Source organism: Carcharhinus amblyrhynchos, chromosome 26 (genome assembly GCF_965287045.1).
Source record: "Carcharhinus amblyrhynchos chromosome 26, sCarAmb.v2.hapA, whole genome shotgun sequence".
In the NCBI taxonomy this organism is placed as follows: Eukaryota; Metazoa; Chordata; class Chondrichthyes; order Carcharhiniformes; family Carcharhinidae; genus Carcharhinus; species Carcharhinus amblyrhynchos.
The window spans coordinates 38,707,839-38,852,017 of record NC_137349.1 but is presented as its reverse complement, the minus strand read 5'-3'; the positions used below and the strand labels follow the sequence as shown (position 1 = coordinate 38,852,017).

Sequence of the window (144,179 nt, the reverse complement as noted above, 5' to 3'; positions counted from 1 at the left end):
ATTTTTAAATGAAAATGGGAGAATTATAAATGTGGTAACTGTTCTACATACACTCTAGAATGTGAACAGGGTCACTCAGCCTGTTGTTTGGGTGGTGGGGGAGGCAGCGATACTGACACCTACTGGCAGGTTTTGGGACTGTGAAAACTGGGATGGAGTTTGGAGCTGCGGGGTGCGGGGAAGGGGGGTGGAGGGGTTAGCTTGTGGGCCTTAATGTCCCTTCACTGTCATCACCCTCCAGGTCTCAATGAGTCTGGAGACTGGGATGGAGCTGCTGCTCCTGGAATTCTCCCAGAATAGAATGATTAGCCTTGATGAGGGGGAGCCAGTGGATGTGGTTTATTTAGACTTTCAGAAGGCTTTCAACAAAGTCCCATATTAGGGGTTTGCATGTGAAATCAAAGCACGTGGGACTGGGGGTATTGTATGGAGATGCATCGAAAACTGGTTAGCAGACAGGAAATAAAGATTCAGAATAAGTTATTATTTTCCAACTGGTAGGCAGTGACTAATGGGGTAACACAGGGATCAGTGCAGAGGCTCCAGCTATTCACAATATGTATTACTGATGTAGATAAGGGAAGGAAATGTAATATCTCCAAATTTGCAGAAGACACAAAGCTGGGTGGATGGGTCAGCTCTGAGGAAGATACAGAGATACCTGAGTGTGATTTGGACAGGCATGGACAAATGCACGGCAGATCCATATCACGTGGGCAAATGTGAGGCTATCCACTTTGGTGGCAAAAACAGGAAGAAAGGTTATTTGGATGGCTACAAATTGAGAGCAGGGAATGTGTAACGAGACCTGGGTGGCCTCGTACACCAGTTGCTGAAGGTAAGCGTGCAGGTGCAGCAGGCGGCAAAGAAGACAAATGGCAAATTCACGAACAATGATGTCTCGCTGCAATTATCCAGGGGCCCTGGTGAGGCCACAGCTGGAATATTGTGTGCAGATTTGGTCTCTGTATCTGAGGAAGGTGTTCTTGCTTTGGAAGAAATGCAGAGACAGTTTACCAGACTGATTCCTGGGATAGCAGGTCTGACGTGTGAGGAGAGATTGAGTCAGTTAGGATTATATTTGTTGGAGTTTGGAAGAATGAGAGGAGATCTCATTGAATTCTAACAGGACATATGCAGGAAGGATGTCACCAATAGTGGGGGTGTCCAGAACCGGGATTCACAATTTAAAGATACTGGATAAACCAATACTTTTTTAAGTTTACTTTTTAGTGTCACAGGTAGGCTTACATTAACACTGCAATGAAGTTACTGTGAAAATCCCCTAGTTGCCACACCCTGGTGCCTGTTTGGGTTACACTGAGGGGGAATTTAGCATGGCCAATGCACCTACCTTGGGCTTGTGGGAGGAAACTGGAGCCCCCAGGACGAAACCCACGCAGACATGGGAAGAACTGCAGACAGTGACCCAAGCCGGATTGAACTCAGGTCCCTGGCAGGGTGAGGCACCAGTGTTAACCACTGTGTCACTGTGCCACCCACACTGAGATGGGGAGAAATTTCTTCATTCAGAAAGTGGTGAGTCTGTGAAATTTACGACCACAGAAAGCAGTTTATTTGCATACATTTGCATATATTTGCATGTATTTAAATTGATTCAATGGGCTGCAGGCCCAAACTGACTGGCACTTCCCCCCTTTACCACTGCCTTCGTGCCTCCAGATTTAGCACGAAACAGACATGGTCCGCAACCGTCCGATTCGAGGGGGTCCGCTGCTATTCTGTGTGTGATCGGTGGGGGGATGGGGTAAGGGAGGGGGTCCGCTGCTATTCTGTGTGTGATCGGTGGGGGGATTGGGTAAGGGAGGGGGTCCGCTGCTATTCTGTGTGTGATCAGCGGGGGAAAAGGGGGAGGGGGTAAGGGTGGGGGGTCCACTGCCACTCTGCGTCTGATCGCTGGGGAGGAAGGGAGGGGGTCCGCTGCTACTCTGTGTGTCATCATTAGGGGGGGGAAAAGGGGGTCCGCTGCCACTCTGCGTGTGATCAGTGGGGATGAAGTTGGGGGGGGGGGGGGTGTCGGTTATGTTGTGGGGGTGGAGCAATGTCTGTGGGGTCCGCGGGGGGGGGCATTATCTGGCCCGGGAACAATGTGGCAGGGAGGGTTTTTCTGTTTCCTTTACTGCGCCTGCACAGTTGAAGACTCCGAGCAAAGCTGCCATGTTAAGCCCTGTCACAGGCCTGTGCAGCACAGCTCAGAATTGGTGATATTTTTGTCAGGCAGAGTGCAAATGGGGCTGCTGGAGAACGGGTCTAAAAGTCAGACCTGAAAAACTCCCAGTTTCAAGTCTGCCCAACACATAGAATCAGAATGATAAAATAGGGCCCTTAGTCAGCAGAGAAATATAAATGTTTGAAATTGGAAATAGTTGGTGAAACATATTATATTAATAACAGTAAGGCTTTTGTTGTCCAGGCGTAAAATGGTATCAAACTTTGGGCCCAAGGTTGGTCCTATCAATGATTTGGCAATTTGCCGGTGATAAGGTAGACAAGGAATGGTATCCTTAGAAACCCAAAGGAATGGGTTCTGCCAAACAGGTGGAGATCCGGTTTTGAAATAGGTGAAAAGAATGTCACTCTATCAGGTGGTGCAATTGGCTGAGGTAATCCGTCACAATAAGGATTGACACATTCATAAGAAATGGAATTGTATTCAGCAAATGAGTAGGAAAAACTTAGAGAAGAAAAGGTATAATTGTATTGAATTTTGGCACACAGTTTGAGGTCTTTGGAAAGGCTTTGAGGCTCTCTGTCCCGCTTGGCAATCTGAAGGTCTCTCTTGGGCCGTAGGTTAATGCTCTTGTCTTTTTGTATCTTCGATATGTTTAAGAAGTTTTAGTACGCTTCAAGCTGAGAATTTGCCTTTGTGAGATTTAATTTCAAAAGAATATTTAATTTTTTCCTAAGAGATCCCATCGAAAATTACCCACTAAAACATCAAAAAGAGACTTACCACTGCAGTGTATGGATAAGATTGTTCAGATTCGATGCCTTTGTTCGCGATCACATATTGAAAGGCATAGGTTACTCTTCCTTTGACACATCCAGAGCTCTGTGGGTCACAATCAACCAGGTTCTGTTCACTCAGAGAAACCAGATTTCCGTGTTTCAGTTTCCACTGTCCTTCGATGGCCCCGGTCGCACTGAAAGCCCAACACGAACTACAGGCTCCCTGTTAATCACAGAAATAAAAAGGGGGGTGGGGGTGTGGGTGGGGGGATTGGGAGTGTGGGGGTGTGGGTGGGGTTGGGGGCGGTTGGGAGTGTGGGGGGTGTGGGTGGGGTTGGGGGGGTTGGGAGTGTGGGGGGTGTGGGTGGGGTTGGGGGGGTTGGGAGTGTGGGGGGGGTGGGTGGGGTTGGGGGGGTTGGGAGTGTGGGGGGGGTGGGTGGGGTGGGGGGTTGGGAGTGTGGGGGGGTGGGTGGGGTGGGGGGGTTGGGAGTGTGGGAGGTGTGGGTCGGGTTGCGGGGTCGGGAGTGTGGGGGGTGTGGGTGGGGTTGGGGGGGTTGGGAGTGTGGGGGGGTGGGTGGGGTGGGGGGTTGGGAGTGTGGGGGGTGTGGGTGGGGTTGGGGGGGTTGGGAGTGTGGGGGGTGTGGGTGGGGTTGGGGGGGTTGGGAGTGTGGGGGGTGTGGGTGGGGTTGGGAGTGTGGGGGGTGTGGGTGGGGTTGGGGGGGTTGGGAGTGTGAGGGGAGTGGGTGGGGTTGGGGGAAATGGGGAATGGGAGTGTCAGGGGGGTGGTGGGGGTGGGGGAGTTGGGTGGAGTGGGGGCGGGGGGGTGTGGGGACGGGGAGTGTGAGGCGTTGTGGGGATTGGGGAGGATGGGGCAAGATGGGGAGGATGGGGGGAATTGGGGCGGTGGGGGGTGTGGGGCAGTGTGGGGAGGTTGGGGGGGGTGGGTGGTGTGGGGAGTGGAGGTGTGTGGGGGGGGTTGGGGGTGGTGGGAGGGAAGGGGGTCGGGTGGTGGAGGGATTGGGGGTGTAGGGTGGTTGGGGGGGTAGGTGTGGGGAGAGTGGGGGAAGTGGGGAGTAGAGGGTGTTGGGGGGGGGTTGTGGGGGGGGTGTTGGGGATGTTGGGTGAAGAAGAAAAAATTCTTAGTCCAGGACGGGAGTTAAAATAGGCAAATTTCTGACTGGTGTTTGGGTGCATTCAAATCCCCAAACTTCCCCACTCAGAGATAAAAACCAGCACAAACTGATCCTCGCCTGGAGGGGGACGGGGACTGAGCCGGGCTAAAGTTGCCCAAGAGCCAGCAGCTCAGGTCGGAGGCCCCAAATGTGCATGCACTCAGGAAGCTTAGACACAGCAGCTCTCCTACCCCCTCACTCCACCCCCCCACCAGGGATACAGCCTCCCCTTACCCTCCACGGACATCGAAGACCCTCCCCCACAGTCTTGACTCCCTTCCCACAGACCCCACCCTCGCACGCTCTCCCTCTCATCCTCCCCTCCCCAATCGCAGAGTGTCCTTCACCCCCACCCCCCCATGTCCCGAATCACAGAGTGTCCCTCACCCCCACCCCCATGTCCCCAATCACAGAGTGTCCCTCACCCCCACCCCCCCATGTCCCCAATCGCAGAGTGTCCCTCACCCCCACCCCCTCATGTCCCCAATCACAGAGTGTCCCTCACCCCCATGTCCCCAATCGCAGAGTGTCCCTCACCCCCATGTCCCCAATCACAGAGTGTCCCTCACCCCCATGTCCCCAATCGCATTCACACCCCCCCCTCCATTTGCGAAGTCTCTGTGTCACCATCCCCCACAGCTCAGCAACCCAGTCCCCCCCACCCCCCATTCACCAGCTGTCCCCCCACCCCCACCCCCAACTGCACACCTACAAGTGTTGCCTTGCCTTCCCTCTCAATACAACAAAGCAAACTGCCCGGAATCTTGCTGGAACGCCCTAAAAGGGAGTGTGACTCGCCCAAACTGCCTGCAGCTGAACTGTTGTCACAAGGGAGAGCTGGAGATAAACCCCAAGGACGGACAGACAGCCAGGCAGAGCAGCAAGGTGGCTGCCAGGAGGACAGTCACTGGCACGGGGAATAAGGCCACCAACGCAGGGAGGAGCTGAATGATCTCATTCAGGCAGCATGGGTACGAGCACATCCTGTCGGGCATCGTCGCCCTGTGACGCCCTTCCCCACCCTCCCCGATACCCTGCACGCTTGCAGCCCCTGAACCCCTCGCACCTTCCACCAACCCTCTCCCCCCCTGCCCCGAGTCTCCACACAGCCCCTGCCCTCTGACATCCTGCGTGCTTCCTGCCACCCAGCCTGCTCCTGCCTCCTTCCCCACAAGAGGAGAATGCCCATAATAAAGAGGAGCGGCGAAAGGCAGGGGGTGGTGTGCCCAGTCTCAGATTACCAGCACCCTTTGAGGAATGGGCACGCGATCTAGCGGGCGAGGATATGAACCGCATTGTGAGTGACAGCCAGGCTGGGCTGCCGTGAGCATCTGCCAATATTCCGAATGGAGCCCAGATTCCTGTCCCTCCCTTGCACTCAACCTTCTGTCCTGTGTTGCAGGAAAGGACCCAGACTCACCGGGCCCTCTGGCATCACCACTGCCCACCTCCTTTCTCACGCCAAAACTCCCCGAGACAGCACTGAAGTCTCCTCGGAGGAAGAGCGGGAGGAAACCTCCGAGGCCGGCGCCAGTTTCTCGACACAGGCTTCCACATCACCGTTCAGGCGGCACGGTGGCACAGTGGTTAGCACTGCTGCCTCACAGCGCCAGGGACCTGGGGTCGATTCCCGGCTTGGGCCACCGTCTGTGTGGAGTTTGCACGTTCTCCCTGCGTGGGTTTCCTCCGGGTGCTCCGGTTTCCTCCCACACTCCAAAGATGTGGGGGTTCGGTGCACTGGCCATGCTAAATTCTCCCTCAAGTGTACCTGAACAGGGACTGGAGGGTGACAACTAGAGGATTTTCACAGTCACTTCAGTGCAGTGTTAATGTAATCCGACTTGTGACACTAATAAATAAACTTTAACCTTTGGTTCACCATCCCAGACACTATCACCTCAATGGGACCAGTTAGTGGTGAGGCTTCTGGGTGAGCACGACCCATCTGATAACGTACATCAGGTGGAGGCGGGAACGTCTGTGACCTCTGCAACACGGAGGGGCCTGCTGAATTTTTACCTGCTTCTTTACTGGAGTAACCGCGCCTTTCGTACGCCAATCGACAGGTGCGTTACTCAGATCATCATTATTTCCTTTATCTTCAACAAATTCAATATCTTCATCAATGGCTTCTTCAGTTGATTTAACAGCTTCGAATGGGAGGGATCCAGTCATGCGTTCATTGAACTCTTTGTCGGTCTAGAAAGTCAAACACAGAGATATTGATGAATGAAGTGATTGGTTTTAAATGGAGAATGTGTAGGAGGAGAGTGGATAACATTACATGGCCACATTCTCACTGATGTTAACAAAAAGAGAGATCAAACGAACAAGCATTGCTGACATGTCTAATGTTTGACTCAAATAACCGCAGGAAAATGGGTTGTCCATTTCTGTACGTCCCAGTATAAAGGTGGGTGGAGAGTCTGAAGGTGATAAAGTATCTCTCTGGTCTAGGGCACCACAAACAAAGCTCGCCCATGATGATTGAATCTACTGATGTTTAACTGAACCATCCACATCAGGAAGCTCTCACATCCCATCACCAACCTGGTCTTAATCCCCGCTCAAAACACAGGCTGCAGTTGGTACAGAATTGGCCTCAGGACCCTTGGATTTCGGGGAGAAAGTTGGGCAGCATTCCCATTTCTGTTATCGATGGGGAAGTAGCTGTTACCCAAAGATCAGATTTGGTTTTGATGCTCCCCGTGGTCGAATATCCTGTCCACAGGAATTGTTGAGTTTGACATCAAACCTGAGAAAATCTGATCTCTGATCAGTTATTGTCTTTTTTGGGAGTGGGGAAGGTGCGATTTTGAACTGGGATCCAACATTTCACCTTCAGACTTTATTATTTCACATTCACAATCCAATTTGTCTCATCAATTTCCCAATGATTTCGATGACAAGATCTGACATTGGAGTTGAAATTGCCATTGGTCCCAGTGTTGGGTTTTAGTCCATCCCTGCGGGAAGGTTAGGGCCAAGGGGAGATTAATGCAGCTGGTGTGTCAAACACTCAACACTATCCCAACACATTTAAATTGTCACTTGGTTTGGTGCAGGTGAACCCATCCCTTGCTTTTTATTCAGAAAGTACAGCAGACACACGAGTGGTGTCCCAGCCCGTGGTGCTGTCCATCTGACAAGTGGAAAAATAATGAATTTAGATATTAAAATGGAAAGGAGAATCGATTTTAACAAAACATACCTTGGTGAGGGAGGTTGTTTATTAGAATGAAGCATTGGGATATCACTGACCAATCACACCTCATCCAGTAATAGCGCCATAATAACTTGCAGCGTAGGTTGGTAACTGGGATTTTGATGTTGTGGCCATTTCGGAGACATGGATAGAGTAGGAACAGGAATGATTGTTGCAAGTACCGAGGTTTAGATGTTTCAGTAAGATCAGGGAAGGTGGTAAAAGAGGGGGAGGCGTGGCATTGTTAGTCAGGGACAGTATTACAGTGGCAGGAAGGACGTTTGATGAGGACTCATCTACTGAGGTAGTTTGGGCTGAGGTTAGAAACAGGAAAGGAGAGGTCACCCTGTTGGGAGTTTTCTATCGGCCTCCGAAAAGTTCCAGAGATGTAGAGGAAAGGATTGCAAAGATGGTTTTGGATAGAAGTGGAAGTAACAGGGTAGTTGTTATGGGGGATTTTAACTTTACAAATATTGACTGGAAAAGCTACAGTTTGAATACTTTAGAGGGGTCAGTTTTTGTCCAATGTCTGCAGGAGGGTTTCCTGACACAGTGTGTGGATAGGACAACAAGAGGTGAGGCTACATTGGATTTGGTACTGGGGAATGGACCAGGCCAGGTGTGAGATTTGCAGGTAGGTGAGCACTTTGGTGATAGTGACCACAATTCAGTTACATTTACATTAGCGATAGAAAGAGGGCAAGAATTATAGGTGGGGGAAAGGAAATGATGATGCAATTAGGTGAGATTTAGGATGTGGAAGGAAACTGCAGGGGATGGGCACAATTGAAATGTGGAGCTTGTTCAAGGAACAGCCACTGCATGTTCTTGATAAGTATGTACCTGTCAGACAGAGAGGAAGTGGTCGAGCGAGGGAACCGTGGTTTACTAAAGAAGTTGAATCTCTTGTGAAGAGGAAGAAGGAGACTTCTGTCAAGATGAGACGTGAAGGCTCAGTTAGGGCACTGGAGAGTTACAAGTTAGCCAGGAAGGACCTAAAGAGAGAGCTAAGAAGAGCCAGGAGGGTACTTGGCAGGTAGGATCAAGGAAAATCCTAAAGCTTTCTATAGGAATGTCAGGAATAAAAGAATGATTAGGGTAAGATTAGGGTTAGTCAAGGACAGTAGTGGGAAGTTGTGCGTGGAGTCCGAAGAGATAGGAGAGACGTTAAATGAATATTTTTTGTCAGTATTCACACAGGAAAAAGACAATGTTGTCGAGGAGAATACTGAGATACAGACTATTAGACTAGACGGGATTGGGGTTCATAAGGAGGAGGTGTTAGCCATTCTGGAAAGTATGAAAATAGATAAGTCGCCTGGGCTTATCCTAGGATTTATCCTAGGATTCACTGGGAGGCGAGGGAGGAGATTGCAGAGCCTTTGGCTTTGATCTTTAGGCCATGATTGTCCACAGGAATGGTGCCAGAAGTCTGGAGGATAGCAAATGTTGTGCCCTTGTTCAAGAAGGGGAGTAGAGACAACCCTGGTAATTATAGACTAGTGAGCCTTACTTCTGTTGTGGACAAAGTTTTGGAAAGGATTATAAGAGGATTTATAATCATTTAGAAAGGAATAATTTGATTAGGGATAGTCAGTCCAGTTTTGTGAAGGGTAGGTCATGCCTCACAAACGTTATTGAATTCTTTGAGAAGGTGACCAAAGAGGTGGATGAGGGTAAAGCAGTTGATGTGGTGTACATGGATTTCAGTAAAGCGTTTGATAAGATTCCCCACGGTAAGCTATTGCAGAAGATACGGAGACTTGGGATTGAGTGTGATTTAGCAGTTTGGATCAGGAATTGGCTAGCTGTAAGAACAGTAAAAAGTCTGACAACACCAGGTTTTAGTTCAACCGATTTATTTGATAATAGACTCACAAGCTTTGGGGTTAGTCCCTTCGTCAGGTGAATGGAGGTGAATGGAGAACTCTCCATTCACCTGACGAAGGGACTAACCCCGAAAGCTTGTGAGTCTATTATCAAATAAATCGGTTGGACTAAAACCTGGTGTTGTCAGACTTTTTACTGTGTTTACGCCAGTCCAACGCCGGCATACCCACATCATAGCTGTAAGAAACGGAGGGTGGTGGTTGATGGGAAATGTCCATCCTGGAGTTCAGTTACTAGTGGTATACCGCAGGGATCTGTTTTGGGGCCACTGCCGTTTGTCATTTTTATAAATGACCTGGATGAGGGTGTAGAAGGATGGGTTAGTAAATTTGCAATGACAATAAAGTTGGTGGAGTTGTGGACAGTGCGGAAGGATGTTGCGGGTTACAGAGGGACATAGATAAGCTGCAGAGCTGGGCTGAGAGGTGGCAAATGGAGTTTAATGTGGAAAAGTGTGAAGAGATACACTTTAGAAGGAGTAACAGGAATACGGAGTACTGGACTAATGGTAAGTTACTTGGTGGTGTGGATAAGCAGAGAGATCTTGGTGTCCATGTGCATAGATCCCTGAAAGTTGGCACCCAGGTTGATAGGGTTTTTAAGAAGGCGTACAGTGTGTTAGCTTTTATTGGTAGAGGGATTGAGTTTAGGAGCCATGAGGTCATGTTGCAGCTGTCAAAATCTCTGGTGTGGCCGCACTTGGAGTAGTGCGTACAGTTCTGGTCGCCGCATTATAAGGAGCATTGATATGGAAGCATTGGAAAGGGTGCAGAGGAGGTTTACCAGGATGTTGCCTGGTTTGGTGGGAAGGTCTTATGAGGAAAGGCTGAGGGACTTGAGGCTGTTTTTGTTTGAGAGAAGAAGGTTAAGAGGTGACTTAATAGAGGCATACAAGATGATCAGAGGATTAGATAGGGTGGACAGTGAGAGCCTTTTTCCTCGGATGGAGATGGCTAACGTGAGGGGACAAAGCTTTAAATTAAGGGGTGATAGATATCGGAAAGATGTCAGAGGTAGGATGATATTGGAAGAGTGTAGGTTAGATGGGCTTTAGATTGGTTTCACAGGTCAGTACAACATCGAGGGGCGAAGGGCCTGTGTTGCACTGTCATGTTCAATGTTCTATAAATAATATTTAATTGAAATCCCAGTCTAGACATCTTATACACACCAGGTCTGTAAACTCATTCGTTCCCATAGTAAATGTGTGTTTCCCCATTGAGCACTCCAGGTTGTGCTGTTCGATGTATCTCAGATTGTCCTCCCATATCTTTCTCCTGTGGATCTCTTCTTCCTGAGTAAAGACATTTATTCAGTCAGATTCTCACATCTTTCATGAGTAAAATTATACAATAGCTTTAAAAACCTGGTGTAAATGGTGGAGTAAAATTACATAAGGACATAAGAACATAAGAAATAGGAGCAGGAGTAGGCCATCTAGCCCTTCGAGCCTGCCCCGCCATTCAATAAGATCATGGCTGATCTGAAGTGGCTCAGTTCCATTTTCCCGCTTTCTCCCCATAACCCTTAAACCCGTCGCTTATCAAAAACCTATCTACCCGCGTCTTAAATATATTTAGCGAGGCAGCCTCCACCACTTCAACGGGCAGAGAATTCCAGAGATTCACCACCCTTTGAGTGAAGAAGTTCCTCCTCAACTCCATTCTAAACCGCACTTATCTTGAGGCTGTGCCCTCTAGTCCTGCTGTCCTTTCTGAGCGGGAAGAGCCTCTCCACCTCTATCCTATCCATCCCATTCAACATCTTATACGTCTCAATGAGATCTCCCCTCATTCTTCTAAAGTCTAACGAGTACAAGCCTAGTTTATTCAGCCTCTCCTCACAGTTCAACCCCCTCAACTCCGGAATCAGCCTAGTAAACCTCCTCTGCACTCCCTCCAAGGCCAAAATATCCTTGCGTAAGTGCGGCGACCAAAACTGCACACAGTACTCCAGCTGCAGCCTCACCAGTGCCCTGTACAGCTGCAGCAAGACCTCCCTACTTTTATACTCAATCCCCCTCGCTGTGAAGGCCAGCATCCCATTCGCCTTCCTGACCACCTGCTGCACCTGCAGGCTGGGTTTTTGCGACTCATGCACAAGGACCCCGAGGTCCCTCTGCACCGTCGCCTGCTGCGGTTTTTCGCCATGTAAGTAATAGTCCTTCCTACCATTATTCCTACCAAAGTGGATAACCTCACACTTGCCAACATTAAATTCCATTTGCCAGTCCCTCGCCCATTTGCCCAGCCTATCTAGATCCTTCTGCAGACTCTCCGCACCCTCTGCACAATTTGCCGTTCCACCAATCTTTGTGTCATCAGCAAATTTCGACACCCTACACTCGGTTCCCTCCTCCAGATCATCTATATAAATGGTAAACAGCTGAGGCCCCAGCACCGACCCCTGGGGCACTCCACTAGTCACCAATCGCCAATCCGAATAGCACCCATTGACCCCCACTCTCTGCCTCCTATTTGACAGCCAATCCTCTATCCACGCTAACACCCTACCCCCAACTCCATGCCCCCTAACCTTCTGTAATAACCTCTTGTGCGGCAAAGTGATGCAAAGTGAGACACAAAGTGCCAGGAAATGACCGTCTCCCACAAGAGGGAATCTGACCGTCACTCCTTGACATGCATTGGCACTGAATGTCCCTTGATCAACGTCCTGGAGTTACCATTGACCAGAAATTCAACTCAACTAAATTAGATATCTTAATTCTGTGGCTGTAAGAGCAAGCCAGAGACTTAGAATCTTGTGGCATCTCTGACTCTGCAATGCCTGTCCACGATCTACAAGGCACAAGTCACGGGTATGATGGAATACCCTCCCCTTGCCTGAATGAGTGGAGCTCCAAAAACACTCAAGAATGTTGACACCATCCAGCACAAAGCAGCCCTGCTTGATTGGCACCACATCCACAAACATCATTGACGCACAGAGTGTACCATCTACAGCACACACTGGAGGAACTCACCAAGGCTTCTTAGCATCTTCCAAACCCACGACTGCTGCCATCTAGAAGGAAAAGAGCAGCAGGGACATGGGAACACAACGACATGGATGTGGACAATTGGGGTTTGGGCAGTAATTGCTGATCTATACTCAGTGATGCCCACATCACATGAATGAAGAAAAAGAAAAAAAATGCAATAATGTTTCTATCCTCTCATCCTCACTGGACAAGTTACTCATCCATCTTCACACACACATAAAAAAACCAGATTGAATACCTGTACTGGGAAACAGAGGGAAATAACAGAAGAATAAAGAGCTGAACAAGAACAATATTTTTATTCTGGATATTGGATTGTCAACAGAAAGTTGGATAATAGGGGAACAATAAAGCTCATATAGTTTACAGATGGGATTTGTCGTATCTATGATTTTGGAGATGTATTCTGATTGGTGTGTGTGAGGACAATCTCAATATATTTAAAAATAATGATCCTCAATTTCTCAAGCTGTCTCTATGGTAACTAAAGCAGGAATCCAGTGAAACCCAAGAATTCTGAGTTACACCAACTCTCTGCTGTTTCACTGAGAGTTGATGCAGCCTCGACTGGAGTTAGAGACTGGGGGAATTCCCATGGAATTTCAGGACCAATATCTTTTCAATTTCGCTTCACACACTCATTCCACCCAACTGTGAACTCATCTCTCCCACCTTGACTCCAAGTAAAAATTCTCAATAATTTACCAGTTGTGTGGAATCCCTTTCCCCTTGAGAGTGAGCTCAATGTTTGGAATAGGTTCCAAACTGGAACAAATCCCCCTTTTACCTCGGCGTACTGCTTCTCATGTTGCGATTTCCAGCTCTTCCAGTCTTCATCCAGTCTTGAATCAAATGTGTGGCCTGAGGCTGCAACCAGAATGGACAGCAGCGCACAGCCCAGAAACAGAGAGAGCTTCATGCTGGACAATCTAATGGAGCAAAACCAATGGCATTAGACATGGAGTGGACAATATTCACACACTGATGGGAAAATAGCTGTTTGGGAAAATTATTCTGCCAATGTACAAATATTATCCTCCACAATCAACTTCCAATTGCTCTCACTGTTTTACATTTTAGCCTCACTGAGCAGAAAAAGATATTTCATGGTGATAATCTGTGGATTGGAATATTCCTACAAAGAAGTTTATTGAATTGTCTTGACGCATTAACACAAACGATCAAACATAGACATTCAAGTGACCAAAACACTGTTGGATTGTTACGAAAATCAAACTGTCACTTTCCCTAAATGTCCTTTCTTATCTCAGCAACCATCTGAGTCTTGTCTATATGTGACTCCCGTCCACAGTCTGGTGGTTTATTAATTACCCTCTGAGTTGCCCCTTCAGCCTCTCTGCTGGATGAGAGAAACTGGGGGAGGGGAAGAAACGGCTGCCTTATCAGCAACAGCTACATTCCAACAATAAAATTGAAAAGGCCCCCACCAGAGCAGAGAATAGCGTTCTCTGAACATGGAGTTAACATCCAAATAAGTATTAGGAACATAGAAAAACTACAGCACAATACAGGCCCTTTGGCCCATAAAGTTGTGCTGAACATGTCCCTACCTTAGAGATTACTAGGCTTACCTATAACCCTCTATCTTACTAAGTTCCATGTACTTAATTAAAAGTCTCTTAAAAAGCCCTATCGAATCCACCTCCACCACCATTACTGGCAGACAATTCCACACACACCCACCACTCTCTGGGTGAAAAACTTACCCCTGACATCTCCTCTGTACCTACTCCCCAGCACCTTAAACCTGTGTCCTCTTGTGGCAGCCATTTCAGCCCTGGGAAAAAGCCTCTGACTCTCCACTTGATCAATACTTCTCAACATCTGATACACCTCTATCAGGTCACCCCTCATCCTTCGTCTCTCCAAGGAGAAAAGACCGAGTTCCCTCAACCTATCCTCATAAGGCATGCCACCCAATCCAGGCAACATCCTTGTAAATCTCCTCTGCACCCTTTCTATGGCTTCCACGTCCTTCCTGTAATGAGGCGACCAGAACTGATCACAGTACTCCAAGTGGGGTCTGACCAGGGTCCTATATAGCTGCAACATTATCTCTCGATTCCTAAACTCAATTCCTCGATTGCTGAAGGCCAGTACACCATACGCCTTCTTAACCACAGCTTCAACCTGCGCAGCTGCTTTGAGCGTCCTATGAACTCGGACCCCAAGATCTTCCTGATCTTCCACACTGCCAAGAGTCCTACCATTAATATTATATTCTGCCATCCTATCTGATCTGCCAAAATGAACCACTTCAACTTATCTGGGTTGAAATCCATCTGCCACTTCTCCGCCCAGTCTTGCATCCTATCAATGTCTCGCTGCAACTTCTGACATCCCTTCACACTATCCACAACACCTCCAACCTTTGTGTCATCAGCAAAGTTACCAACCCATCCCTCCACTTCCTCATCCAGGTCATTTATAAAGATCACAAAGAGTAAGGGTTCCAGGACAGATCCCTGAGGCACTCCACTGGTGACCGACCTCCATGCAGAATATGACCCATCTATAACCACTCTTTGCCTTCTGTGTGCAAGCCAGTTCTGGATCCACAAAGCAATGTCCCCTTGGATCCCATGCCCCCTTACTTTCTCAATAAGCCTTGCATGGGGCACCTTATCAAATGCCTTGCTGAAGTCCATATATACTCCATCTACTGCTCTTCCTTCATCAGTGTGTTGAGTCACATCTTCAAACAATTCAATCAGTTTGGTAAGGCGTGATCTGCCTTTGACAAAGGCGTGCTGACTATCCTTAATCATATTATACCTCTCCAAATGTTCATAAATCCTGCCTCTCAGGATCTTCTTATATTGGTAATCACTGGGAACAAAGACCTCCTCTCCCTCCCCATCATAGCTCCAGGGAACAGCAGAAGGGAACATCAGCCTCTGAGAACTAGACTGTGATATTTCATGGTAAATGTATCACAATTAGGCGATGCTGATTGTTGTCATTTTCATACAGACTGACACACACACACACACACACACACACACACTAAACAATAATTACACTCACTGTGCACAGAGTGACAGTGGGGGTTAGTCTCACACAGCCAAAGGGAAAGGTGACTGGGCAGCAAAAGAAATGAACAAAAGATCTGGTGAGATATCATTCAATCTCACCTGCCTTCCAGCCTATCACAGACCTGCCTTTTGTCCTGGTCCAACTTGTCCCTTGTTTAAATCCTGTTACACCTCTGACTTTCCCCAGTTCTGATGAAAGGTCATTCAGCTGAAACATTAACTCTGTTTCTCTCTTCACAGACACTGCCCGACCCGCTGAGTGTTTCCAGCATTTGCCGTTTTTATTTCAGATTGCCAGCATCGGCAGGATTTTGCTTTTATACAAAAGGTTGGAGTTTGGGTGAATGAGGTTTCAAAAAAAGCCAAGTGTTCATTTCAACAAGGCGAGAACTGAGAAACTGAGTTGTTAAAATTGGATAAAACCTTGGATAGCCCACACTTGGAGTTCTGAAATCCACATCATTAAAAGGATGACATCAGATTCCATTGGATAACATCGAACATACAACTCAGAAACAGGCCATTCATCACATCCAACCCAATCTAGTGTTCATCTTCAACTCCAGTCTCCTCCCATCTTTCTTCATCTAAATCTATCAATTCAACTCTCAATTCCTTCTCCCTTATATCTTTGTCTCATTTCTCCTTAGACATTGTGAGACAATTCACTTCAACCAATCCATGGGGTAGTGAGCTCCATACCCTCACCAATCTTTGAATACAGAAGTTTTATCAGAATCCTCGATTGGATTTCTTGATGACATTCTTATCTGGCGCCTAGTTTTCCTCTTCCCCATAAGGGGAAACATTCTCTCTATCGCTGTGTCAAAAACTTGAATCATTTTAAACATCTCCTTTTGATCATCCTTCTTTCTTCCAGAGTAGAGGCAATTTATTTTTCCCTGACATACCCTTGCATTTCTGGTATCTCTTGTAAATCTTCTCTGTACCCTCATCACCGCCTCTGTTTCTTTGTTTATTGTGACCAGAACTTTATTCCATCCTTTAAGTCCAGCCTAACAAAGGATTGATGCAGATTTCCCCTCACTTTCCAAAGTTTCAATTCTCTCCCTTCCTAATCTGTGCATATTTTAGTGATTGATTTGTTAAAGAGGGTGCTTGTTCCCGCAGCTTAACTCATTTTTAAAAGACTTAACTCTCATTTTATGTTTAACGATCATTTTAGATTTCTCTTCCCTCATTCCAATTACACTTTTCAATGTTCTCCCTGACTTTATCCTTTCCGATGATCTCTCTCCTCTTTTGTTTTTCTTGTATTTGTTTTGATTTCTTATCAATCCCTCTCCTCAATCTGACCCGTTTCAATGTGGACAGAGTGGAGAAATTGCAACGAATATCGATTTGGATGATAATACGGAGAGGTTTCAACCAGTGAAGATGTTGCAGGGTCTTGTCTCCAGAGAACAGAAAACCGAGAGGTGACTTAACAGATACTTCAAGATTATGAAAGGGTTTGATAACTGAGACAGAAATATAAATATAAGATTGTCACTGACTATTTGAATGGGGAATTCTGTAGAAACCTCTTTACCTACAGAGTGGTTAGAATAGAAGTTTGACATTTCCAAGTGCTCCTCAATTTAGTTTCCATTTTCATTTATTTTTTACAAATTTGCTGTTCTGTTTCCTGGCCATTAACCTTTCACTTTGATTTCTTTGTTGAAAAATAAAACCCTCCTAATGCTCTCTTGCTGCCAATTTATAGTGTTCACCATTGAACAGGAGCTGCACTGGAACAGCCCTATCAACACTCTGGTTATACATGCAGGCCAGAGGCTGGGTATTCTGAGACAAGTGTCTCACCTCCTGACCATTCAGAAACTCTCCAAAATCTACAAGCTTCAAGTCAGGAGTGTGACGGAATAATCACCACTCATCTGGAAACTGCAGCCACAACAACACAACACCATCCAGGATACAGCATTTCACTGGATTGGTGCTCCTACTATTAGACTCAGTTTCTCCTGTACTGTCTACCACGCTGCAGCTGCAGTATGTGCGATCTACAGGATGTACTGGAGCAAATTAACAAGGTTATTCCTTCCCTTACAATCTCTACCAGCAAGAAGGACAAGAGCAGCAGTGGCTTGGAATCAAGCTCACCTCCACATTCCCCTCCCAGTCACACCCCATCCTCACTTGGACATATATTGCTGCTCTCTCGTCATTGCCTTGGGAATTCCTACCTCAGAGTATTGTGGGAGCACCTTCACCACAAGGACGGCAGCAGTTTAAATAGAAGGTTCCCCACCATCTTCTCAAGGCAGTTAGGGATGGGCAAGAAACGTTGGCCTTACCAGAATTGGACACATCCTGAAAATAACTCATACAAAATAGCACAGAGGAGGAGAAACTCATCCACCTGATGATTTGAAAGAAAAAAACTGAACCAATTCTCCAAAATCCTAAAACTGATGCATTTGTATCCATTCTGTCTGGACGTATACACACACAGAGCAGAGTGAAACAAGCACATTCCACCTCATTAATCAATATACACTAAAAAGGAGTGAGACAAACTCACCTTGGAGTGATCCTCTGAACAGCTCCACTGAACGGCGGCGGATAGACTCCCACATTATATACACACACAGCCTTCCACAAGCCATCCCTTCAGACCTATGGCAACACCTTTGATTGAGAAATGGGAGATAAGGGGTAAAGTGAGATTGTCTCAGATCTCTCTGAGTGCTGCTGAAGAATCAAATTCTTTTTTTGCAAGAGTACAAGAATATTGTTTTGAAATGTTATCTCCTCTCATCAATTTCTTATCCATTTAAGTTGATGTCACCACCAGTAAGTGCAACAGCATTTCGACACAATTCGGGGTATGAAGAGATGTGAAGAGTTGCTGATATCAGATCACATGTCCATTGCCCTTGCTGTGCTCTGCATGGATGTTGCTGAGATCAAGATGATAAAATGTGAGTGAGCTGAGTGTGTGTTCCAGCTCTGGCCCACTCTCTACACAACAGGATGGAGAATCTTCTCAGTGTGAAGATGGGACTTTGTCTCCACATTGACTGTGCGCTGGTCACTCAGAAGAATATAAGAAATAGGAGCAGGAGTCGGCCATCTAACCCCTCCAGCCTGCCCCGCCATTCAATAAGATCACGGCTGATCTGATAGTGATTCAGTTCCACTTTCCCGCTTTCTCCCCATAACCATTAATTCCCTTATTGATCAGAAATCTATTGACCCGTGACTTAACACTCCGATTGATACTGTCATGGACAGATGAATTTGGGGGAGGCAGGTTGATGAGGATGAGGACAAATCAGGGGTGATTCTCCCAGCTCGAGCGGTGCAGCGGGCCGGGGGACATAAGCAAGTCCATTTAGCAGGCTCCCCACTGGGCACCAGGGCCTCCGTGCATCTCCTGACCCCCAGATTTCCAGGGGTGTCAGCTCCATGCCAGAAATCAGCAATCCCGCAACAATGTCCTTTAGAACTTAGTCCTCCCAGTCAGAGTTGATGCCACCGTGCCACACTTTGAGATGGACATTGACTACACTCTGTGCCCTTGCCACCCTCAGATGCCCGGTGATCCGTCCAGCTCATTTACTTGGTGTCAGATTTGATGCAATTTGAGTGGCTCGCTTGGCCATTTAACATCAGCCACGTTGCTGGGTGGGTCTGGAGTCACATGTAGGCCAGGGTCAGGGGAGGGCAGCAGCTTTTCTTCCCGAAAGAGGACAATGGAACCAGATTGTTTTTTTATGACAATGACTTCACGGCCACTATTACTGAGACTCGATGTTTCATTCCACCAGCTGCCATGGTGAGATTCGAACCTGCCACACAGAGCAGTTAGCCTGGGCCATAGGATTGCTGGCCCAGTGACGTTACCACGACACCAACACTCGCCCCAGTTTATTTGTGGTACACTTGCTTGACAAGAAGACTCAGTCGTTTAAGGTATTTTGTAATGAAATCCCACCTGAAGATGAAGTCAATGGGAACCCTACGACAGGCCTTTAACAGTTACTGAAAGCTGATGTGAATCAGCCAGCTTTGTGCAGTTGTGTCTGAGTTCACTGCTTTTCTTTGTTGAACAAGGGAGGGCAGCAGGAGAATGGCAACTTGCCTGGAGCCTCACAAGTGGCGAGGGTGAGTCGGGGTTAGTGGGAGTTGCTGGGGGAACAGGGAGTGGGAATGTGTTCAGGGGCTCCGAGGAATGGAACAAGACAGGGATTGGCTCCCTGGATCTGTTCTGGTGGGGGTGAGGAGGACACTCAGTCATGGTAGAAAATGAGAGGGCTGAAACCCGGGGTCACATCTGTGTCCATCTCAGGGGTTGCCGGCTGGCGGAGGGAACATTTAGTCAGAGGGAGGAGGTGGATTAGAGCAGGGCGAGGGGGCAGGCCCAGTCCGAGGGTGAAAGTGGTATTTGGAGGGATACGAGTGAAGGACACAAAGGTGAGGGTGGCAGGAGGAGGGTGTGGCGAACGGGTTCTGTCACAAACTTTACATGGCCAATGGCATTTCACAATGTCTCCAAAAGCACGTGAGGTGCCGGGATTGGAGGTTGAAGTGGGAGGAGCTCAGGGTGTGGTGGGCAGAGTTTCAGTTCAGGACAACAAAAGGAGTTGAAAATATTCATCGGTTGTGTGGGTGAAACCCATGGACACTCATCATCTCACTGTCTGCCTCCACAGAAATTCCTCTATTGTATTGTGACTAATTTCCTCACAATCACAAATGTGATTTCTCTCTAATGATATTCCCAACATTACCGCTACAGTTTGGTGGTCTGTATACCACCCCCACGAATGTTTCTTGTCCTGGGTGTTTCTTAACTCGACTCAGACAAGTTCTGCATGGTTTATGTGAATATCCTTCCATGTCGTATCAATATTTTCTTTAATCAACAATGCAGCTCCACCACTTTTATCTTTTTGTCTGTCCTTCCTAAATATTGAATAGCCCCCAGTGATGAGTTCCCATCCTTGGTCACCTTGGAGCCACGTCTCCGTAACGATAGCAGACATATTTACATCTATCTGTGCAACTCATTCATCCATTTTATTCTGAGTGTTCCAAGCATTCCAGTACATTCCTTGTCCCATTCCTACTGTGTCCTTATCTGACCCTGGCCCTTGATTTCTCTGCCTGTCACTTTTCTTATTTTCCTTGCTGTCTTTTTCGCTTTTTGTTAATTCCCCCTGTTCTGAATCCTTACATAGGTTCCCATCCCACTACCGCATTAGTTCAAAATCCTCCCCAACCACTGTAGGGCCACCACCATCCCCCACAGCCCCCAAGGATATCAGTTCCAGTCCTGCACAGATATAACATGTCCAGTTTGTAAAATTCCCACCTCCCGCAGAACCAATCCCAATGCCCTAGGAATCTGAAACCCACCCCCTCACCCCATCTCTTTCGCCATATCACCATCCCGTGTCTCCTGCTGTTTCTACTGGCTGGCATGTGACACTGGTAGTCACCTTGACATCTCTACCTTTGAGATCCTACTTTTCAACTAGCTCCCTATATGTTGCTTTTAGGACCTCATTATTTTTTTTACCGATGCCATTGGGACTGACATGTCGCACATAATGGGCTGTTTCCCTTTCCCTTTCAGAATTCCCGACAACTGCTCTGAGAGATGCTTGATTGTTGTACCAAGGAGACAACATACAATCATGGAGTCTCTTCTGCAGCCACAGAAACGTCTAGTTATTCCCCTCACTATTGAATCCCAATGACAATTATATTTCTTGCCTTCTGCCCCTTCCCTGTGCAGGAGAGCCAACACTGCTGCTACGAATTTGGCTGCTGCTGTTATCCCCGGAGACCCCATTCTCCTCCATCACACCCTAAACAGTCAATCTGTTTTGCAGGGGAATAGCCGCAGCAGATCCCTGCACTGCTTGCCTCATCCTCTTGCTCTGTTTGGTGGTTACTCACTCCTGAGCCTGCAGTGTGACCACCTCTCTCTACGTGCTACCACAGTACTCGCTGCCTCACGGATGTTCCGCAGTGTCCCCAGGTGACGCTCCAAGCTCTGAAATTTCGGCTTCCAGGAGTTGCAGCTGGCGACACTTCCCGCACACACGGTGATCCTGGGAGCTGGAAACGTTCCTGGTCTCTGTCCACCTGTGGCTGAGAATGAAAAGGTTCCACAAGCTTAATTCAACTGGTGGAGGAAGTAGGGTGGGAGTTTCCAGCCACGCTCTCCCAAAGGCTGGAAAATCCCACCCATGGGAACTTTGCATGGTCCGTGTCCCTCTCACTACAGTTCCCATGATGGGTGGGTTGGGAAAATTCAATCCAAGGTATTAATGTAGCCTTTGCATGCCTCATTGAGAAACAGGGATGGTAGAACAGAGAAGAAAAGGAGGAGACAGGGATTGGTAGAAAGATATTAAAAAGAGACAATTTGTGGCAATGTTGATTTATCACGTTTGAACAGAATGGACTGGGTTTTGTGCTCTCTACAGTAACACACATTCAATCCCAACAAAGCTGACGAGAGTCAAACCTAATTGTATTTTCCTTCTCTGTGTCCTTACAGAGTTCTTCCAAATTTGGGGATAAGGTTCCTGACGTAGTTACAAATATTCAAAGAACAACCATTGAAAGAACAGGTCACTTGCTCCAGGCAAAAATTGTGAGGAAGATGGAATGACTTGTTTGCTCTCTGCACATTGAGAACATCAACATGAACATGCCTTAGAGAATTCTGATTCTGCAACAAAACTGCTGCTGCAAGACCTGGAGAAATCAAGTTTTACAATTCAGGCAACTTCGCAACATTCTGAACATTAGTTCACTGAGTTTGTTATAACCGCTGACCGAAATTTCTCCATTTCTACTGCCAGTTCTCTATTTCTATTCTTCTGATCTTTCTATAACTGTTACACTTTCTGCCCATTCCCCGTTTGGGGTAAAATTCCCTGGAGTTTCTCCCAGCGGAATCAGTAATGTAATGGTGCTGGAGCGGGAGAGAGTCTGAGGAAATGATTCCCACTTGTGTTAAGGGATGAGAGGATTTAGTTCTGAGAAAAGACTTGGAGACTTCATCAGTACAAACAGGGTCAAGGGAATTCATAGAAATCATAGAAACTCTACAGTACGGAAAGTGGCCATTTGGCCCATCGAGTCTGTACCAACCACAATCCCACCCAGGCCCTACTCCCATATCCCTACATATTTACCCACTGATCTACACATCTCAGGACACTAAGGGTAACTTTTAGCATGGCCAATCAACCTAACCCGCACATCTTTGGACTGTGGGAGGAAACTGGAGTACCCAGAGGAAACCCACGCAGACACGAGGAGAATGTGCAAACTCCACACAGATAGTCACCCAAGCCCACACTCCAGTGACCCAAACTCCACACAGAAATGGAGACAATCTATTGATTTGAGTGAGGAATGAGTGAGGGAGTAGGAGGCAGACAGTGGGGATAATCAGTCTGTGCTCCAATTGGCAGAATGTGGCTCGTGGTTTCTCCCAGGGATCTGTATTGGGGCCTCAGCTTTTCATTCCATTGATAAATGACTGAGATGAAGGAATAGAGAGTCAGAAATCCAAGTTTCCTGTTGGGACTCAGTGAATTGACAGATTAGGTTGGGATGGGAACAGAATGTTGTCATTGGACATTGATAGATGCAATAAAGTGGAGAAAGTTTGGTTCATGTTCATAATCATTGCCAAAATAATGATAGAGAGAGCATGGAACATTTTACCAAAAATAATGGTGACAGTAAAATTGATAATTGCTCTGAAAAAGAAATGAGGTTGCTGCTTGTGAAAATATAATTTTAGCTCACCTTATCTTTTCACATCAGGAAGTGTGTTCGGTTCTCCCTAGTTAACGCAGCCAGAATTGTTTGTGAAATGATTCCCGTGTGTCATCCTCCTCTCTAACCAATCATTCATTCCATGGATCCTTCGTTGTCTGTGTAGGAACATGGGAACAGGAGGAAGTTATAGAATCCCTACAGTGCAGAAGGAGGCCTTTGTCACTGACTCTCTGACACAGCATCTTATCTCAGCCTAGGGTGAGATAAGGGTGGTAACAGTAGGGGATTTTAACTTTCCCAACATTAACTGGGACTGCCATAGTATTCGAGGATTGGATGGAGGGAAATTTGTTGAGTGTATTCAGGAGGAATTTCTCATTCAATATGTGGATGGCCCGACTAGAGAGGGGGCAAAACTTGACCTCCTCTTGGGAAATAAGGAAGGGCAGGTGACAGACGTGTTAGTGAGGGGTCACTTTGGGACCAGTGACCATAATTCCATCAGTTTTAAGATAGGAATGGAGAATGATAGGTCTGGCCCAAAAGTTCAAATTCTAAATTGGGACAAGGTCAATTTTGATGGAATCAGGCAGGAACTGCCAAACATAAACTGGGGGAGTCTGTGGGGAGACAAAGGGATGTCTGGTAAGTGGCAGGTTTTCAACAGTGTCTTAATCAGGGAACAGGGTAAATACATCCCTCTTAGAGTGAAGGGCAAGGCTGGTAGAAGTAGGGAACTCTGGATAACTTGGGATAGTGAGGCCCTGGTCAAGAAGGAAAAGGAAGCACATGACATGCACAGGCAGCTGGGGTCAAGTGAATCCCTTGAAGAGTGTAGGGGGTGTAGGAATAGAGTTAAGGGAGAAATCAGGAGGGCAAAAAGGGGACACGAGGTTGTTTTGGCAGATAAGGCAAAGGAGAATCCAAAGAGATTCCACAAATACATAAAGGGCAAAAGAGTAACTAGAGAGAGAGTAGGGTCTCTTAAGAATCAACAAGGTCATCTATGTGCGGATCCACAAGAGATGGGTGAGATCCTAAATGAATATTTCTCATCAGTATTTACTGTTAAAAAATGCGTAGATGTTAAGGAACTTGGGGAAATAAATAGTAATGTCTTGAGGAGTGTACATATTACAGGGAAGGACATGCTGGAAGTCTTAAAGCGCATCAAGGTAGATAAATCCCCAGGACCTGATGAAGTGTATCCCAGGACATTGTGGGAGGATGGGAGGAAATTGTGGGTCCCCGAGCTGAGATATTTCAATCATCGATAGTCACGGGTGAGGTGCCTGAAGATTGGAGGGTGGCAAATGTTGTGCCTTTGTTTAAAAAGAGTTGCAGGGAAAAGCCTGCAGTGAGGAAAGGGGATGAAAGTGAGGGGGGCATAGTTGGGGAATGCAAGGCACGGCATAGTGGGGGTGGGGCGGAGCAGGGTTTGAAATGCGTGTACTTTAATGCGAGGAGTATTCGCAATAAAGTGGATGAACTTGCAGCGTGGATCAGTACCCGGGACTTTGATGTTGTGGCCATTTCTGAGACATGGATAGAGCAGGGTCAGGAATGGATGTTGCAGGTTCCGGGGTACAAATGCTTTAGTCGGAGTAGAGAAGAAGGTAGAAGGGGGGGTGGGGTAGCATTGCTAGTCAAGGACTGTATCACAGTGTCGGAGAGAAAGTTTGATGAGGACTTGTCAGTTGAGGTAGTATGGGCGGAGATTAGAAATAGGAGAGGAGAGGTCACCCTGTTGGGAGTCTTTTATAGACCTCCTAAAAGTTCTAGAGAGGTTGAGGAAAGGATTGCGGAGACAATCCTGGTTAGGAGTGAAAGTAATAGGGTAATTGTTATGGGGGACTTTAACTTTACGAATATTGATTGGAGTTGCTATAGTTCTAGCTCGCTAGAGGGGTCAGTGTTTGTACAAAGCGTGCAGGAAGGTTTTTTGTCTCAGTATGTAGACAGGCCAACTAGAGGTGAGGCTATATTGGATTTGGTGCTGGGAAATGAGCCAGACCAGGTGCTAGACTTGGAAGTTGGTGTGCATTTTGGTGATAGTGACCACAATTCGGTTACGTTCACCTTAGTGATGGGAAGAGATAGGCGTGAACCTCGGGTCAGCAATTTTAGCTGGGGTAAGGGCGATTATGAGACTATCAGGAGTGAATTAGGAAGCATGGATTGGATTAGGGGATTACAGGGACTGGGAACGTCTGAAATGTGGAGTTTTTTCAAGGAGCAGCTACTGCGAGTCCTTGATAGGTATGTCCCTGTCAGGCATGGTGGATTTGGTAGATCTAGGGAACCGTGGTGCACTAAAAGAGTTGAGTCGATGGTTAAAAAGAAAAAGGAGGCTTATGTTCGGATGAGATTGGAGGGCTCAGATAGTGCACTAGAAAGCTTTAGATTGGCTAGGAGGGAGTTGAAGAGTGAGTTGAGAAGGGCTAAAAGAGGACATGAGAAGACTTTGGTTGATAGGATTAAGGAGAATCCTAAGGCGTTCTATAGGTATGTCAAGAACAGAAGGTTGGTCAGGGCAAGATTAGGGCCAGTTACAGACAGCAGGGGGAAGTTGTGTGTGGAACCGGAGGAGATTGGAGAAGTATTGAACCAATATTTCTCTTCGGTGTTCACGCAGGGGGACATGAATATAGCTGAGGAGGACATTGGGTTGCAGGGGTGTAAAATAGACAGTATTACGGTTGATAAAGAGGATGTGCTGGAAATTCTTGAGGGGCTGAAAATAGATAAGTCCCCTGGTCCGGATGGGATCTACCCTAGGATTCTCTGGGAGGCTAGAGAGGTGATTGCAGAGCCTCTGGCTCAGATCTTCAGGTCGTCATTGGTCTCTGGTGTAGTCCCGGAGGATTGGAGGATAGCGAATGTTGTCCCATTGTTTAAGAAGGGGAACAGAGACTTTGCCGGGAATTATAGACCGGTGAGTCTTACTTCTGTTGTGGGCAAGGTTTTAGAAAAAATTATTAGGGATAGGATTTATAGTTATTTGGAGTGTAATGAATTGATTAGAAATAGTCAGCATGGTTTTGTAGCGGGTAGGTCGTGCCTTACTAACCTTATTGAGTTTTTTGAGAAGGTGACCAAAGAGGTGGATGGGGGCAAGGCAGTTGACGTGGTATACATGGATTTTAGTAAGGCGTTCGATAAGGTTCACCATGGTAGGCTTCTGCAGAAAATGCAGATGTATGGGATTGTGGGTAATCTAGGAAGTTGGATCAGGAATTGGCTATCAGATAGGAGACAGAGGGTGGTGGTGGATGGTAAATATTCATCATGGAGTACAGTTACGAGTGGTGTGCCTCAGGGATCTGTTTTGGGGCCACTGTTGTTTGTAATTTTTATTAATGATCTGGATGAGGGTATAGTTGGGTGGATTAGTAAATTTGCTGATGACACCAAAATTGGAGGTGTGGTAGATTGTGAGGAAGGGTGTCATAGTCTGCAGGGAGACTTAGATAAGTTGCAGAGCTGGGCCGAGAGGTGGCGGATGGAATTTAATGCGGAGAAGTGTGAGGTAATTCACTTTGGTAGGAGCAACAGATGTGTCGAGTATAGGGCTAACGGGAGGACTTTGAATAGTGTGGATGAACAGAGGGATCTAGGTGTGTGTGTACATAGATCCCTGAAAGTTGGGAATCAAGTAGATAAGGTTGTTAAGAAGGCGTACGGTGTCTTGGCGTTTATTGGTAGGGGGATTGAATTTAGGAGTCGCAGTGTAATGTTGCAACTGTACACTACTCTAGTGCGGCCGCACTTGGAGTACTGTGTGCAGTTCTGGTCCCCGCATTACAAGAAGGATGTGGAGGCGTTGGAGAGGGTGCAGAGGAGGTTTACTAGGATGTTGCCTGGTATGGTGGGGAGGTCCTATGAGGAGAGACTGAGGGATTTAGGGTTGTTTTCGTTGGAAAGAAGGCGGCTAAGAGGGGATCTTATTGAAACATATAAGATGATTAGAGGTTTAGATAGGGTGGATAGTGATAGCCTTTTTCCTCGGATGGAGAAAGCTAGCACGAGGGGGCATGGCTTTAAATTAAGGGGGGGTAGCTACAGGACGGACGTCAGGGGTAGGTTCTTTACCCAGCGGGTGGTGAGGGATTGGAATGCCCTGCCTGCTGCGGTTGTAAATGCGTCTAGTTTGGGGGCGTTTAAGAGATCTCTGGATAGGTTTATGGACGAAAAGGGATTGGTATAGGCTAGTGGGTCATTGTTTTTGTAACTGGTCGGCGCAACATAGTGGGCCGAAGGGCCTGTTCTGCGCTGTAATGTTCTATGTTCTATGTTCTATGTTTAACTACAGGCTGGTGAGCCTTGCATCTGTGGTGGGGAAGTTGTTGGAAGGTATTTTGTGTGACAGGATTTACAGGCATTCAGAGATTCAAGGACTGATTAGGGACAGTTAGCATGGCTTTGTGAGTGGAAAATCATGACTCACAAATTTGATTGAGTTTTTTGAAGGGGTAACCAAGAAGGTAGATGAGGGCAGTGCAGTTGATGTTGTCCACATGGACTTTAGCAAGGCCTTTGACAAGGTACCACATGGTAGGTTGTTGCATAAGGTTAAATCTCATGGGATCCAGGGTGAGGTAGCTCAAGAGATACAAAACTGGCTTGATGACAGAAGCCAGAGGGTGTTTGTAGAGAGTTGTTTTCAAACTGGAGACCTGTGACCAGCGGTATGCCTCAGGGATCAGTGGTGGGTCTACTATTATTTGTGATTTATATCAATGATTTGGATGAGAATGTCGGAGGCATATAGAACATAGAACATAGAACATTACAGCGCAGAACAGGCCCTTCGGCGTTGCGCCGACCAGTTAAAAAACAATGACCCTCTAACCTAAACCAATCCCTTTTCATCCATAAACCTATCCACGGATCTCTTAAACACCCCCAGACTAGGCGCATTTACAACTGCAGCAGGCAGGGCATTCCAATCCCTCACCACCCTCTGGGTAAAGAACCTACCCCTGACATCCGTCCTATAACTACCTCCCCTTAATTTAAAGCCATGCCCCCTCGTGCTAGCTTTCTCCATCCGAGGAAAAAGGCTATCACTATCCACCCTATCTAAACCTCTAATCATCTTATATGTTTCAATAAGATCCCCTCTTAGCCGCCTTCTTTCTAGCGAAAATAACCCCAAATCCCTCAGTCTCTCCTCATAGGACCTCCCCTCTATACCAGGCAACGTCCTGGTAAACCTCCTCTGCACCCTCTCCACATCCTTCCTATAATGTGGGGACCAGAACTGCACACAATACTCCAAGTGCGGCCGCACCAGAGTTGTGTACAGTTGCAACATGACGCTGCGACTCCTAAATTCAATCCCCCTACCAATAAACGCCAAGACACCGTATGCCTTCTTAACAACCTTATCTACTTGATTCCCTACTTTCAGGGATCTATGTACACATACACCTAGATCCCTCTGTTCATCCACACTATTCAGAGTCCTCCCGTTAGCCCTATACTCGACACATCTGTTATTCCTGCCAAAGTGAATTACATGGTTAGTAAGTTTGCAGATGACACCAAGATTGGTGGCATAGTGGACAGTTATCTCTAATTCTAATGGGATCTTGATCAATTGGGCCAGTGGGGCGGACAAATGGCAGATGGAGTTTAATTTAGATAAATGCGAGGTGATGCATTTTGGTAGATTGAACCAGGGCAGGACTTACTCAGTTAATGGTAGGGCTCTGGGAGAGATACAGAACAAAGAACGAAGAACAAAGAACAGCACAGCACAGGAAACAGGCCCTTTGGCCCTACAAGCCCACGCTGCCCGTTTTAACACTCAGTGAGTGCCTTATTCCAATCCTCCTTCTACCTACGACTTTTGTCTACATCTAGTGGAATCCACAATAAAGGGGGTGCAAATTTAGGGAATTATATGTGTGCCAGATTAAGGGAGGTCCAATTTAGGGACAATCTATTTACACCAATCAGCCTAAAAGCATGTTTTTGGAGTGAGGGAGGAAACCCGGAGCACCCGGAGAAAACCTACACAAGCATGGGGAGAATGTGCAAACTCCCGCAGATGTTGACCCAAGTTGGAGATCCGACCCGGGTCCCTGTATCTGCACAGCAAACAGTGATAGTCACCGAGCTGTCGTGTTGCCCGTCAGTTGGTCCAGTTTAAACGTACACTAACGACGTGAAGCACTAGGCAACTCTCGAAGCAACATCCAAGAGCAGCCCTCGCACGACCCACCGCGTGTATGCCCCTTGTTGGACAACAAGGCGGACCCAATCACCTGTGGATGTAAAAGGAGACATCAATAAACATACACAGCCTTTACAGACATTAACGGAAGATCCCCAATAGTTTCAACATAAGGGACAGGTGAGCCTTAAAATTTGTTGGACGGCTGATAGGAATCTATTAGTTCCCAGGAACGTCCTGAGGCTCTTGATCTTCAACTAGAACATTCTTTTGTATCCCTCCATCTCCAGTCTGCTCATGTACCTATCTAGGTAAGTCTTAACTTAGGTAAGAACAAAGAGGGGTACAGGTTCATAGCTCTGTGAAAGTGGAGTCACAGGTGGACAGAGTGGTGAAGAAGGCATTCAGCAAGCTTGGTTTCATTGGTCAGAACACTGAATACAGGAGTTGGGACGTCTTGTTGAAGTTGTACAACACATTGGTAAGGCCACACTTGGAATAGTGTGTACAGTTTTGGTCACCCTATTACAGAAAGGATATTATTAAACTAGAAAGTGTGCAGAAGTGATTTACTGAGATGCTACCAGGGCTTGATGGTTTAAGTTATAAGGAGAGGTTTGTTAGAGTGGGATATTTTTCTTTGGAGCAAAGAAGGCTGAGGACTGATCTTATAGAGGTCTATAAAATAATGAGGGACATCGATCAGCTAGATACTCAATATCTTTTCCCAAAGGTAGGGGAGTCTAAAACTACAGGGCATAAGTTTAAAGTGAGAAGGGAGAGATACATAAATGTCCAAAGGGGTAATCATTTCACACAGAGGGTGGTGAGTGAGTGTCTGGAACAATCTGCCAGAGGTTGTAGTAGAGGTGGGTACAATTTTGTTTTTTAAAAAGCGTTTAGACGATCACATGGGTAAGATGGGTATGAAGAGGTATGGGCCCAAATGCAGGCAATTGGGATGAGCTTAAGGTGGCGTTCACAAGCTGGGCCGAAGGGCCTGTTTCCATGCTGTAAACCTCTATGACTCTGATTCACAGCAATGGGGGCAGGGATGTCCCAAGGAGGCGGCACTCGGAGGATTGTTGGAGGCCACGGATCTGCTGAAGCTCAGTCACCCATTTTGGCTGGAATAACAGCAAAATGGACTGTTATTGAAATGGTAAAAGATTGCAGCATGCTGCTGTGCAGAGGGATCTGGGTGTCCTTGTGCAGGAATCCCAAGGAGCTGGTTTGTACGTGCAGCAGGTTATTAAGAAGGTAAATGGAATTTTGTCCATCATTGCTAGAGGGATGGAGTTTAAAAACAGTGAGATTATGTTGCAGCTGTATAAGGTGCTGGTGAGGCCACACCTGGAGCAGATGGAGGAGGCGATGGCATAGTGGTATTATTGCTGTACTATTAATCCAGAAACTCAGCTAAACCTCTGGGGACCCGGATTCGAATCATGTCACAGTAGATGGTGGAATTTGAATTCAATAAAACAAATCTGGAATGAAGAATCTACTGATGACCATGAAACCATTGTCGAAAAAACCCATCTGGTTCACGAATGTCCTTTAGGGAAGGAAATCCGCCGTCCTTACCCTGTCTGATCTACATCTGACTCCAGAGCCAGCAATGTGGCTGACTCTCAACTGCCCTTGGACACCTAGGAATGGGCAATAAATGCTGGCCAGTGATGCCTGTGTCTCCTGAATGAATAAAGAAACAGATGACCAGCCTCTGGATTTGGTCAGGCCTCAGGTGTTGCAGCCACAAAGGCAAAATCGGGAAACTATTGAAGAGAATGCTGAAGGGGAAAATGAATCTCTGCTTGGAGAGGCGAGGCTTGGTCAGCGAGAGTCAGCATGGCTTTGGCAGGAGAAGGTCACGCCCAACGAATTTGATGGAATTTTTCGAGTCGCTGACCGGGTGTGTCGATGGAGGGAGGGCAGCTGATGTGATTCGTACGGATTTCAGCAAAGCTTTTTGGCAAGGTCCCACGTGGGAGATTTATAAAGAAGGTAAAAGCACAAGGGAGATGGGCGAGTTGGATCCTCAACTAACTTAGTGTCAGGAAACAGAGAGCGGCGGTAGAAGGCAGTTTGTGTGACGGGAGGCCGGTGTTCGGTGGCGTATCACACGGATCAGCGCTAGTTCCCTCATCATTTGTGATAAATATAAACCAGATGGATGGGAATGTGGGGGTAAGTTTGCAAATGACAGGAAGGGTGGTTAATAATGAGAAGGTTTCAGGTTGCAGGCAGATTAGTAACTCTAATCAGTAATCTGTAAACTGTCTGTGCTGTTATATGCTCTGTCTGAGGCCAGAACTCTCCACTCACCTGACGAAGGGGCAATCCCCAAAAGCTTGTGAGTTTACTATCAAATAAATCGGTTGGGCTTAAACCTGGTGTTGTCAGACATCTTTCTTTCGGTGGCTGAGACAGAGGAAGGTGCCGGCAAGAGCCGAGCTCCAGAGGTGGTTATCAACAGTGGATTCTGTATCATCGGCTGCTGAGGAACCCCTGACAGAGTCACAGTGTTCCACAAGGCTCCCTCTGTCTCCGGACTGGCTGATGTTATGAATTGTTTTCTCCGATGTCCCTCCTGTAATATTGTTGTTTCTCTGTCTTTGTGTTAACTGTTTCTCTTTGCTTCATCATTGGGGTGGAAGGAGTGTGGTGAGGGACGATCCTTTACAGGCCCATTACAGACTGGTCAGAACCAATAGAAAGCGAGCACAGGAGCCTGGGCCTATTGGGAGTGAGGTTGTGCGTCCCTGGGGGCTGGAGGTTGCAGATGGAGTGAGGGTGTAGTTGGGAGTAGACCGAGAGTCAAACAGTTACAGAGGTTTACAGCACGAAAACAGGCCCTTTGGCCCATCTTCTCCATGCTGACCTTTGCTTAAACACTAAGCCGGTCCCAGTAGCCTGTATTTGACCCATATCCTTCTGTACCCATCATACCCATGTAACTGTGTGAATGCTTTTTAAAAAACAAACTACTCCTACCTCTGGCAGCTTCTTCCAGACACTCACCACTCTCTGTGTGAAAAAAATGTCCTTCTGGACCCTTTTGTATCTCTCTCCTTTCACTTTACACTGACGCCCTTTAGTTTCATGTTCCCTACTTTTGGGAAAAGATTTTGACTTTCAACCCCCCGCCCCCCTAATATTCCCTTTAAACTTTCCCCCCTTTACCCTTAACCCATGCCCTCTGGTTTTTTTCTCCCCCAGCCTCAGTGGAAAAAGCCTGCTTGCATTCACTCTATCGATACCCATCAAAATCTTATACACCTCTATCAAATCTCCCCTCATTCTTCTACGCTCCAGGGAATAAAGTCCTAACCTATTCAATCTCTCTCAGTAACTCAGCTTCTCAAGTCCTGGCAACAAACCTTCTCTGCACTCTTTCAATCTTATTAATATCCTTCCTGTAATTAGGTGACCAAAACTGTACACAGTACTCTATGTTTGGTTCACCAATGTCTTGTACAATCTCACCATAACATTCCAAGTCTTATACTCAATACTCTGATCTATAAAGGCCAATGTACCAAAAGCACTCTTTATGACCCTATCTACCTGTGATGCCACCTTTCGGGAATTATGTATCTGTATTCCCAAATCCCTCTGTTCCGCCCTGTAACTTCACATTAAAAGGCCATTTTATGTTGAAACGGACCAAGAATTCTCTTAATAATCTCTCCTTCAATGTCAGTAAAATGAAGGAGATTGTCATCGACTTCAGGAAACATAATGGAGGACACGCTCCTGTCTACATCAAAGGTGATGAAGTGGGAATGATCAAGAGCTTCAATCGTCTAGATATCCAGATCACCAACAAACTGTCCTGGTCCCTCCAAGCCGGTGCTATAGTTAAGAAAGCCCAGCAATGCCTCTACTTCCTCAGGAGGCTTGGGAAATTCACGTGTCCACTACGTCTCTCACCAACGTTCACAGATGCACCATAGAAAGCATTCTTTCTGGCTGTATCACAGTTTGGTCTGGGCTCCTGCTCTATCCAAGACTGCAAGGAGCTACAAAAAGTTCTGAATGTAACCCAATCCATCACGCAAACCCGTCCCCCACCCATTGACTCTGTCTACACTTCCCATTGCTTCAGCAAAGAGCCAGCATAATTAAGGACTCCACACACACCGTCATTCTCTCTTCCACCTCCTTCTGTCGGGGAAAAAGATACAAAAGTCTGAGATCACGCACCAACTGACTCAAAAACAGCTTCTTCTCTGCTACCATCAGATTTTTGAATGGACTTACCTTATATTAAAACGATCTTAGTCTTCACCCTATCTGTAACTGAAACACTCTATTCTGCACCCTCTCCTTTCCTTCTCCTCTGTGTTCCATAAATGGTATGTTTTATCTGGATAGCCCACAAGAAATAGTATGTGTCACTGTATCCCAACACACCCCACACAACCGGAAGGATGTTGATGCATTGGGAAGGACGCAGAAGAGATTTATCAGGATGTTGTCCGGTTTGGGGGATATGGGGCCCGATTTTACCAAAAATTCACACCCATTTTTGGGGGTGAAATCGCGGTAAATTTGGGCGTGGGGCCTGGATCACGATCTGCACCCGAAACCGAGCAGATCGCACCTTTACCGACACCCTGGATCTGCCCCCCAATCAGGTGGCCTGATGATTTAAATACATTAACATGCATTTAAATCGACTCAACGAACTCTGCCCCCAACTCTACTGTCAAATCCCACTTCTCCGTCTTCGGATCCGTTCCGGATCCGCGCGGTCACCAACCTGCAGAATAAAAACCCGAAGCGGATTCCTGTTCTGCGGGGGAACCTCCGAAACCCATCCTCCTCAAACACCCTTCACAGACCCCCCCAACTAACCACCCCGACAGACCCCACCCCCCCGCCCCGCCCCGCCCCGCGATCAGCCCCCCCTCGACACAGCACAACCCCCTGTGATCCACCCCCCACCCCCCCGAGAGGGAGGGGTTGTTCTGATTGGGGGGTTCTCTGCTGGGGTTGGGGGGAGGGGGGGGGGGGGGGTCTGCCTCCCGGTGGAGGGGGAGGGGCGGTGTCTGCCTCCCGGTGGGGGGGGGGGGAGGAGGGGTCCACTTCAGTGTGGGGGCTTTGGGGGGGGGGGGGGGGGGGGGTCTGCCTCCCAGGGTGGTTTGATTGCGGCTCATTTCCCATCCCCCACCACCCCCCACCCCCCGGCTCTCTCTGTTCTGTGTTTCCCGCCCGGATGCGCTGTTCCAGTTTTTATCTCGAACCGCGCGGGCGCAGTTCGGAGCTCCGATCGTTCCGTCAGCGCTGAGCAGCAACCCGCCCCACCCCCCCGCCCACCCCGCAGCACGGACCGGAGCCGGAGCCTCCCGTTGGTAAAATCGGGCCCAATGGACGGCGAGTGGCGAGCGAGGGGCTGGCCTGGGACGCAGCGGGCTGTCGGGAGGGCAAAGTGGGGAGCGGGGAGGAGCAGGAGGCTCCGAGAGGTTTCCAGCAGGGAAACAGGCCCTGCGGCCCAACTTGGCCTCAGGACAGGAGCGACAAGAGGGAGGGCCAGGGAGGGAACCACCGAGTGAAGGTGCTGGAGGAGGGAAATAGTGAGTGGATGGGTCAGGAGAGGCAGCGAGCGGGAGGGGAGGGAGAGGGAAACAGCAGCTGGATCTTTTCCGACAGATGTCGCCGTTTCCTCACATGGCCAAAGGAAGTACTTAAATGATGAAATCTACAAGGATTTCAGCGTCTATAATGTCGAAATGGTTATTGGTTTCCAATTTCAATATAATTTTAATTCAATATTCCTTCCCTAATATCCTGGCCGCCATTTCTGTTACCCGCTGAATCATACAATGCAGAAGAGGCCCTTTGGCCCATCGAGCCCACCCTGACGTATTAGAAAGACCTGAACTCCCACCTAATCCCATCTGTCGGCACTCAGCCCACAGCCCTGAGTGTTACAATGGGCCAAGTGCTCGTCCGGAGACTTGTTAAAGGATGTGAGGCCTCCCTCCCCCACCACCCTCCCAGGCAGCACATTCCAGACCCTCACCACCCTCTGGGTGAAAAGGTTTTTCCTCACATTCCCCCCTCCCCCTAAACCTCCCGTCCCTCACCTTGAATCTATATTCCCTCGTGACTGATCCTTCAACTAAAGGGGAAACAGCTTCTCCTTATCCACTCTGTCCGTGTCCCTCATAATCTTGTCCACCTCGATCAGGTCACCCCCCTCCCTCGGTCTTTTCTGCTCCAATGGAGACAACCCAAGCCTATTGAACCCCTCTTCAAAAGTTAAATGTCCCACCCCGGGCAACGTCCTGGTGAATCTCCTCTGCACCCCCTCCTGTGGTGACCAGAACTGTACACAGTGCTCCAGCTGTGGCCTCACCAAAGTTCGATACAACTCCTACATGAGTTCTCTGCTTTTGTAATCTGTGCCTCAATTGATGAAGGTGAGTGACCCTTTTTCACCATCCTGCTAACATCCCTTTCTTCTTTCAGAGATCTGTGGACAAACACACCAAGGGCCCCCTTTGTTCCACAGAACTTCCCAGTGTCCGACCATTCATTGAATACTTCCTGGTCAAATTACTCCTTCCAAAGTGCATCACCTCACACTTTGCAGGGTTAAATTCCATCTGCCACTTTCTTGCCCATTTGGCCGTTCCGTCTATATCTTCACGTAGCCCAAGACACCCCACCTCACTGTTAAACACCCGGCTAATCTTTGAATTGGTTTGTCCATTTTGATTGTTCCGTCATTGTTATATTTCTCTGTTTTGAACTTGATTACCGAGTCTACCTCTGAACTGATTGAATTTTTTGATGTGAGCGACACAGTTTGTATGATTGAATCGCGTGAATGTAAAACAGACTGAGCGTGGGCAATAAACAGAAATGGAGGTAGCAGTGTTAGAATGTCTGAATTCGGAACAGGAGGAGGCCATTCAGTCCCTCGAACCGACTCATTTGATCTGATTGTGGCCTCAACTTTGCTTTCCGATCTGCCTCTTCATTTCCTTTCTCAATCCAGAAGCTGGGGGGTGGGAGAATGGTGGCATGGTGGTTTTGTCACTGAACGAGTAATTAAAAGACCCAGGTTAACGCTCTGGGGACCTGGGTTCGAATCCCACCACGGCAGATGGTGAAATTTGAATTCAGCTAAAGAAAATCTGGAGTTAAAAAGTCTAATGATGGTTGTTGTAAAAACCTATTTGGGTTCACTAACGTCCTTCAGGGAAGGAAGTCTGCCACCCTTACCTGGTCTGACCTACACGTGACTCCAGCCTCACTGCAATGTGGTTGTCTCTTAAGTTGCCCTCTGAAATACACTCAGTTCGTGGGCAATTAGGGATGGGCAATAAATGCTGGCATTGCCGACATCCCCTGAATGAATTTTAAAAATCGAACTCAGCTTTCGATGGGAAAGAGAGAGTATTCACTCACTGAGAGAGAAAAGAAATCTCCGCATCACCAGCTTAAACTGGAGATCCCTCATTTCTTCTCATTAAAGTCTTTGAAAAGGGTTTCTCTGAGTATTTACCCTGTCAATCCTCTCTGGATCTTCTTTGTTTCAATAAGAGCATCTTCTAAACCCCAGCAGATCTAGGCCCATCCTGCCCAATATTCCCTCATGAGATTAAGCCCCTTCATCCCAGGAATCATCCAAGTCACCCTTTCCTCAACTCCTTTCCATTCGGAGAATGTTCCTCATTGGTGCTGAATGAAAACATGTTTTTAGAACGGGTTTGAATGGGGGAGCTGGGCTAACCACACTTAGAAACAAATACTCGAGCATTCTGAAATCTTTCGGGATATTTTACATTCTTTCTTTCTAAGGTGGGCTGGAGATAAAATCACCAGGACTGATTGATCAAATTCTAGGCCTGGAGCCTGACCCGTGGGACTTTCTGACTCCCTGATGGGCTGTTGATATGACTAAAATTCCAGTGCACCTCCACAAGCGCATTTTTCTCAGATTCAATCGAGTTTGATGACCTTCCCCCCCCCGTCTAATCCATCCAAAAGCACAGACGTAGATGTTTGAGTTCCTCCCTCGTCTTAACTGTGGGCCAGGTTTGTCTGTGTGAGGAGAATTTCATCAATTTTATCTCATGAAGGAATCAAGTTGCGGAGAAACTAAGTCCAGTGCAGCCGTCAGTTTGGAACCGGTTGCAGAGAAAAGGCCAGCCTATGATGGTCATAGATCAGAAAATCCTACAGTGCAGAAAGAGGCCCTTTGGCCCATCGAGTCTGCACCGAACACAATCCCACCCAGGCCCTACCCCCATCTCCCTACATACTATACCCACTAATCCCGCTAACCTAAGCATCCCTGGACACTAAGGGGCAATTTCTTAGCATGGACAATCAATCTAACCCACAGAACATAGAACATTCCAGCACAGTACAGGCCCTTCGGCCCTCGATGTTGCGCCGACCAGTGGAACCAATCTAATGACCCTCTAACCTAAACTATTCCAATGTTATCCATATGCCTATCCACTGACCATTTGAACGCCCTTAAAGTTGGCGAATCCACAACTGCTACAGGCAGGGCATTCCACGCCCTTACTACCCTCTGAGTAAAGAACCTACCTCTGACATCCGTCCTATAATTACCACCCCTCAGTTTAAAGCTATGTCCCCTTGTGTTAGCCATCACCATCCGAGGCAAAAGGCTCTCACTATCCACCCTATCTAATCCTCTGATCATCTTGTATGCCTCAATTAGGTCACCTCTTAACCATCTTCTCTCTAATGAAAATAACCTCAAGTCCCTCAGCCGTTCCTCATAAGACCTTCCCACCATACCAGGCAACATCCTGGTAAACCTCCTCTGCACCCTTTCCAATGCCTCCACATCTTTCTTATAATGCGGTGACCAGAACTGTACGCAATACTCCAAGTGCGGCCGCACCAGAGTTTTGTACAGTTGTAACATGACCTCACGGCTCTGAAATTCAATCCCTCTACCAATAAAAGCTAACACACCGTATGCCTTCTTAACAACCTTATCAACCTGGGTGCCGACTTTCAGGGAGCTACGCACATGTACCCCGAGATCCCTCTGCTCGTCGACACTACCAAGAGTCCTTCCATTAGCCCTATATTCTGTACTCCTGTTACTCTTACCAAAGTGAATCACCTCACACTTTTCTGCATTAAGCTCCATTTGCCACCTCTCGGCTCAGCTCTGCAGCTTATCTATGTCCCTCTGCAAACTGTAACATCCATCCTCACTGTCTGCAACTCCTCCGACTTTGGTGTCATCAGCAAATTTACCAACCCATCCTTCTACACCCTCATCCAGGTCATTTATAAAAATGACAAACAGCAGTGGCCCCAAAACAGATCCTTGAGGTACACCACTTGTAACTGAACTCCAGGTTGAATATTTCCCATCAACTACCACCCTCTGCCTTCTATCAGCGAGCCAATTCCTGATCCAAACTGCTAAATCACCCCCAATCCCATGCATCTGCATTTTCTGCATTTGCCTACCATGGGAACCTTATCAAAGGCTTTGCTAAAATCCATATACACCACGTCAACTGCTTTACCCTTATCCACCTCTTCGGTCACCTTTTCAAAGAACTCGATAAGGTTTGTGAGGCACGACCTACCCTTCACAAAACCGTGTTGACTTTCCCTAAACAACTTATTTCTCTCTGTTATTTTTTATTCTCTCTATTATCTTTATTTCCTCCCACACATCTTTGGACTGTGGGAGGAAACCGGAGCACCCGGAGAAAACCCACACAGACACGAGGAGAATGTGCAATCTCCACACAGACAGTGACCCGAGCTAGGAATCGAACCCAGGTCCCTGGAGCTGTGAAGCAGCAGTGCTAACCCACTGTGCTACCGGGCATACGTTGGAAGAATCCATCGACAGCACTGATTTGTAAGAATGCCAAAGAAAAAAAATCAAGTCATAATTGGCCAACGCTCCTTTCCCAATGCGCATAATCTGTACTTTATTTTATTATCCAGGGTGGCACGGTGGCACAGTGGTAAGCACTGCTGCCTCAGAGTGCCAGGGACCAGGGTGTGATTCCCAGCTTGGGTCACTGTCTGTGTGGAGTCTGCACATTCTCCCCATGTCTGCGTGGGTTTCCTCTGGGTGCTCCACTTCCCTCTCACAGTCAGAAAGACGTGCCGGTTAGGTGCATTGGCCGTGCTAAAGTGTCCCTCAGTGTATCCAAACAGGCACCGGAATATGGCGAGTCGGAGATTTTCACAGTAACTTCATTGCAGTGTTAATATTAGCCCACTTGTGACACTAATAAATAAACTTTACAAAAGGAACGGTAAATATCAGGGTAATTCTCTGATCCTCAACCCTTACAGTTTAACTCATTGTTAGCACGGTGCGCTAACTTTAGTCTCATTTTAATTTCAGATGGGACGAACATGTGGAGAAAGCCACTTGTACATAAGAACATAAGAAATAGGAGCAGGAGTCGGCCATCTAGCCCTTCGAGCCTGCCCCGCCATTCAATAAGATCATGGCTGATCTGAAGTGGATCAGTTCCACTTTCCCGCTTTCTCCCCATAACCCTTAATTCCCTTGTCTATCAGAAACCTATCTACCCGTGACTTAAATATATTCAGCGAGGTAGCCTCCAACACTTCAACGGGCAGAGAATTCCAGAGATTCACCACCCTTTAGGTGAAGAAGTTCCTCCTCAACTCTGATCTAAACTGCACCCCTCCTTATCTTGAGGCTGTGCCCTCTAGTCCTGCTATCTTTTCTAAGCGGGAAGAATCTCTCTACCTCTACCCTATCCATCCCCTTCATTATCTTATACGTCTCGATAAGATCCCCCCTCAGCCTTCTAAACTCCAACGAGCACAGACCCAGTCTATTTAGTCTCTCTTCATAGACCAACCCCCTCATCTCCGGTACCAGCCTAGTGAACCCCCTCTGCACTCCCTCCAAGGCCAATATATCCTTCCGCAAGTGCGGCGACCAAAACTGCACACACTACTCCAGCTGCGGTCTCACCAGTGCCCTGTACAGTTGCAGCAAGACCTCCTCACTTTTATAATCTACCTGTATTTTAGCATTTTCTACAGAGTGACTTCTCAGCCCACTTACAGGGAAAACAGGATCAATGGGGAATCAGTACTGGAGATTTGACACTTCCGGATGATTAGAGGGCTGAGTAACGAGTTCTGGATAAACTCAGAACGGTGTTCAATCTTCCTCGAACGATATCAGTGATATCAGCTGGGATCAATCCTGCAGTGTTGACACCATCAGTTCGAAAAAGTAAGTATAAAAGTTCTTGTTTCTTTGTTTTCTTCAGTTAATTGTAAATAAGTCAATGGAATTAAAAAAAACACCCTTAATGGTTCCAGAGGCCGGAATATTACGGCCGTTTGTGCAAATGTGGGTTCAAGAAGGCAAATTCCCGTGAGATTCAAAAACAGAAACGAGATTGTCCCTGTCCCACTTCACTGCAATAGCAAGGTTCCTTTTCACAAGGTCCATGGGGGAATCACTGATTGACCTCCCTGTGAGGCTGGTTGAGTGTGAGTTCCCCTGGTAACAGGCAGTGGCCTGGACAGCTGAAACTCATTACCTGAGTCTTTTATAAGGCAGGCCCAGGACTGGGCCTGCTGACCTGCAATCCCAGGCAGACAGTAGTGTGCATATAGCACGGGAGTGGGTTTTACTTTGCATTCTGTAATAAACTACGTCCCTTTCCAGTCAGGCTTCCTGAAACATTACACTGACAATTAACGTCCACTTTTATTGCTTAAGAACCCGATTTGCGAACTGACCGGTATGAATCAGTGCGTTGGTGAAGTCTAACTGCCGGCTATTGGTCAGAGTCAGTCCATTCATTCCTTCATTGCGCTGGCATCAATGTTTTGTGCATTTGGGCACATTATTTGAAGGAACCGATCACTTCAAATGAAACTAAATTCATGGAAGGAAAAGATCATCTTGTTGATTTGGAACAGGAAGACTCTCAAAGTGATTGCTGACAGCGTTTATTATATTTCTCGACATCACCAGTACATGCAGCCCATTGTCCCTACACGGGTTGGATGATGTGGTTCATACATTAAATACACAATGGGATTGCTCTTTACGTGAAGCTATAAGAATGTGCAGAAACTGTTATTATTCCATGTTTTAAGATTGCAGCAGGAAGTTAAAGCAATGGTGTAGAAAGGGGTAAACAGCGGCAGCAATGTTCCATCATTCTTTCAGAGGGAGTTTGATGAATCTCTGGTTTAACGCTGGCCTCCTTACACGATTGGATAAAATGCATAAGTAGCAATTCCACAGTTATTCCCCCTGTCCTTAGCAATTTTGACGTAACCTTGATCACCCCAGCTTGTTCCCCAACTGGAAAATAAGGTAAAGAATGACATTGACGTCACAGTTCTGTTCAATTGGCAGGATTTTTAACCAGGTAAGGAAGGCAGATTTTCTTCCTTAAAGGACATCAGTGAACCAGATGGGTTTTCCCAACAATTAACATGAGTTTCATGGTCATCAGTAGATTCTTAATTCCAGATATTTTTTATTGAATTCAAATTCCACCATCCACGTGGCGGGATTCGAACCCGGGTCCCCAGAACATTAGCTGAGTTTCTAGTTTAATAGTCTAGCGATAATCCCACTGGGCCATCACATCCCCAAACTGGATTGGAGAACTGATGCTTTTAACACTGGAAATTCAATGGTACTGCGCGAATGTGATTGAGATCTTAAAAATAATTGAGAGGTTAGATTGTGTCCAAGCATTTGGGTTATTTGAGTCAGATCAAACTGTCAGATAAAAACACAAATGAAAAGTGGAGCTTGTTCAAGGAACAAAAACTGCGTGTCCTTGGTAGGTATGTCCCTGTCAGGCAGGGAGGAAATGGCTGAGTGAGGGAACCATGGCTCACAAAGGAGGTTGAATGTCTTGTCAAGAGGAAAAAGGAAGCGTATGTAAGGATGAGAAAACAAGGTTTAGTTGGGCAACTAAGAATGAGTTAGAAAAAGGGCTTAGGAGAGCTGGAGGGGGCATGAGAAGTCCTTGGCGGGTCGGATAAAGGAAAACCCCAAGGTTTTTTACTCTTATGTGAGAAATAAAAGAATGACCAGGGTGAGGTTAGGGCCAGTCAAAGATAGTAATGGGAAATTGTGCACAGAATCAGAAGGGATAGGAGAGGCGTTGAATGAATACTTTTCTTCAGTGTTCACTAAGGAGAGGGGCCATGTTTTTGAGGAGGAGAGTGTGATACAGGCTGATAGGATGGAGGAGGTAGATGTTCTGAGGGAAGATGTATTAGCAATTTTGAAAACCTGAGGGTTGATAAGTCCCCTGGGCCAGATGGGAGACATCCTAGGATACTTTGGGAGGCAAGAGATGAGATTGTGGAGCTTTAGCTTTGATCTTTGGGTCCTCACTATCCACGGGGATTGTGCCAGAGGACTGGAGAGTGGTGAATGTTGTTCCTCTCTTCAAGAAATGAAATAGGAATGACCCTGGTAATTATAGGCCAATTAGTCTTACTTCGGTGGTAGTAAGTTAATGGAAAGGGTCCTGAGAGATAGGATTTATGACCATTTGGAAAGATGCAGCTTAATCCGGGATAGTCAGCACCGTTTTGTGAGGGGTAAATCCTGCCTCACAAATTTGATTGAATTCTTTGAGGAGGTAACTAAGTGTGTAGACAAAGGTAGAGCAGTTGATGTTGTACACATGGATTTTAGTAAGGTGTTTGATAAGGTTCCCCATTGTAGGCTCATGAAGAAAATAAGGAGGTGTAAGATAGAAGGAAATTTGGCCAATTGGATAAGTAAATGGCTATCTTCTAGAAGACAGAGGGTGGAGGTGGAGGGAAAATTTTCAGACCGGAGGCCAGTTACCAGCGGTGTACCACAGGGATCAGTGCTGGGTCCTCTGCTATTTGTGATTTTTATCAATGACTTGGAGGAGAGGGCTGAAGGGTGGGTTAGTAAATTTGCTGATGACACCAAGATTGGCAGAGTAGTGGATGAGGTGGAGGGCTCTTGTAGGCTGCAAAGAGACATTGATAGGATGCAGAGCTGGGCTGAAAAGTAGCAGATGGAGTTTAAACCTGATAAGTGCGACAAACTTGAATGTGGATTACAGGGTCAACGGCAGGGTTCTGAGGAATGTGGAGGAACAGAGAGATCTTGGGGTTCATATCAACAAATTCCTGAAGGTTGCCACTCAAGTGGATAGAGCCGTGAAGAAGGTTTATTGTGTGTTAGCGTTTATTCAGTAAAAAGTCTGACAACACCAGGTTTTAGTCCAACCTATTTATTTGATAATATTCTCACTAGCTTTCGAGGGGACAGCCCACCTGACGAAGAGGCTGTCCCCTCGAAAGCTAGTGAGAATATTATCAAATAAATAGGTTGGACTAAAACCTGGTGTTGTCAGACTTTTTAATGTGTTTACGCCAGTCCAACGCCGGCATACCCACATCATTAGCGTTTATTAACAGGGGCTTAAGAGCTGTGGGGTTATGCTGCAACTATACCGGACCTTGGAGAGACCACATTTGGAATATTGTGTGCTGTTCTGGTCACCTCACTATAAGAGGGATGTGGAATCATTGGAGAGAGTGCAGAGGAGATTTACCAGGATGCTGCCTGGTTTGGAGGGTAGGTCTTATGAGGAAAGGTTGAGGGAACTGAAGCTTTTCTCTTTAGAGCGGAGGAGAATGAGAGGCGACTTAATAGAAGTTTATAAGATGATGAGGGGATAGATAGAATTAACGTTCAGAGACTATTTCCCCGGGTGGATGTAGCTGTTAGTAGGGGGCATAAGTGTACGATTCATGGTGGGAGATATAGGAGGGATGTCCGAGGTAGATTCTTTACTCAGGGAGTGATTGGGGTGTGGAATGCACTGCCTGCTGTGATAGTGGAGTTGGACACTTTAGGAACTTTCAAGCGGTTATTGGATAGGCACATGGAGCACTCCAGAATGATAGGGGTGGGATAGCGTGATCTTGGGTTCAGACAAAGCTCGGCACAACATCGAGGGCCAAAGGGCCTGTACTGTGCTGTAATGTTCTATGATTTCTATGGTGATCACTGAGTGGACCCAGACTCCAGCAGGATAAGTTGTGAGACATGAAGTTGGATAAGGTGCCAGGAAGTACTTCCGTGTGACCTCTGACATCAGTTGCCAGTCCGTACGGTGAGAGTGGATTCACCACAAGCTTCAAAATAGAGTGACTGGAGACACCGGGGGGACATCTCAAGCTATGGCAGCTCGGTGGTGGGGAGGAGAATGAATGAGATCAGTTACTCTGCTCTCCTGGAGATTGCCCACTTGTCTTATGGGAGAAAAGAACTTCCCAGAGTTTTTATCCATATTATCCGAATATTGTCTCCCACAGGACATTGTGGGGGGTGAGGTGAGGGTGTGTGTAGGTTGCCCTGTGCCTGTCCATTATTGTACACACACATCCTGCCCCCCAAGGATATTCCATCCTAACAACCGATTTCCAAATATTCCCACTCTTACCAGGCACAATGGTCACACTGGGGGCTCAGAGGCCATTCTAATCCCCAAAGTGGTTGGGGGCATGGATGGGCAGTGCCCACCTCGCACACTGTCAGTGCCCACAAAGCACTCCAGCAGTGGAAAGACAGCACTCTGGCAGGCCGGCAGTGGTCACCAGGTACCCTGGCAGTGTCAGTTGGCCTTGGCTGTGATCAGTTATTTGTTGTGTTTAGAAAGTACATACCTGTTTTTAACCAGCCAATAATTCATGTTGCTCTCAGTTCCATATCCAACCACCAGCATTGAATGGGTTATGCGCTTGTCAGAAGATTGCTCATAGTAGATTCCTATAATCAGACACATATTGGTGTGATAGAATTGTAAAATATAACTATTATTATTCTGTAAATATTTCCTCTTTCTCATCTTTTCCTCTCCAATTAATCTCCCGCTCTACAAACCTCTTTCCAAAACCAAAAGTACCGTTACCCATTTGTAACTTTGATCCATTTCCCCATATCCACATCCTGTCGTTCACACCTCCTTTGGCTCATCTTTTGTTTTTTGACTTCTCCCATTATCGTACCCTCTCACCCTGCGCCACCAAACTCTTTACTCATTTCGTCTTGTTTCTTCCACTCTGTCACAGACCTTTCCTCTTTGCCTTTCTCCACACTCCCTCTTTCCACTTGTACAAAACCGGTCTCACCTCTAATTTTTCCAGTTCTGATCATTGATCTGAAATGTTAACTTCACAAACACTGCCTGACCTGCTGAGCACTTGCAGCATTTTCTGGTTTTATTCTGTAAATTTTAGCCTCTCTTTCGACCAAATTCAGCCATTTGCATCGACTGATATGTAATTAAGAATCTCGGTTCCACATTTCCAGTTGCTCTCATGTTTGTTCATGTTTTTGTCTCAATGTTTCTCATTGCCCACATTTCCCATTCAGTTTTGCTGTCACACAGCACAATGTAACAGTGGGCTCTGATCACTGAGTGTTTCTGTGGGGTCACTCTCTCTGAGTCTCCCAGCTCCATTGTCTGTATTATATTCATCGACTGACTGGGGGCAGCACTGGGGGCAATGTACTGGAAACCTGTTAAAATTCTAGCACGCAGTTCCTCTCAATTCAAAAAGCAAAGACAGACTTGCATTTATATAGCACCTCACACAACCACCAGACATCTCAAAGTGCTTTGCAACTAATGGAGTAGTTGGTGTCTAATCAATGTTGTAATGTAGGAAACACAGCAGCCAACATGTGCACAGCAAGATCCCACAAACAGCAACATGACAATGACCATATAATCTGTTTCTTTGTGATATTGTTGCTGATAAATATTTGCCACAACATTGGGGATAGGTTCCCTGCTCTTTTTTAAAAGCATGTATGGGATCTTGTACAGCTACCCGCGTGGTCTCAGTTTAATGTCTTATCTGAAAGCTGACACCTCCAACAGTGCAGTGCGTCCTCAGAATGGCACTGGAGTGTCAGCTTTGATTTATTATTGTACAACTTTAACCCCTGGGCATCTCTAAAGGCAGTGCAAGTGTGGAGGGACCATAGTATATTTGTATACAAGTCATTAACGACCGCAGGATGATACATGTGCAATTAAATAAGTATATATATTTTTTAAAGGGGAACCTTTACAATTTCAGATTTAGTCTGCCGACAACAGGTATTTCTGTAAAACATTTCGCTCGAGGGTGTGAAAGCGAGTTAATAACTCATTTTCAGCTCAAAATGTATTACTTAGATAGAGCTAATGGACTTTTGTTCGTTGAAGAATTTCCTCTGGGATTTCTGATTACAGTTGATTGACAAGGTTGTGTGATAATCATAGAAACATAGAATCCCTACAGTGCAGAAGGAGGCCATTTGGCCCATCAAGCTGCATGATCACAATCCCAATTTGCAAGGTGCTCTAATGCTCAGTTTCTCTCTGAAAGCTTCAAGAAAGTTATCACCATTTATAGCAAGTACATTTCTAGTTGCTAGCTGCATTTAAAGTGTCAGTTAATTCTCAAAGAGAAATGTTGCTTATTTGGAACTGAAACAGTGATAAGCTAGAAAGTAAAGTTGCTACCTTTCATTTTTAAATAATATTCAACTGTGAACAGTTAAGCTGCTTCATTTGTTCGAGTTTATTTAATAACACAGTTTAAATATAAGTTTTTTTACTATAAAATATCCCTAATCTATCAGTGGAATTGTTCCTGGAAGGAAATATCCTTTCCTGAAATTAATGTCAACAAAGAAAAATTGTTGAGGCCCAGTCTGGTTTCATAATATAATTTGGGGTTCTGGTCTCGTGCTATAACAAAAAGTATACCGTATCCTGGGCTTTGTTAATAGAGGGATAGATTAGAAAAGCAAAGAGTTGGAACAACATTGTGGCACAGTGGTTAGCACTGTTGCCTCACAGTGCCAGGGATCTGGGTTCAATTCCCAACTTGGGTCACTATCTGTGTGGAGTTTGCACATTCTCCCTGTGACTGCATGGGTTTCTCCGGGTGGTCTAGTTTCCTCCCACAATCCAAGGATGTGCAGATTAGGTTGATTGGCCATGCTAAATTACTCCTTAGTGTCAGGGAGATTAGCAGGATACATATGTGGGGTTATGGGGATAGGGCTGGGTGAGATTGTGGTTGGTACAATCTTGATGGGCTGAATGGCCTCCTTCTTCCCTGTCAGGATTCTATGATTTTAAATTGAATTTCTACAAGTCACCTGAAGTATTGTGTCCAGTTCTGGGGGCTGCACTTTCGAAAGGATGTGAAGGCGTTGGAGAGAGTGTAGAGGAGGTTCATGGGAATGATTCTTGGGATGAGAAACTTCAGTTCTGAAGGTTGTGAATGTAGCCCAATCCATCATACAAACCAACCTCTGATCCATTGACTCTGTCTACACTTCCCACTGTAAAGCAACCAGCATAATTAAGGACCCGATGCTCCCCAGACATTCTCTCTTCCACCTTCTTCCGTTGGGGAAAAAGTACCAACCGACTCAAGAACAGCTTCTTTCCTGCTGCTGTCAGACTTTTGAATGGACCTACCTCGCATTAAGCTGATCTTTCTCTGCGCCCTAGCTATGACTGTAACAATACATTCTGCACTGTCTCGTTTCCTTCTCTCTGAAGAGTGTGCTTTCTCTGTATAGCGCGCAAGAAACAATACTTTTCACTGTATGCTAATACATGTGACAATAATAAATCAAATCAAAATCAAAAAGATTGGAGAAGTTGGGACTGTGTTCCTTGGAGATGAGAAAGCTGAGAGGGGATCTGACATGTTCCCCCATGAGGGGTCGGGTCAGATAGATTGGGAGAAACTCTCCCCACTGGTCAAACGATGGAGAACAATGGTGAACGGATTGAGGTAATAGTGATATCGGGAAAAGTTCTTTCAAACAGTGAGTGTTTAGGATCTGAATGCACTGGCATACTGTGGTGGAGGCTGTTTTCAAAGCATTTAAAACAGAATTAAACGATTATTTGAGAAGAATAAGCGCGCAGAGTCGGAGGGAGATGGCGAGGAATGGAACTGGGTGAGTTGTTTATTCAGAGAGCCAGTCCAGACACAAATGGCCTCTTTCTGCACTGAAGCAATCCTGTCACTCTGTGATTCTTGTTCTCAGATCCTGGACTGGGCCATGAATCCTGAACCTTGTGATCTGGAGGTAAGAGTGAGTAATTGACAATTCAGATGAGAATAAACAAACTTTTTTTTTATCTTTTGAGCTATAGTTTGGTGTTTTTGGGTTGTGTAAGCTACATACGCTCTAGAATGTGAACAGGGTCACTCAGCCTGTTGTTTGGGTTGTGGGGGAGGAGGCGGTACTGACACCTACTGGAAGGTTTTGGGACTGTGAAAACTGGGATGGAGTTTGGAGCAGCAAAATTGGGCTCTGGACTGGCTGGAGTTTCAGCTCAATGTGGGGAGGACAGTTTGGAAAATAAAATAGCATCTTGCTGAGGGCATTAGCACTGGGTCAGAAGGAAGTGGAGAAAATTGAGAGGTACAAACTTACACCATCTGCTGCTTGTGAACCAGAGAAATTGTGGGGTTTGGGGGTAGTGGGATGTGAGAAGGTGGATTCAGGAGCAACAAGTTATCATCCTCTGCTGTTTAAACCCCACCACGAGCCACAGCCTCAGTTATAGAATCTTAGGATCATAGAAAAACTACAGCACAAACAGGCCCTTCGGCCCACAAGTTGCGCTGATCATATCCCTACCTACTAGGCTTACCTCTAACCCTCAATCCTATTAAATCCCATGTACTCATCCAGAACTCTCTTTAAAGATCCCATCGAATTTGCCTCCACCACCACCGACGGTAACCAGTTCCACTCACTCACCACCCTCTGAGTGAAAAACTTACCCCTGACATCTCCTCTGTACCTGCTCCCCAGCACCTTAAACCTGTGTCCTCTTGTGGGAGCCATTTCAGCCCTGGGAAATAGCCTCTGAGAATCCACCCTATCTATTCCTCTCAACATCTGATGCACCTCTATCAGGTCACCTCTCATCCTTCGTCTCTCCAAGGAGAAAAGACTGAGCTCCCTCAACCTATCCTCATAAGGCATGCCACCCAATCCAGGCAACATCCTTGTAAATCTCCTCTGCACCCTTTCAATAGCTTCCACATCCTTCCTGTAGTGAGGCGACCAGAACTGCACACAGTACTCCAAGTGGGGTCTGACCAGGGTCTTATAAAGCTGCAGCATTACCTCCCGACTCCTAAACTCAATTCCTCGATTAATGAAGGCCAGTGCACCATACGCCTTCTTAACCACATCCTCCACCTGCGAAGCCAATTTGAGAGTCCTATGAACACAGACCCCAAGATCCTTCTGATCCTCTACACTGCTAAGACTCTTACCCTTGATATTATACTCCTTCACCCCATTGGACTTGCCAAAATGTACCACTACAGACTTATCCGGGTTGTAGTCCATCTGCCACTTCTCCGCCCAGTCTTGCATCCTATCAATGTCACACTGCAACTTCTGACATCCCTCCAGACTATCCATAACACCTCCAACTTTCATGTCATCGGCAAACTTACCAACCCATCCCTCCACTTCCTCATCCAGGTTTATAAAAATCACAAACAGTAAGGGTCCCAGAACAGATCCCTGGGGCACTCCACTGGTGACCGACCTCCATGCAGAAAAAGACCCATCCACAACCACTCTCTGCCTTCTGCGGGCAAGCCAGTTCTGGATCCACAAAGCAACGTGCCCTTGAATCCCATGCCCCCTCGCTTTCTCAATAGGCCTTGCATGGGGGACCTCATCGAACGCCTTGCTGAAGTCCATATAAACCACATCCACCGCTCTTCCTTCATCAATGTGTTTAGTCACATTTTCGAGAAACTCAACCAGGCTCGTAAAGCACGATCTGCCTTTGACAAAGACATGCTGATTACTTGAAAATAGCGAGGCATCTTGAAGAGAATTGTTTGATAGAGCAGGCGCAGCACGATTTTGTTAAGGGGAAGTCGTGTCTGACGAATTTATTGGAGTTCAATGAGGATGTGTCTAGGGCGGTGGATAGAGGAGAGCCGGTGGATGTGGTCTTTCTTGATTTTCAGAAGGCGTTTGATAAGGTGCCGCACAAGAGGTTATTGCAGAAGGTCAGGGGACATGGAGTTGGGGGTAGGGTGTTAGCATGGATAGGGGATTGGCTGTCAAATAAGAGGCAGAGAGTGGGGGTCAATGGGTGCTATTCGGATTGGTGATTGGTGACGAGTGGAGTGCCCCAGGGGTCGGTGCTGGGGCCTCAGCTATTTACCATTTATATAGATGATCTGGAGGAGGGAACCAAGTGTATGGTGTCAAAATTTGCTGATGACACCAAGATTGGTGGAACGGCAAATTGTGCGGAGGGTGTGGAAAGTCTGCAGAAGGATCTAGATAGGCTGGGCGAATGGGCCAGGAACTGGCAAATGGAATTTAATGTTGGCAAATGTGAGGTGGTCCACTTTGGTAGGAATAATGGTGGGAAGGACTATTACTTACGTGGCGAAAACTGCAGCAGGCGACGGTGCAGAGGGACCTCGGGGTCCTTGCGCATGAGTCGCAAAAACCCAGCCTGCAGGTGCAGCAGGTGGTCAGGAAGGCGAATGGGATGCTGGCCTTCATAGCGAGGGGGATTGAATATAAAAGTAGGGAGGTCTTGCTGCAGCTGTATAGGGCATTGGTGAGGCCGCAGCTGGAGTACTGTGTGCAGTTTTGGTCGCCGCACTTACGCAAGGATATTTTGGCCTTGGAGGGAGTGCAGAGGAGGTTTACTAGGCTGATACCAGAGTTGAGGGGGTTGAGCTATGAGGAGAGGCTGAATAAACTAGGCTTGTACTCGTTAGAGTTTAGAAGAATGAGGGGAGATCTCATTGAGACGTATAAGATGATGAATGGGATGGATAGGATAGAGGTGGAGAGACTCTTCCCGCTCAGAAAGGTCAGTAGGACTAGGGGGCACAGCCTCAAGATAAAGGGGGGGCGGTTTAGAACGGAGTTGAGGAGGAACTTCTTCACTCAAAGGGTGGTGAATCTCTGGAATTCTCTGCCCGTTGAAGTGGTGGAGGCTGCCTCACTAAATATTTTTAAGACACGGGTTGATGGGTTTTTGATAGGCGAGGGGATTAAGGGTTATGGGGAGAGGGCGGGAATGTGGAACTGAGCCACGACAGATCAGCCATGATCTTATTGAATGGCGGGGCAGGCTCGAGGGGCTAGATGGCCTACTCCTGCTCCTATTTCTTATGTTCTTATGTTTTGATCATACTAGACTTCTCTAAATGTTCATAAATCCTGTCTCTCAGGATCTTTTCCATCAACTTACCAACCACTGAGGTTGGACTCACCAGTCGATAATTTCCTGGGCTATCTCTATTCCCTTTCTTGAATATAGGAACCACATCCGCAATGCTCCAATCCTCCGGAACCTCTCCCGTCTTCATTGATGACGCAAACATCATCGCCAGAGGCTCTGCAATCTTTTCCCTCGCCTCCCACAGTAACCTGGGGTATATCCCATCTGGTCCCGGTGACTTATCTATCTTGATGCTATTCAGAAGCTCAGTTGTGGCTACGCCAATGATTACGGGTATTGTGCTGGATATTCTGGAGGGTCTGAAAATAGATAAGTCACCTGGTCCGGATGGGATTTACCCCAGGATTCTCTGGGAGGCAAGAGAAGTGATTGCAGAGCCTCTGGCTCTGATCTTCAGGTCGTCGTTGGCCTCTGGTATAGTACCAGATGATTGGAGGTTAGCAAATGTTGTCCCATTGTTTAAGAAGGGGAACAGAGACTTCCCCGGGAATTATAGACCGGTGAGTCTCACTTCTGTTGTGGGCAAGGTTTTGGAAAAAATTATTAGGGATAGGATTTATAGTTATTTGGAGAGTAATGAGTTGATTGGAGATAGTCAGCATGGTTTTGTGGCGGGTAGGTCGTGCCTTACTAACTTTATTGAGTTTTTTGAGAAAGTGACCAAAGAGGTGGATGGCAGTAAGGCAGTGGACGTGGTGTATATGGATTTTAGTAAGGCGTTTGATAAGGTTCACCATGGTAGGCTTCTGCACAAAATGCAGATGTATGGGATTGAGGGTGATCTAGGGAACTGGATTAGGAATTGGCTAGCGGATAGGAGACAGAGGGTAGTGGTTGACGGTAAATATTCATCATGGAGTTCGGTTACAAGTGGTGTGCCTCAGGGATCTGTGTTGGGGCCACTGCTGTTTGTGATTTTTATTAATGATCTGGATGAGGGTATAGTTGGGTGGATCAGTAAATTTGCTGATGACACCAAAGTCGGAGGTGTGGTAGATAGTGAGGAAGGGTGTCATAGTTTGCAGGAAGACTTAGACAGGTTGCAGAGCTGGGCCGAGAGGTGGCGGATGGAGTTTAATGCAGAGAAATGTGAGGTAATTCACTTTGGTAGGAATAACAGATGTGTTGAGTATAGGGCTAACGGGAAGACTTTGAATAGTGTGGAGGAGCAGAGGGATCTAGGTGTATGTGTACATAGATCCCTGAAAGTTGGGAATCAAGTAGATAAGGTTGTTAAGAAGGCATACAGTGTCTTGGCGTTTATTGGTAGGGGGATTGAATTTAGGAGTCGCAGCGTTATGTTGCAACTGTACACAACTCTGGTGCGGCCGCACTTGGAGTATTGTGTGCAGTTCTGGTCCCCACATTACAGGAAGGATGTGGAGGCTTTGGAGAGGGTGCAGAGGAGGTTTACCAGGATGTTGCCTGGTATGGAGGGGAGATCCTATGAGGAGAGGCTGAGGGATTTGGGGTTGTTTTCGCTGGAAAGAAGGCGGCTAAGAGGGGATCTTATTGAAACATATAAGATGATTAGAGGTTTAGATAGGGTGGATAGTGATAGCCTTTTTCCTCTGATGGAAAAATCTAGCACGAGGGGGCATGGCTTTAAACTAAGGGGGGGTAGTTATAGGACAGATGTCAGGGGTAGGTTCTTTACCCAGAGGGTGGTGAGGGATTGGAATGCCCTGCCTGCTGCAGTTGTAAATGAGCCTAGTATGGGGGCGTTTAAGAGGTCTGTGGATAGGTTTATGGACGAAAAGGGATTGGTTTAGGTTAGTGGGTCATTGTTGTTTTTTTTTAACTGGTCGGCGCAACATCGTGGGCCGAAGGGCCTGTTCTGCGCTGTAGTGTTCTATGTTCTATGTTCTATGAGCCGTCCATAGTGCCCATCCCTGCTGGTCTGGTGCTGCTGTATCTGTTTGTGTTGTCCTGCCAGAGGGAGGGAGGGGGCTCACGGAGTTTGGTGCAACATGCTTGGCTGTTGTGGCTTTCACGGTTGAATAGCTGGCTGTGGGTGTTCTCTGTGTGATACGGGTTTGATGTTTGTAGAAATGATGTTGATGTTGATGTTTGAGGGTGAGGTGAATCTGTGAATGTGAGGGCTGGGTGTTGTGTGATAGACATTGTTGGAGAGTGAGTGGAGTGGCTCTGGTGGATGGGACACAGGGTGTGAGGCGAGTGGTGCCGTCGCGTGGGAGGTGCGCTGATTCCCGACTTCCAACGCCGGGCTCCTGTGTGGCCTGGACGCTTACCCCACCGTTCAGACGCTGTGCCGCTGGATCTTGGTGGTAGCAGTGGAGGGCGCGAGGTAGATAGAGTTTGTGTGTCTGGGATTCCCGTGGGATTGGAGAGGGTTTCTTTGGGATTGTGGGGGCAGAGCAGGGATTGTGGGAACTGATGGTGGGCTGGCTCAGAAATGGTGGGATCAAAGGTTGAAAATTTGAATTAAAGGGCGGGACTTTATAACGTCGCTCATCCCGAAACGGTAAAATCCCGCCCGAGGTGAACACACCTTCCCGTGCTCCGCCCCTCCATCGTTCCAATTCCCGTGGTGGGTGGGGCATAAAGTTCCGGGTAAAGTGTTTGGTGCTGGTGGAATAAATGGGCACTGAGCTGGAATGTTTGTCTATCCCGTGTGCTCTATTCCTACATCACAGAGATTTTGGAAGGATACACTTTGTGAAGATGCGTTCACTCACCTTGACCCTAAGGTCATTGACCTTTTTTTACAGCACTGTCTCTAGACCCTCGGAACCAGATTCCTGGCATTGACTGAGACACTTTCTGCTCCCACCGCCTTCTCAATGTCAGCCTGGGGGCTCTCCTGGTCTCCTGGGGGAAGGGGCTCTCTCTTCCCCCTGCCCACCCCCTGCACCAAGGCCTCCAGTGCTGGACCAGACAATCTCGGCTGCCTGGCCTGTTGTACCATTTCCACTTCCCTTTCAGCTCAGAGTCTCTGCCTGAATCCCAGATCCTGCTCCTTTAAGAGCTACAGGTTGGATTAAAGTCGCACAGACTCCCATTAAACGGCGCTGATCTCACACTATCCTTGGTCCCTGCTGAGGTGTGCAGTCACTTTGCAACATGTCAGCACTGAGCTGCACATCACTAGCGGTTAAATTAGTGGGCAGCGCAGAGTCTGTGAGCTGCCTGTATCATTACGAATGGGTGCGGCTAAATTGTCCATTACGATTCCCACACTCCATTAGCAGCCTGACCCAATATTAACCTCGTGCTGCAGACAGCACTGGAGAGTGTGTAGCACTGGGGCAGGGGGTAAAACATAAACGAGGTGAAGGGAAATGGTCGTTTCCATTAGAAATATTGAAAAAGAATTAATAATAAAAACAGCTCACAGGAAGAATGTGTTAATGTGTTGTAGAGAATTGGTTAATAGACTGATTGTTACAGATCATCCACAGCTTCTGTCTCTTACCTTGTTTATAATTCTGGAAAGATGTCGGTTCTGTAGCAACAGCAACAGATATTGGTCCGATATCTCTCACAGCCCGTTCTAAAGCTGCTTCATTTGCTGGGACCCTTCTGTAGCTCCTGATTGTGGCAGCAACATTCCGTCTCTGAAATCTGCAGTTTCCTTCCTAAGTTTTGAAGAAAATGTGAAAAGTTAAGGTTGATTAATGCAGTGTGATGATTTACAAAGTTCCAGTGATATCTTTACAGGATCTTGAACAGCTCCTTGGATATTAAAAATGATTCTGTGTCTCAGGCGTTGTAAACATGACCATCGTTCCCCTGTTTAAATGAAAATGGGAGAATTATAAATGTGGTAACTGTAGAAGAATCTCCTTGTCTATTGGTGGGAAGATTTGTGTCGGTGTGTTCCTCAGTTACCTTCTCATCGATGCTGCAGTTAGAGGAGCTACAGGAACACAGGGTGGGGTTTAATGCCCTCCCCAGTGGTGTGTTTGGTGCTGGGTTATTCATTGAGCAGGAGTTGGGGGGTGGGGTGGGTGCTGAGTGGGAATCCTGTCTTAACCCAGTGTTCGGTTTGGAGGATTTGCCATTTTGGGAGCATGACAAGCAGGGTTGTTTGCGGTTGATGGAGAGAGGCACGGGGTGGGGGATGTGGAAAGGCTCAAACTTATTCAGAGCCTGGCCGGAGCTGCAGGTATCGGGAAGATAGGAGGAGAAACAACGGCAGCACGAAAGACAGTTCACACAAATATTCACCAGAGAACATTTCCAAACCAACTCGCTTCTTAATCACAGCCCAATATTCAAAACTTCAAACCATCAAATTGCTGCTTTAAGTGTATCCCGAAAGAGTAAACACCTCTCTGACCAAATCAGCTGATTTACACAAACGCTGGCCTTTCAAATAGTTTGCAAAGCAACTTTGAGCTTTCCCACCCAACTGTGTATCGGTCACACCCCAAACTGAAACTTCCTTATCTGAAGGGAGACCCCGATAAGTGGGATTCCGAGCAGGGGGATGCGGTTGAGTTTCAGCATTTTGCTGGGGTGGGGGCAGAATGGGGGGGTGGAGGGGTTAGCTTGTGGGCCTTAATGTCCCTTCACTGTCATCACCCTCCAGGTCTCAATGAGTCTGGAGACTGGGATGGAGCTGCTGCTCCTGGAATTCTCCCAGAATAGAATGATTAGCCTTGATGAGGGGGAGCCAGTGGATGTGGTTTATTTAGACTTTCAGAAGGCTTTCAACAAAGTCCCATATTAGGGGTTTGCATGTGAAATCAAAGCGCGTGGGACTGGGGGTATTGTATGGAGATGCATCGAAAACTGGTTAGCAGACAGGAAATAAAGATTCAGAATAAGTTATTATTTTCCAACTGGTAGGCAGTGACTAATGGGGTAACACAGGGATCAGTGCAGAGGCTCCAGCTATTCACAATATGTATTACTGATGTAGATAAGGGAAGGAAATGTAATATCTCCAAATTTGCAGAAGACACAAAGCTGGGTGGATGGGTCAGCTCTGAGGAAGATACAGAGATACCTGAGTGTGATTTGGACAGGCATGGACAAATGCACGGCAGATCCATATCACGTGGGCAAATGTGAGGCTGTCTACTTTGGTGGCAAAAACAGGAAGAAAGATTATTTGGATGGCTACAAATTGAGAGCAGGGAATGTGTAACGAGACCTGGGTGGCCTCGTACACCAGTTGCTGAAGGTAAGCGTGCAGGTGCAGCAGGCGGCAAAGAAGACAAATGGCAAATTCACGAACAATGATGTCTCGCTGCAATTATCCAGGGGCCCTGGTGAGATCACAGCTGGAATATTGTGTGCAGATTTGGTCTCTGTATCTGAGGAAGGTGTTCTTGCTTTGGAAGAAATGCAGAGACAGTTTACCAGACTGATTCCTGGGATTGCAGGTCTGACGTGTGAGGAGAGATTGAGTCAGTTAGGATTATATTTGTTGGAGTTTGGAAGAATGAGAGGAGATCTCATTGAATTCTAACAGGACGTATGCAGGAAGGATGTCACCAATAGTGGGGGTGTCCAGAACCGGGATTCACAATTTAAAGATACAGGATAAACCAATACTTTTTTAAGTTTACTTTTTAGTGTCACAGGTAGGCTTACATTAACACTGCAATGAAGTTACTGTGAAAATCCCCTAGTTGCCACACCCTGGTGCCTGTTTGGGTTACACTGAGGGGGAATTTAGCATGGCCAATGCACCTACCTTGGGCTTGTGGGAGGAAACCGGAGCCCCCAGGACGAAACCCACGCAGACATGGGAAGAACTGCAGACAGTGACCCAAGCCGGATTGAACTCAGGTCCCTGGCAGGGTGAGGCACCAGTGTTAACCACTGTGTCACTGTGCCACCCACACTGAGATGGGGAGAAATTTCTTCATTCAGAAAGTGGTGAGTCTGTGAAATTTACGACCACAGAAAGCAGTTTATTTGCATACATTTGCATATATTAGCATGTATTTAAATTGATTCAATGGGCTGCAGGCCCAAACTGACTGGCACTTCCCCCCTTTACCACTGCCTTCGTGCCTCCAGATTTAGCACGAAACAGACATGGTCCGCAACGGTCCGATTCGAGGGGGTCCGCTGCTATTCTGTGTGTGATCGGTGGGGGGATGGGGTAAGGGAGGGGGTCCGCTGCTATTCTGTGTGTGATCGGTGGGGGGATGGGGTAAGGGAGGGGGTCCGCTGCTATTCTGTGTGTGATCGGTGAGGGAAAAGGGGGAGGGGGTAAGGGTGGGGGGTCCGCTGCTATTCTGTGTGTGATCAGTGGGGGGATGGGGTAAGGGAGGGGGTCCGCTGCTATTCTGTGTGTGATCGGTGGGGGGATGGGGTAAGGGAGGGGGTCCGCTGCTATTCTGTGTGTGATCAGTGGGGGAAAAGGGGGAGGGGGTAAGGGTGGGGGGTCCGCTGCCACTCTGCGTGTGATCAGTGGGGACGAAGTGGGGGGGGGTGTCGGTTATGTTGTGGGGGTGGAGCAATGTCTGTGGGGTCGGGGGGGGGGCATTATCCGGCCCGGGAACAATGTGGCAGGGAGGGTTTTTCTGTTTCTTTTACTGCGCCTGCACAGTTGAAGACTCCGAGCAAAGCTGCCATGTTAAGCCCTGTCACAGGCCTGTGCAGCACAGCTCAGAATTGGTGATATTTTTGTCAGGCAGAGTGCAAATGGGGCTGCTGGAGAACGGGTCTAAAAGTCAGACCTGAAAAACTCCCAGTTTCAAGTCTGCCCAACACATAGAATCAAAATGATAAAATAGGGCCCTTAGTCAGCAGAGAAATATAAATGTTTTAAATTGGAAATAGTTGGTGAAACATATTATATTAATAACAGTAAGGCTTTTGTTGTCCAGGCGTAAAATGGTATCAAACTTTGGGCCCAAGGTTGGTCCTATCAATGATTTGGCAATTTGCCGGTGATAAGGTAGACAAGGAATGGTATCCTTAGAAACCCAAAGGAACGGGTTCTGCCAAACAGGTGGAGATCCGGTTTTGAAATAGGTGAAAAGAATGTCACTCTATCAGGTGGTGCAATTGGCTGAGGTAATCCGTCACAATAAGGATTGACACATTCATAAGAAATGGAATTGTATTCAGCAAATGAGTAGGAAAAACTTAGAGAAGAAAAGGTATAATTGTATTGAATTTTGGCACACAGTTTGAGGTCTTTGGAAAGGCTTTGAGGCTCTCTGTCCCACTTGGCAATCTGAAGGTCTCTCTTGGGCCGTAGGTTAATGCTTTTGTCTTTTTGTATCTTCGATATGTTTAAGTAAGTTTTAGTACGCTTCAAGCTGAGAATTTGCTTTGTGAGATTTAATTTCAAAAGAATATTTAATTTTTTCCTAAGAGATCCCATCGAAAATTCCCCACTAAAACATGAAAAAGAGACTTACCACTGCAGTGTATGGATAAGATTGTTCAGATTCAATGCCTCCGTTCCATATCACATGTTCAAAGGCATAGGTTGTTTTTCCAAACATACATCCGTAGCTATTTCGGTCACAATCAACCAGGTTCTGTTCACTCAGAGAAACCAGATTTCCGTGTTTCAGTTTCCACTGTCCTTCGATGGCCCCGGTCGCACTGAAAGCCCAACACGAACCACATTGTATCGCAGTTGTTCCTTGTTTCTTGTTCTTTAATTACAGAAATAAAAAGGAGTGTGGGAGGTGTGGGTGGGGTTGGGGGGTGTTGGGAGTGTGGGGGGTGGGGGTGGGGTTGGGGGGTTGGGAGTGTGGGGGGTGGGGGTGGGGTTGGGGGGGTTGGGAGTGTGGGGGGTGTGGGTGGGGTTGGGGGGGTTAGGAGTGTGGGGGGTGTGGGTGGGGTTGGGGGGGTTGGGAGTGTGATGGGTGTGGGTGGGGTAGGAGTGTGGGGGGTGTGGGTGGGGTTGGGGGGGTTGAGAGTGTGAGGGGTTGGGCGGGGGTTGGGAGTGTGGGGGGTGTGGGTGGGGTTGGGAGTGTGGGTGGGGTTGGGGGGTTGGGAGTGTGGGGGGTGTGGGTGGGGTTGGGAGGTTGGGAGTGTGGGGGGTGTGGGTGGGGTTGGGAGTGTGGGTGGGGTTGGGGGTGTTGGGAGTGTGATGGGTGTGGGTGAGGTGGGAGTGTGGGGGGGGGTGGGGTTGGGAGTGTGATGGGTGTGGGTGGGGTGGGAGTGTGGGTGGGGTTGGGGGGAATGGGGAATGGGAGTGTCGGGGGTGGTGGGGGTGGGGGCATTGGGGGGAGTGGGGGTGTGCGAGGACGGGGTGTGTGAGGGGTGGGGGGATTGGGGAGGATGGGGGAAGATGGGGGAGGATGGGGGAATTGGGGCGGTGGGGGGTGTGGGGCAGTGTGGGGAGGTTGGGGGGGGTGGGTGGTGTGGGGAGTGGAGGTGTGTGTGGGGGGGGTTGGGGGTGGTGGGAGGGAAGGGGGTCGGGTGGTGGAGGGATTGGGGGTGTAGGGTGGTTGGGGGGGTAGGTGTGGGGAGAGTGGGGGAAGTGGGGAGTAGAGGGTGTTGGGGGGGGGTTGGGGGGGGGATGTTGGGGGTGTTGGGTGAAGAAGAAAAAATTCTTAGTCCAGGACGGGAGTTAAAATAGGCAAATTTCTGACTGGTGTTTGGGTGCATTCAAATCCCCAAACTTCCCCACTCAGAGATAAAAACCAGCACAAACTGATCCTCGCCTGGAGGGGGACGGGGACTGAGCCGGGCTAAAGTTGCCCAAGAGCCAGCAGCTCAGGTCGGAGGCCCCAAATGTGCATGCACTCAGGAAGCTTAGACACAGCAGCTCTCCTACCCCCTCACTCCACCCCCCCACCAGGGATACAGCCTCCCCTTACCCTCCACGGACATCGAAGACCCTCCCCCACAGTCTTGACTCCCTTCCCACAGACCCCACCCTCGCACGCTCTCCCTCTCATCCTCCCCTCCCCAATCGCAGAGTGTCCCTCACCCCCTCACCCCCATGTCCCCAATCGCAGAGTTTCCCTCACCCCCATGTCCCCAATCACAGAGTGTCCCTCACCCCCATGTCCCCAATCACAGAGTGTCCCTCACCCCCATGTCCCCAATCACAGGGTGTCCCTCACCCCCATGTCCCCAATCACAGAGTGTCCCTCACCCCCATGTCCCCAATCGCAGAGTGTCCCTCACCCCCATGTCCCCAATCACAGAGTGTCCCTCACCCCCATGTCCCCAATCACAGAGTGTCCCTCACCCCCATGTCCCCAATCGCATTCACACCCCCCCCTCCATTTGCGAAGTCTCTGTGTCACCATCCCCCACAGCTCAGCAACCCAGTCCCCCCGACCCCCCATTCACCAGCTGTCCCCCCACCCCCACCCCCAACTGCACACCTACAAGTGTTGCCTTGCCTTCCCTCTCAATACAACAAAGCAAACTGCCCGGAATCTTGCTGGAACGCCCTAAAAGGGAGTGTGACTCGCCCAAACTGCCTGCAGCTGAACTGTTGTCACAAGGGAGAGCTGGAGATAAACCCCAAGGACGGACAGACAGCCAGGCAGAGCAGCAAGGTGGCTGCCAGGAGGACAGTCACTGGCACGGGGAATAAGGCCACCAACGCAGGGAGGAGCTGAATGATCTCATTCAGGCAGCATGGGTACGAGCACATCCTGTCGGGCATCGTCGCCCTGTGACGCCCTTCCCCACCCTCCCCGATACCCTGCATGCTTGCAGCCCCTGAACCCCTCGCACCTTCCACCAACCCTCTCCCCCCCTGCCCCGAGTCTCCACACAGCCCCTGCCCTCTGACATCCTGCGTGCTTCCTGCCACCCAGCCTGCTCCTGCCTCCTTCCCCACAAGAGGAGAATGCCCATAATAAAGAGGAGCGGCGAAAGGCAGGGGGTGGTGTGCCCAGTCTCAGATTACCAGCACCCTTTGAGGAATGGGCACGCGATCTAGCGGGCGAGGATATGAACCGCATTGTGAGTGACAGCCAGGCTGGGCTGCCGTGAGCATCTGCCAATATTCCGAATGGAGCCCAGATTCCTGTCCCTCCCTTGCACTCAACCTTCTGTCCTGTGTTGCAGGAAAGGACCCAGACTCACCGGGCCCTCTGGCATCACCACTGCCCACCTCCTTTCTCACGCCAAAACTCCCCGAGACAGCACTGAAGTCTCCTCGGAGGAAGAGCGGGAGGAAACCTCCGAGGCCGGCGCCAGTTTCTCGACACAGGCTTCCACATCACCGTTCAGGCGGCACGGTGGCACAGTGGTTAGCACTGCTGCCTCACAGCGCCAGGGACCTGGGTTCGATTCCCGGCTTGGGCCACCGCCTGTGTGGAGTTTGCACGTTCTCCCTGCGTGGGTTTCCTCCGGGTGCTCCGGTTTCCTCCCACACTCCAAAGATGTGGGGGTTCGGTGCACTGGCCATGCTAAATTCTCCCTCAAGTGTACCTGAACAGGGACTGGAGGGTGACAACTAGGGGATTTTCACAGTCACTTCAGTGCAGTGTTAATGGAAGCCGACTTGTGATACGAATAAATAAACTTTAACCTTTGGTTCACCATCCCAGACACTATCACCTCAATGGGACCAGTTAGTGGTGAGGCTTCTGGGTGAGCACGACCCATCTGATAACGTACATCAGGTGGAGGCGGGAACGTCTGTGACCTCTGCAACACGGGGGGGCCTGCCGAATTTTTACCTGGTCCTTTACTGGAGTAACCGCGTCTTTCGTACGCCAATCGACAGGTGCTTTACTCAGATCATCATCATTTCCTTTATCTTCAACAAATTCAATATCTTCATCAATGGCTTCTTCAGTTGATTTAACAGCTTCGAATGGGAGGGATCCAGTCATGCGTTCACTGAACTCTTTGTTGGTCTAGAAAGTCAAACACAGAGATATTGATGACTGAAGTGATTGGTTTTAAATGGAGAATGTGTAGGAGGAGAGTGGATAACATTACATGGCCACATTCTCACTGATGTTAGCAAAAAGAGAGATCAAACTAACAAGCATTGCTGACATGTCTAATGTTTGACTCAAATAACCGCAGGAAAATGGGTTGTCCATTTCTGTACGTTCCAGGATAAAGGTGGGTGCAGAGTCTGAAGGTGATAAACTATCTCTCTGGTCTAGGGCACCACAAACAAAGCTCGCCCATGATGATTGAATCTATTGATGTTTAACTGAACCATCCACATCAGGAAGCTCTCACATCCCATCACCAACCTGGTCTTAATTCCCGCTCAAAACACAGGCTGCAGTTGGTACAGAATTGGCCTCAGGACCCTTGGATTTCGGGGAGAAAGTTGGGCAGCATTCCCATTTCTGTTATTGATGGGGAAGTAGCTGTTACCCAAAGATCAGATTTGGTTTTGATGCTCCCCGTGGTCGAATATCCTGTCCACAGGAATTGTTGAGTTTGACATCAAACCTGAGAAAATCTGATCTCCAATCAGTTATTGTCTTTTTTGGGAGTGGGGAAGGTGTGATTTTGAACTGGGATCCAACATTTCACCTTCAGACTTTATTATTTCACATTCACAATCCAATTTGTCTCATCAATTTCCCAATGATTTCAATGACAAGATCTGACATTGGAGTTGAAATTGCCATTGGTCCCAGTGTTGGGTTTTAGCCCATCCCTGCGGGAAGGTTAGGGCCAAGGGGAGATTAATGCAGCTGGTGTGTCAAACACTCAACACTATCCCAACACGTTTAAATTGTCACTTGGTTTGGTGCAGGTGAACCCATCCCTTGCTTTTTATTCAGAAAGTACAGCAGACACACGAGCGGTGTCCCAGCCCATGGTGCTGTCCATCTGGCAAGAGGAAAAATAATGAATTTAGATATTAAAATGGAAAGGAGAATCGATTTTAACAAAACATACCTTGGTGAGGGAGGTTGTTTATTAGGATGAGGCATTGGGATATCACTGACCAATCACAGCTCATCCAGTAATAGCGCCATAATAACGTGCAGCGTAGGTTGGTACCTGGGATTTTGATGTTGTGGCCATTTCGGAGACATGGATAGAGTAGGGACAGGAATGATTGTTGCAAGTACCGAGGTTTAGATGTTTCAGTAAGATCAGGGAAGGTGGTAAAAGAGGGGGAGGCGTGGCATTGTTAGTCAGGGACAGTATTACAGTGGCAGGAAGGACGTTTGATGAGGACCCGTCTACTGAGGTAGTTTGGGCTGAGGTTAGAAACAGGAAAGGAGAGGTCACCCTGTTGGGAGTTTTCTATCGGCCTCCGAAAAGTTCCAGAGATGAAGAGGAAAGGATTGCAAAGATGGTTTTGGATAGAAGTGGAAGTAACAGGGTAGTTGTTATGGGGGATTTTAACTTTACAAATATTGACTGGAAAAGCTATAGTTCGAATACTTTAGAGGGGTCAGTTTTTGTCCAATGTCTGCAGGAGGGTTTCTTGACACAGTGTGTGGATAGGACAACAAGAGGTGAGGCTACATTGGATTTGGTACTGGGGAATGGACCAGGCCAGGTGTGAGATTTGCAGGTAGGTGAGCACTTTGGTGATAGTGACCACAATTCAGTTACGTTTACATTAGCGATAGAAAGAGGGCAAGAATTATAGCTGGGGAAAAGGAAATGATGATGCGATTAGGTGAGATTTAGGATGCATAGGATGTGGAAGGAAACTGCAGGGGATGGGCACAATTGAAATGTGGAGCTTGTTCAAGGAACAGCCACTGCATGTTCTTGATAAGTATGTACCTGTCAGACAGGGAGGAAGTGGTCGAGCGAGGGAACCGTGGTTTACTAAAGAAGTTGAATCTCTTGTGAAGAGGAAGAAGGAGACTTCTGTCAAGATGAGACGTGAAGGCTCAGTTCGGGCACTGGAGAGTTACAAGTTATGATGTGGGTATGCCGGCGTTGGACTGGCGTAAACACGGTAAAAAGTCTGACAACACCAGGTTTTAGTCCAACCTATTTATTTGATAATATACTCACAAGCTTTCGGGATTAGCCCCTTCGTCAGGTGAATGGAGAGTTCTGGCCTCAGACAGAGCATATAAAGCAGAGACAGTTTAGAGATTACTGATTAGAATGCGAATCCTTACACCTAACCTGCTGTTCAAGACCTGAAGTGGCTGATAATGTGAGTGGAAGGAGCACTGATCACAGTTTAAAGAGATGTGTATTGTCTCCAGACAGTATAGTGAGTGAGGTTTTGCAAACCCAGGCAAGTCACGGGGGTTACAGATAGTGCGACATGAACCCAAGATCCCTGTTCAGACCGTCCTCATGTGTGTGGAACTTGGCTATCAGTCTCTGTTCAGCGACTCTGCGCTGTCGTGTGTCATGAAGGCCGCCTTGGAGAATGCTTACCGGAAGGTCAGAGGCTGAATGCCCGTGACCACTGAAGGAAGGGAACAGTCTTGCCTGGTGACTGTCGAGCGATGTTCATTCATCCATTGTCGTAGCGTCTACATGGTCTCCCCAGTGTACCATGCTTCAGGACATCCTTTCTTGCAACGTATCAGGTAGACAATGTTGGCCGAGTTGCAAGAGTATTTACCGTATACCTGGTGGATGGTATTCTCACGTGTGATGATGGTATCCATGTCGATGATCCGGCATGTCTTGCAGAGGTTGCTGTGGCAGGGTTGTGTGGTATTGTGGTCACTCACAAGCTTTCGGGGTTAGTCCCTTCGTCAGGTGAATGGAGGTGAATGGAGAACTCTCTATTCACCTGACGAAGGGACTAACCCCGAAAGCTTGTGAGTCTATTATCAAATAAATCGGTTGGACTAAAACCTGGTGTTGTCAGACTTTTTACTGTGTTTACACCAGTCCAACGCCGGCATACCCACATCGTAGCTGTAAGAAACGGAGGGTGGTGGTTGATGGGAAATGTCCATCCTGGAGTTCAATTACTAGTGGTATACCGCAGGGATCTGTTTTGGGGCCACTGCCGTTTGTCATTTTTATAAATGACCTGGATGAGGGTGTAGAAGGATGGGTTAGTAAATTTGCAATGACAATAAAGTTGGTGGAGTTGTGGACAGTGCGGAAGGATGTTGCGGGTTACAGAGGGACATAGATAAGCTGCAGAGCTGGGCTGAGAGGTGGCAAATGGAGTTTAATGTGGAAAAGTGTGAAGAGATACACTTTAGAAGGAGTAACAGGAATACAGAGTACTGGACTAATGGTAAGTTACTTGGTGGTGTGGATAAGCAGAGAGATCTTGGTGTCCATGTGCATAGATCCCTGAAAGTTGGCACCCAGGTTGATAGGGTTTTTAAGAAGGCGTACAGTGTGTTAGCTTTTATTGGTAGAGGGATTGAGTTTAGGAGCCATGAGGTCATGTTGCAGCTGTCAAAATCTCTGGTGTGGCCGCACTTGGAGTAGTGCGTACAGTTCTGGTCGCCGCATTATAAGGAGCATTGATATGGAAGCATTGGAAAGGGTGCAGAGGAGGTTTACCAGGATGTTGCCTGGTTTGGTGGGAAGGTCTTATGAGGAAAGGCTGAGGGACTTGAGGCTGTTTTTGTTAGAGAGAAGAAGGTTAAGAGGTGACTTAATAGAGGCATACAAAATGATCAGAGGGTTAGATAGGGTGGACAGTGAGAGCCTTTTTCCTCAGATGGAGATGGCTAACACGAGGGGACAAAGCTTTAAATTAAGGGGTGATAGATATCGGACAGATGTCAGAGGTAGGATGATATTGGAAGAGTGTAGGTTAGATGGGCTTTAGATTGGTTTCACAGGTCAGTACAACATCGAGGGGTGAAGGGCCTGTGTTGCACTGTCATGTTCTATGTTCTATAAATAATATTTAATTGAAATCCAAGTCTAGACATCTTATACACACCAGGTCTGCAAACACATTCGTTCCCATAGTAAATGTGTGTTTCCCCATTGAGTACTCCAGGTTGTGCTGTTTGATGTATCTCAGATTGTCCTCCCATATCTTTCTCCTGTGGATCTCTTCTTCCTGAGTAAAGACATTTATTCAGTCAGATTCTCACATCTTTCATGAGTAAAATTATACAATAGCTTTAAAAACCTGGTGTAAACGCTGGAGTAAAATTACATAAGGACATAAGAACATAAGAAATAGGAGCAGGAGTAGGCCATCTAGCCCTTCGAGCCTGCCCCGCCATTCAATAAGATCATGGCTGATCTGAAGTGGCTCAGTTCCACTTTCCCGCCTTCTCCCCATAACCCTTAAACCCGTCGCTTATCAAAAACCTATCTACCCGCGTCTTAAATATATTTAGCGAGGCAGCCTCCACCACTTCAACGGGCAGAGAATTCCAGAGATTCACCACCCTTTGAGTGAAGAAGTTCCTCCTCAACTCCGTTCTAAACCGCACCCCCCTTATCTTGAGGCTGTGCCCTCTAGTCCTACTGTCCTTTCTGAGCGGGAAGAGCCTCTCCACCTCTATCCTATCCATCCCATTCAACATCTTATATGTCTCAATGAGGTCTCCCCTCATTCTTCTAAACTCCAACGAGTACAAGCCTAGTTTATTCAGCCTCTCCTCACAGTTCAACCCCCTCAACTCCGGAATCAGCCTAGTAAACCTCCTCTGCACTCCCTCCAAGGCCAAAATATCCTTGCATAAGTGCGGCGACCAAAACTGCACACAGTACTCCAGCTGCAGCCTCACCAGTGCCCTGTACAGCTGCAGCAAGACCTCCCTACTTTTATACTCAATCCCCCTCGCTATGAAGGCCAGCATCCCATTCGCCTTCCTGACCACCTGCTGCACCTGCAGGCTGGGTTTTTGCGACTCATGCACAAGGACCCCGAGGTCCCTCTGCACCGTCGCATGCTGCGGTTTTTCGCCATGTAAGTAATAGTCCTTCCTACCATTATTCCTACCAAAGTGGATAACCTCACACTTGCCAACATTAAATTCCATTTGCCAGTCCCTCGCCCATTTGCCCAGCCTATCTAGATCCTTCTGCAGACTTTCCACACCCTCCGCACAATTTGCCGTTCCACCAATCTTTGTGTCATCAGCAAATTTCGACACCATACACTCGGTTCCCTCCTCCAGATCATCTATATAAATGGTAAATAGCTGAGGCCCCAGCACCGACCCCTGGGGCACTCCACTAGTCACCAATCGCCAATCCGAATAGCACCCATTGACCCCCACTCTCTGCCTCCTATTTGACAGCCATTCCTCTATCCACGCTAACACCCTACCCCCAACTCCATGCCCCCTAACCTTCTGTAATAACCTCTTGTGCGGCAAAGTGATGCAAAGTGAGACACAAAGTGCCAGGAAATGACCGTCTCCCACAAGAGGGAATCTGACCGTCACTCCTTGACATGCAATGGCACTGAATGTCCCCTGATCAACGTCCTGGAGTTACCATTGACCAGAAATTCAACTCAATTAAATTAGATATCTTAATTCTGTGGCTGTAAGAGCAAGCCAGAGACTTAGAATCTTGTGGCATTTCTGACTCTGCAATGCCTGTCCACGACCTACAAGGCACAAGTCACGGGTATGATGGAATACCCTCCCCTTGCCTGAATGAGTGGAGTTCCAAAAACACTCAAGAATGTTGACACCATCCAGCACAAAGCAGCCCCGCTTGATTGGCACCACATCCACAAACATCATTGACACACAGAGTGTACCATCTACAGCACACACTGGAGGAACTCACCAAGGCTTCTTAGCATCTTCCAAACCCACGACTGCTGCCATCTAGAAGGAAAAGAGCAGCAGGGACATGGGAACACAATGACATGGATGTGGACAATTGGGGTTTGGGCAGTAATTGCTGATCTATACTCAGTGATGCCCACATCACATGAATGAAGAAAAAGGAAAAAAATGCAGTAATGTTTCTATCCTCTCATCCTCACTGGACAAGTTACTCATCCATCTTCACACACACATAAAAAAACCAGATTGAATACCTGTACTGGGAAACAGAGGGAAATAACAGAAGAATAAAGAGCTGAACAAGAACAATATTTTTATTCTGGATATTGGATTGTCAACAGAAAGTTGGATAATAGGGGAACAAGAAAGCTCATATAGTTTACAGATGGGATTTGTCGTCTCTATGATTTTGGAGATGTATTCTGATTGGTGTGTGTGAGGACAATCTCAATATATTTAAAAATAATGATCCTTAATTTCTCAAGCTGTATCTATGGTAACTAAAGCAGGAATCCAGTGAAACCCAAGAATTCTGAGTTACACCAACTCTCTGCTGTTTCACTGAGAGTTGATGCAGTCCTCGACTGGAGTTAGAGACTGGGAGAATTCCCATGGAATTTCAGGACCAATATCTTTTCAATTTCGCTTCACACACTCATTCCACCCAACTGTGAACTCATCTCTCCCACCTTGACTCCAAGTAAAAATTCTCAATAATTTACCAGTTGTGTGGAATCCCTTTCCCCTTGAGAGTGAGCTGAATGTTTGGAATAGGTTCCAGACTGGAACAAATCCCCCTTTTACCTTGGTGTACTCCTTCTCATGTTGTGATTTCCAGGTCTTCCAGTCTTCATCCAGTTTTGAATCAAATGTGTGGCCTGAGGCTGCAACCAGAATAGACAGCAGCACACAGCCCAGAAACAGAGAGACCTTCATGCTGGACAATCTAATGGAGCAAAACCAATGGCATTAAACATGGAGTGGACAATATTCACACACTGATGGGAAAATAGCTGTGTGGGAAAATTATTCTGCCAATGTACAAATATTATCCTCCACAATCAACTTCCAATTGCTCTCACTGTTTTACATTTTAGCCTCACTGAGCAGAGAAAGATATTTCATGGTGATAATCTGTGGATTGGAATATTCCTGCAAAGAAGTTTGTTGAATTGTCTTGATGCATTAACACAAACGATCAAACATAGACATTCAAGTGACCAAAACTCTGTTGGATTGTTACGAAAATCAAACTGTCACTTGGGAAGGGAAGAAACGGCTGCCTTATCAGCAACAGCTACATTCCAACAATAAAATTGAAAAGGCCCCCACCAGAGCAGAGAATAGCGTTCTCTGAACATGGAGTTAACATCCAAATAAGTATTAGGATCATAGAAAAACTACAGCACAATACAGGCCCTTCGGCCCATAAAGTTGTGCTGAACATGTCCCTACCTTAGAGATTACTAGACTTACCTATAACCCTGTATCTTACTAAGTTCCATGTACTTAATTCAAAGTCTCTTAAAAAGCCCTATCGAATCCACCTCCACCACCGTTGCTGGCAGCACATTCCTCGCACACCCACCACTCTCTGGGTGAAAAACTTACCCCTGATGTCTCCTCTGTACCTACTCCCCAGCACCTTAAACCTGTGTCCTCTTGTGGCAGCCATTCCAGCCCTGGGAAAAAGCCTCTGACTATCCACTTGATCAATACTTCTCAACATCTGATACACCTCTATCAGCTCATCCCTCATCCTTCGTCTCTCCAAGGAGAAAAGACCGAGTTCCCTCAACCTATCCTCATAAGGCATGCCACACAATCCAGGCAACATCCTTGTAAATCCCCTCTGCACCCTTTCTATGGCTTCCACGTCCTTCCTGTAATGAGGCGACCAGGACTGAGCACAGTACTCCAAGTGGGGTCTGACCAGGGTCCTATATAGCTGCAACATTATCTCTCGATTCCTAAACTCAATTCCTCGATTGCTGAAGGCCAGTACACCATACGCCTTCTTAACCACAGCTTCAACCTGTACAGCTGCTTTGAGCGTCCTATGAACTCGGACCCCAAGATCTTCCTGATCTTCTACACTGCCAAGAGTCCTACCATTAATATTATATTCTGCCATCCTATCTGACCTGCCAAAATGAACCACTTCAACTTATCTGGGTTGAAATCCATCTGCAACTTCTCCGCCCAGTCTTACATCCTATCAATGTCTCGTTGCAACTTCTGACATTCCTCCACACTATCCACAACACCTCCAACCTTTATGTCATCAGCAAACTTACCAACCCATCCCTCCACTTCCTCATCTGGGTCATTTATAAAAATCACAAAGAGTAAGGGTCCCAGGACAGATCCCTGAGGCACTCCACTGGTGACCGACCTCCAAGCAGAATATGACCCATCTATAACCACTCTTTGCCTTCTGTGTGCAAGCCAGTTCTGGATCCACAAAGCAATGTCCCCTTGGATCCCATGCCCCCTTACTTTCTCAATAAGCCTTGCATGGGGCACCTTATCAAATGCCTTGCTGAAGTCCATATATACTGCATCTACTGCTCTTCCTTCATCAGTGTGTTGAGTCACATCTTCAAAAAATTCAATCAGTTTGGTAAGGCGTGATCTGCCTTTGACAAAGGCGTGCTGACTATCCTTAATCATATTATACCTCTCCAAATGTTCATAAATCCTGCCTCTCAGGATCTTCTTACATTGGTAATCACTGGGAACAAAGACCTCCTCTCCCTCCCCATCATAGCTCCAGGGAACAGCAGAAGGGAACATCAGCCTCTGAGAACTAGACTGTGATATTTCATGGTAAATGTATCACAATTAGGCGATGCTGATTGTTGTCATTTTCACACAGACTGACACACACACACACACACACACACACATTCTAAACAATAATTACACTCACTGTGCACAGAGTGACAGTGGGGGTTAGTCTCACACAGCCAAAGGGAAAGGTGACTGGGCAACAAAAGAAATGAACAAAAGATCTGGTGAGATATCATTCAATCTCACCTGCCTTCCAGTCTATCACAGACCTGCCTTTTGTCCTGGTCCAACTTGTCCCTTGTTTAAATCCTGTTACACCTCTGACTTTCCCCAGTTCTGATGAAAGGTCATTCAGCTGAAACATTAACTCTGTTTCTCTCTTCACAGACACTGCCCGACCCGCTGAGTGTTTCCAGCGTTTTCCATTTTTATTTCAGATTGCCAGCATCGGCAGGATTTTGCTTTTATACAAAAGGTTGGAGTTTGGGTGAATGAGGTTTCAAAAAAAGCCAAGTGTTCATTTCAACAAGGCGAGAACTGAGAAACTGAGTTGTTAAAATTGGATAAAACCTTGGATAACCCACACTTGGAGTTCTGAAATCCACATCATTAAAAGGATGACATCAGATTCCATTGGATAACATCGAACATACAACTCAGAAACAGGCCATTCATCACATCCAACCCAATCTAGTGTTCATCTTCAACTCCAGTCTCCTCCCATCTTTCTTCATCTAAATCTATCAATTCAACTCTCGATTCCTTCTCCCTTATATCTTTGTCTCATTTCTCCTTAGACATTGTGAGACAATTCACTTCAACCAATCCATGGGGTAGTGAGCTCCATACCCTCACCAATCTTTGAATACAGAAGTTTTATCAGAATCCTCGATTGGATTTCTTGATGACATTCTTATCTGGCGCCTAGTTTTCCTCTTCCCCATAAGGGGAAACATTCTCTCTATCGCTGTGTCAAAAACTTGAATCATTTTAAACATCTCCTTTTGATCATCCTTCTTTCTTCCAGAGTAGAGGCAATTTATTTTTCCCTGACATACCCTCGCATTTCTGGTATCTCTTGTAAATCTTCTCTGTACCCTCATCACCGCCTCTGTTTCTTTGTTTATTGTGACCAGAACTTTATTCCATCCTTTAAGTCCAGCCTAACAAAGGATTGATGCAGATTTCCCCTCACTTTCCAAAGTTTCAATTCTTTCCCTTCCTAATCTGTGCATATTTTAGTGATTGATTTGTTAAAGAGGGTGCTTGTTCCCGCAGCTTAACTCATTTTTAAAAGACGTAACTCTCATTTTATGTTTAACGATCATTTTAGATTTCTCTTCCCTCATTCCAATTACACTTTTCAATGTTCTCCCTGACTTTATCCTTTCCGATGATCTCTCTCCTCTTTTGTTTTTATTGTATTTGTTTTGATTTCTTATCAATCCCTCTCCTCAATCTGACCCGTTTCAATGTGGACAGAGTGGAGAAATTGCAACAAATATTGATTTGGATGATAATACGGAGAGGTTTCAACCAGTGAAGATGTTGCAGGGTCTCGTCTCCAGAGAACAGAAAACCGAGAGGTGACTTAACAGATACTTCAAGATTATGAAACGGTTTGATAACTGAGACAGAAATATAGATATAAGATTGTCACTGACTATTTCAATGGGGAATTCTGTAGAAACCTCTTTACCTACAGAGTGGTTAGAATAGAAGTTTGACATTTCCAAGTGCTCCTCAATTTAGTTTCCATTTTCATTTATTTTTTACAAATTTGCTGTTCTGCTTCCTGGCCATTAACCTTTCACTTTGATTTCTTTGTTGAAAAATAAAACCCTCCTAATGCTCTCTTGCTGCCAATTTATAGTGTTCACCATTGAACAGGAGCTGCACTGGAGTAGCCCTATCAACACTCTGGTTATACATGCAGTAAAAAGTCTGACAACACCAGGTTTTAGTCCAAACTATTTATTTGATAATATACTCACAAGCTTTCGGGGTTAGCCCCTTCGTCAGGTGAATGGAGCGAAGGGGCTAACCCCGAAAGCTTGTGAGTATAGTATCAAATAAATAGGTTGGACTAAAACCTGGTGGTGTCAGATATTTTACTATACATGCAGGCCAGAGGCTGGGTATTCCGAGACAAGTGTCTCACCTCCTGACCATTCAGAAACTCTCCAAAATCTACAAGCTTCAAGTCAGGAGTGTGACGGAATAATCACCACTCATCTGGAAACTGCAGCCACAACAACACAACACCATCCAGGATACAGCATTTCACTGGATTGGTGCTCCTACTATTAGACTCAGTTTCTCCTGTACTGTCTACCACGCTGCAGCTGCAGTATGTGCGATCTACAGGATGTACTGGAGCAAATTAACAAGGTTATTCCTTCCCTTACAATCTCTACCAGCAAGAAGGACAAGAGCAGCAGTGGCTTGGAATCAAGCTCACCTCCACATTCCCCTCCCAGTCACACCCCATCCTCACTTGGACATATATTGCTGCTCTCTCGTCATTGCCTTGGGAATTCCTACCTCAGAGTACTGTGGGAGCACCTTCACCACAAGGACGGCAGCAGTTTAAATAGAAGGTTCCCCACCATCTTCTCAAGGCAGTTAGGGATGGGCAAGAAACGTTGGCCTTACCAGAACTGGACACATCCTGAAAATAACTCATACAAAATAGCACAGAGGAGGAGAAACTCATCCACCTGATGATTTGAAAGAAAAAAACTGAACCAATTCTCCAAAATCCTAAAACTGATGCATTTGTATCCATTCTGTCTGGACGTATACACACACAGAGCAGAGTGAAACAAGCACATTCCACCTCATTAATCAATATACACTAAAAAGGAGTGAGACAAACTCACCTTGGAGTGATCCTCTGAACAGCTCCACTGAACGGCAGTGGATAGACTCCCACATTATATACACACACAGCCTTCCACAAGCCATCCCTTCAGACCTATGGCAACACCTTTGATTGAGAAATGGGAGATAAGGGGTGAAGTGAGATTGTCTCACGTCTCTCTGAGTGCTGCTGAAGAATCAAATTCTTTTTTTGCAAGAGTACAAGAATATTGTTTTGAAATGTTATCTCCTCTCATCAATTTCTTATCCATCTAATTTGATGTCACCACCACTAAGTGCAACAGCATTTCGACACAATTCGGGGTGTGAAGAGATTTGGAGAGTTGCTGATATCAGATCACATGTCCATTGCCCTTGCTGTGCTCTGCATGGGTGTTGCTGAGATCAAGATGATAAAATGTGAGTGAGCTGAGTGTGTGTTCCAGCTCTGGCCCACTCTCTACACAACAGGATGGAGAATCTTCTCAGTGTGAAGATGGGACTTTGTCTCCACATTGACTGTGTGCTGGTCACTCAGAAGAACATAAGAAATAGGACCAGGAGTCGGCCATCTAACCCCTCCAGCCTGCCCCGCCATTCAATAAGATCACGGCTGATCTGATAGTGATTCAGTTCCACTCTCCCGCTTTCTCCCCATAACCATTAATTCCCTTATTGATCAGAAATCTATTGACCCGTGATTTAACACTCCGATTGATACTGTCATGGACAGATGAATTTGGGGCAGGCAGGTTGATGAGGATGAGGACAAATCAGGGGTGATTCTCCCAGCTCGAGCTGTGCAGCGGGCCGGGGGACATAAGCAAGTCCATTTAGCAGGCTCCCCACTGGGCACCAGGGCCTCCGTGCATCTCCTGACCCCCAGATTTCCAGGGGGTGTGTGGGTGAAAGCCATGGACACTCATCATCTCACTGTCTGCCTCCATCACACGGTTTAATTGCTGGAATAGCTCTGTGTCTCAGACAACCAATACCCCTGCAGCGAAAGAGAGGTGGGAAGAGATCAGCCACGATTTAGGATTGACCCACAGAGCAGGATCAGAGCCAACTTCTGCTCCTGATTCCTATGTTCCAATCAGGAGCAGGAGGAGAGGGAGTGACAAAGGCAGCCTCTCGCTGTTCAACACACAGAGGCCTCAGAGCCAGCAACAGGCAGCACCACAGGAGGAGCCTGGTCAGGATGAACCTACCCAGGGAAGACATCATAGGAATTCCAGGATTCCTGCTATCCCAGGAAACATCCTGGCAAACCCACACTGCACTCCCTCCATAGCAAGAACACCTTTCCTTAGATAAGGACACCAAAACTGTACATTCCAGCTGTGGCCTTACTAACATCCTATATAATTGCAGTAAAACATCCCTGTTCCTTTAATTCAAATCCTCTCGCTATGAAGGCCAACAGATTATTTGTCTTCTTTACTGCCGGCTGTATCTGCGCACTTACTTTCAGTGACTGATGCAGAACGGCAGCAAGGTATCGCTGAGTATCACCTCTCTCAATTTACACCCATTCAAATAATGACCTGCCTTCCTAATATTGCTACCAAAATGAACAACACAGTCGCTGCTCCTTGAAAAAACTCCACATTTTGCACGTTCCCAGTCCCTGTAGTCTCCTAGTCCAACCTATGCTTCCTAATTCTCTCCTAATAGCCTCATAATTACCCTTCCCCCAGCTAAAACTACTGACCCGAGGTTCGTGCCTATCCCTTTCCATCACTAAGGTGAACGTAACCGAATTGTGGTCACTATCACCAAAATGCACACCAACTTCCAAGTCTAGCACCTGGTCTGGCTCAAAGATATTAAAAAGAGACAATTTGTGGCAATGTTGATTTATCACGTTTGAACAGAATGGACTGGGTTTTGTGCTCTCTACAGTAACACACATTCAATCCCAGCAAAGCTGACGAGAGTCAAACCTAATTGTATTTTCCTTCTCTGTGTCGTTACAGAGTTCTTCCAAATTTGGGGATAAGGTTCCTGACGTAGTTACAAATATTCAAAGAACAACCATTGAAAGAACAGGTCACTTGCTCCAGGCAAAAATTGTGAGGAAGATGGAATGACTTGTTTGCTCTCTGCACATTGAGAACATCAACATGAACATGCCTTAGAGAATTCTGATTCTGCAACAAAACTGCTGCTGCAAGACCTGGAGAAATCAAGTTTTACAATTCAGGCAACTTCGCAACATTCTGAACATTAGTTCACTGAGTTTGTTATAACCGCTGACCGAAATTTCTCCATTTCTACTGCCAGTTCTCTGTTTCTATTCTTCTGATCTTTCTATAACTGTTACACTTTCTGCCCATTCCCCGTTTAGGGTAAAATTCCCTGGAGTTTCTCCCAGTGGAATCAGTAATGTAATGGTGCTGGAGCGGGAGAGAGCCTGAGGAAATGATTCCCACTTGTGTTAAGGGATGAGAGGATTTAGTTCTGAGAAAAGACTTGGAGACTTCATCAGCACAAACAGGGTCAAGGGAATTCATAGAAATCATAGAAACTCTACAGTACGGAAAGTGGCCATTTGGCCCATCGAGTCTGTACCAACCACAATCCCACCCAGGCCCTACTCCCATATCCCTACATATTTACCCACTGATCTACGCATCTCAGGACACTAAGGGTAACTTTTAGCATGGCCAATCAACCTAACCCGCACATCTTTGGACTGTGGGAGGAAACCGGAGTACCCAGAGGAAACCCACGCAGACACGAGGAGAATGTGCAAACTCCACACAGATAGTCACCCAAGCCCACACTCCAGTGACCCAAACTCCACACAGAAATGGAGACAATCTATTGATTTGAGTGAGGAATGAGTGAGGGAGTAGGAGGCAGACAGTGGGGATAATCAGTCTGTGCTCCAATTGGCAGAATGTGGCTCGTGGTTTCTCCCAGGGATCTGTATTGGGGCCTCAGCTTTTCATTCCATTGATAAATGACTGAGATGAAGGAATAGAGAGTCAGAAATCCAAGTTTCCTGTTGGGACTCAGTGAACTGACAGATTAGGTTGGGATGGGAACAGAATGTTGTCATTGGACATTGATAGATGCGATAAAGTGGAGAAAGTTTGGTTCATGTTCATAATCATTGCCAAAATAATGATGGAGAGAGCATGGAACATTTTACCAAAAATAATGGTGACAGTAAAACTGATAATTGCTCTGAAAAAGAAATGAGGTTGCTGCTTGTGAAAATATAATTTTAGCTCACCTTATCTTTCCACATCAGGAAGTGTGTTCGGTTCTCCCTAGTTAACGCAGCCAGAATTGTTTGTGAAATGATTCCAGTGTGTCATCCTCCTCTCTAACCAATCATTCATTCCATGGATCCTTCGTTGTCTGTGTAGGAACATGGGAACAGGAGGAAGTTATAGAATCCCTACAGTGCAGAAGGAGGCCTTTGTCACTGACTCTCTGACACAGCATCTTATCTCAGCCTATCCCTGTAACCCCACATATTGACTCCATTCATCCCCCTAACCAACACATCTTGGCAAACAAAGGGGCAATTTATCCTGGCCAATCCACCTAACCCGCACATCTTTGGACTGTGGGAGGAAACCGGAGCCCCCAGCCAAAACCCATGCAGACATGAGGAGAATGTACAAACTCCACACAGACAGTGACCCGAGGCCAGTCATGAACTGGGTCTCTGGTGTTGGGAGGCAGCGGTGTTAACCATTGTGCCACTGTGCCAGCCCATTTCGCGAGACTGTGGCTGATCTGTGACCAAAATCCAATGCCTTTTCAAAATGCCGGCAGTGTGGGGCGGATTCAACGGGAAAGCCCATCGACACTGGTGGGACGCTTCCCTCCACCGGGAAACATGTCATGGGGGAGGGGGGTGGAATCAGCCCATTAGTTGAGATCTTCAGATGATAAAAATCCATCAAACCCAGATTTAAACTGAACAATTTATTTCACATTAATGGCTGTTTGAGGAAGAGAGTGCAAAGTTCCAGCACACTTTGTGTGTCAAAGGATTTCAAAATTACACTCCTGAAACATCTGAATCTAAATTTAAATGATGGGCCGTGGTCTCAACTCCCGACCCAAAGGAACTGGCTTTTCTCCAGCTCTTGACCTGTTCCCCATCTTCAAAACTTTGGTGAGAATTGTTTCAGCAAAACAATCGCACACAGTAATCCTTGGTGACCACGTGTGACTCTGCTCAATCTCCAGCCCACTCACTCCAAGGCCTATATCCTAATGTGTGGTCCCTAGAACCACTCACAATATTCCAGGGATGTTCTAACTGAGACCTTCTTTAACTGACACACGCCTCCTGCACCCTGAATTCTAGTCCACTTGTTAGACAGACCACCATTCCAGTCCCTTTGCGATTATTTCCTGCACCTGTTGTGGTGAAACCAAATACCTCAGAGACTCAGCTACCCATTGGCACAACGGTGGAGGAAGCTCGACACCTGACTGTTTCACCCATTGGGTGCACACACTGCATGGAATCAGAGAGTCCTTACAGTGCAGGAGAGGCCATTCAGCCGGTTGAGTCTGTACTGACTCTCTGACAGGCCTTCTCCCCTATCCTAACCCCATACCTTTCCCATCCGTCTAACAAACACGATTGCGTGCTGACTGAGAATGAAGAGACTCGGGGCGTGATCTTACCGATGGGTCACGCCTGCTGTAGCGAGGATGGAGAACTTGGAGCTCGGCCAAATCTCTGTTTACTGCAGTGAGAGCAGAAAGTCCCACCGGTGTGAATGGCTGTAAGATTCCTGCCTGAATCTAAATCTTTTGCCTCCTTAATATCTAACACAGCAACGCAGAATCGCTGAGCAGAAACTGATAGCCGAGTTCCGCACACATGAGGACGGCCTCAACCGGCATCTTGCGTTCATGTCACATGATCTGTAACTCCCAAGACTTGCAATATCTCACTAACTGTCCTTGTTTGAGACAATCCACATCTGTGCTTCACCCTGTCTCCACTCACAGACTTGATTTCCTGTTAAGACTCACATTCCAACCATTCTCTTGTCATTGAGTTTGTGTCTAGATTTGACCTGTTTGTGAACCCAACACTTCACATACCTGATGAAGGGGCAACGCCCGGAAAGCTCATGCTACCAAATAAACCTGTTGCACTTTAACCTGGTGTTGTGAGATTACTTACTGTGCCCACCCCAGTCCAACGCCAGCAATTCCACATTATAAGAAAGCTAGAACAGGAAGTAGGCGAGCAGGGGGAGTTGCACTTTCGATGAGGGAAAACATCACAGCCGGACTGAGAGGGGATATATCCGAGGGTTCGGCCACTGAGTCTATATGGGTAGAACTGAGAAATAAGAAGGGGGAAATCACTTTGATGGGGTTGTACTATAGGCCCCCTGACAGGGTTGTACTATAGGTCAGTGGGAAATTGAGGAGCAAATATGTAAGGAGATTACAGATAACTCCAAGAGAAATAGGGTGGCAACAGTAGGGGATTTTAACTTTCCCAACATTAACTGGGACTGCCACAGTATTCGAGGATTGGATGGAGGGAAATTTGTTGAATGTAATCAGGAGGAATTTCTCATTCAATATGTGGATGGCCCGACTAGAGAGGGGGCAAAACTTGACCTCCTCTTGGGAAATAAGGAAGGGCAGGTGACAGACGTGTTAGTGAGGGGTCACTTTGGGACCAGTGACCATAATTCCATCAGTTTTAAGATAGGAATGGAGAATGATAGGTCTGGCCCAAAAGTTCAAATTCTAAATTGGGACAAGGCCAATTTTGATGGAATCAGGCAGGAACTGCCAAACATAAACTGGGGGAGTCTGTGGGGAGACAAAGGGATGTCTGGTAAGTGGCAGGTTTTCAACAGTGTCTTAATCAGGGAACAGAGTAAATACATCCCTCTTAGAGTGAAGGGCAAGGCTGGTAGAAGTAGGGAACTCTGGATAACTTGGGATAGTGAGGCCCTGGTCAAGAAGAAAAAGGAAGCACATGACATGCATAGGCAGCTGGGGTCAAGTGAATCCCTTGAAGAGTGTAGGGGGTGTAGGAATAGAGTTAAGGGAGAAATCAGGAGGGCAAAAAGGGGACATGAGATTGTTTTGGCAGATAAGGCAAAGGAGAATCCAAAGAGATTCCACAAATACATAAAGGGCAAAAGAGTAACTAGAGAGAGAGTAGGGTCTCTTAAGAATCAACAAGGTCATCTATGTGCGGATCCACAAGAAATGGGTGAGGTCCTAAATGAATATTTCTCATCAGTATTTACTGTTGAAAAATGCGTAGATGTTAAGGAACTTGGGGAAATAAATAGTAATATCTTGAGGAGTCTACATATTACAGAGAAGGACATGCTGGAAGTCTTAAAGCGCATCAAGGTAGATAAATCCCCAGGACCTGATGAAGTGTATCCCAGGACATTGTGGGAGGATGAGAGGAAATTGTGGGTCCCCGAGCTGAGATATTTCAATCATCGATAGTCACGGGTGCGGTGACTGAAGATTGGAGGGTGGCAAATGTTGTGCCTTTATTTAAAAAGAGTTGCAGGGAAAAGCCTGCGAACTACAGGCTGGTGAGCCTTGCATCTGTGGTGGGTAAGTTGTTGGAAGGTATTTTGAGTGACAGGATTTACAGGCATTCAGAGATTCAAGGACTGATTAGGGACAGTCAGCATGGCTTTGTGAGTGGAAAATTATGACTCACAAATTTGATTGAGTTTTTTGAAGGGGTAACCAAGAAGGTAGATGAGGGCAGTGCAGTTGATGTTGTCCACGTGGACTTTAGCAAGGCCTTTGACAAGGTACCACATGGTAGGTTGTTGCATAAGATTAAATCTCATGGGATCCAGGGTGAGGTAGCTCAATAGATACAAAACTGGCTTGATGACAAAAGCCAGAGGGTGTTTGCAGAGAGTTGTTTTCAAACTGGAGACCTGTGACCAGCGGTATGCCTCAGGGATCAGTGGTGGGTCTACTATTATTTGTGATTTATATCAATGATTTGGATGAGAATGTCGGAGGCATATAGAACATAGAACATAGAACATTACAGCGCAGAACAGGCCCTTCGGCGTTGCGCCGACCAGTTAAAGAACAATGACCCTCTAACCTAAACCAATCCCTTTTCATCCATAAACCTATCCACGGATCTCTTAAACGCCCCCAAACTAGGCGCATTTACAACTGCAGCAGGCAGGGCATTCCAATCCCTCACCACCCTCTGGGTAAAGAACCTACCCCTGACATCCGTCCTATAACTACCTCCCCTTAATTTAAAGCCATGCCCCCTCGTGCTAGCTTTCTCCATCCGAGGAAAAAGGCTATCACTGTCCACCCTATCTAAACCTCTAATCATCTTATATGTTTCAATGAGATCCCCTCTTAGCCGCCTTCTTTCTAGCGAAAACAACCCCGAATCCCTCAGCCTCTCCTCATAGGACCTCCCCTCTATACCAGGCAACATCCTGGTAAACCTCCTCTGCACCCTCTCCAAAGCCTCCACATCCTTCCTATAATGTGGGGACCAGAACTGCACACAGTACTCCAAGTGCGGCCGCACCAGAGTTCTGTACAGTTGCAACATGACGCTGCGACTCCTAAATTCACTCCCCCTACCAATAAACGCCAAGACACCGTATGCCTTCTTAACAACCTTATCTACTTGATTCCCTACTTTCAGGGATCTATGTACACATACACCTAGATCCCTCTGTTCATCCACACTATTCAGAGTCCTCCCGTTAGCCCTATACTCAACACATCTGTTATTCCTGCCAAAGTGAATTACATGGTTAGTAAGTTTGCAGATGACACCAAGATTGGTGGCATAGTGGACAGTTATCTCTAATTGCAATGGGATCTTGATCAATTGGGCCAGTGGGGCGGACAAATGGCAGATGGAGTTTAATTTAGATAAATGCGAGGTGATGCATTTTGGTAGATTGAACCAGGGCAGGACTTACTCAGTTAATGGTAGGGCTCTGGGAGAGATACAGAACAAAGAACGAAGAACAAAGAACAGCACAGCACAGGAAACAGGCCCTTTGGCCCTACAAGCCCACGCTGCCCATTTTAACACTCAGTGAGTGCCTTATTCCAATCCTCCTTCTACCTACGACTTTTGTCTACATCTCGTGGACTCCACAATAAAGGGGGTGCAAATTTAGGGAATTATATGTGTGCCAGATTAAGGGAGGTCCAATTTAGGGACAATTTATTTACACCAATCAGCCTAAAAGCATGTTTTTGGGGTGTGGGAGGAAACCGGAGCACCCGGAGAAAACCCACACAAGCATGGGGAGAATGTGCAAACTCCCGCAGATGTTGACCCAAGTTGGAGATCCAACCCGGGTCCCTGTATCTGCACAGCAAACAGTGATAGTCACCGAGCTGTCGTGTTGCCCGTCAGTTGGTCCAGTTTATAGGTACACTAACGACGTGAAGCACTAGGCAACTCTCGAAGCAACATCCAAGAGCAGCCCTCGCACGACCCACCGCGTGTATGCCCCTTGTTGGACAACAAGGCGGACCCAATCACCTGTGGATGTAAAAAGAGACATCAATAAACATACACAGCCTTTACAGACATTAACGGAAGATCCCCAATAGCTTCAACATAAGGGACAGGTGAGCCTTAAAATTTGTTGGACGGCCGATAGGAATCTATTAGTTCCCAGGAACGTCCTGAGGCTCTTGATCTTCAACTAGAACATTCTTTTGTATCCCTCCATCTCCAGTTTGCTCATGTACCTATCTAGGTAAGTCTTAACTTAGGTAAGAACAAAGAGGGGTACAGGTTCATAGCTCTGTGAAAGTGGAGTCACAGGTGGACAGAGTGGTGAAGAAGGCATTCAGCAAGCTTGGTTTCATTGGTCAGAACACTGAATACAGGAGTTGGGACGTCTTGTTGAAGTTGTACAACACATTGGTAAGGCCACACTTGGAATAGTGTGTACAGTTCTGGTCACCCTATTATAGAAAGGATATTATTAAACTAGAAAGTGTGCAGAAGTGATTTACTGAGATGCTACCAGGGCTTGATGGTTTAAGTTATAAGGAGAGGTTTGTTAGAGTGGGATATTTTTCTTTGGAGCAAAGAAGGCTGAGGACTGATCTTATAGAGGTGTATAAAATGATGAGGGACATCGATCAGCTAGATACTCAATATCTTTTCCCAAAGATAGGGGAGTCTAAAACTACAGGGCATAAGTTTAAAGTGAGAAGGGAGAGATACATAAATGTCCAAAGGGGTTATCATTTCACACAGAGGGTGGTGAGTGAGTATCTGGAACAATCTGCCAGAGGTTGTAGTAGAGGCGGGTACAATTTTGTTTTTTAAAAAGCGTTTAGACGATCACATGGGTAAGATGGGTATGAAGAGGTATGGGCCCAAATGCAGGCAATTGGGATGAGCTTAAGGTGGCGTTCACAAGCTGGGCCGAAGGGCCTGTTTCCATGCTGTAAACCTCTATGACTCTGATTCACAGCAATGGGGGCAGGGATGTCCCAAGGAGGCGGCACTCGGAGGATTGTTGGAGGCCACGGATCTGCTGAAGCTCAGTCACCCATTTTGGCCGGAATAACAGCAAAATGGACTGTCATTGAAATGGTAAAAGATTGCAGCATGCTGCTGTGCAGAGGGATCTGGGTGTCCTTGTGCAGGAATCCCAAGGAGCTGGTTTGTACGAGCAGCAGGTTATTAAGAAGGTAAATGGAATTTTGTCCATCATTGCTAGAGGGATGGAGTTTAAAAACAGCGAGATTATGTTGCAGCTGTATAAGGTGCTGGTGAGGCCACACCTGGAGCACTGTGTACAGTTTTGGTCTCCTTATTTGAGAAAGGATATACTGGCACTGGAGGGGGTGCAGAGGAGATTCACTAGGTTGATTCCGGAGTTGAGAGGGTTGGCTTACGAGGAGAGACTGAGTAGACAGGGGCTATACTCATTGGAGTTCAGAAGAATGAGGGGAGATCTTATAGGAACATCTAAGATTATGAAGGGAATAGAAAAGATAGAAGCAGGGAAGTTCTTTCCACTGGTGGGTGAAACTAGAACTAGGGGGAATGGCCTCAAAATCAGGGGAAGCAGATTTAGGACTGAGTTGAGGAGGAACTTCTTCACACAAAGGGTTGTGAATCTGTGGAATTCCCTGCTCAGTTGAGGCTCCCTCATTGAATGTTTTTAAGGCAAGGGTAGATAAATTTCTGAACTGTAAAGGAATTAAGGGTTATGGTGAGTGGGCGGGTAAGTGGAGCTGAGTCCATGAAAAGATCAGCCATGATCTTATTGAATGGCGGAGCAGGCTCGAGGGGCCAGATGGCCTACTCCTGCTCCTTGTTCTTATGCTCTTATGTCAGATGGAGGAGGCGATGGCACAGTGGTATTATTGCTGTACTATTAATCCAGAAACTCAGCTAAACCTCTGGGGACCCGGATTCGAATCATGTCACAGTAGATGGTGGAATTTGAATTCAATAAAACAAATCTGGAATGAAGAATCTACTGATGACCATGAAACCATTGTCGAAAAAACCCATCTGGTTCACGAATGTCCTTTAGGGAAGGAAATCTGCCGTCCTTACCCTGTCTGATCTACATCTGACTCCAGAGCCAGCAATGTGGCTGACTCTCAACTGCCCTTGGACACCTAGGAATGGGCAATAAATGCTGGCCAGTGATGCCTGTGTCTCCTGAATGAATAAAGAAACAGATGACCAGCCTCTGGATTTGGTCAGGCCTCAGGTGTTGCAGCCACAAAGGCAAAATCGGGAAACTATTGAAGAGAATGCTGAAGGGGAAAATGAATCTCTGCTTGGAGAGGCGAGGCTTGGTCAGCGAGAGTCAGCATGGCTTTGGCAGGAGAAGGTCACGCCCAACGAATGTGATGGAATTTTTCGAGTCGCTGACCGGGTGTCTCGATGGAGGGAGGGCAGCTGATGTGATTCGTACGGATTTCAGCAAAGCTTTTTGGCAAGGTCCCACGTGGGAGATTTATAAAGAAGGTAATAGCACAAGGGAGATGGGCGAGTTGGATCCTCAACTAACTTAGTGTCAGGAAACAGAGAGCAGCGGTAGAAGGCAGTTTGTGTGACGGGAGGCCGGTGTTCGGTGGCGTATCACACGGATCAGCGCTAGTTCCCTCATCATTTGTGATAAATATAAACCAGATGGATGGGAATGTGGGGGTAAGTTTGCAAATGACAGGAAGGATGGTTAATAATGAGAAGGTTTCAGGTTGCAGGCAGATTAGTAACTCTAATCAGTAATCTGTAAACTGTCTGTGCTGTTATATGCTCTGTCTGAGGCCAGAACTCTCCACTCACCTGACGAAGGGGCAATCCCCAAAAGCTTGTGAGTTTACTATCAAATAAATCGGTTGGGCTTAAACCTGGTGTTGTCAGACATCTTTCTTTCGGTGGCTGAGACAGAGGAAGGTGCCGGCAAGAGCCGAGCTCCAGAGGTGGTTAACAACAGTGGATTCTGTATCATCGGCTGCTGAGGAACCCCTGACAGAGTCACAGTGTTCCACAAGGCTCCCTCTGTCTCCGGACTGGCTGATGTTATGAATTGTTTTCTCCGATGTCCCTCCTGTAATATTGTTGTTTCTCTGTCTTTGTGGTAACTGTTTCTCTTTGATTCATCATTGGGGTGGAAGGAGTGTGGTGAGGGACGATCCTTTACAGGCCCATTACAGACTGGTCAGAACCAATAGAAAGCGAGCACAGGAGCCTGGGCCTATTGGGAGTGAGGTTGTGCGTCCCTGGGGGCTGGAGGTTGCAGATGGAGTGAGGGTGTAGTTGGGAGTAGACCGAGAGTCAAACAGTTACAGAGGTTTACAGCACGAAAACAGGCCCTTTGGCCCATCTTCTCCATGCTGACCTTTGTTTAAACACTAAGCCAGTCCCAGTTGCCTGTATTTGACCCATATCCTTCTGTACCCATCATACCCATGTAACTGTGTGAATGCTTTTTAAAAAACAAACTACTCCTACCTCTGGCAGCTTCTTCCAGACACTCACCACTCTCTGTGTGAAAAAAATGTCCTTCTGGACCCTTTTGTATCTCTCTCCTTTCACTTTACACTGACGCCCTTTAGTTTCATGTTCCCTACTTTTGGGAAAAGATTTTGACTTTCAACCCCCCGCACCCCTAATATTCCCTTTAAACTTTCCCCCCTTTACCCTTAACCCATGCCCTCTGGTTTTTTTCTCCCCCAGCCTCAGTGGAAAAAGCCTGCTTGCATTCTCTCGATACCCATCAAAATCTTATACACCTCTATCAAATCTCCCCTCATTCTTCTACGCTCCAGGGAATAAAGTCCTAACCTATTCAATCTCTCTCTGTAACTCAGCTTCTCAAGTCCTGGCAACAAACCTTCTCTGCACTCTTTCAATCTTATTAATATCCTTCCTGTAATTAGGTGACTAAAACTGTACACAGTACTCTAAGTTTGGTTCACCAATGTCTTGTACAATCTCACCATAACATTCCAAGTCTTATACTCAATACTCTGATTTATAAAGGCCAATGTACCAAAAGCACTCTTTATGACCCTATCTACCTGTGATGCCACCTTTCGGGAATTATGTATCTGTATTCCCAAATCCCTCTGTTCCGACCTGTAACTTCACATTAAAAGGCCATTTTATGTTGAAGTGGACCAAGAATACTCTTAATAATCTCTCCTTCAATGTCAGTAAAATGAAGGAGATTGTCATCGACTTCAGGAAACATAATGGAGGACACGCTCCTGTCTACATCAAAGGTGATGAAGTGGGAATGATCGAGAGCTTCAATCTTCTAGATATCCAGATCACCAACAAACTGTCCTGGTCCCTCCAAGGCGGTGCTATAGTTAAGAAAGCCCAGCAATGCCTCTACTTCCTCAGGAGGCTTGGGAAATTCACGTGTCCACTACGTCTCTCACCAACGTTCACAGATGCACCATAGAAAGCATTCTTTCTGGCTGTATCACAGTTTGGTATGGGCTCCTGCTCTATCCAAGACTGCAAGGAGCTACAAAAAGTTCTGAATGTAACCCAATCCATCACGCAAACCCGTCCCCCACCCATTGACTCTGTCTACACTTCCCACTGCTTCAGCAAAGAGCCAGCATAATTAAGGACTCCACACACACCGTCATTCTCTCTTCCACCTCCTTCTGTCGGGGAAAAAGATACAAAAGTCTGAGATCACGCACCAACTGACTCAAAAACAGCTTCTTCCCTGCTACCATCAGATTTTTGAATGGACTTACCTTATATTAAAACGATCTTAGTCTTCACCCTATCTGTAACTGAAACACTCTATTCTGCACCCTCTCCTTTCCTTCTCCTCTGTGTTCCATAAATGGTATGTTTTATCTGGATAGTCCACAAGAAATAGTATGTGTCACTGTATCCCAACACACCCCACACAACCGGAAGGATGTTGATGCGTTGGGAAGGACGCAGAAGAGATTTATCAGGATGTTGTCTGGTTTGGGGGATATGGGGCCCGATTTTACCAAAAATTCACACCCATTTCACGTAGCCCAAGACACCCCACCTCACTGTTAAACACCCGGCTAATCTGTAAATTGGTTTGTCCATTTTGATTGTTCCGTCATTGTTATATTTCTCTGTTTTGAACTTGATTACCGAGTCTACCTCTGAACTGATTGAATTTTTTGATGTGAGCGACACAGTTTGTATGATTGAATCGCGTGAATGTAAAACAGACTGAGCGTGGGCAATAAACAGAAATGGAGGTAGCAGTGTTAGAATGTCTGAATTCGGAACAGGAGGAGGCCATTCAGCCCCTCGAACCGACTCATTTGATCTGATTGTGGCCTCAACTCTGCTTTCCGATCTGCCTCTTCATTTCCTTTCTCAATCCAGAAGCTGGGGGGTGGGAGAATGGTGGCATGGTGGTTTTGTCACTGGACGAGTAATTAAAAGACCCAGGTTAACGCTCTGGGGACCTGGGTTCGAATCCCACCACGGCAGATGGTGAAATTTGAATTCAGCTAAAGAAAATCTGGAGTTAAAAAGTCTTATGATGGTTGTTGTAAAAACCTATTTGGGTTCACTAACGTCCTTCAGGGAAGGAAGTCTGCCACCCTTACCTGGTCTGACCAACACGTGACTCCAGCCTCACTGCAATGTGGTTGTCTCTTAAGTTGCCCTCTGAAATACACTCAGTTCGTGGGCAATTAGGGATGGGCAATAAATGCTGGCATTGCCGACATCCCCTGAATGAATTTTAAAAATCTAACTCGGCTTTCGATGGGAAAGAGAGAGTATTCACTCACTGAGAGAGAAAAGAAATCTCCGCATCACCAGCTTAAACTGGAGATCCCTCATTTCTTCTCATTAAAGTCTTTGAAAAGGGTTTCTCTGAGTATTTACCCTGTCAATCCTCTCTGGATCTTCTTTGTTTCAATAAGAGCATCTTCTAAACCCCAGCAGATCTAGGCCCATCCTGCCCAATATTCCCTCATGAGATTAAGCCCCTTCATCCCAGGAATCATCCAAGTCACCCTTTCCTCAACTCCTTTCCATTCGGAGAATGTTCCTCATTGGTGCTGAATGAAAACATGTTTTTAGAACGGGTTTGAATGGGGGAGCTGGGCTAACCACACTTAGAAACAAATACTCGAGCATTCTGACTTCTTTCGGGATATTTTACATTCTTTCTTTCTAAGGTGGGCTGGAGATAAAATCACCAGGACTGATTGATCAAATTCTAGGCCTGGAGCCTGACCCGTGGGACTTTCTGACTCCCTGATGGGCTGTTGATATGACTAAAATTCCAGTGCACCTCCACAAGCGCATTTTTCTCAGATTCAATCGAGTTTGATGACCTTCCCCCCCCGGTCTAATCCATCCAAAAGCACAGACGTAGATGTTTGAGTTCCTCCCTCATCTTAACTGTGGGCCAGGTTTGTCTGTGTGAGGAGAATTTCATCAATTTTATCTCATGAAGGAATCAAGTTGCGGAGAAACTAAGTCCAGTGCAGCCGTCAGTTTGGAACCGGTTGCAGAGAAAAGGCCAGCCTATGATGGTCATAGATCAGAAAATCCTACAGTGCAGAAAGAGGCCCTTCGGCCCATCGAGTCTGCACCGAACACAATCCCACCCAGGCCCTACCCCCATCTCCCTACATACTATACCCACTAATCCCGCTAACCTAAGCATCCCTGGACACTAAGGGGCAATTTCTTAGCATGGACAATCAATCTAACCCACAGAACATAGAACATTCCAGCACAGTACAGGCCCTTCGGCCCTCGATGTTGCGCCGACCAGTGGAACCAATCTAATGACCCTCTAACCTAAACTATTCCAATGTTATCCATATGCCTATCCACTGACCATTTGAACGCCCTTAAAGTTGGCGAATCCACAACTGCTACAGGCAGGGCATTCCACGCCCTTACTACCCTCTGAGTAAAGAACCTACCTCTGACATCCGTCCGATAATTACCACCCCTTAATTTAAAGCTATGTCCCCTCGTGTTAGCCGTCACCATCCGAGGAAAAAGGCTCTCACTGTCCACCCTATCTAATCCTCTGATCATCTTGTATGCCTCAATTAGGTCACCTCGTAACCTTCTTCTCTCTAATGAAAATAACCTCAAGTCCCTCAGCCGTTCCTCATAAGACCTTCCCACCATACCAGGCAACATCCTGGTAAACCTCCTCTGCACCCTTTCCAACGCCTCCACATCTTTCTTATAATGCGGTGACCAGAACTGTACGCAATACTCCAAGTGCGGCCGCACCAGAGTTTTGTACAGTTGTAACATGACCTCACGGCTCTGAAATTCAATCCCTCTACCAATAAAAGCCAACACACCGTACGCCTTCTTAACAACCTTATCAACCTGGGTGCCGACTTTCAGGGAGCTATGCACATGTACCCCAAGATCCCTCTGCTCGTCAACACTACCAAGAGTCCTTCCAATAGCCCTATATTCTGTACTCCTGTTACTCTTACCAAAGTGAATCACCTCACACTTTTCTGCATTAAACTCCATTTGCCACCTCTCGGCTCAGCTCTGCAGCTTATCTATGTCCCTCTGCAAACTGTAACATCCATCCTCACTGTCTACAACTCCTCCAACTTTGGTGTCATCAGCAAATTTACTAACTCATCCTTCTACACCCTCATCCAGGTCATTTATAAAACTGACAAACAGCAGTGGCCCCAAAACAGATCCTTGAGGTACACCACTTGTAACTGAACTCCAGGTTGAATATTTCCCATCAACTACCACCCTCTGCCTTCTATCAGCGAGCCAATTCCTGATCCAAACTGCTAAATCACCCCCAATCCCATGCATCTGCATTTTCTGCATTTGCCTACCATGGGGAACCTTATCAAAGGCTTTGCTAAAATCCATATACACCACGTCAACTGCTTTACCCTTATCCACCTCTTCGGTCACCTTTTCAAAGAACTCGATAAGGTTTGTGAGGCACGACCTACCCTTCACAAAACCGTGTTGACTTTCCCTAAACAACTTATTTCTCTCTGTTATTTTTTATTCTCTCTATTATCTTTATTTCCTCCCACACATCTTTGGACTGTGGGAGGAAACCGGAGCACCCGGAGAAAACCCACACAGACACGAGGAGAATGTGCAATCTCCACACAGACAGTGACCCGAGCTAGGAATCGAACCCAGGTCCCTGGAGCTGTGAAGCAGCAGTGCTAACCCACTGTGCTACCGGGCATACGTTGGAAGAATCCATCGACAGCACTGATTTGTAAGAATGCCAAAGAAAAAAAATCAAGTCATAATTGGCCAACGCTCCTTTCCCAATGCGCATAATCTGTACTTTATTTTATTATCCAGGGTGGCACGGTGGCACAGTGGTAAGCACTGCTGCCTCAGAGTGCCAGGGACCAGGGTGTGATTCCCAGCTTGGGTCACTGTCTGTGTGGAGTCTGCACATTCTCCCCATGTCTGCGTGGGTTTCCTCTGGGTGCTCCACTTCCCTCTCACAGTCAGAAAGACGTGCCGGTTAGGTGCATTGGCCGTGCTAAAGTGTCCCTCAGTGTATCCAAACAGGCACCGGAATATGGCGAGTCGGAGATTTTCACAGTAACTTCATTGCAGTGTTAATATTAGCCCACTTGTGACACTAATAAATAAACTTTACAAAAGGAACGGTAAATATCAGGGTAATTCTCTGATCCTCAACCCTTACAGTTTAACTCATTGTTAGCACGGTGCGCTAACTTTAGTCTCATTTTAATTTCAGATGGGACGAACATGTGGAGAAAGCCACTTGTACATAAGAACATAAGAAATAGGAGCAGGAGTCGGCCATCTAGCCCTTCGAGCCTGCCCCGCCATTCAATAAGATCATGGCTGATCTGAAGTGGATCAGTTCCACTTTCCCGCTTTCTCCCCATAACCCTTAATTCCCTTGTCTATCAGAAACCTATCTACCCGTGACTTAAATATATTCAGCGAGGTAGCCTCCAACACTTCAACGGGCAGAGAATTCCAGAGATTCACCACCCTTTAGGTGAAGAAGTTCCTCCTCAACTCTGATCTAAACTGCACCCCTCCTTATCTTGAGGCTGTGCCCTCTAGTCCTGCTATCTTTTCTAAGCGGGAAGAATCTCTCTACCTCTACCCTATCCATCCCCTTCATTATCTTATACGTCTCGATAAGATCCCCCCTCAGCCTTCTAAACTCCAACGAGCACAGACCCAGTCTATTTAGTCTCTCTTCATAGACCAACCCCCTCATCTCCGGTACCAGCCTAGTGAACCCCCTCTGCACTCCCTCCAAGGCCAATATATCCTTCCGCAAGTGCGGCGACCAAAACTGCACACAGTACTCCAGCTGCGGTCTCACCAGTGCTCTGTACAGTTGCAGCAAGACCTCCTCACTTTTATAATCTACCTGTATTTTAGCATTTTCTACAGAGTGACTTCTCAGCCCACTTACAGGGAAAACAGGATCAATGGGGAATCAGTACTGGAGATTTGACACTTCCGGATGATTAGAGGGCTGAGTAACGAGTTCTGGATAAACTCAGAACGGTGTTCAATCTTCCTCGAACGATATCAGTGATATCAGCCGGGATCAATCCTGCAGTGTTGACACCATCAGTTCGAAAAAGTAAGTATAAAAGTTCTTGTTTCTTTGTTTTCTTCAGTTAATTGTAAATAAGTCAATGGAATTAAAAAAAACACCCTTAATGGTTCCAGAGGCCGGAATGTTACGGCCGTTTGTGCAAATGTGGGTTCAAGAAGGCAAATTCCCGTGAGATTCAAAAACAGAAACGAGATTGTCCCTGTCCCACTTCACTGCAATAGCAAGGTTCCTTTTCACAAGGTCCATGGGGGAATCACTGATTGACCTCCCTGTGAGGCTGGTTGAGTGTGAGTTCCCCTGGTAACAGGCAGTGGCCTGGACAGCTGAAACTCATTACCTGAGTCTTTTATAAGGCAGGCCCAGGACTGGGCCTGCTGACCTGCAATCCCAGGCGGACAGTAGTGTGCGTATAGCACGGGAGTGGGTTTTACTTTGCATTCTGTAATAAACTACGTCCCTTTCCAGTCAGGCTTCCTGGAACATTACACTGACAATTAACGTCCACTTTTATTGCTTAAGAACCCGATTTGCAAACTGACCGGTATGAATCAGTGCGTTGGTGAAGTCTAACTGCCGGCTATTGGTCAGAGTCAGTCCATTCATTCCTTCACTGCGCTGGCATCAATGTTTTGTGCATTTGGGCACATTATTTGAAGGAACCGATCACTTCAAATGAAACTAAATTCATGGAAGGAAAAGATCATCTTGCTGATTTGGAACAGGAAGACTCTCAAAGTGATTGCTGACAGCGTTTATTATATTGCTCAACATCACCAGTACATGCAGCCCATTGTCCCTACACGGGTTGGATGATGTGGTTCATACATTAAATACACAATGGGATTGCTCTTTACGTGAAGCTATAAGAATGTGCAGAAACTGTTATTATTCCATGTTTTAAGATTGCAGCAGGAAGTTAAAGCAATGGTGTAGAAAGGGGTAAACAGCGGCAGCAATGTTCCATCATTCTTTCAGAGGGAGTTTGATGAATCTCTGGTTTAACGCTGGCCTCCTTACACGATTGGATAAAATGCATAAGTAGCAATTCCACAGTTATTCCCCCTGTCCTTAGCAATTTTGACGTAACCTTGATCACCCCAGCTTGTTCCCCAACTGGAAAATAAGGTAAAGAATGACATTGACGTCACAGTTCTGTTCAATTGGCAGGATTTTTAACCAGGTAAGGACGGCAGATTTTCTTCCTTAAAGGACATCAGTGAACCAGATGGGTTTTCCCAACAATTAACATGAGTTTCATGGTCATCAGTAGATTCTTAATTCCAGATATTTTTTATTGAATTCAAATTCCACCATCCACGTGGCGGGATTCGAACCCGGGTCCCCAGAACATTAGCTGAGTCTCTAGTTTAATAGTCTAGCGATAATCCCACTGGGCCATCACATCCCCAAACTGGATTGGAGAACTGATGCTTTTAACACTGGAAATTCAATGGTACTGCGGGAATGTGATTGAGATCTTAAAAATAATTGAGAGGTTAGATTGTGTCCAAGCATTTGGGTTATTTGAGTCAGATCAAACTGTCAGATAAAAACACAAATGAAAAGTGGAGCTTGTTCAAGGAACAAAAACTGCGTGTCCTTGGTAGGTATGTCCCTGTCAGGCAGGGAGGAAATGGCTGAGTGAGGGAACCATGGCTCACAAAGGAGGTTGAATGTCTTGTCAAGAGGAAAAAGGAAGCGTATGTAAGGATGAGAAAACATGGTTTAGTTGGGCAACTAAGAATGAGTTAGAAAAAGGGCTTAGGAGAGCTGGAGGGGGCATGAGAAGTCCTTGGCGGGTCGGATAAAGGAAAACCCCAAGGTTTTTTACTCTTATGTGAGAAATAAAAGAATGACCAGGGTGAGGTTAGGGCCAGTCAAAGATAGTAATGGGAAATTGTGCACAGAATCAGAAGGGATAGGAGAGGCGTTGAATGAATACTTTTCTTCAGTGTTCACTAAGGAGAGGGGCCATGTTTTTGAGGAGGAGAGTGTGATACAGGCTGATAGGATGGAGGAGGTAGATGTTCTGAGGGAAGATGTATTAGCAATTTTGAAAACCTGAGGGTTGATAAGTCCCCTGGGCCAGATGGGAGACATCCTAGGATACTTTGGGAGGCAAGAGATGAGATTGTGGAGCTTTAGCTTTGATCTTTGGGTCCTCACTATCCACGGGGATTGTGCCAGAGGACTGGAGAGTGGTGAATGTTGTTCCTCTCTTCAAGAAATGAAATAGGAATGACCCTGGTAATTATAGGCCAATTAGTCTTACTTCGGTGGTAGTAAGTTAATGGAAAGGGTCCTGAGAGATAGGATTTATGACCATTTGGAAAGATGCAGCTTAATCCGGGATAGTCAGCACCGTTTTGTGAGGGGTAAATCCTGCCTCACAAATTTGATTGAATTCTTTGAGGAGGTAACTAAGTGTGTAGACAAAGGTAGAGCAGTTGATGTTGTACACATGGATTTTAGTAAGGTGTTTGATAAGGTTCCCCATTGTAGGCTCATGAAGAAAATAAGGAGGTGTAAGATAGAAGGAAATTTGGCCAATTGGATAAGTAAATGGCTATCTTCTAGAAGACAGAGGGTGGAGGTGGAGGGAAAATTTTCAGACCGGAGGCCAGTTACCAGCGGTGTACCACAGGGATCAGTGCTGGGTCCTCTGCTATTTGTGATTTTTATCAATGACTTGGAGGAGAGGGCTGAAGGGTGGGTTAGTAAATTTGCTGATGACACCAAGATTGGCAGAGTAGTGGATGAGGTGGAGGGCTCTTGTAGGCTGCAAAGAGACATTGATAGCATGCAGAGCTGGGCTGAAAAGTAGCAGATGGAGTTTAAACCTGATAAGTGCGACAAACTTGAATGTGGATTACAGGGTCAATGGCAGGGTTCTGAGGAATGTGGAGGAACAGAGAGATCTTGGGGTTCATATCAACAAATTCCTGAAGGTTGCCACTCAAGTGGATAGAGCCGTGAAGAAGGCTTATTGTGTGTTAGCGTTTATTCAGTAAAAAGTCTGACAACACCAGGTTTTAGTCCAACCTATTTATTTGATAATATTCTCACTAGCTTTCGAGGGGACAGCCCACCTGACGAAGAGGCTGTCCCCTCGAAAGCTAGTGAGAATATTATCAAATAAATAGGTTGGACTAAAACCTGGTGTTGTCAGACTTTTTACTGTGTTTACGCCAGTCCAACGCCGGCATACCCACATCATTAGTGTTTATTAACAGGGGCTTAAGAGCTGTGGGGTTATGCTGCAACTATACCGGACCTTGGTGAGACCACATTTGGAATATTGTGTTCAGTTCTGGTCACCTCACTATAAGAAGGATGTGGAATCATTGGAGAGAGTGCAGAGGAGATTTACCAGGATGCTGCCTGGTTTGGAGGGTAGGTCTTTTAAGGAAAGGTTGAGGGAACTGAAGCTTTTCTCTTTAGAGCGGAGGAGAATGAGAGGCGACTTAATAGAAGTTTATAAGATGATGAGGGGATAGATAGAATTAACGTTCAGAGACTATTTCCCCGGGTGGATGTAGCTGTTAGTAGGGGGCATAAGTGTACGATTCATGGTGGGAGATATAGGAGGGATGTCCGAGGTAGATTCTTTACTCAGGGAGTGATTGGGGTGTGGAATGCACTGCCTGCTGTGATAGTGGAGTTGGACACTTTAGGAACTTTCAAGCGGTTATTGGATAGGCACATGGAGCACACCAGAATGATAGGGGTGGGTTGGCTTGATCTTGGGTTCAGACAAAGCTCGGCACAACATCGAGGGCCAAAGGGCCTGTACTGTGCTGTAATGTTCTGTGGTTTCTATGGTGATCACTGAGTGGACCCAGACTCCAGCAGGATAAGTTGTGAGACATGAAGTTGGATAAGGTGCCAGGAAGTACTTCCGTGTGACCTCTGACATCAGTTGCCAGTCCGTACGGTGAGAGTGGATTCACCACAAGCTTCATAATAGAGTGACTGGAGACACCGGGGGGACATCTCAAGCTACGGCAGCTCGGTGGTGGGGAGGAGAATGAATGAGATCAGTTACTCTGCTCTCCTGGAGATTGCCCACTTGTCTTATGGGAGGAAAGAACTTCCCAGAGTTTTTATCCATATTATCCGAATATTGTCTCCCACAGGACATTGTGGGGGGTGAGGTGAGGGTGTGTGTAGGTTGCCCTGTGCCTGTCCATTATTGTACACACACATCCTGCCCCCCAAGGATATTCCATCCTAACAACCGATTTCCAAATATTCCCACTCTTACCAGGCACAATGATCACACTGGGGGCTCAGAGGCCATTCTAATCCCCAAAGTGGTTGGGGGCATGGATGGGCAGTGCCCACCTCGCACACTGTCAGTGCCCACAAAGCACTCCAGCAGTGGAAAGACAGCACTCTGGCAGGCCGGCAGTGGTCACCAGGTACCCTGGCAGTGTCAGTTGGCCTTGGCTGTGATCAGTTATTTGTTGTGTTTAGAAAGTACATACCTGTTTTTAACCAGCCAATAATTCATGTTGCTCTCAGTTCCATATCCAACCACCAGCATTGAATGGGTTATGCGCTTGTCAGAAGATTGCTCATAGTAGATTCCTGTAATCAGACACATATTGGTGTGATAGAATTGTAAAATATAACTATTATTATTCTGTAAATATTTCCTCTTTCTCATCTTTTCCTCTCCAATTAATCTCCCGCTCTACAAACCTCTTTCCAAAACCAAAAGTACCGTTACCCATTTGTAACTTTGATCCATTTCCCCATATCCACATCCTGTCGTTCACACCTCCTTTGGCTCATCTTTTGTTTTTTGACTTCTCCCATTATCGTACCCTCTCACCCTGCGCCACCAAACTCTTTACTCATTTCGTCTTGTTTCTTCCACTCTGTCACAGACCTTTCCTCTTTGCCTTTCTCCACACTCCCTCTTTCCACTTGTACAAAACCGGTCTCACCTCTAATTTTTCCAGTTCTGATCATTGATCTGAAATGTTAACTTCACAAACACTGCCTGACCTGCTGAGCACTTGCAGCATTTTCTGGTTTTATTCTGTAAATTTTAGCCTCTCTTTCGACCAAATTCAGCCATTTGCATCGACTGATATGTAATTAAGAATCTCGGTTCCACATTTCCAGTTGCTCTCATGTTTGTTCATGTTTTTGTCTCAATGTTTCTCATTGCCCACATTTCCCATTCAGTTTTGCTGTCACACAGCACAATGTAACAGTGGGCTCTGATCACTGAGTGTTTCTGTGGGGTCACTCTCTCTGAGTCTCCCAGCTCCATTGTCTGTATTATATTCATCGACTGACTGGGGGCAGCACTGGGGGCAATGTACTGGAAACCTGTTAAAATTCTAGCATGCAGTTCCTCTCAATTCAAAAAGGAAAGACAGACTTGCATTTATATAGCATCTCACACAACCACCAGACATCTCAAAGTGCTTTGCAACTAATGAAGTAGGTGGTGTCTAATCAATGTTGTAATGTAGGAAACACAGCAGCCAACATGTGCACAGCAAGATCCCACAAACAGCAACATGACAATGACCATATAATCTGTTTTTTTGTGATATTGTTGTTGATAAATATTTGCCACAACATTGGAGATAGGTTCCCTGCTCTTTTTTAAAAGCATGTATGGGATCTTGTACAGCTACCCGCGTGGTCTCAGTTTAATGTCTTATCTGAAAGCTGACACCTCCAACAGTGCAGTGCGTCCTCAGAATGGCACTGGAGTGTCAGCTTTGATTTATTATTGTACAACTTTAACCCCTGGGCATCTCTAAAGGCAGTGCAAGTGTGGAGGGACCATAGTATATTTGTATACAAGTCATTAACAACCGCAGGATGATACATGTGCAATTAAATAAGTATATATATTTTTTAAAGGGGAACCTTTACAATTTCAGATTTAGTCTGCCGACAACAGGTATTTCTGTAAAACATTTCGCTCGAGGGTGTGAAAGCGAGTTAATAACTCATTTTCAGCTCAAAATGTATTACTTAGATAGAGCTAATGGACTTTTGTTCGTTGAAGAATTTCCTCTGGGATTTCTGATTACAGTTGATTGACAAGGTTGTGTGATAATCATAGAAACATAGAATCCCTACAGTGCAGAAGGAGGCCATTTGGCCCATCAAGCTGCATGATCACAATCCCAATTTGCAAGGTGCTCTAATGCTCAGTTTCTCTCTGAAAGCTTCAAGAAAGTTATCACCATTTATAGCAAGTACATTTCTAGTTGCTAGCTGCATTTAAAGTGTCAGTTAATTCTCAAAGAGAAATGTTGCTTATTTGGAACTGAAACAGAGATAAGCTAGAAAATAAAGTTGCTACCTTTCATTTTTAAATAATATTCAACTGTGAACAGTTAAGCTGCTTCATTTGTTCGAGTTTATTTAATAACACAGTTTAAATATAAGTTTTTTTTCTATAAAATATCCCTAATCTATCAGTGGAATTGTTCCTGGAAGGAAATATCCTTTCCTGAAATTAATGTCAACAAAGAAAAATTGTTGAGGCCCAGTCTGGTTTCATAATATAATTTGGGGTTCTGGTCTCGTGCTATAACAAAAAGTATACCGTATCCTGGGCTTTGTTAATAGAGGGATAGATTAGAAAAGCAAAGAGTTGGAACAACATTGTGGCACAGTGGTTAGCACTGTTGCCTCACAGTGCCAGGGATCTGGGTTCAATTCCCAAATTGGGTCACTATCTGTGTGGAGTTTGCACATTCTCCCCGTGACTGCATGGGTTTCTCCGGGTGGTCTAGTTTCCTCCCACAATCCAAGGATGTGCAGATTAGGTTGATTGGCCATGCTAAATTACTCCTTAGTGTCAGGGAGATTAGCAGGATACATATGTGGGGTTATGGGGATAGGGCTGGGTGAGATTGTGGTTGGTACAATCTTGATGGGCTGAATGGCCTCCTTCTTCCCTGTCAGGATTCTATGATTTTAAATTGAATTTCTACAAGTCACCTGAAGTATTGTGTCCAGTTCTGGGGGCTGCACTTTAGAAAGGATGTGAAGGCGTTGGAGAGAGTGTAGAGGAGATTCATGGGAATGATTCCTGGGATGAGAAACTTCAGTTCTGAAGGTTGTGAATGTAGCCCAATCCATCATACAAACCAACCTCTGATCCATTGACTCTGTCTACACTTCCCACTGTAAAGCAACCAGCATAATTAAGGACCCGATGCTCCCCAGACATTCTCTCTTCCACCTTCTTCCGTTGGGGAAGAAGTACCAATCGACTCAAGAACAGCTTCTTTCCTGCTGCTGTCAGACTTTTGAATGGACCTACCTCGCATTAAGCTGATCTTTCTCTGCGCCCTAGCTATGACTGTAACAATACATTCTGCACTGTCTCGTTTCCTTCTCTCTGAAGAGTGTGCTTTCTCTGTACAACGCGCAAGAAACAATACTTTTCACTGTATGCTAATACATGTGACAATAATAAATCAAATCAAAATCAAAAAGATTGGAGAAGTTGGGACTGTGTTCCTTGGAGATGAAAAAGCTGAGAGGGGGTCTGACATGTTCCCCATGAGGGGTCGGGTCAGATAGATTGGGAGAAACTCTTCCCACTGGTCAAACGATGGAGAACAATGGTGAACGGATTGAGGTAATAGTGATATCGGGAAAAGTTCTTTCAAACAGTGAGTGTTTAGGATCTGAATGCACTGGCATACTGTGGTGGAGGCTGTTTTCAAAGCATTTAAAACAGAATTAAACAATTATTTGAGAAGAATAAGTGCGCAGAGTCGGAGGGAGATGGCGAGGAATGGAACTGGGTGAGTTGTTTATTCAGAGAGCCAGTCCAGACACAAATGGCCTCTTTCTGCACTGAAGCAATCCTGTCACTCTGTGATTCTTGTTCTCAGATCCTGGACTGGGCCATGAATCCTGAACCTTGTGATCTGGAGGTAAGAGTGAGTAATTGACAATTCAGATGAGAATAAACAAACTTTTTTTTTATCTTTTGAGCTATAGTTTGGTGTTTTTGGGTTGTGTAAGCTACATACGCTCTAGAATGTGAACAGGGTCACTCAGCCTGTTGTTTGGGTTGTGGGGGAGGAGGCGGTACTGACACCTACTGGAAGGTTTTGGGACTGTGAAAACTGGGATGGAGTTTGGAGCAGCAAAATTGGGCTCTGGACTGGCTGGAGTTTCAGCTCAATGTGGGGAGGACAGTTTGGAAAATAAAATAGCATCTTGCTGAGGGCATTAGCACTGGGTCAGAAGGAAGTGGAGAAAATTGAGAGGTACAAACTTACACCATCTGCTGCTTGTGAACCAGAGAAATTGTGGGGTTTGGGGGTAGCGGGATGTGAGAAGGTGGATTCAGGAGCAACAAGTTATCATCCTCTGCTGTTTAAACCCCACCACGAGCCACAGCCTCAGTTATAGAATCTTAGGATCATAGAAAAACTACAGCACAAAACAGGCCCTTCGGCCCACAAGTTGCACTGATCATATCCCTACCTACTAGGCTTACCTCTAACCCTCAATCCTATTAAATCCCATGTACTCATCCAGAAGTCTCTTTAAAGATCCCATCGAATTTGCCTCCACCACCACCGACGGTAACCAGTTCCACTCACTCACCACCCTCTGAGTGAAAAACTTACCCCTGACATCTCCTCTGTACCTGCTCCCCAGCACCTTAAACCTGTGTCCTCTTGTGGGAGCCATTTCAGCCCTGGGAAATAGCCTCTGAGAATCCACCCTATCTATTCCTCTCAACATCTGATACACCTCTATCAGGTCACCTCTCATCCTTCGTCTCTCCAAGGAGAAAAGACTGAGCTCCCTCAACCTATCCTCATAAGGCATGCCACCCAATCCAGGCAACATCCTTGTAAATCTCCTCTGCACCCTTTCAATAGCTTCCACATCCTTCCTGTAGTGAGGCGACCAGAACTGCGCACAGTACTCCAAGTGGGGTCTGACCAGGGTCTTATAAAGCTGCAGCATTACCTCCCGACTCCTAAACTCAATTCCTCGATTAATGAAGGCCAGTGCACCATACGCCTTCTTAACCACATCCTCCACCTGCGAAGCCAATTTGAGAGTCCTATGAACACAGACCCCAAGATCCTTCTGATCCTCTACACTGCTAAGACTCTTACCCTTGATATTATACTCCTTCACCCCATTGGACTTGCCAAAATGTACCACTACACACTTATCCGGGTTGTAGTCCATCTGCCACTTCTCCGCCCAGTCTTGCATCCTATCAATGTCACACTGCAACTTCTGACATCCCTCCAGACTATCCATAACACCTCCAACTTTCATGTCATCGGCAAACTTACCAACCCATCCCTCCACTTCCTCATCCAGGTTTATAAAAATCACAAACAGTAAGGGTCCCAGAACAGATCCCTGGGGCACTCCACTGGTGACCGACCTCCATGCAGAAAAAGACCCATCCACAACCACTCTCTGCCTTCTGCGGGCAAGCCAGTTCTGGATCCACAAAGCAACGTGCCCTTGAATCCCATGCCCCCTCGCTTTCTCAATAGGCCTTGCATGGGGGACCTCATCGAACGCCTTGCTGAAGTCCATATAAACCACATCCACCGCTCTTCCTTCATCAATGTGTTTAGTCACATTTTCGAGAAACTCAACCAGGCTCGTAAAGCACGATCTGCCTTTGACAAAGACATGCTGATTACTTGAAAATAGCGAGGCATCTTGAAGAGAATTGTTTGATAGAGCAGGCGCAGCACGATTTTGTTAAGGGGAAGTCGTGTCTGACGAATTTATTGGAGTTCAATGAGGATGTGTCTAGGGCGGTGGATAGAGGAGAGCTGGTGGATGTGGTCTTTCTTGATTTTCAGAAGGCGTTTGATAAGGTGCCGCACAAGAGGTTATTGCAGAAGGTCAGGGGACATGGAGTTGGGGGTAGGGTGTTAGCATGGATAGGGGATTGGCTGTCAAATAAGAGGCAGAGAGTGGGGGTCAATGGGTGCTATTCGGATTGGTGATTGGTGACGAGTGGAGTGCCCCAGGGGTCGGTGCTGGGGCCTCAGCTATTTACCATTTATATAGATGATCTGGAGGAGGGAACCAAGTGTATGGTGTCAAAATTTGCTGATGACACCAAGATTGGTGGAACGGCAAATTGTGCGGAGGGTGTGGAAAGTCTGCAGAAGGATCTAGATAGGCTGGGCAAATGGGCCAGGAACTGGCAAATGGAATTTAATGTTGGCAAATGTGAGGTGGTCCACTTTGGTAGGAATAATGGTGGGAAGGACTATTACTTACGTGGCGAAAAACTGCAGCAGGCGACGGTGCAGAGGGACCTCGGGGTCCTTGCGCATGAGTCGCAAAAACCCAGCCTGCAGGTGCAGCAGGTGGTCAGGAAGGCGAATGGGATGCTGGCCTTCATAGCGAGGGGGATTGAATATAAAAGTAGGGAGGTCTTGCTGCAGCTGTATAGGGCATTGGTGAGGCCGCAGCTGGAGTACTGTGTGCAGTTTTGGTCGCCGCACTTACGCAAGGATATTTTGGCCTTGGAGGGAGTGCAGAGGAGGTTTACTAGGCTGATACCAGAGTTGAGGGGGTTGAGCTATGAGGAGAGGCTGAATAAACTAGGCTTGTACTCGTTAGAGTTTAGAAGAATGAGGGGAGATCTCATTGAGACGTATAAGATGATGAATGGGATGGATAGGATAGAGGTGGAGAGACTCTTCCCGCTCAGAAAGGTCAGTAGGACTAGGGGGCACAGCCTCAAGATAAAGGGGGGGCGGTTTAGAACGGAGTTGAGGAGGAACTTCTTCACTCAAAGGGTGGTGAATCTCTGGAATTCTCTGCCCGTTGAAGTGGTGGAGGCTGCCTCACTAAATATTTTTAAGACACGGGTTGATGGGTTTTTGATAGGCGAGGGGATTAAGGGTTATGGGGAGAGGGCGGGAATGTGGAACTGAGCCACGACAGATCAGCCATGATCTTATTGAATGGCGGGGCAGGCTCGAGGGGCTAGATGGCCTACTCCTGCTCCTATTTCTTATGTTCTTATGTTTTGATCATACTAGACTTCTCTAAATGTTCATAAATCCTGTCTCTCAGGATCTTTTCCATCAACTTACCAACCACTGAGGTTGGACTCACCAGTCGATAATTTCCTGGGCTATCTCTATTCCCTTTCTTGAATATAGGAACCACATCCGCAATGCTCCAATCCTCCGGAACCTCTCCCGTCTTCATTGATGACGCAAACATCATCGCCAGAGGCTCTGCAATCTTTTCCCTCGCCTCCCACAGTAACCTGGGGTATATCCCATCTGGTCCCGGTGACTTATCTATCTTGATGCTATTCAGAAGCTCAGTTGTGGCTACGCCAATGATTACGGGTATTGTGCTGGATATTCTGGAGGGTCTGAAAATAGATAAGTCACCTGGTCCGGATGGGATTTACCCCAGGATTCTCTGGGAGGCAAGAGAAGTGATTGCAGAGCCTCTGGCTCTGATCTTCAGGTCGTCGTTGGCCTCTGGTATAGTACCAGATGATTGGAGGTTAGCAAATGTTGTCCCATTGTTTAAGAAGGGGAACAGAGACTTCCCCGGGAATTATAGACCGGTGAGTCTCACTTCTGTTGTGGGCAAGGTTTTGGAAAAAATTATTAGGGATAGGATTTATAGTTATTTGGAGAGTAATGAGTTGATTGGAGATAGTCAGCATGGTTTTGTGGCGGGTAGGTCGTGCCTTACTAACCTTATTGAGTTTTTTGAGAAAGTGACCAAAGAGGTGGATGGGGGTAAGGCAGTGGACGTGGTGTATATGGATTTTAGTAAGGCGTTTGATAAGGTTCACCATGGTAGGCTTCTGCACAAAATGCAGATGTATGGGATTGGGGGTGATCTAGGGAACTGGATTAGGAATTGGCTAGCGGATAGGAGACAGAGGGTAGTGGTTGACGGTAAATATTCATCATGGAGTTCGGTTACAAGTGGTGTGCCTCAGGGATCTGTGTTGGGGCCACTGCTGTTTGTGATTTTTATTAATGATCTGGATGAGGGTATAGTTGGGTGGATCAGTAAATTTGCTGATGACACCAAAGTCGGAGGTGTGGTAGATAGTGAGGAAGGGTGTCATAGTTTGCAGGAAGACTTAGACAGGTTGCAGAGCTGGGCCGAGAGGTGGCGGATGGAGTTTAATGCAGAGAAATGTGAGGTAATTCACTTTGGTAGGAATAACAGATGTGTCGAGTATAGGGCTAACGGGAAGACTTTGAATAGTGTGGAGGAGCAGAGGGATCTAGGTGTATGTGTACATAGATCCCTGAAAGTTGGGAATCAAGTAGATAAGGTTGTTAAGAAGGCATACAGTGTCTTGGCGTTTATTGGTAGGGGGATTGAATTTAGGAGTCGCAGCGTTATGTTGCAACTGTACACAACTCTGGTGCGGCCGCACTTGGAGTATTGTGTGCAGTTCTGGTCCCCACATTACAGGAAGGATGTGGAGGCTTTGGAGAGGGTGCAGAGGAGGTTTACCAGGATGTTGCCTGGTATGGAGGGGAGATCCTATGAGGAGAGGCTGAGGGATTTGGGGTTGTTTTCGCTGGAAAGAAGGCGGCTAAGAGGGGATCTTATTGAAACATATAAGATGATTAGAGGTTTAGATAGGGTGGATAGTGATAGCCTTTTTCCTCTGATGGAAAAATCTAGCACGAGGGGGCATGGCTTTAAACTAAGGGGGGGTAGTTATAGGACAGATGTCAGGGGTAGGTTCTTTACCCAGAGGGTGGTGAGGGATTGGAATGCCCTGCCTGCTGCAGTTGTAAATGCGCCTAGTATGGGGGCGTTTAAGAGGTCTGTGGATAGGTTTATGGACGAAAAGGGATTGGTTTAGGTTAGTGGGTCATTGTTGTTGTTTTTTTTTAACTGGTCGGTGCAACATCGTGGGCCGAAGGGCCTGTTCTGCGCTGTAGTGTTCTATGTTCTATGTTCTATGTCCACTATGTCCATAGTGCCCATCCCTGCTGGTCTGGTGCTGCTGTATCTGTTTGTGTTGTCCTGCCAGAGGGAGGGAGGGGGCTCACAGAGTTTGGTGCAACGTGCTTGGCTGTTGTGGCTTTCACGGTTGAATAGCTGGCTGTGGGTGTTCTCTGTGTGATACGGGTTTGATGTTTGTAGAAATGATGTTGATGTTGATGTTTGAGGGTGAGGTGAATCTGTGAATGTGAGGGCTGGGTGTTGTGTGATAGACATTGTTGGAGAGTGAGTGGAGTGGCTCTGGTGGATGGGACACAGGGTGTGAGGCGAGTGGTGCCGTCGCGTGGGAGGTGCGCTGATTCCCGACTTCCAACGCCGGGCTCCTGTGTGGCCTGGACGCTTACCCCACCGTTCAGACGCTGTGCCGCTGGATCTTGGTGGTAGCAGTGGAGGGCGCGAGGTAGATAGAGTTTGTGTGTCTGGGATTCCCGTGGGATTGGAGAGGGTTTCTTTGGGATTGTGGGGGCAGAGCAGGGATTGTGGGAACTGATGGTGGGCTGGCTCAGAAATGGTGGGATCAAAGGTTGAAAATTTGAATTAAAGGGCGGGACTTTATAACGTCGCTCGTCCCGAAACGGTAAAATCCCGCCCGAGGTGAACACACCTTCCCGTGCTCCGCCCCTCCATCGTTCCAATTCCCGTGGTGGGTGGGGCATAAAGTTCCGGGTAAAGTGTTTGGTGCTGGTGGAATAAATGGGCACTGAGCTGGAATGTTTGTCTATCCCGTGTGCTCTATTCCTACATCACAGAGATTTTGGAAGGGTACACTTTGTGAAGATGCGTTCACTCACCTTGACCCTGAGGTCATTGACCTTTTTTTACAGCACTGTCTCTAGACCCTCGGAACCAGATTCCTGGCATTGACTGAGACACTTTCTGCTCCCACCGTCTTCTCAATGTCAGCCTGGGGGCTCTCCTGGTCTCCTGGGGGAAGGGGCTCTCTCTTCCCCCTGCCCACCCCCTGCACCAAGGCCTCCAGTGCTGTACCAGACAATCTCGGCTGCCTGGCCTGTTGTACCATTTCCACTTCCCTTTCAGCTCAGAGTCTCTGCCTGAATCCCAGATCCTGCTCCTTTAAGAGCTACAGGTTGGATTAAAGTCGCACAGACTCCCATTAAACGGCGCTGATCTCACACTATCCTCGGTCCCTGCTGAGGTGTGCAGTCACTTTGCAACATGTCAGCACTGAGCTGCACATCACTAGCGGTTAAATTAGTGGGCAGCGCAGAGTCTGTGAGCTGCCTGTATCATTACGAATGGGTGCGGCTAAATTGTCCATTACGATTCCCACACGCCATTAGCAGCCTGACCCAATATTAACCTCGTGCTGCAGACAGCACTGGAGAGTGTGTAGCACTGGGGCAGGGGGTAAAACATAAACAAGGTGAAGGGAAATGGTCGTTTCCATTAGAAATATTGAAAAAGAATTAATAATAAAAACAGCTCACAGGAAGAATGTGTTAATGTGTTGTAGAGAATTGGTTAATAGACTGATTGTTACAGATCATCCACAGCTTCTGTCTCTTACCTTGTTTATAATTCTGGAAAGATGTCGGTTCTGTAGCAACAGCAACAGATATTGGTCCGATATCTCTCACAGCCCGTTCTAAAGCTGCTTCATTTGCTGGGACCCTTCTGTAGCTCCTGATTGTGGCAGCAACATTCCGTCTCTGAAATCTGCAGTTTCCTTCCTAAGTTTTGAAGAAAATGTGAAAAGTTAAGGTTGATTAATGCAGTGTGATGATTTACAAAGTTCCAGTGATATCTTTACAGGATCTTGAACAGCTCCTTGGATATTAAAAATGATTCTGTGTCTCAGGCGTTGTAAACATGACCATCGTTCCCCTGTTTAAATGAAAATGGGAGAATTATAAATGTGGTAACTGTAGAAGAATCTCCTTGTCTATTGGTGGGAAGATTTGTGTCGGTGTGTTCCTCAGTTACCTTCTCATCGATGCTGCAGTTAGAGGAGCTGCAGGAACACAGGGTGGGGTTTAATGCCCTCCCCAGTGGTGTGTTTGGTGCTGGGTTATTCATTGAGCAGGAGTTGGGGGGTGGGGTGGGTGCTGAGTGGGAATCCTGTCTTAACCCAGTGTTCGGTTTGGAGGATTTGCCATTTTGGGAGCATGACAAGCAGGGTTGTTTGCGGTTGATGGAGAGAGGCACGGGGTGGGGGATGTGGAAAGGCTCAAACTTATTCAGAGCCTGGCCGGAGCTGCAGGTATCGGGAAGATAGGAGGAGAAACAACGGCAGCACGAAAGACAGTTCACACAAATATTCACCAGAGAACATTTCCAAACCAACTCGCTTCTTAATCACAGCCCAATATTCAAAACTTCAAACCATCAAATTGCTGCTTTAAGTGTATCCCCAAAGAGTAAACACCTCTCTGACCAAATCAGCTGATTTACACAAACGCTGGCCTTTCAAATAGTTTGCAAAGCAACTTTGAGCTTTCCCACCCAACTGTGTATCGGTCACACCCCAAACTGAAACTTCCTTATCTGAAGGGAGACCCCGATAAGTGGGATTCCGAGCAGGGGGATGCGGTTGAGTTTCAGCATTTTGCTGGGGTGGGGGCAGAATGGGGGGGTGGAGGGGTTAGTTTGTGGGCCTTAATGTCCCTTCACTGTCATCACCCTCCAGGTCTCAATGAGTCTGGAGACTGGGATGGAGCTGCTGCTCCTGGAATTCTCCCAGAATAGAATGATTAGCCTTGATGAGGGGGAGCCAGTGGATGTGGTTTATTTAGACTTTCAGAAGGCTTTCAACAAAGTCCCATATTAGGGGTTTGCGTGTGAAATCAAAGTGCGTGGGACTTGGGGTATTGTATGGAGATGCATCGAAAACTGGTTAGCAGACAGGAAATAAAGATTCAGAATAAGTTATTATTTTCCAACTGGTAGGCAGTGACTAATGGGGTAACACAGGGATCAGTGCAGAGGCTCCAGCTATTCACAATATGTATTACTGATGTAGATAAGGGAAGGAAATGTAATATCTCCAAATTTGCAGAAGACACAAAGCTGGGTGGATGGGTCAGCTCTGAGGAAGATACAGAGATACCTGAGTGTGATTTGGACAGGCATGGACAAATGCACGGCAGATCCATATCACGTGGGCAAATGTGAGGCTATCCACTTTGGTGGCAAAAACAGGAAGAAAGATTATTTGGATGGCTACAAATTGAGAGCAGGGAATGTGTAACGAGACCTGGGTGGCCTCGTACGCCAGTTGCTGAAGGTAAGCGTGCAGGTGCAGCAGGCGGCAAAGAAGACAAATGGCAAATTCACGAACAATGATGTCTCGCTGCAATTATCCAGGGGCCCTGGTGAGATCACAGCTGGAATATTGTGTGCAGATTTGGTCTCTGTATCTGAGGAAGGTGTTCTTGCTTTGGAAGAAATGCAGAGACAGTTTACCAGACTGATTCCTGGGATTGCAGGTCTGACGTGTGAGGAGAGATTGAGTCAGTTAGGATTATATTTGTTGGAGTTTGGAAGAATGAGAGGAGATCTCATTGAATTCTAACAGGACGTATGCAGGAAGGATGTCACCAATAGTGGGGGTGTCCAGAACCAGGATTCACAATTTAAAGATACAGGATAAACCAATACTTTTTTAAGTTTACTTTTTAGTGTCGCAGGCAGGCTTACATTAACACTGCAATGAAGTTACTGTGAAAATCCCCTAGTTGCCACACCCTGGTGCCTGTTTGGGTTACACTGAGGGGGAATTTAGCATGGCCAATGCACCTACCTTGGGCTTGTGGGAGGAAACCGGAGCCCCCAGGACGAAACCCACGCAGACATGGGAAGAACTGCAGACAGTGACCCAAGCCGGATTGAACTCAGGTCCCTGGCAGGGTGAGGCACCAGTGTTAACCACTGTGTCACTGTGCCACCCACACTGAGATGGGGAGAAATTTCTTCATTCAGAAAGTGGTGAGTCTGTGAAATTTACGACCACAGAAAGCAGTTTATTTGCATACATTTGCATATATTTTCATGTATTTAAATTGATTCAATGGGCTGCAGGCCCAAACTGACTGGCACTTCCCCCTTTACCACTGCCTTCGTGCCTCCAGATTTAGCACGAAACAGACATGGTCCGCAACCGTCCGATTCGAGGGGGTCCGCTGCTATTCTGTGTGTGATCGGTGGGGGGATGGGGTAAGGGAGGGGGTCCGCTGCTTCTCTGTGTGTGATCAGTGGGGGGATGGGGTAAGGGAGGGGGTCCGCTGCTATTCTGTGTGTGATCGGTGGGGGGATGGGGTAAGGGAGGGGGTCCGCTGCTATTCTGTGTGTGATCAGTGGGGGGATGGGGTAAGGGAGGGGGTCCGCTGCTATTCTGTGTGTGATCAGTGGGGGGATGGGGTAAGGGAGGGGGTCCGCTGCTATTCTGTGTGTGATCGGTGGGGGAAAAGGGGGAGGGGGTAAGGGTGGGGGGTCCGCTGCTATTCTGTGTGTGGTCAGTGGGGGGATGGGGTAAGGGAGGGGGTCCGCTGCTATTCTGTGTGTGATCGGTGGGGGAAAAGGGGGAGGGGGTAAGGGTGGGGGGTCCGCTGCTATTCTGTGTGTGATCAGTGGGGGGATGGGGTAAGGGAGGGGGTCCGCTGCTATTCTGTGTGTGATCAGTGGGGGGATGGGGTAAGGGAGGGGGTCCGCTGCTATTCTGTGTGTGATCGGTGGGGGAAAAGGGGGAGGGGGTAAGGGTGGGGGGTCCGCTGCTATTCTGTGTGTGATCGGTGGGGGGATGGGGTAAGGGAGGGGGTCCGCTGCTATTCTGTGTGTGATCAGTGGGGGAAAAGGGGGAGGGGGTAAGGGTGGGGGGTCCGCTGCCACTCTGCGTGTGATCAGTGGGGACAAAGTGGGGGGGGGGTGTCGGTTATGTTGTGGGGGTGGAGCAATGTCTGTGGGGTCGGGGGGGGGGCATTATCCGGCCCGGGAACAATGTGGCAGGGAGGGTTTTTCTGTTTCTTTTACTGCGCCTGCACAGTTGAAGACTCCGAGCAAAGCTGCCATGTTAAGCCCTGTCACAGGCCTGTGCAGCACAGCTCAGAATTGGTGATATTTTTGTCAGACAGAGTGCAAATGGGGCTGCTGGAGAACGGGTCTAAAAGTCAGACCTGAAAAACTCCCAGTTTCAAGTCTGCCCAACACATAGAATCAAAATGATAAAATAGGGCCCTTAGTCAGCAGAGAAATATAAATGTTTTAAATTGGAAATAGTTGGTGAAACATATTATATTAATAACAGTAAGGCTTTTGTTGTCCAGGCGTAAAATGGTATCAAACTTTGGGCCCAAGGTTGGTCCTATCAATGATTTGGCAATTTGCCGGTGATAAGGTAGACAAGGAATGGTATCCTTAGAAACCCAAAGGAATGGGTTCTGCCAAACAGGTGGAGATCCGGTTTTGAAATAGGTGAAAAGAATGTCACTCTATCAGGTGGTGCAATTGGCTGAGGTAATCCGTCACAATAAGGATTGACACATTCATAAGAAATGGAATTGTATTCAGCAAATGAGTAGGAAAAACTTAGAGAAGAAAAGGTATAATTGTATTGAATTTTGGCACACAGTTTGAGGTCTTTGGAAAGGCTTTGAGGCTCTCTGTCCCACTTGGCAATCTGAAGGTCTCTCTTGGGCCGTAGGTTAATGCTTTTGTCTTTTTGTATCTTCGATATGTTTAAGTAAGTTTTAGTACGCTTCAAGCTGAGAATTTGCCTTTGTGAGATTTAATTTCAAAAGAGTATTTAATTTTTTCCTAAGAGATCCCATCGAAAATTCCCCACTAAAACATCAAAATGAGACTTACCACTGCAGTGTATGGATAAGATTGTTCAGATTCAATGCCTCCGTTCCATATCACATGTTGAAAGGCATAGGTTGTTTTTCCAAACATACATCCGTAGCTATTTCGGTCACAATCAACCAGGTTCTGTTCACTCAGAGAAACCAGATTTCCGTGTTTCAGTTTCCACTGTCCTTCGATGGCCCCGGTCGCACTGAAAGCCCAACACGAACCACATTGTATCGCAGTTGTTCCTTGTTTCTTGTTCTTTAATTACAGAAATAAAAAGGAGTGTGGGGGGTGTGGGTGGGGTTGGGGGTGTTGGGAGTGTGGGGGGTGGGGGTGGGGTTGGGGGGTTGGGAGTGTGGGGGGTGGGGGTGGGGTTGGGGGGGTTGGGAGTGTGGGGGGTGTGGGTGGGGTTGGGGGGGTTAGGAGTGTGGGGGGTGTGGGTGGGGTTGGGGGGGTTGGGAGTGTGATGGGTGTGGGTGGGGTAGGAGTGTGGGGGGTGTGGGTGGGGTTGGGGGGGTTGAGAGTGTGAGGGGTTGGGCGGGGGTTGGGAGTGTGGGGGGTGTGGGTGGGGTTGGGAGTGTGGGTGGGGTTGGGGGGTTGGGAGTGTGGGGGGTGTGGGTGGGGTTGGGAGGTTGGGAGTGTGGGGGGTGTGGGTGGGGTTGGGAGTGTGGGTGGAGTTGGGGGTGTTGGGAGTGTGATGGGTGTGGGTGGGGTGGGAGTGTGGGGGGGGGTGGGGTTGGGAGTGTGATGGGTGTGGGTGGGGTGGGAGTGTGGGTGGGGTTGGGGGGTTGGGGGGAATGGGGAATGGGAGTGTCGGGGGTGGTGGGGGTGGGGGCATTGGGGGGAGTGGGGGTGTGCGGGGACGGGGTGTGTGAGGGGTGGGGGGATTGGGGAGGATGGGGGAAGATGGGGGAGGATGGGGGAATTGGGGCGGTGGGGGGTGTGGGGCAGTGTGGGGAGGTTGGGGGGGTGGGTGGTGTGGGGAGTGGAGGTGTGTGGGGGGTGTTGGGGGTGGTGGGAGGGAAGGGGGTCGGGTGGTGGAGGGATTGGGGGTGTAGGGTGGTTGGGGGGGTAGGTGTGGGGAGAGTGGGGGAAGTGGGGAGGAGAGGGTGTTGGGGGGGGGGGGTTGGGGGGGGGATGTTGGGTGAAGAAGAAAAAATTCTTAGTCCAGGACGGGAGTTAAAATAGGCAAATTTCTGACTGGTGTTTGGGTGCATTCAAATCGCCAAACTTCCCCACTCAGAGATAAAAACCAGCACAAACTGATCCTCGCCTGGAGGGGGACGGGGACTGAGCCGGGCTAAAGTTGCCCAAGAGCCAGCAGCTCAGGTCGGAGGCCCCAAATGTGCATGCACTCAGGAAGCTTAGACACAGCAGCTCTCCTACCCCCTCACTCCACCCCCCCACCAGGGATACAGCCTCCCCTTACCCTCCACGGACATCGAAGACCCTCCCCCACAGTCTTGACTCCCTTCCCACAGACCCCACCCTCGCACGCTCTCCCTCTCATCCTCCCCTCCCCAATCGCAGAGTGTCCCTCACCCCCTCATCACCATGTCCCCAATCACAGAGTGTCCCTCACCCCCACCCCACCATGTCCCCAATCACAGAGTGTCCCTCACCCCCATGTCCCCAATCACAGAGTGTCCCTCACCCCCATGTCCCCAATCACAGAGTGTCCCTCACCCCCACGTCCCCAATCACAGAGTGTCCCTCACCCCCATGTCCCCAATCACAGAGTGTCCCTCACCCCCATGTCCCCAATCACAGAGTGTCCCTCACCCCCATGTCCCCAATCACAGAGTGTCCCTCACCCCCTCACCCCCATGTCCCCAATCACAGAGTGTCCCTCACCCCCATGTCCCCAATCACAGAGTGTCCCTCACCCCCATGTCCCCAATCACAGAGTGTCCCTCACCCCCATGTCCCCAATCACAGAGTGTCCCTCACCCCCATGTCCCCAATCACAGAGTGTCCCTCACCCCCATGTCCCCAATCACAGAGTGTCCCTCACCCCCATGTCCCCAATCACATTCACACCCCCCCCTCCATTTACGAAGTCTCTGTGTCACCATCCCCCACAGCTCAGCAACCCAGTCCCCCCCACCCCCCATTCACCAGCTGTCCCCCCACCCCCACCCCCAACTGCACACCTACAAGTGTTGCCTTGCCTTCCCTCTCAATACAACAAAGCAAACTGCCCGGAATCTTGCTGGAACGCCCTAAAAGGGAGTGTGACTCGCCCAAACTGCCTGCAGCTGAACTGTTGTCACAAGGGAGAGCTGGAGATAAACCCCAAGGACGGACAGACAGCCAGGCAGAGCAGCAAGGTGGCTGCCAGGAGGACAGTCACTGGCACGGGGAATAAGGCCACCAACGCAGGGAGGAGCTGAATGATCTCATTCAGGCAGCATGGGTACGAGCACATCCTGTCGGGCATCGTCGCCCTGTGACGCCCTTCCCCACCCTCCCCGATACCCTGCACGCTTGCAGCCCCTGAACCCCTCGCACCTTCCACCAACCCTCTCCCCCCCCTGCCCCGAGTCTCCACACAGCCCCTGCCCTCTGACATCCTGCGTGCTTCCTGCCACCCAGCCTGCTCCTGCCTCCTTCCCCACAAGAGGAGAATGCCCATAATAAAGAGGAGCGGCGAAAGGCAGGGGGTGGTGTGCCCAGTCTCAGATTACCAGCACCCTTTGAGGAATGGGCACGCGATCTAGCGGGCGAGGATATGAACCGCATTGTGAGTGACAGCCAGGCTGGGCTGCCGTGAGCATCTGCCAATATTCCGAATGGAGCCCAGATTCCTGTCCCTCCCTTGCACTCAACCTTCTGTCCTGTGTTGCAGGAAAGGACCCAGACTCACCGGGCCCTCTGGCATCACCACTGCCCACCTCCTTTCTCACGCCAAAACTCCCCGAGACAGCACTGAAGTCTCCTCGGAGGAAGAGCGGGAGGAAACCTCCGAGGCCGGCGCCAGTTTCTCGACACAGGCTTCCACATCACCGTTCAGGCGGCACGGTGGCACAGTGGTTAGCACTGCTGCCTCACAGCGCCAGGGACCTGGGGTCGATTCCCGGCTTGGGCCACCGCCTGTGTGGAGTTTGCACGTTCTCCCTGCGTGGGTTTCCTCCGGGTGCTCCGGTTTCCTCCCACACTCCAAAGATGTGGGGGTTCGGTGCACTGGCCATGCTAAATTCTCCCTCAAGTGTACCTGAACAGGGACTGGAGGGTGGCAACTAGGGGATTTTCACAGTCACTTCAGTGCAGTGTTAATGGAAGCCGACTTGTGACACTAATAAATAAACTTTAACCTTTGGTTCACCATCCCAGACACTATCACCTCAATGGGACCAGTTAGTGGTGAGGCTTCTGGGTGAGCACGACCCATCTGATAACGTACATCAGGTGGAGGCGGGAACGTCTGTGACCTCTGCAACACGGGGGGGCCTGCTGAATTTTTACCTGGTCCTTTACTGGAGTAACCGCGCCTTTGGTACGCCAATCGACAGGTGCGTTACTCAGATCATCATCATTTCCTTTATCTTCAACAAATTCAATATCTTCATCAATGGCTTCTTCAGTTGATTTAACAGCTTCGAATGGGAGGGATCCAGTCATGCGTTCACTGAACTCTTTGTTGGTCTAGAAAGTCAAACACAGAGATATTGATGAATGAAGTGATTGGTTTTAAATGGAGAATGTGTAGGAGGAGAGTGGATAACATTACATGGCCACATTCTCACTGATGTTAGCAAAAAGAGAGATCAAACTAACAAGCATTGCTGACATGTCTAATGTTTGACTCAAATAACCACAGGAAAATGGGTTGTCCATTTCTGTACGTTCCAGGATAAAGGTGGGTGCAGAGTCTGAAGGTGATAAAGTATCTCTCTGGTCTAGGGCACCACAAACAAAGCTCGCCCATGATGATTGAATCTATTGATGTTTAACTGAACCATCCACATCAGGAAGCTCTCACATCCCATCACCAACCTGGTCTTAATTCCCGCTCAAAACACAGGCTGAAGTTGGTACAGAATTAGCCTCAGGACCCTTGGATTTCGGGGAGAAAGTTGGGCAGCATTCCCATTTCTGTTATTGATGGGGAAGTAGCTGTTACCCAAAGATCAGATTTGGCTTTGATGCTCCCCGTGGTCGAATATCCTGTCCACAGGAATTGTTGAGTTTGACATCAAACCTGAGAAAATCTGATCTCCAATCAGTTATTGCCTTTTTTGGGAGTGGGGAAGGTGCGATTTTGAACTGGGATCCAACATTTCACCTTCAGACTTTATTATTTCACATTCACAATCCAATTTGTCTCATCAATTTCCCAATGATTTCAATGACAAGATCTGACATTGGAGTTGAAATTGCCATTGGTCCCAGTGTTGGGTTTTAGCCCATCCCTGCGGGAAGGTTAGGGCCAAGGGGAGATTAATGCAGCTGGTGTGTCAAACACTCAACACTATCCCAACACGTTTAAATTGTCACTTGGTTTGGTGCAGGTGAACCCATCCCTTGCTTTTTATTCAGAAAGTACAGCAGACACACGAGCGGTGTCCCAGCCCATGGTGCTGTCCATCTGGCAAGAGGAAAAATAATGAATTTAGATATTAAAATGGAAAGGAGAATCGATTTTAACAAAACATACCTTGGTGAGGGAGGTTGTTTATTAGGATGAGGCATTGGGATATCACTGACCAATCACAGCTCATCCAGTAATAGCGCCATAATAACGTGCAGTGTAGGTTGGTACCTGGGATTTTGATGTTGTGGCCATTTCGGAGACATGGATAGAGTAGGGACAGGAATGATTGTTGCAAGTACCGAGGTTTAGATGTTTCAGTAAGATCAGGGAAGGTGGTAAAAGAGGGGGAGGCGTGGCATTGTTAGTCAGGGACAGTATTACAGTGGCAGGAAGGACGTTTGATGAGGACCCGTCTGCTGAGGTAGTTTGGGCTGAGGTTAGAAACAGGAAAGGAGAGGTCACCCTGTTGGGAGTTTTCTATCGGCCTCCGAAAAGTTCCAGAGATGAAGAGGAAAGGATTGCAAAGATGGTTTTGGATAGAAGTGGAAGTAACAGGGTAGTTGTTATGGGGGATTTTAACTTTACAAATATTGACTGGAAAAGCTATAGTTCGAATACTTTAGAGGGGTCAGTTTTTGTCCAATGTCTGCAGGAGGGTTTCCTGACACAGTGTGTGGATAGGACAACAAGAGGTGAGGCTACATTGGATTTGGTACTGGGGAATGGACCAGGCCAGGTGTGAGATTTGCAGGTAGGTGAGCACTTTGGTGATAGTGACCACAATTCAGTTACGTTTACATTAGCGATAGAAAGAGGGCAAGAATTATAGCTGGGGAAAAGGAAATGATGATGCGATTAGGTGAGATTTAGGATGCATAGGATGTGGAAGGAAACTGCAGGGGATGGGCACAATTGAAATGTGGAGCTTGTTCAAGGAACAGCCACTGCATGTTCTTGATAAGTATGTACCTGTCAGACAGGGAGGAAGTGGTCGAGCGAGGGAACCGTGGTTTACTAAAGAAGTTGAATCTCTTGTGAAGAGGAAGAAGGAGACTTCTGTCAAGATGAGACGTGAAGGCTCAGTTAGGGCACTGGAGAGTTACAAGTTATGATGTGGGTATGCCGGTGTTGGACTGGCGTAAACACGGTAAAAAGTCTGACAACACCAGGTTTTAGTCCAACCTATTTATTTGATAATATACTCACAAGCTTTCGGGATTAGCCCCTTCGTCAGGTGAATGGAGAGTTCTGGCCTCAGACAGAGCATATAAAGCAGAGACAGTTTAGAGATTACTGATTAGAATGCGAATCCTTACACCTAACCTGCTGTTCAAGACCTGAAGTGGCTGATAATGTGAGTGGAAGGAGCACTGATCACAGTTTAAAGAGATGTGTATTGTCTCCAGACAGTATAGTGAGTGAGGTTTTGCAAACCCAGGCAAGTCACGGGGGTTACAGATAGTGCGACATGAACCCAAGATCCCTGTTCAGACCGTCCTCATGTGTGTGGAACTTGGCTATCAGTCTCTGTTCAGCGACTCTGCGCTGTCGTGTGTCATGAAGGCCGCCTTGGAGAATGCTTACCGGAAGGTCAGAGGCTGAATGCCCGTGACCACTGAAGGAAGGGAACAGTCTTGCCTGGTGACTGTCGAGCGATGTTCATTCATCCATTGTCGTAGCGTCTGCATGGTCTCCCCAGTGTACCATGCTTCAGGACATCCTTTCTTGCAACGTATCAGGTAGACAATGTTGGCCGAGTTGCAAGAGTATTTACCGTATACCTGGTGGATGGTATTCTCACGTGTGATGATGGTATCCATGTCGATGATCCGGCATGTCTTGCAGAGGTTGCTGTGGCAGGGTTGTGTGGTATTGTGGTCACTCACAAGCTTTCGGGGTTAGTCCCTTCGTCAGGTGAATGGAGGTGAATGGAGAACTCTCCATTCACCTGACGAAGGGACTAACCCCGAAAGCTTGTGAGTCTATTATCAAATAAATCGGTTGGACTAAAACCTGGTGTTGTCAGACTTTTTACTGTGTTTACGCCAGTCCAACGCCGGCATACCCACATCATAGCTGTAAGAAACGGAGGGTGGTGGTTGATGGGAAATGTCCATCCTGGAGTTCAATTACTAGTGGTATACCGCAGGGATCTGTTTTGGGGCCACTGCCGTTTGTCATTTTTATAAATGACCTGGATGAGGGTGTAGAAGGATGGGTTAGTAAATTTGCAATGACAATAAAGTTGGTGGAGTTGTGGACAGTGCGGAAGGATGTTGCGGGTTACAGAGGGACATAGATAAGCTGCAGAGCTGGGCTGAGAGGTGGCAAATGGAGTTTAATGTGGAAAAGTGTGAAGAGATACACTTTAGAAGGAGTAACAGGAATACAGAGTACTGGACTAATGGTAAGTTACTTGGTGGTGTGGATAAGCAGAGAGATCTTGGTGTCCATGTGCATAGATCCCTGAAAGTTGGCACCCAGGTTGATAGGGTTTTTAAGAAGGCGTACAGTGTGTTAGCTTTTATTGGTAGAGGGATTGAGTTTAGGAGCCATGAGGTCATGTTGCAGTTGTCAAAATCTCTGGTGTGGCCGCACTTGGAGTAGTGCGTACAGTTCTGGTCGCCGCATTATAAGGAGCATTGATATGGAAGCATTGGAAAGGGTGCAGAGGAGGTTTACCAGGATGTTGCCTGGTTTGGTGGGAAGGTCTTATGAGGAAAGGCTGAGGGACTTGAGGCTGTTTTTGTTAGAGAGAAGAAGGTGAAGAGGTGACTTAATAGAGGCATACAAGATGATCAGAGGGTTAGATAGGGTGGACAGTGAGAGCCTTTTTCCTCAGATGGAGATGGCTAACACGAGGGGACAAAGCTTTAAATTAAGGGGTGATAGATATCGGACAGATGTCAGAGGTAGGATGATATTGGAAGAGTGTAGGTTAGATGGGCTTTAGATTGGTTTCACAGGTCAGTACAACATCGAGGGGTGAAGGGCCTGTTGCACTGTCATGTTCTATGTTCTATAAATAATATTTAATTGAAATCCAAGTCTAGACATCTTATACACACCAGGTCTGCAAACACATTCGTTCCCATAGTAAATGTGTGTTTCCCCATTGAGTACTCCAGGTTGTGCTGTTTGATGTATCTCAGATTGTCCTCCCATATCTTTCTCCTGTGGATCTCTTCTTCCTGAGTAAAGACATTTATTCAGTCAGATTCTCACATCTTTCATGAGTAAAATTATACAATAGCTTTAAAAACCTGGTGTAAACGCTGGAGTAAAATTACATAAGGACATAAGAACATAAGAAATAGGAGCAGGAGTAGGCCATCTAGCCCTTCGAGCCTGCCCCGCCATTCAATAAGATCATGGCTGATCTGAAGTGGCTCAGTTCCACTTTCCCGCCTTCTCCCCATAACCCTTAAACCCGTCGCTTATCAAAAACCTATCTACCCGCGTCTTAAATATATTTAGCGAGGCAGCCTCCACCACTTCAACGGGCAGAGAATTCCAGAGATTCACCACCCTTTGAGTGAAGAAGTTCCTCCTCAACTCCGTTCTAAACCGCACCCCCCTTATCTTGAGGCTGTGCCCTCTAGTCCTACTGTCCTTTCTGAGCGGGAAGAGCCTCTCCACCTCTATCCTATCCATCCCATTCAACATCTTATATGTCTCAATGAGGTCTCCCCTCATTCTTCTAAACTCCAACGAGTACAAGCCTAGTTTATTCAGCCTCTCCTCACAGTTCAACCCCCTCAACTCCGGAATCAGCCTAGTAAACCTCCTCTGCACTCCCTCCAAGGCCAAAATATCCTTGCGTAAGTGCGGCGACCAAAACTGCACACAGTACTCCAGCTGCAGCCTCACCAGTGCCCTGTACAGCTGCAGCAAGACCTCCCTACTTTTATACTCAATCCCCCTCGCTATGAAGGCCAGCATCCCATTCGCCTTCCTGACCACCTGCTGCACCTGCAGGCTGGGTTTTTGCGACTCATGCACAAGGACCCCGAGGTCCCTCTGCACCGTCGCATGCTGCGGTTTTTCGCCATGTAAGTAATAGTCCTTCCTACCATTATTCCTACCAAAGTGGATAACCTCACACTTGCCAACATTAAATTCCATTTGCCAGTCCCTCGCCCATTTGCCCAGCCTATCTAGATCCTTCTGCAGACTTTCCACACCCTCCGCACAATTTGCCGTTCCACCAATCTTTGTGTCATCAGCAAATTTCGACACCATACACTCGGTTCCCTCCTCCAGATCATCTATATAAATGGTAAATAGCTGAGGCCCCAGCACCGACCCCTGGGGCACTCCACTAGTCACCAATCGCCAATCCGAATAGCACCCATTGACCCCCACTCTCTGCCTCCTATTTGACAGCCATTCCTCTATCCACGCTAACACCCTACCCCCAACTCCATGCCCCCTAACCTTCTGTAATAACCTCTTGTGCGGCAAAGTGATGCAAAGTGAGACACAAAGTGCCAGGAAATGACCGTCTCCCACAAGAGGGAATCTGACCGTCACTCCTTGACATGCAATGGCACTGAATGTCCCCTGATCAACGTCCTGGAGTTACCATTGACCAGAAATTCAACTCAATTAAATTAGATATCTTAATTCTGTGGCTGTAAGAGCAAGCCAGAGACTTAGAATCTTGTGGCATCTCTGACTCTGCAATGCCTGTCCACGACCTACAAGGCACAAGTCACGGGTATGATGGAATACCCTCCCCTTGCCTGAATGAGTGGAGTTCCAAAAACACTCAAGAATGTTGACACCATCCAGCACAAAGCAGCCCCGCTTGATTGGCACCACATCCACAAACATCATTGACGCACAGAGTGTACCATCTACAGCACACACTGGAGGAACTCACCAAGGCTTCTTAGCATCTTCCAAACCCACGACTGCTGCCATCTAGAAGGATAAGAGCAGCAGGGACATGGGAACACAACGACATGGATGTGGACAATTGGGGTTTGGGCAGTAATTGCTGATCTATACTCAGTGATGCCCACATCACATGAATGAAGAAAAAGGAAAAAAATGCAGTAATGTTTCTATCCTCTCATCCTCACTGGACAAGTTACTCATCCATCTTCACACACACATAAAAAAACCAGATTGAATACCTGTACTGGGAAACAGAGGGAAATAACAGAAGAATAAAGAGCTGAACAAGAACAATATTTTTATTCTGGATATTGGATTGTCAACAGAAAGTTGGATAATAGGGGAACAATAAAGCTCATATAGTTTACAGATGGGATTTGTCGTCTCTATGATTTTGGAGATGTATTCTGATTGGTGTGTGTGAGGACAATCTCAATATATTTAAAAATAATGATCCTTAATTTCTCAAGCTGTCTCTATGGTAACTAAAGCAGGAATCCAGTGAAACCCAAGAATTCTGAGTTACACCAACTCTCTGCTGTTTCACTGAGAGTTGATGCAGTCCTCGACTGGAGTTAGAGACTGGGAGAATTCCCATGGAATTTCAGGACCAATATCTTTTCAATTTCGCTTCACACACTCATTCCACCCAACTGTGAACTCATCTCTCCCACCTTGACTCCAAGTAAAAATTCTCAATAATTTACCAGTTGTGTGGAATCCCTTTCCCCTTGAGAGTGAGCTCAATGTTTGGAATAGGTTCCAGACTGGAACAAATCCCCCTTTTACCTTGGTGTACTGCTTCTCATGTTGCGATTTCCAGGTCTTCCAGTCTTCATCCAGTTTTGAATCAAATGTGTGGCCTGAGGCTGCAACCAGAATAGACAGCAACACACAGCCCAGAAACAGAGAGACCTTCATGCTGGACAATCTAATGGAGCAAAACCAATGGCATTAGACATGGAGTGGACAATATTCACACACTGATGGGAAAATAGCTGTGTGGGAAAATTATTCTGCCAATGTACAAATATTACCCTCCACAATCAACTTCCAATTGCTCTCACTGTTTTACATTTTAGCCTCACTGAGCAGAAAAAGATATTTCATGGTGATAATCTGTGGATTGGAATATTCCTGCAAAGAAGTTTGTTGAATTGTCTTGACGCATTAACACAAACGATCAAACATAGACATTCAAGTGACCAAAACTCTGTTGGATTGTTACGAAAATCAAACTGTCACTTTCCCTAAATGTCCTTTCTTATCTCAGCAACCATCTGAGTCTCGTCTATATGTGACTCCCGTCCACAGTCTGGTGGTTTATTAATTACCCTCTGAGTTGCCCCTTCAGCCTCTCTGCTGGATGAGAGAAACTGGGGGAGGGGAAGAAACGGCTGCCTTATCAGCAACAGCTACATTCCAACAATAAAATTGAAAAGGCCCCCACCAGAGCAGAGAATAGCGTTCTCTGAACATGGAGTTAACATCCAAATAAGTATTAGGATCATAGAAAAACTACAGCACAATACAGGCCCTTCGGCCCATAAAGTTGTGCTGAACATGTCCCTACCTTAGAGATTACTAGACTTACCTATAACCCTGTATCTTACTAAGTTCCATGTACTTAATTCAAAGTCCCTTAAAAAGCCCTATCGAATCCACCTCCACCACCGTTGCAGGCAGCCCATTCCTCGCACACCCACCACTCTCTGGGTGAAAAACTTACCCCTGATGTCTCCTCTGTACCTACTCCCCAGCACCTTAAACCTGTGTCCTCTTGTGGCAGCCATTCCAGCCCTGGGAAAAAGCCTCTGACTATCCACTTGATCAATACTTCTCAACATCTGATACACCTCTATCAGCTCATCCCTCATCCTTCGTCTCTCCAAGGAGAAAAGACCGAGTTCCCTCAACCTATCCTCATAAGGCATGCCACCCAATCCAGGCAACATCCTTGTAAATCCCCTCTGCACCCTTTCTATGGCTTCCACGTCCTTCCTGTAATGAGGCGACCAGGACTGAGCACAGTACTCCAAGTGGGGTCTGACCAGGGTCCTATATAGCTGCAACATTATCTCTCGATTCCTAAACTCAATTCCTCGATTGCTGAAGGCCAGTACACCATACGCCTTCTTAACCACAGCTTCAACCTGTACAGCTGCTTTGAGCGTCCTATGAACTCGGACCCCAAGATCTTCCTGATCTTCTACACTGCCAAGAGTCCTACCATTAATATTATATTCTGCCATCCTATCTGACCTGCCAAAATGAACCACTTCAACTTATCTGGGTTGAAATCCATCTGCAACTTCTCCGCCCAGTCTTACATCCTATCAATGTCTCGTTGCAACTTCTGACATTCCTCCACACTATCCACAACACCTCCAACCTTTATGTCATCAGCAAACTTACCAACCCATCCCTCCACTTCCTCATCTGGGTCATTTATAAAAATCACAAAGAGTAAGGGTCCCAGGACAGATCCCTGAGGCACTCCACTGGTGACCGACCTCCAAGCAGAATATGACCCATCTATAACCACTCTTTGCCTTCTGTGTGCAAGTCAGTTCTGGATCCACAAAGCAATGTCCCCTTGGATCCCATGCCCCCTTACTTTCTCAATAAGCCTTGCATGGGGCACCTTATCAAGTGCCTTGCTGAAGTCCATATATACTGCATCTACTGCTCTTCCTTCATCAGTGTGTTGAGTCACATCTTCAAAAAATTCAATCAGTTTGGTAAGGCGTGATCTGCCTTTGACAAAGGCGTGCTGACTATCCTTAATCATATTATACCTCTCCAAATGTTCATAAATCCTGCCTCTCAGGATCTTCTTATATTGGTAATCACTGGGAACAAAGACCTCCTCTCCCTCCCCATCATAGCTCCAGGGAACAGCAGAAGGGAACATCAGCCTCTGAGAACTAGACTGTGATATTTCATGGTAAATGTATCACAATTAGGCGATGCTGATTGTTGTCATTTTCATACAGACTGACACACACACACACACACACACACACACACATTCTAAACAATAATTACACTCACTGTGCACAGAGTGACAGTGGGGGTTAGTCTCACACAGCCAAAGGGAAAGGTGACTGGGCAACAAAAGAAATGAACAAAAGATCTGGTGAGATATCATTCAATCTCACCTGCCTTCCAGTCTATCACAGACCTGCCTTTTGTCCTGGTCCAACTTGTCCCTTGTTTAAATCCTGTTACACCTCTGACTTTCCCCAGTTCTGATGAAAGGTCATTCAGCTGAAACATTAACTCTGTTTCTCTCTTCACAGACACTGCCCGACCCGCTGAGTGTTTCCAGCGTTTTCCATTTTTATTTCAGATTGCCAGCATCGGCAGGATTTTGCTTTTATACAAAAGGTTGGAGTTTGGGTGAATGAGGTTTCAAAAAAAGCCAAGTGTTCATTTCAACAAGGCGAGAACTGAGAAACTGAGTTGTTAAAATTGGATAAAACCTTGGATAACCCACACTTGGAGTTCTGAAATCCACATCATTAAAAGGATGACATCAGATTCCATTGGATAACATCGAACATACAACTCAGAAACAGGCCATTCATCACATCCAACCCAATCTAGTGTTCATCTTCAACTCCAGTCTCCTCCCATCTTTCTTCATCTAAATCTATCAATTCAACTCTCGATTCCTTCTCCCTTATATCTTTGTCTCATTTCTCCTTATACATTGTGAGACAATTCACTTCAACCAATCCATGGGGTAGTGAGCTCCATACCCTCACCAATCTTTGAATACAGAAGTTTTATCAGAATCCTCGATTGGATTTCTTGATGACATTCTTATCTGGCGCCTAGTTTTCCTCTTCCCCATAAGGGGAAACATTCTCTCTATCGCTGTGTCAAAAACTTGAATCATTTTAAACATCTCCTTTTGATCATCCTTCTTTCTTCCAGAGTAGAGCCAATTTATTTTTCCCTGACATACCCTCGCATTTCTGGTATCTCTTGTAAATCTTCTCTGTACCCTCATCACCGCCTCTGTTTCTTTGTTTATTGTGACCAGAACTTTATTCCATCCTTTAAGTCCAGCCTAACAAAGGATTGATGCAGATTTCCCCTCACTTTCCAAAGTTTCAATTCTTTCCCTTCCTAATCTGTGCATATTTTAGTGATTGATTTGTTAAAGAGGGTGCTTGTTCCCGCAGCTTAACTCATTTTTAAAAGACGTAACTCTCATTTTATGTTTAACGATCATTTTAGATTTCTCTTCCCTCATTCCAATTACACTTTTCAATGTTCTCCCTGACTTTATCCTTTCCGATGATCTCTCTCCTCTTTTGTTTTTATTGTATTTGTTTTGATTTCTTATCAATCCCTCTCCTCAATCTGACCCGTTTCAATGTGGACAGAGTGGAGAAATTGCAACAAATATTGATTTGGATGATAATACGGAGAGGTTTCAACCAGTGAAGATGTTGCAGGGTCTCGTCTCCAGAGAACAGAAAACCGAGAGGTGACTTAACAGATACTTCAAGATTATGAAACGGTTTGATAACTGAGACAGAAATATAGATATAAGATTGTCACTGACTATTTCAATGGGGAATTCTGTAGAAACCTCTTTACCTACAGAGTGGTTAGAATAGAAGTTTGACATTTCCAAGTGCTCCTCAATTTAGTTTCCATTTTCATTTATTTTTTACAAATTTGCTGTTCTGCTTCCTGGCCATTAACCTTTCACTTTGATTTCTTTGTTGAAAAATAAAACCCTCCTAATGCTCTCTTGCTGCCAATTTATAGTGTTCACCATTGAACAGGAGCTGCACTGGAGTAGCCCTATCAACACTCTGGTTATACATGCAGTAAAAAGTCTGACAACACCAGGTTTTAGTCCAAACTATTTATTTGATAATATACTCACAAGCTTTCGGGGTTAGCCCCTTCGTCAGGTGAATGGAGCGAAGGGGCTAACCCCGAAAGCTTGTGAGTATAGTATCAAATAAATAGGTTGGACTAAAACCTGGTGGTGTCAGATATTTTACTATACATGCAGGCCAGAGGCTGGGTATTCCGAGACAAGTGTCTCACCTCCGGACCATTCAGAAACTCTCCAAAATCTACAAGCTTCAAGTCAGGAGTGTGACGGAATAATCACCACTCATCTGGAAACTGCAGCCACAACAACACAACACCATCCAGGATACAGCATTTCACTGGATTGGTGCTCCTACTATTAGACTCAGTTTCTCCTGTACTGTCTACCACGCTGCAGCTGCAGTATGTGCGATCTACAGGATCTACTGGAGCAAATTAACAAGGTTATTCCTTCCCTTACAATCTCTACCAGCAAGAAGGACAAGAGCAGCAGTGGCTTGGAATCAAGCTCACCTCCACATTCCCCTCCCAGTCACACCCCATCCTCACTTGGACATATATTGCTGCTCTCTCGTCATTGCCTTGGGAGTTCCTACCTCAGAGTATTGTGGGAGCACCTTCACCACAAGGACGGCAGCAGTTTAAATAGAAGGTTCCCCACCATCTTCTCAAGGCAGTTAGGGATGGGCAAGAAACGTTGGCCTTACCAGAACTGGACACATCCTGAAAATAACTCATACAAAATAGCACAGAGGAGGAGAAACTCATCCACCTGATGATTTGAAAGAAAAAAACTGAACCAATTCTCCAAAATCCTAAAACTGATGCATTTGTATCCATTCTGTCTGGACGTATACACACACAGAGCAGAGTGAAACAAGCACATTCCACCTCATTAATCAATATACACTAAAAAGGAGTGAGACAAACTCACCTTGGAGTGATCCTCTGAACAGCTCCACTGAACGGCGGTGGATAGACTCCCACATTATATACACACACAGCCTTCCACAAGCCATCCCTTCAGACCTATGGCAACACCTTTGATTGAGAAATGGGAGATAAGGGGTGAAGTGAGATTGTCTCACGTCTCTCTGAGTGCTGCTGAAGAATCAAATTCTTTTTTTGCAAGAGTACAAGAATATTGTTTTGAAATGTTATCTCCTCTCATCAATTTCTTATCCATCTAATTTGATGTCACCACCACTAAGTGCAACAGCATTTCGACACAATTCGGGGTGTGAAGAGATTTGGAGAGTTGCTGATATCAGATCACATGTCCATTGCCCTTGCTGTGCTCTGCATGGGTGTTGCTGAGATCAAGATGATAAAATGTGAGTGAGCTGAGTGTGTGTTCCAGCTCTGGCCCACTCTCTACACAACAGGATGGAGAATCTTCTCAGTGTGAAGATGGGACTTTGTCTCCACATTGACTGTGTGCTGGTCACTCAGAAGAATATAAGAAATAGGAGCAGGAGTCGGCCATCTAGCCCCTCCAGCCTGCCCCGCCATTCAATAAGATCACGGCTGATTCAGTTCCACTTTCCCGCTTTCTCCCCATAACCATTAATTCCCTTATTGATCAGAAATCTATTGACCCGTGACTTAACACTCCGATTGATACTGTCATGGACAGATGAATTTGGGGCAGGCAGGTTGATGAGGATGAGGACAAATCAGGGGTGATTCTCCCAGCTCGAGCTGTGCAGCGGGCCGGGGGACATAAGCAAGTCCATTTAGCAGGCTCCCCACTGGGCACCAGGGCCTCCGTGCATCTCCTGACCCCCAGATTTCCAGGGGGTGTGTGGGTGAAAGCCATGGACACTCATCATCTCACTGTCTGCCTCCATCACACGGTTTAATTGCTGGAATAGCTCTGTGTCTCAGACAACCAATACCCCTGCAGCGAAAGAGAGGTGGGAAGAGATCAGCCACGATTTAGGATTGACCCACAGAGCAGGATCAGAGCCAACTTCTGCTCCTAATTCCTATGTTCCAATCAGGAGCAGGAGGAGAGGGAGTGACAAAGGCAGCCTCTCGCTGTTCAACACACAGAGGCCTCAGAGCCAGCAACAGGCAGCACCACAGGAGGAGCCTGGTCAGGATGAACCTACCCAGAGAAGACATCATAGGAATTCCAGGATTCCTGCTATCCCAGGAAACATCCTGGCAAACCCACACTGCACTCCCTCCATAGCAAGAACACCTTTCCTTAGATAAGGACACCAAAACTGTACATTCCAGCTGTGGCCTTACTAACATCCTATATAATTGCAGTAAAACATCCCTGTTCCTTTAATTCAAATCCTCTCGCTATGAAGGCCAACAGATTATTTGTCTTCTTTACTGCCGGCTGTATCTGCGCACTTACTTTCAGTGACTGATGCAGAAGGGCAGCAAGGTATCGCTGAGTATCACCTCTCTCAATTTACACCCATTCAAATAATGACCTGCCTTCCTAATATTGCTACCAAAATGAACAACACAGTCGCTGCTCCTTGAAAAAACTCCACATTTTGCACGTTCCCAGTCCCTGTAGTCTCCTAGTCCAACCGATGCTTCCTAATTCTCTCCTAATAGCCTCATAATTACCCTTCCCCCAGCTAAAACTACTGACCCGAGGTTCGTGCCTATCCCTTTCCATCACTAAGGTGAACGTAACCGAATTGTGGTCACTATCACCAAAATGCACACCAACTTCCAAGTCTAGCACCTGGTCTGGCTCAAAGATATTAAAAAGAGACAATTTGTGGCAATGTTGATTTATCACGTTTGAACAGAATGGACTGGGTTTTGTGCTCTCTACAGTAACACACATTCAATCCCAGCAAAGCTGACGAGAGTCAAACCTAATTGTATTTTCCTTCTCTGTGTCGTTACAGAGTTCTTCCAAATTTGGGGATAAGGTTCCTGACGTAGTTACAAATATTCAAAGAACAACCATTGAAAGAACAGGTCACTTGCTCCAGGCAAAAATTGTGAGGAAGATGGAATGACTTGTTTGCTCTCTGCACATTGAGAACATCAACATGAACATGCCTTAGAGATTTCTGATTCTGCAACAAAACTGCTGCTGCAAGACCTGGAGAAATCAAGTTTTACAATTCAGGCAACTTCGCAACATTCTGAACATTAGTTCACTGAGTTTGTTATAACCGCTGACCGAAATTTCTCCATTTCTACTGCCAGTTCTCTATTTCTATTCTTCTGATCTTTCTATAACTGTTACACTTTCTGCCCATTCCCCGTTTAGGGTAAAATTCCCTGGAGTTTCTCCCAGCGGAATCAGTAATGTAATGGTGCTGGAGCGGGAGAGTGCCTGAGGAAATGATTCCCACTTGTGTGAAGGGATGAGAGGATTTAGTTCTGAGAAAAGACTTGGAGACTTCATCAGCACAAACAGGGTCAAGGGAATTCATAGAAATCATAGAAACTCTACAGTACGGAAAGTGGCCATTTGGCCCATCGAGTCTGTACCAACCACAATCCCACCCAGGCCCTACTCCCATATCCCTACATATTTACCCACTGATCTACGCATCTCAGGACACTAAGGGTAACTTTTAGCATGGCCAATCAACCTAACCCGCACATCTTTGGACTGTGGGAGGAAACCGGAGTACCCAGAGGAAACCCACGCAGACACGAGGAGAATGTGCAAACTCCACACAGATAGTCACCCAAGCCCACACTCCAGTGACCCAAACTCCACACAGAAATGGAGACAATCTATTGATTTGAGTGAGGAATGAGTGAGGGAGTAGGAGGCAGACAGTGGGGATAATCAGTCTGTGCTCCAATTGGCAGAATGTGGCTCGTGGTTTCTCCCAGGGATCTGTATTGGGGCCTCAGCTTTTCATTCCATTGATAAATGACTGAGATGAAGGAATAGAGAGTCAGAAATCCAAGTTTCCTGTTGGGACTCAGTGAATTGACAGATTAGGTTGGGATGGGAACAGAATGTTGTCATTGGACATTGATAGATGCAATAAAGTGGAGAAAGTTTGGTTCATGTTCATAATCATTGTCAAAATAATGATGGAGAGAGCATGGAACATTTTACCAAAAATAATGGTGACAGTAAAACTGATAATTGCTCTGAAAAAGAAATGAGGTTGCTGCTTGTGAAAATATAATTTTAGCTCACCTTATCTTTCCACATCAGGAAGTGTGTTCGGTTCTCCCTAGTTAACGCAGCCAGAATTGTTTGTGAAATGATTCCAGTGTGTCATCCTCCTCTCTAACCAATCATTCATTCCATGGATCCTTCGTTGTCTGTGTAGGAACATGGGAACAGGAGGAAGTTATAGAATCCCTACAGTGCAGAAGGAGGCCTTTGTCACTGACTCTCTGACACAGCATCTTATCTCAGCCTATCCCTGTAACCCCACATATTGACTCCATTCATCCCCCTAACCAACACATCTTGGCAAACAAAGGGGCAATTTATCCTGGCCAATCCACCTAACCCACACATCTTTGGACTGTGGGAGGAAACCGGAGCCCCCAGCCAAAACCCATGCAGACATGAGGAGAATGTACAAACTCCACACAGACAGTGACCCGAGGCCAGTCATGAACTGGGTCTCTGGTGTTGGGAGGCAGCGGTGTTAACCATTGTGCCACTGTGCCAGCCCATTTCGCGAGACTGTGGCTGATCTGTGACCAAAATCCAATGCCTTTTCAAAATGCCGGCAGTGTGGGACGGATTCAACGGGAAAGCCCATCGACACTGGTGGGACGCTTCCCTCCACCGGGAAACATGTCATGGGGGAGGGGGGTGGAATCAGCCCATTAGTTGAGATCTTCAGATGATAAAAATCCATCAAACCCAGATTTAAAATGAACAATTTATTTCACATTAATGGCTGTTTGAGGAAGAGAGTGCAAAGTTCCAGCACACTTTGTGTGGCAAAGGATTTCAAAATTACACTCCTGAAACATCTGAATCTAAATTTAAATGATGGGCCGTGGTCTCAACTCCCGAACCAAAGGAACTGGCTTTTCTCCAGCTCTTGACCTGTTCCCCATCTTCAAAACTTTGGTGAGAATTGTTTCAGCAAAACAATCGCACACAGTAATCCTTGGTGACCACGTGTGACTCTGCTCAATCTCCAGCCCACTCACTCCAAGGCCTATATCCTAATGTGTGGTCCCTAGAACCACTCACAATATTCCAGGGATGTTCTAACTGAGACCTTCTTTAACTGACACACGCCTCCTGCACCCTGAATTCTAGTCCACTTGTTAGACAGACCACCATTCCAGTCCCTTTGCGATTATTTCCTGCACCTGTTGTGGTGAAACCAAATACCTCAGAGACTCAGCTACCCATTGGCACAACGGTGGAGGAAGCTCGACACCTGACTGTTTCACCCATTGGGTGCACACACTGCATGGAATCAGAGAGTCCTTACAGTGCAGGAGAGGCCATTCAGCCGGTTGAGTCTGGACTGACTCTCTGACAGGCCTTCTCCCCTATCCTAACCCCATACCTTTCCCATCCGTCTAACAAACACGATTGCGTGCTGACTGAGAATGAAGAGACTCGGGGCGTGATCTTACCGATGGGTCACGCCTGCTGTAGCGAGGATGGAGAACTTTAGCTCGGCCAAATCTCTGTTTACTGCAGTGAGAGCAGAAAGTCCCACCGGTGTGAATGGCTGTAAGATTCCTGCCTGAATCTAAATCTTTTGCCTCCTTAATATCTAACACAGCAACGCAGAATCGCTGAGCAGGAACTGATAGCCGAGTTCCGCACACATGAGGACGGCCTCAACCGGCATCTTGCGTTCATGTCACATGATCTGTAACTCCCAAGACTTGCAATATCTCACTAACTGTCCTTGTTTGAGACAATCCACATCTGTGCTTCACCCTGTCTCCACTCACAGACTTGATTTCCTGTTAAGACTCACATTCCAACCATTCTCTTGTCATTGAGTTTGTGTCTAGATTTGACCTGTTTGTGAACCCAACACTTCACATACCTGATGAAGGGGCAACGCCCAGAAAGCTCATGCTACCAAATAAACCTGTTGCACTTTAACCTGGTGTTGTGAGATTACTTACTGTGCCCACACCAGTCCAACGCCAGCAATTCCACATTATAAGAAAGCTAGAACAGGAAGTAGGCGAGCAGGGGGAGTTGCACTTTCGATGAGGGAAAACATCACAGCCGGACTGAGAGGGGATATATCCGAGGGTTCGGCCACTGAGTCTATATGGGTAGAACTGAGAAATAAGAAGGGGGAAATCACTTTGATGGGGTTGTACTATAGGCCCCCTGACAGGGTTGTACTATAGGTCAGTGGGAAATTGAGGAGCAAATATGTAAGGAGATTACAGATAACTCCAAGAGAAATAGGGTGGCAACAGTAGGGGATTTTAACTTTCCCAACATTAACTGGGACTGCCACAGTATTCGAGGATTGGATGGAGGGAAATTTGTTGAATGTAATCAGGAGGAATTTCTCATTCAATATGTGGATGGCCCGACTAGAGAGGGGGCAAAACTTGACCTCCTCTTGGGAAATAAGGAAGGGCAGGTGACAGACGTGTTAGTGAGGGGTCACTTTGGGACCAGTGACCATAATTCCATCAGTTTTAAGATAGGAATGGAGAATGATAGGTCTGGCCCAAAAGTTAAAATTCTAAATTGGGACAAGGCCAATTTTGATGGAATCAGGCAGGAACTGCCAAACATAAACTGGGGGAGTCTGTGGGGAGACAAAGGGATGTCTGGTAAGTGGCAGGTTTTCAACAGTGTCTTAATCAGGGAACAGAGTAAATACATCCCTCTTAGAGTGAAGGGCAAGGCTGGTAGAAGTAGGGAACTCTGGATAACTTGGGATAGTGAGGCCCTGGTCAAGAAGAAAAAGGAAGCACATGACATGCATAGGCAGCTGGGGTCAAGTGAATCCCTTGAAGAGTGTAGGGGGTGTAGGAATAGAGTTAAGGGAGAAATCAGGAGGGCAAAAAGGGGACATGAGATTGTTTTGGCAGATAAGGCAAAGGAGAATCCAAAGAGATTCCACAAATACATAAAGGGCAAAAGAGTAACTAGAGAGAGATTAGGGTCTCTTAAGAATCAACAAGGTCATCTATGTGCGGATCCACAAGAAATGGGTGAGGTCCTAAATGAATATTTCTCATCAGTATTTACTGTTGAAAAATGCGTAGATGTTAAGGAACTTGGGGAAATAAATAGTAATATCTTGAGGAGTCTACATATTACAGAGAAGGACATGCTGGAAGTCTTAAAGCGCATCAAGGTAGATAAATCCCCAGGACCTGATGAAGTGTATCCCAGGACATTGTGGGAGGATGGGAGGAAATTGTGGGTCCCCGAGCTGAGATATTTCAATCATCGATAGTCACGGGTGCGGTGACTGAAGATTGGAGGGTGGCAAATGTTGTGCCTTTGTTTAAAAAGAGTTGCAGGGAAAAGCCTGCGAACTACAGGCTGGTGAGCCTTGCATCTGTGGTGGGTAAGTTGTTGGAAGGTATTTTGAGTGACAGGATTTACAGGCATTCAGAGATTCAAGGACTGATTAGGGACAGTCAGCATGGCTTTGTGAGTGGAAAATTATGACTCACAAATTTGATTGAGTTTTTTGAAGGGGTAACCAAGAAGGTAGATGAGGGCAGTGCAGTTGATGTTGTCCACATGGACTTTAGCAAGGCCTTTGACAAGGTACCACATGGTAGGTTGTTGCATAAGATTAAATCTCATGGGATCCAGGGTGAGGTAGCTCAATAGATACAAAACTGGCTTGATGACAAAAGCCAGAGGGTGTTTGCAGAGAGTTGTTTTCAAACTGGAGACCTGTGACCAGCGGTATGCCTCAGGGATCAGTGGTGGGTCTACTATTATTTGTGATTTATATCAATGATTTGGATGAGAATGTCGGAGGCATATAGAACATAGAACATAGAACATTACAGCGCAGAACAGGCCCTTCGGCGTTGCGCCGACCAGTTAAAGAACAATGACCCTCTAACCTAAACCAATCCCTTTTCATCCATAAACCTATCCACGGATCTCTTAAACGCCCCCAAACTAGGCGCATTTACAACTGCAGCAGGCAGGGCATTCCAATCCCTCACCACCCTCTGGGTAAAGAACCTACCCCTGACATCCGTCCTATAACTACCTCCCCTTAATTTAAAGCCATGCCCCCTCATGCTAGCTTTCTCCATCCGAGGAAAAAGGCTATCACTGTCCACCCTATCTAAACCTCTAATCATCTTATATGTTTCAATGAGATCCCCTCTTAGCCACCTTCTTTCTAGCGAAAACAACCCCAAATCCCTCAGCCTCTCCTCATAGGACCTCCCCTCTATACCAGGCAACATCCTGGTAAACCTCCTCTGCACCCTCTCCAAAGCCTCCACATCCTTCCTATAATGTGGGGACCAGAACTGCACACAGTACTCCAAGTGCTGCCGCACCAGAGTTCTGTACAGTTGCAACATGACGCTGCGACTCCTAAATTCAATCCCCCTACCAATAAACGCCAAGACACCGTATGCCTTCTTAACAACCTTATCTACTTGATTCCCTACTTTCAGGGATCTATGTACACATACACCTAGATCCCTCTGTTCATCCACACTATTCAGAGTCCTCCCGTTAGCCCTATACTCGACACATCTGTTATTCCTGCCAAAGTGAATTACATGGTTAGTAAGTTTGCAGATGACACCAAGATTGGTGGCATAGTGGACAGTTATCTCTAATTCTAATGGGATCTTGATCAATTGGGCCAGTGGGGCGGACAAATGGCAGATGGAGTTTAATTTAGATAAATGCGAGGTGATGCATTTTGGTAGATTGAACCAGGGCAGGACTTACTCAGTTAATGGTAGGGCTCTGGGAGAGATACAGAACAAAGAACGAAGAACAAAGAACAGCACAGCACAGGAAACAGGCCCTTTGGCCCTACAAGCCCACGCTGCCCATTTTAACACTCAGTGAGTGCCTTATTCCAATCCTCCTTCTACCTACGACTTTTGTCTACATCTCGTGGACTCCACAATAAAGGGGGTGCAAATTTAGGGAATTATATGTGTGCCAGATTAAGGGAGGTCCAATTTAGGGACAATCTATTTACACCAATCAGCCTAAAAGCATGTTTTTGGGGTGTGGGAGGAAACCGGAGCACCCGGAGAAAACCCACACAAGCATGGGGAGAATGTGCAAACTCCCGCAGATGTTGACCCAAGTCGGAGATCCGACCCCGGTCCCTGTATCTGCACAGCAAACAGTGATAGTCACCGAGCTGTCGTGTTGCCCGTCAGTTGGTCCAGTTTAAACGTACACTAACGACGTGAAGCACTAGGCAACTCTCGAAGCAACATCCAAGAGCAGCCCTCGCACGACCCACCGCGTGTATGCCCCTTGTTGGACAACAAGGCGGACCCAATCACCTGTGGATGTAAAAAGAGACATCAATAAACATACACAGCCTTTACAGACATTAACGGAAGATCCCCAATAGCTTCAACATAAGGGACAGGTGAGCCTTAAAATTTGTTGGACGGCCGATAGGAATCTATTAGTTCCCAGGAACGTCCTGAGGCTCTTGATCTTCAACTAGAACATTCTTTTGTATCCCTCCATCTCCAGTTTGCTCATGTACCTATCTAGGTAAGTCTTAACTTAGGTAAGAACAAAGAGGGGTACAGGTTCATAGCTCTGTGAAAGTGGAGTCACAGGTGGACAGAGTGGTGAAGAAGGCATTCAGCAAGCTTGGTTTCATTGGTCAGAACACTGAATACAGGAGTTGGGACGTCTTGTTGAAGTTGTACAACACATTGGTAAGGCCACACTTGGAATAGTGTGTACAGTTCTGGTCACCCTATTATAGAAAGGATATTATTAAACTAGAAAGTGTGCAGAAGTGATTTACTGAGATGCTACCAGGGCTTGATGGTTTAAGTTATAAGGAGAGGTTTGTTAGAGTGGGATATTTTTCTTTGGAGCAAAGAAGGCTGAGGACTGATCTTATAGAGGTGTATAAAATGATGAGGGACATCGATCAGCTAGATACTCAATATCTTTTCCCAAAGATAGGGGAGTCTAAAACTACAGGGCATAAGTTTAAAGTGAGAAGGGAGAGATACATAAATGTCCAAAGGGGTTATCATTTCACACAGAGGGTGGTGAGTGAGTATCTGGAACAATCTGCCAGAGGTTGTAGTAGAGGCGGGTACAATTTTGTTTTTTAAAAAGCGTTTAGACGATCACATGGGTAAGATGGGTATGAAGAGGTATGGGCCCAAATGCAGGCAATTGGGATGAGCTTAAGGTGGCGTTCACAAGCTGGGCCGAAGGGCCTGTTTCCATGCTGTAAACCTCTATGACTCTGATTCACAGCAATGGGGGCAGGGATGTCCCAAGGAGGCGGCACTCGGAGGATTGTTGGAGGCCACGGATCTGCTGAAGCTCAGTCACCCATTTTGGCCGGAATAACAGCAAAATGGACTGTCATTGAAATGGTAAAAGATTGCAGCATGCTGCTGTGCAGAGGGATCTGGGTGTCCTTGTGCAGGAATCCCAAGGAGCTGGTTTGTACGAGCAGCAGGTTATTAAGAAGGTAAATGGAATTTTGTCCATCATTGCTAGAGGGATGGAGTTTAAAAACAGCGAGATTATGTTGCAGCTGTATAAGGTGCTGGTGAGGCCACACCTGGAGCACTGTGTACAGTTTTGGTCTCCTTATTTGAGAAAGGATATACTGGCACTGGAGGGGGTGCAGAGGAGATTCACTAGGTTGATTCCGGAGTTGAGAGGGTTGGCTTACGAGGAGAGACTGAGTAGACAGGGGCTATACTCATTGGAGTTCAGAAGAATGAGGGGAGATCTTATAGGAACATCTAAGATTATGAAGGGAATAGAAAAGATAGAAGCAGGGAAGTTCTTTCCACTGGTGGGTGAAACTAGAACTAGGGGGAATGGCCTCAAAATCAGGGGAAGCAGATTTAGGACTGAGTTGAGGAGGAACTTCTTCACACAAAGGGTTGTGAATCTGTGGAATTCCCTGCTCAGTTGAGGCTCCCTCATTGAATGTTTTTAAGGCAAGGGTAGATAAATTTCTGAACTGTAAAGGAATTAAGGGTTATGGTGAGTGGGCGGGTAAGTGGAGCTGAGTCCATGAAAAGATCAGCCATGATCTTATTGAATGGCGGAGCAGGCTCGAGGGGCCAGATGGCCTACTCCTGCTCCTTGTTCTTATGCTCTTATGTCAGACGGAGGAGGCGATGTCACAGTGGTATTATTGCTGTACTATTAATCCAGAAACTCAGCTAAACCTCTGGGGACCCGGATTCGAATCATGTCACAGTAGATGGTGGAATTTGAATTCAATAAAACAAATCTGGAATGAAGAATCTACTGATGACCATGAAACCATTGTCGAAAAAACCCATCTGGTTCACGAATGTCCTTTAGGGAAGGAAATCTGCCGTCCTTACCCTGTCTGATCTACATCTGACTCCAGAGCCAGCAATGTGGCTGACTCTCAACTGCCCTTGGACACCTAGGAATGGGCAATAAATGCTGGCCAGTGATGCCTGTGTCTCCTGAATGAATAAAGAAACAGATGACCAGCCTCTGGATTTGGTCAGGCCTCAGGTGTTGCAGCCACAAAGGCAAAATCGGGAAACTATTGAAGAGAATGCTGAAGGGGAAAATGAATCTCTGCTTGGAGAGGCGAGGCTTGGTCAGCGAGAGTCAGCATGGCTTTGGCAGGAGAAGGTCACGCCCAACGAATGTGATGGAATTTTTCGAGTCGCTGACCGGGTGTCTCGATGGAGGGAGGGCAGCTGATGTGATTCGTACGGATTTCAGCAAAGCTTTTTGGCAAGGTCCCACGTGGGAGATTTATAAAGAAGGTAATAGCACAAGGGAGATGGGCGAGTTGGATCCTCAACTAACTTAGTGTCAGGAAACAGAGAGCAGCGGTAGAAGGCAGTTTGTGTGACGGGAGGCCGGTGTTCGGTGGCGTATCACACGGATCAGCGCTAGTTCCCTCATCATTTGTGATAAATATAAACCAGATGGATGGGAATGTGGGGGTAAGTTTGCAAATGACAGGAAGGATGGTTAATAATGAGAAGGTTTCAGGTTGCAGGCAGATTAGTAACTCTAATCAGTAATCTGTAAACTGTCTGTGCTGTTATATGCTCTGTCTGAGGCCAGAACTCTCCACTCACCTGACGAAGGGGCAATCCCCAAAAGCTTGTGAGTTTACTATCAAATAAATCGGTTGGGCTTAAACCTGGTGTTGTCAGACATCTTTCTTTCGGTGGCTGAGACAGAGGAAGGTGCCGGCAAGAGCCGAGCTCCAGAGGTGGTTAACAACAGTGGATTCTGTATCATCGGCTGCTGAGGAACCCCTGACAGAGTCACAGTGTTCCACAAGGCTCCCTCTGTCTCCGGACTGGCTGATGTTATGAATTGTTTTCTCCGATGTCCCTCCTGTAATATTGTTGTTTCTCTGTCTTTGTGGTAACTGTTTCTCTTTGATTCATCATTGGGGTGGAAGGAGTGTGGTGAGGGACGATCCTTTACAGGCCCATTACAGACTGGTCAGAACCAATAGAAAGCGAGCACAGGAGCCTGGGCCTATTGGGAGTGAGGTTGTGCGTCCCTGGGGGCTGGAGGTTGCAGATGGAGTGAGGGTGTAGTTGGGAGTAGACCGAGAGTCAAACAGTTACAGAGGTTTACAGCACGAAAACAGGCCCTTTGGCCCATCTTCTCCATGCTGACCTTTGTTTAAACACTAAGCCAGTCCCAGTTGCCTGTATTTGACCCATATCCTTCTGTACCCATCATACCCATGTAACTGTGTGAATGCTTTTTAAAAAACAAACTACTCCTACCTCTGGCAGCTTCTTCCAGACACTCACCACTCTCTGTGTGAAAAAAATGTCCTTCTGGACCCTTTTGTATCTCTCTCCTTTCACTTTACACTGACGCCCTTTAGTTTCATGTTCCCTACTTTTGGGAAAAGATTTTGACTTTCAACCCCCCGCCCCCCTAATATTCCCTTTAAACTTTCCCCCCTTTACCCTTAACCCATGCCCTCTGGTTTTTTTCTCCCCCAGCCTCAGTGGAAAAAGCCTGCTTGCATTCTCTCGATACCCATCAAAATCTTATACACCTCTATCAAATCTCCCCTCATTCTTCTACGCTCCAGGGAATAAAGTCCTAACCTATTCAATCTCTCTCTGTAACTCAGCTTCTCAAGTCCTGGCAACAAACCTTCTCTGCACTCTTTCAATCTTATTAATATCCTTCCTGTAATTAGGTGACTAAAACTGTACACAGTACTCTAAGTTTGGTTCACCAATGTCTTGTACAATCTCACCATAACATTCCAAGTCTTATACTCAATACTCTGATCTATAAAGGCCAATGTACCAAAAGCACTCTTTATGACCCTATCTACCTGTGATGCCACCTTTCGGGAATTATGTATCTGTATTCCCAAATCCCTCTGTTCCGACCTGTAACTTCACATTAAAAGGCCATTTTATGTTGAAGTGGACCAAGAATACTCTTAATAATCTCTCCTTCAATGTCAGTAAAATGAAGGAGATTGTCATCGACTTCAGGAAACATAATGGAGGACACGCTCCTGTCTACATCAAAGGTGATGAAGTGGGAATGATCGAGAGCTTCAATCTTCTAGATATCCAGATCACCAACAAACTGTCCTGGTCCCTCCAAGGCGGTGCTATAGTTAAGAAAGCCCAGCAATGCCTCTACTTCCTCAGGAGGCTTGGGAAATTCACGTGTCCACTACGTCTCTCACCAACGTTCACAGATGCACCATAGAAAGCATTCTTTCTGGCTGTATCACAGTTTGGTATGGGCTCCTGCTCTATCCAAGACTGCAAGGAGCTACAAAAAGTTCTGAATGTAACCCAATCCATCACGCAAACCCGTCCCCCACCCATTGACTCTGTCTACACTTCCCACTGCTTCAGCAAAGAGCCAGCATAATTAAGGACTCCACACACACCGTCATTCTCTCTTCCACCTCCTTCTGTCGGGGAAAAAGATACAAAAGTCTGAGATCACGCACCAACTGACTCAAAAACAGCTTCTTCTCTGCTACCATCAGATTTTTGAATGGACTTACCTTATATGAAAACGATCTTAGTCTTCACCCTATCTGTAACTGAAACACTCTATTCTGCACCCTCTCCTTTCCTTCTCCTCTGTGTTCCATAAATGGTATGTTTTATCTGGATAGTCCACAAGAAATAGTATGTGTCACTGTATCCCAACACACCCCACACAACCGGAAGGATGTTGATGCGTTGGGAAGGACGCAGAAGAGATTTATCAGGATGTTGTCCGGTTTGGGGGATATGGGGCCCGATTTTACCAAAAATTCACACCCATTTCACGTAGCCCAAGACACCCCACCTCACTGTTAAACACCCGGCTAATCTTTGAATTGGTTTGTCCATTTTGATTGTTCCGTCATTGTTATATTTCTCTGTTTTGAACTTGATTACCGAGTCTACCTCTGAACTGATTGAATTTTTTGATGTGAGCGACACAGTTTGTATGATTGAATCGCGTGAATGTAAAACAGACTGAGCGTGGGCAATAAACAGAAATGGAGGTAGCAGTGTTAGAATGTCTGAATTCGGAACAGGAGGAGGCCATTCAGCCCCTCGAACCGACTCATTTGATCTGATTGTGGCCTCAACTCTGCTTTCCGATCTGCCTCTTCATTTCCTTTCTCAATCCAGAAGCTGGGGGGTGGGAGAATGGTGGCATGGTGGTTTTGTCACTGGACAAGTAATTAAAAGACCCAGGTTAACGCTCTGGGGACCTGGGTTCGAATCCCACCACGGCAGATGGTGAAATTTGAATTCAGCTAAAGAAAATCTGGAGTTAAAAAGTCTAATGATGGTTGTTGTAAAAATCTATTTGGGTTCACTAACGTCCTTCAGGGAAGAGAGTCTGCCACCCTTACCTAGTCTGACCAACACGTGACTCCAGCCTCACTGCAATGTGGTTGTCTCTTAAGTTGCCCTCTGAAATACACTCAGTTCGTGGGCAATTAGGGATGGGCAATAAATGCTGGCATTGCCGACATCCCCTGAATGAATTTTAAAAATCTAACTCGGCTTTCGATGGGAAAGAGAGAGTATTCACTCACTGAGAGAGAAAAGAAATCTCCGCATCACCAGCTTAAACTGGAGATCCCTCATTTCTTCTCATTAAAGTCTTTGAAAAGGGTTTCTCTGAGTATTTACCCTGTCAATCCTCTCTGGATCTTCTTTGTTTCAATAAGAGCATCTTCTAAACCCCAGCAGATCTAGGCCCATCCTGCCCAATATTCCCTCATGAGATTAAGCCCCTTCATCCCAGGAATCATCCAAGTCACCCTTTCCTCAACTCCTTTCCATTCGGAGAATGTTCCTCATTGGTGCTGAATGAAAACATGTTTTTAGAACGGGTTTGAATGGGGGAGCTGGGCTAACCACACTTAGAAACAAATACTCGAGCATTCTGACTTCTTTCGGGATATTTTACATTCTTTCTTTCTAAGGCGGGCTGGAGATAAAATCACCAGGACTGATTGATCAAATTCTAGGCCTGGAGCCTGACCCGTGGGACTTTCTGACTCCCTGATGGGCTGTTGATATGACTAAAATTCCAGTGCACCTCCACAAGCGCATTTTTCTCAGATTCAATCGAGTTTGATGACCTTCCCCCCCCCGTCTAATCCATCCAAAAGCACAGACGTAGATGTTTGAGTTCCTCCCTCGTCTTAACTGTGGGCCAGGTTTGTCTGTGTGAGGAGAATTTCATCAATTTTATCTCATGAAGGAATCAAGTTGCGGAGAAACTAAGTCCAGTGCAGCCGTCAGTTTGGAACCGGTTGCAGAGAAAAGGCCAGCCTATGATGGTCATAGATCAGAAAATCCTACAGTGCAGAAAGAGGCCCTTCGGCCCATCGAGTTTGCACCGAACACAATCCCACCCAGGCCCTACCCCCATCTCCCTACATACTATACCCACTAATCCCGCTAACCTAAGCATCCCTGGACACTAAGGGGCAATTTCTTAGCATGGACAATCAATCTAACCCACAGAACATAGAACATTCCAGCACAGTACAGGCCCTTCGGCCCTCGATGTTGCGCCGACCAGTGGAACCAATCTAATGACCCTCTAACCTAAACTATTCCAATGTTATCCATATGCCTATCCACTGACCATTTGAACGCCCTTAAAGTTGGCGAATCCACAACTGCTACAGGCAGGGCATTCCACGCCCTTACTACCCTCTGAGTAAAGAACCTACCTCTGACATCCGTCCTATAATTACCACCCCTCAATTTAAAGCTATGCCCCCTCGTGTTAGTCGTCACCATCTGAGGAAAAAGGCTCTCACTATTCACCCTATCTAATCCTCTGATCATCTTGTATGCCTCTATTAGGTCACCTCTCAACCTTCTTCTCTCTAATGAAAATAACCTCAAGTCCCTCAGCCGTTCCTCATAAGACCTTCCCACCATACCAGGCAACATCCTGGTAAACCTCCTCTGCACCCTTTCCAATGCCTCCACATCTTTCTTATAATGCGGTGACCAGAACTGTACGCAATACTCCAAGTGCGGCCGCACCAGAGTTTTGTACAGTTGTAACATGACCTCACAGCTCTGAAATTCAATCCCTCTACCAATAAAAGCTAACACACCGTACGCCTTCTTAACAACCTTATCAACCTGGGTGCCGACTTTCAGGGAGCTATGCACATGTACCCCGAGATCTCTCTGCTCGTCAACACTACCAAGAGTTCTTCCAATAGCCCTATATTCTGTACTCCTGTTACTCTTACCAAAGTGAATCACCTCACACTTTTCTGCATTAAACTCCATTTGCCACCTCTCGGCTCAGCTCTGCAGCTTATCTATGTCCCTCTGCAAACTGTAACATCCATCCTCACTGTCTGCAACTCCTCCGACTTTGGTGTCATCAGCAAATTAACTAACCCATCCTTCTACACCCTCATCCAGGTCATTTATAAAAATGACAAACAGCAGTGGCCCCAAAACAGATCCTTGAGGTACACCACTTGTAACTGAACTCCAGGTTGAATATTTCCCATCAACCACCACCCTCTGCCTTCTATCAGCGAGCCAATTCCTGATCCAAACTGCTAAATCACCCCCAATCCCATGCATCTGCATTTTCTGCATTTGCCTACCATGGGAACCTTATCAAAGGCTTTGCTAAAATCCATATACACCACGTCAACTGCTTTACCCTTATCCACCTCTTTGGTCACCTTTTCAAAGAACTCAATAAGGTTTGTGAGGCACGACCTACCCTTCACAAAACCGTGTTGACTTTCCCTAAACAACTTATTTCTCTCTGTTATTTTTTATTTTCTCTATTATCTTTATTTCCTCCCACACATCTTTGGACTGTGGGAGGAAACCGGAGCACCCGGAGAAAACCCACACAGACACGAGGAGAATGTGCAATCTCCACACAGACAGTGACCCGAGCTAGGAATCGAACCCAGGTCCCTGGAGGTGTGAAGCAGCAGTGCTAACCCACTGTGCTACCGGGCATACGTTGGAAGAATCCATCGACAGCACTGATTTGTAAGAATGCCAAAGAAAAAAAATCATGTCATAATTGGCCAACGCTCCTTTCCCAATGCGCATAATCTGTACTTTATTTTATTATCCAGGGTGGCACGGTGGCACAGTGGTAAGCACTGCTGCCTCAGAGTGCCAGGGACCAGGGTGTGATTCCCAGCTTGGGTCACTGTCTGTGTGGAGTCTGCACATTCTCCCCATGTCTGCGTGGGTTTCCTCTGGGTGCTCCACTTCCCTCTCACAGTCAGAAAGACATGCCGGTTAGGTGCATTGGCCGTGCTAAAGTGTCCCTCAGTGTATCCAAACAGGCACCGGAATATGGCGAGTCGGAGATTTTCACAGTAACTTCATTGCAGTGTTAATATTAGCCCACTTGTGACACTAATAAATAAACTTTACAAAAGGAACGGTAAATATCAGGGTAATTCTCTAATCCTCAACCCTTACAGTTTAACTCACTGTTAGCACGGTGCGCTAACTTTAGTCTCATTTTAATTTCAGATGGGACGAACATGTGGAGAAAGCCACTTGTACATAAGAACATAAGAAATAGGAGCAGGAGTTGGCCATCTAGCCCTTCGAGCCTGCCCCGCCATTCAATAAGATCATGGCTGATCTGAAGTGGATCAGTTCCACTTTCCCGCTTTCTCCCCATAACCCTTAATTCCCTTGTCTATCAGAAACCTATCCACCCGTGACTTAAATATATTCAGCGAGGTAGCCTCCAACACTTCAACGGGCAGAGAATTCCAGAGATTCACCACCCTTTAGGTGAAGAAGTTCCTCCTCAACTCTGATCTAAACTGCACCCCTCCTTATCTTGAGGCTGTGCCCTCTAGTCCTGCTATCTTTTCTAAGCGGGAAGAATCTCTCTACCTCTACCCTATCCATCCCCTTCATTATCTTATACGTCTCGATAAGATCCCCCCTCAGCCTTCTAAACTCCAACGAGCACAGACCCAGTCTATTTAGTCTCTCTTCATAGACCAACCCCCTCATTTCCGGTACCAGCCTAGTGAACCCCCTCTGCACTCCCTCCAAGGCCAATATATCCTTCCGCAAGTGCGGCGACCAAAACTGCACACAGTACTCCAGCTGCGGTCTCACCAGTGCCCTGTACAGTTGCAGCAAGACCTCCTCATTTTTATAATCTACCTGTATTTTAGCATTTTCTACAGAGTGACTTCTCAGCCCACTTACAGGGAAAACAGGATCAATGGGGAATCAGTACTGGAGATTTGACACTTCCGGATGATTAGAGGGCTGAGTAACGAGTTCTGGATAAACTCAGAACGGTGTTCAATCTTCCTCGAACGATATCAGTGATATCAGCCGGGATCAATCCTGCAGTGTTGACACCATCAGTTCGAAAAAGCAGGTATAAAAGTTCTTGTTTCTTTGTTTTCTTCAGTTAATTGTAAATAAGTCAATGGGATTAAAAAAAACACCCTTAATGGTTCCAGAGGCCGGAATGTTACGGCCGTTTGTGCAAATGTGGGTTCAAGAAGGCAAATTCCCGTGAGATTCAAAAACAGAAACGAGATTGTC

General features: G+C 46.8%; 3 protein-coding genes across 3 annotated transcripts in view; all 3 read right to left on the bottom strand.

The window, feature by feature from the left end:
- LOC145358671 (procathepsin L-like) overlaps positions 1–13,157 on the bottom strand; it is a 25,781-nt gene extending 12,624 nt beyond the window's left edge. Inside the window, exons 1-5 of the mRNA XM_080212893.1 lie at positions 13,026–13,157; positions 10,409–10,531; positions 6,162–6,341; positions 2,975–3,193; positions 1,390–1,545 (exon numbers count right to left, since the gene is read on the bottom strand). Of these exons, the coding sequence (XP_080069019.1) occupies positions 1,390–1,545; positions 2,975–3,193; positions 6,162–6,341; positions 10,409–10,531; positions 13,026–13,157 (810 nt within the window). The remainder of the gene's footprint in view (positions 1–1,389; positions 1,546–2,974; positions 3,194–6,161; positions 6,342–10,408; positions 10,532–13,025) is intronic.
- A 27,887-nt stretch (positions 13,158–41,044) lies between these two features.
- Positions 41,045–69,071, bottom strand: LOC145358630 (procathepsin L-like). The gene is made up of 7 exons (XM_080212845.1): positions 68,931–69,071; positions 66,308–66,430; positions 62,181–62,348; positions 58,926–59,168; positions 55,010–55,172; positions 44,972–45,074; positions 41,045–41,597 (listed from the first exon to the last, which is right to left on the bottom strand). Exons 1-7 carry the CDS (start codon positions 69,060–69,062, stop codon positions 41,498–41,500), a joined length of 1,032 nt encoding a protein of 343 aa, XP_080068971.1. The 5' UTR covers positions 69,063–69,071; the 3' UTR covers positions 41,045–41,497.
- Positions 69,072–92,686: 23,615 nt separating this feature from the next.
- Positions 92,687–121,052, bottom strand: LOC145358887 (procathepsin L-like). Its single transcript, XM_080213262.1, has 7 exons — positions 120,912–121,052; positions 118,289–118,411; positions 114,164–114,331; positions 110,702–110,944; positions 106,410–106,572; positions 96,364–96,466; positions 92,687–92,989 (listed from the first exon to the last, which is right to left on the bottom strand). The coding sequence occupies exons 1-7, from the start codon at positions 121,041–121,043 to the stop codon at positions 92,890–92,892; spliced, it is 1,032 nt and encodes a 343-aa protein (XP_080069388.1). The 5' UTR covers positions 121,044–121,052; the 3' UTR covers positions 92,687–92,889.
- Positions 121,053–144,179: the final 23,127 nt, after the last annotated feature.

What these genes read in the sequence shown, in the direction of transcription:
- LOC145358887 (XM_080213262.1), bottom strand. Translation starts at nt 121,043, where the DNA reads ATGAAGGTCTCTCTGTTTCTGGGCTGTGTGTTGCTGTCTATTCTGGTT. An exon ending in ATGAGAAGCAGTACACCAAG is followed by an intron (nt 118,412 to 120,911) that starts GTAAAAGGGGGA and finishes GTCTTTACTCAG; the next exon opens with GAAGAAGAGATCCACAGGAG. An exon ending in CTTATCCATACACTGCAGTG is followed by an intron (nt 106,573 to 110,701) that starts GTAAGTCTCATT and finishes TTCAAAACTTAG; the next exon opens with GAAGGAAACTGCAGATTTCA.
- LOC145358630 (XM_080212845.1), bottom strand. Translation starts at nt 69,062, where the DNA reads ATGAAGGTCTCTCTGTTTCTGGGCTGTGTGCTGCTGTCTATTCTGGTT. An exon ending in CGAATGTGTTTGCAGACCTG is followed by an intron (nt 62,349 to 66,307) that starts GTGTGTATAAGA and finishes TTGACTTTCTAG; the next exon opens with ACCAACAAAGAGTTCAGTGA. An exon ending in CGAAAGACGCGGTTACTCCA is followed by an intron (nt 59,169 to 62,180) that starts GTAAAGGACCAG and finishes CTGTAATTAAAG; the next exon opens with AACAAGAAACAAGGAACAAC.